We start from the raw sequence: 140161 nt of genomic DNA on the forward strand, positions 1-140161 counted from the left end.
GACTTGGGATTTCTTTTTGTGCAGTCTGGAGATTATTTCCCATTTTATGGTGGCAAGAGCACAGCCTAGAAATATATGTGTTTAACTCACTTTTCTCTAATGTCAGTGTAAGGCCTGGTGTCCTCATCCAATGACATGCCATGCAATAAACAGCTGCTATTGCCAAGTCAACTGTTCTCTACCTCCTTAACACTATGTAAAATCCTGAAAGAGAGGATGAAAAGCATGTGTACATGTGTATATAAACCCTGACAAGAATACCTGCCCCTGAGAAATGGTTCCTCTCTAACTCACATGCTATATTTTGAAAACAAACCCAAAAAGGTTAGAAGTATGTTAAAGAACAGTTTGCTCTCTGAGCAGAATAAAAGAAACCCTCTGTTGTACAAAATAAAAATGCTGTATGTTTATTATAATTTAGGAATATGAGCAAGAGGAAAGTATTTTATAATAGCTTAAAATCCATGGCAATCTCTCCTGTCTTTGTGTCAAAATTTATAGCATATGTGACAGCAGTAGGGTCTGACTGAATTTCTGATTCAATAACAGAGCTGAAGAAATAAACAGCTTGCTTGCAGTGGGGATTCCATTCACAGTTTCCCTACAGGAGAGAGTTAAAAGTGAAAGCAGTCAAAATCTACAATATTATTATTATACAGTAACAAGGCAGTAAGGGTTCTTGTTCCCAGCTGAGCACACAATGATCAACAGTTATCATTTACAGTGCCATCCACTCCACTATGGAACATGTAACTTGAAATACCATCTGCTACACAACACACTTAAGTCACTGAGCTAAAAATGGATTTAGTCAAACAATATTGAGATGGAATATTAAAAATACTCCTTCCCCTCCAAATTTTTCCTTTCGTTAAAGTGAGATGAGGTTATTCGTATGAAAAAACTCTGCTTTGACCTAGCATCCCATTTAAATTCTGAATTTGATTCCAAACTAGGGAGCATCTGGATGCAAATCAGACTCTCCCATTTTAAGGTACATCCCCTGCTCCCCATAAAAACATGAACAGATATTTTTAGTAATTCTGATGACACAGTATTCAAACAGTGTTAGAAGAGGTACTACACAACCCAAGCATGGCCAGCAGAGACCCACTGCAGCAATCCTACAGACTCTGACACAATAAATGAGATTGAAGATATACCTTTTCATTTGACAGTTGCCTCAGTCCTGTACTAACAGAGATATCAGCAGTAAGATGATATTCCATCCACAGAACTGCTCCGTGGCTCTTTCCTTTCCTGGGGAGAGATGCAGGATAAAACCTCTTACTTTACACAATCCTGACAGCTTGAACACTGCACTAGTGATTAAGTGAGAGCTGCAAAAGCATGAACAACTTCATTCCTTGAAAGAAAGCTGAACAGCTGACTGAGTTGGTAATTGGGGGCAGAAACTTTAAAGTATTTGCAGATATGAAATCTAAAAAAAGGCAAGGAAGAGAACATGTCATAACTACATCTGCTCAGCAGCACAGCCATCTAACCAGCACTGAATAACATGGCATGAATTACACAGCATACGCTGAGAACTTCCTCTAGAGACCCCAGTTCCTACTGACTAGGAATTTAGAGGAAATATTTACCACACACACTGTGTCACTTCAAGTGCCTGCTCCACAAGAAGCAGAGGTCATTCCACTGTGCTGCCTGCAAACAGAACTGCTGCAAAGGCACAGAGACCCCACACAGATGGCTCTGGAGTCTATGAAAGCTTGAATTTTTTTACTGAGAAACACAGCAGTGTTTGAGCTATGTAAGCTCTAGATAGTTCAAAAATAAAACTTTCTCGTTTTTTAATTCTTAACAGCTTTTCAAGTTTGAACAGAATTAAGAACAATCCACAGTTATAGTAAGAAGTATCTCAGAAGGTGCAGCAAAATTTAAACACTGCCGGGATTAAAGTCAGAAGGAAGAATAGCATATACATTAAAAGCCATTAACACAATAATTTTAAAGCTATTAAACATAATAATTTATTAATTATTAAATACAAAAATTTGACAAGCTAAGTAGAAGCTTCTTCTGCAAGAATTCAGCAGTAGGCAACAAAGAGAAACATTAAAAACACCCAGGTAATGTTTTATTTTCTCTAAACTATAAATTAATCTATTTAAATTTTAAGTCATGGTGAGAACTAGTAAAATGTTATTTTTTTAAACAGAGGCATATTATCTAACCTAATAATATCTAATACTACTGTATTATTGTTACAGCCTACTGTGAATACCCACAGGAAGCTTGTGTCAGAGCAACTTCCACAATTTTACGTCACATTATTAAAAAGTGCCAAATACATTTGCACTAGTTAAGCGTAATACATTTAGAGGAGCTCTAAAATCAACTCCTCTAAAGAGTCTGAATAGGAGGTAAAGAAATGGATGATGACAAGAATATTTATTGCAGTGAGAAAACTGACCTTAGGAGCTTTACAGAGCCCTGTGTGCTCAGACAGTGCTGTGGTACAGTCTTTGTGAAGTCAAATGTCAAAACTTGCTGTGGGTCTGAGAGTGATTTGCAGGGATATTCCCAAAGCGGGTGAGGTTCCGCCTCCTTGGATTCCCTAAAATTCAGAGAATCCTGAAGAAAGGAAGGAATAAAATTAACTGAAAACAAAAGAAATGCAAACCCAGAGTAAGCAATAAAGCTGCAAGAGGGCATGACTGCACTCCTTAGGCACAAGGGAGAAAATGTCCTACACGCACGAAACCAAATGCTGTGACTGGGGCCCACAGCCTTGAAGCAGAAATGGGCATTTTCAAAATACAATGCATTGAAATTTTCCTCTCCCTCAAAATGAATTCCACTCTATAATTGCCTGTACTCCTCCAAAATTAATCTAGAGCACAGCTCTAGAAACTTACACAAATGAATCTCAAACAATGGTGGCCTGCCTAATAAACAAGTTTTACAACAGTCACTAAATGCTTTATTAAGCCAAACAGAATTTTTGCTTTGCTAGGACTTGTGCTGAAACTATTTTTCTTACTTTAATCATATCATCCATGGTCTGGACATCAAAACCTTCACAGGTGCCACATGGACTCCGGATTCTCCATAAGTCCTATGAAAAAACAACAGGATTTTGTTTGGTTCTATTAAAGGAAACAGGAAATCTTGAAATAATTTTCACCGTAGCTTAGACATTCAATAGCAAGCCAGATACTATGTATATATTGCTAAACCATTACAACTACTGCAAGAATCAGAAGATAATTCCAGGAAAAGAGTTTTTGAAAAGTCGGTTAATTCTTTAATTACTGTTTTCAACTCCTCTAAAGAACATTTCTTACAATTTCCGTGCGTAGTTTACTTTAGAGCAGGTATGGATCTGCCAAGATCTAACCCTTACAGCCCCTCCACTTTCACTATCCAGCACAGGTAAGTGCTCCCAGTAGTATCAAACATCTCACAGCCTACAAGAGAATCACAATTCCCTTTAGCTCTACAAAGAGGGGATCATTTTAGCCACTTCATATCATGCCTCTCATTGACTTTAGCAACCCACTGGACAGACTGACTCAGTTCAAATTTCGCCTTTTCTTAGACCTCATTAACGGTCTCTTAGTAGAACACAAACATTCATTAGCTATGGATATATACATTTTATTACCTGTTCATTTTCACACTTAATCTCAAACGTTCCTGCTTTACAAGCTGGCAGCAGGACTGCTGTACATTTAAACAAATGCTGTTATAATTTCTGCCTGACTACAGCATGAACTGTAGTGAATTTCAAGAGTCTCTGAATGGTACACCCAGAACTACCAAAACAGACAGGCAGCACCCTGCTCCCTAAATGCAATTATGGAGTAAACAAGTTTATAACTGAAGTAATTCCATCTTTTTTTTTCTCCTGGATCCAGGTTTTGTTAATTGCTTAACCATGATGACATATCCACTCCGAGAGGACAGACCAGCCTACAGAACAGGTTCTGCAGAAGACCTTGCAACACTGTGTCTGTTCCCTCTAACCAAGAACTGGTCAATTTTTAAAATCCCACAGATTCCAGTCTTTTAGTCTAGATTCACCAATGAAAGAAGATAATGTAAAATTAAAGCAATAGCTTGGGGGCAGCCTACTGGAACAAAACACAAATTAAATGTTCTACCAAAAATTTTATGTGGAATCATCTCTGAACAAACCCTGTATATGAAAGTGTAAAACTGAGGTTTAGGTGACATGAATGTTACTCTACATTCTGCTGACTGCTGAATAATCTTCAGCCATCACTCTGCATGCTTTGGTTTCCTCATTCAGAACATGAAGAGAATAATGCTTACCTCCTTAGAAAATGCTATGAGTTCTAGGGAATTAAAACCTCTAGATAAGACAGCATTGAATTAAAATTTACTGCTTATTTCAATCTGATTACTTTAAATATCTGCTCCCTATTAGAGGATTCAGATATACATTATTTACTCAGTATATACTTACACTCTACATTTTGGAAGAAAACTGAAAAAATGTGCACCACAGTTGATTAGCCCCAGAGGGGAAAAAGAACAAACCCATTTTCACACACACAAATCAAAGGCAGAAATAAGAGAACAAGGTTAAAGAGCATTCAAATGAAGAAAACTGTTAAGGGAGAGAAGGCACAGACACAAAAACTACACAGCTGGTGAGCCAGAGGGGAGAAAAACTCCAAAAAAGACCTGACATTTTTAACAGATAAACTGAAGACTGTGTTTATGTGAAAATTCGTTAGATTATAGGTGCTTTTATTTAAAGTATATACATTTATTTACACAATGCCAGACTACAGAGTTCCCTCACTTAAGCTACTGGACTTTGCATATTAATGATGAAAGTACTTAATTTCCATTTTCATGGTAGGTAAACACAATCTTTTGTTACAAAGCCCTCAATAAATGAAACAACTACGTTTATAACTTTGTACATTATCTGACTTTTCAAAGTATTTTTAAGACGTGCTCATATTCAGAAGTGTGCACAGCCTCAGGCAGTTAAAAAAAAATCCACATGAAATTAGGAATCTTGCCTACAGTCTTACAAAGCCTCATTTCAAAACCTGATATGTTGTGAAGTATCTACTTTATACATATATTTTTATATTATGTATATGATAAAATACCTAATTTTATAAATAACTACAACTGTCATGTGCTTCACCAATCTCTAATCTAAACAAATATCTTAAAACATGGAACCCTTTCATTTTAAATGGCAAAATTACTTGAGCTGATTTGCTGACAAGAGATGGTTGAAACAGCAAAATTCAGCCTTCAAGATATGGAATATTCTTCCTTCAGGTGGCAAGTACAGAACATACTGGACAGTATTAAGATGCAATAAAATAGTAGACTACTCAATTTCAAGTGGATTTGTGTAAATATCTGACCAATCTCACCTGGAACTCCACAATCATCATATGCAAAGAAGCAGACTGAGGTAGGACTGTGACACTGCTGGCAAGGTGAGTGCTCACAGCTGTCCTGGCATACCAGAAATACAGGTTATGCCACGGCAACAAACTTGTCGTGAAAAACGGCTCTCCCACAAGGACAGAAATCTTGGCAAAGAAGGGAAGAGATAAAAAGCATTATAATAAAGAACAACAACTTACAACACAGGCTGTTTAGGTTTTCCAATAACTGCCAGTGCAATATATTAAGTGAAATCATCTAGATAAAAACTTCTACTGCTCCCTAGGGATTTAATTACTGTACACTGCATGTACAACATACTGGACATTGTTCTGTGGGTTTAGTTACCACATTTTATATTGAATTTTCCCACAGTAAAGTTTGTGAGAAAATACTGCAGTTTGAGTTTGGAAGGCTTTGTAATGAGTTATAGAATTCTGAAGTTTTGAAGTATGTTATTACTTCCAAATAGATTGCAATTTTCTTGAGTGGCCTGTGAAAGAGCTACAGCCTTGTGGAACCAGTTAAACTGCCTTAACGACTGGGGCAATTATGCAGCAGGGAAAGTCAGACCCTTCAAAAACAAAGCAACAACCCTCCCACAGTCTTTAGTCTCCTTTAATTTTAGTGGCACATGGTGTGAACCATCTACTCATTTTATTTTATATGAATTGGGATATAACAGAATTCATTGCGGTTACAATTCATTTTTACCTTCTGCTCCTTACCAACCCTGAAATTCAGTATAATGGACAACTGTAACATACCTTTTTATCTTCCAAATGAGAAGGCTTCAGCAATTCAGGACGTGCTTCTATTATTTTAATTTTATCTTCAAGATGATTTGCTTTAAGAAACTAAAATCAAAAGTAACATGCTCTCTTTATCAAAAGCCACAGTTGAGACCAAATTAATAATTTTATTGAAAATAAATTAGAAAAAAAACCCCAACAGACAAAAGAAATTTCAACAGAACTGCCTGCCATAACTCACAACAATGGCAGAAATCTATTCTTGAAGGCTGCATGCACCTAGAGCCAAGGTGTCACACCTAGGGAACTAAAATATGTGCCCTGAGTATTCTTTATTTATATAAAAAAGCAGACAACACAAAAGTTGCCTCACCTTCATTCATCTGTACTTTGAAGTATATCAGAAGGATGATCAAGAAAGGTAAGAATCTCTTCACCTGTGAATACACTGCATTTTTGGCTTTTCTTTGAGACCAGGTTTGAGCTCTCATTTGCCCACCATTCCTGGTTTTGCACTTCTGAGCCACAGGCTGAGCCAGACCTCGTTCAAACACACAGTGACAACTAAAGGAGTCACAGCCCAATGATGTCTCCAGGAAGCTGCTTCCACTCACTTAGGCACCAGCTGCCTCTCCTGAATAGCCTCCACTCCACTGGCAGTTTTCTGTGCCTTCCCCAAGGCAGAGCAAACAGTAGAGCAGGCATTCCCAACCTGACTCAGCTGGAAGACAGAACTGCTGGATGCTGCTTGCCAGGCAAGACTGGTGCAGACTTTGGGATGCTCTCACTAATCCTCAGAAAAAAACAGCCTGGCTTTTATCACCAAGGCAATGGTAGCAGCAGAGCAGCAGCTCAAGCAGACAAGCCAAGAGACATCTGCAAGGAGAGATTCAGCTTGAACAGAAAATGGAATACTCACTTTTTCCATGACAGAACAGGACACACCAGAGTTTTCTAACGTAAACACCTAATGAAAACACACAGTTAGACAAACTAGCTTTATAGTTTTTAATTAAAAGAATATGTAACTGAAGAATGAAAGAACATTTTGATGCCCTAGTGAGCACAGTTCACAAGAACCATGCATCTATTCCAGAGCCAACTATAATGAACTTTTTTAACAACAAAACACCCCCCAAAACTATAGGCTAAATAATTCTGTTTTCATAGCTATACAAGAAAAAAAAAAACAACTCAACAAAATACAAATATTTATTTTCCATTTTTAAGTTTCACACAGCATATTAACATTTGTTCTAAGCCTATATTTACTCATGAACAAATGCAAGCATATTACCAGTGTGCCAAACTGTAAATACTGCTTTAACATGACCTGACTGTACCAGCTGGAAAGTGCTCAGAAGCCTTTTGCAATAAGAAAAAAATTAGTTTTTATCCAAAATTGTAAGGCAATACACTACATTCCTCAAGATTTTATTACATTACGCATTCCCAGATATTCAGTTCAACTCTAACAGATTTCAGTTCAAAGAGCCCCCATCAAGTAGGGCATTTATGTATGTGAGACAGCCAGGCAGCTTTCAGTTACACAGATACAGCACTCTTACTGCTTCCTACTTGGCCCTTACAGATCTTCCACTCAAGACTAGGTAACAAATGTAATTAGGGAATTGCAAACATAAAAGAAAAATATCCTGCCAGATATTTAGGTCCACAGATAGAGTGTTTTCAAAAAAACAACATACAAGACAGCAAACAGGAAGCAGTGGGGAAAGAGGAACAGCACTTTCCCTCAAAACTACACACTGGTAAATGTCAAATCTGGTAATTATTACCTTCCTAGACTTCAGCTTGACCAGAGATGAATTTAACCTCCCCTTCAACACAATGTGAGCCTATTCCTCACTAGTCCCTGAAGAGGCACTGCAAAGTTCAATAATGAGCTGGAAATGAACTACATGAAAGAAAAAATACCAAGCTAAAAAGCAAAGATCTGAAAAACAGGACTAAGTGCTCTACCTGCTTTGCTCCAAGATAGTGAGCCAGCACAGGCAGCAGACTGCCATCACTGATACAAAGGCAAACACTATCTGTGTTCAGAACCTAGAGAAAACAAATAGTCATTGTGATTCTTATTCCAGAGAGAAAAGGTTTCCACACTTTATACACTTTCATATCAAATAACATTGAAAAAATTCTCGTGTAATGCCCTTGGCTTAGGTCTGAAAAAGTTTGCTCAAAAATGTATTGGATGTCTTTATTCAACTTGCAATACCATGTCTAACAAACACACAGAGCTGCTACAAATTCTATGCAAAAATGGCTGCTTACCATTCAAAAATTTAATACTAAAGTTTTCAAGACAAAAGCATAACTTCCATCTGCTGACAGAAGAAAAATATACTTTGTGAGCAAAGTCCTTTGCAAGGGACAAATTCCATAAACAATTACTGCACATAAACCAGTATGTGCATCCATCAGAGGAGCCAATAAAACCTGCAGGCAATGAGCACTCACTTTCCTCAAGGACCTGATGTATTGGCGTGTTCGGTTCTGATCGTTCAGCTCCCCAAAGCGGGGCCTGTTCCAAAGCAGATGAGCACGACACCTACAGACAGGACTCTCCACACAAACATCTGCTCCATGCTTCTCTTCATCTGCTTTATTCTCCCCTTCTCTGTGAAAAATTTCAGTGTAGTATCAACTACAGCATCAGCAACACATTCTTGCAAACAGGCACACTTATGCATTTTGGCTGATATGCACAGTAATGAACACAAACTGCTGTCATTTTTTCAAAGTTCTTGGCTTTCCAGAGACATTTCTGTAATCTGCATTTCCAAATGAAGAGAGGTCAAAAAGAATTTTCATCTTCTTTAAAAGACAAAACCAAGAACCATCCCCTACTTTCCCACTAACTGTGATGGTCAGGTATTTTAGGCTTTGGCCTTTTAGCAAACAGTCATTTGTTAGGATTTTGGATTCCTAAGTAAAAATGGCACAGCAAAATCACACATTTTAAAGTTAGCACTGGTCTTAAAAATGTTTGCTGCTATTGTCATTACAAATGCTCTTTTTAATCTGAGCAAAAGGCAATAATCTCCAAAAGACAGTGCTGACAAGGAAACTAGGAAATGGAAATGGAATGGCCATTATTTCACTTCTTTACCTGTATGCCACTTCAGCTGTGCCGTATTTTAGGATTTCCAGGAATCAACCATGAGTGTCTTATGCTTCTTTGTCAGAGAATGCAACCAGGCAGGAGACAGGAGCTTGCAGTCCAACTGAGTTTTTATGCATAATGTGTATTTTCCACCTGTGCACTGCCCATGAAGCAGCCTTTATTATTTTTCTACTCTTTAGGTTTTTATCTTGCACTTCTAACAAAAAAGAGATGCTCTAAGAGCAGCAAATACTCCGGTTTGGAGTAAGACAGCAGCTGTTTCACACACAGATTGTTACCTGGCTCTCTGCAGGTTGTACCACACAGAGTACTCGTCACGACAGGCAGTCAGGTACAGCTTCTCACCCTGCAGAACTGGCTCCTCACGTGGAAGAAAATAAACACATTGCATCCAGTGATCTCTCCACTGAAAAGGGTTGATACACAAAACCTTAGGAACTCACTCATAAATAGCGAATGGAAAGTGAACAAATAGCAGGAAATCAATTAGGAAGAACGGGCACAGCTTTGAAAATGCATGATTAATTTAAAGATTCTTGTTCAAGTTTGCAAGGCTGAATAAAGACCAATATCACATATTGAATGATACTGATTTCTTGCAACAGAATACGCCTGAGACCACTGGATTGCTCACTGGCCAGGCTTCCATTTCAACCAAATTAAAAACAATCCAAAATTGTTTTGCATTTATTAATGCTGTTTCACCTCCACATTCCACTTATGTTGGAAACCTGTATTGAACTGCTGACAGCCTCATGTACCTAGAATTACGTCACTTAGTGTCACTCTGATCACAGCACAACTATTTTGTGTTTCAAAAACCTGGTTTTTGCACTGCAAATATCCCATGCCGATCAGTCATTCTAAGCTGACTGAACACCTCCAATTTGATAATTTCAAATTTTATTCTCAAACCTACTAAGTGTAGACAATTTTGTAACTTCCTTTTGACTAAGTTCATCCTGCTGGTAAATACATCCACACAAAAACACAGGAATCTGATTTAACAGTGATAGTATTTCTGTAATTATTCATATCAATCCAGAACTTTCCTACCCCAGCCTCTTTTTTTTTAATGAGAGTATAAATATTCTACCATAAATATAACACTTACTTGGAAAATTAATAGAAGAACTACATGGAAGCAAACCACAGACTAATATTTTAACCAGGGATAGTGACTAGTTAAGGAAAAAGATATGGAAATATTTATTTATTGAACATTAAAGAAATAACAGTATCTGGAAGACAGCTTCAGTCTTTAAACTTTACACAAAAGGTAACTCTTAACATTTAATATTAAAGAAAGCCTAAAATGGGCACATACCACAGCTAAAATTTCTACAATTTGCTTATTTAGCATCTTCCAGTGCATTAAATATTAGCAAAGTTCCTAAGCAATTTAAGGCAGAGCTGCTTAAACCCCCCAGTACTCCAAAGAGTTGCTCAGTCATCTGACAATGGGATCTGAAGGCTCAGTATTTTACCTGCAAAGGAGAAGTGGGTTTTACCCAGTAGGGAGCCATTGTGCAATTTATCATCCCAGAGGGGTCCATGTCAATATCCCACCAGGAAAGCACAATTTGTGCCTTGCCAGATTTCACAGGCTCCAGCTGCACTCTATAGTAGGTAGAAGCACTCTGTACTGGCTTACTGAAATCCACACTGCAGGGAAGAATGAAAATTGGAGAAAGAAATAACAGAAAGAAAATTGTAAAAAGGATTCTTCAGAAATTCTGAACAGTTTCTTAAGCTGAATGCACAGCTTATATGAAAGGCGTAACAGGATAACTTTGTTTTGAACAGAACAATGTCTCCCTTACCTGAACATTGTCACCACATCACTGAGGGTACTGAAGTCACTTGAAGGCATCTGGTTCAGTTGGATATCACAAACAGAAGGAACACCTGGACAGTTCTCCATTTCTGAAGGTGGAACAAGAATTTTTTCACCATCCTCTGCTTCAACATGAACAGGAAACAGTTTTTTCCAGGACCACATTCTCCTGGATTCCACTAACTGGACATACACTGTTGCCCTGTGAGGCACTGCCTCACATCCTTCCTGAGTGTTTAAAATAAAGGATAAACACAGTCAACAAGCTTGACTTATTAACATGAGTGAGAACTAAATCAATTGGAATGCAAACCCATTTAAAGAAAAGTTGGACCGGGAGCTTTGAAATCTGAAATATAAGTTAATTACGAGACTTTTGTAACACCAGAGCCATTTGTCTCTCTGTGAAATAGAATACAGGTATCTATCCTGCTCAGTGTGGTTCAGCAAAGCCAGATTACTTCATTAACCATGCAACATTATCAGTTTACTAGCCTCAGTGAAACTTGCATTTCCATCCTTGATCTGAAATAAGAGATCTAGCCTGAGCTTCTTGAGGCAGAAAATGACTAAGCTATCAACAGTAGAAGAGAGTTGCTGACTGAAATGAGAAAACAAGAAAAATAATGGTTCAAATATTTATCCAAGGACAACTTTGTACCCACGTTTAAAGAGTGGAAAACATACAAGTTGTCCTAAAAATCCCACCATGAACTAAGAGCCAACCATGAAGTCCAAAAACAGTGCTTTCGCTGAAAAAAACCTAATTTCAATTTAGAGTTCTATATGGAGAGCAGTACAAAATTATGGAGTGCTATATGGTGTCTTTTAAACTTGTGAATAGAAACCTGGAAACCTAAGTAAGGTTCTGCCATCCACATTTTAATGAAAACATTAGAAAATGTAAAAGAGAAAGCCCTAAAATTATACCCATAGATTGTAAGTCAAAAAAACCCCCAGATATTATTTAAATACAGCATTTAAAATATTTTCACATGCAAAATGCATATAGAGTAGTAAGAGCACAACAGGAAAAAAAAAAAACAACCAAAAATGAAGCAATGCCTGGGAGGTGAAGCTCATGAAATTTAGGAGAATTTTTTAAATCATCTTGGGACAAAGTTATTATTAAGTAGAGCTTCAAATCAGAACTGGATGCCTTTCTGAAAGACATTTGTTAACCAGCAAGTTCTTGGTTTCAACACAAAGCAACTAGGTATAACTTCAGAGCCTGTGATTTACAATATGAACTCAAATAGCTTTATTCTAGGAATGAATCTAGTAAACTACTGACTGAATAAGAAACTAGAAAAGCTGATGGTGTGTTTACCAAGGGACACAGAAGCCTAAGTTCTGCATAATCTCTATCCTACTTCAAAAAAAGGCAGAAGAATTTCTCTGCTGATAGATGTGACACACCTCCTATTTTCTTACCTGTACAAGAAATTTGTGTGCATGCTCATAGGTTGGTAAAGCTCCTTCTCCAATCAGCTCTGTATCAAATAATTCTGTTACCAGGATGTTTGCCCGACACTGCATATCTCCATCTAAAAGACACAAATATTGTAATGTTAAATCTTTATGTAAGTCTTTCAAGAAGATGCTATCCTGAATACACAAGTAATTAAAAAACTTGTTCCTGTTAGAGAGTCTGCTGAAGACTAGAAATTATTTTCCATTTGAAGTACAAATGGCTACTGAGATGTTACCAGAACATTTCCTTTCAAAGTAGATTTCTAGTGCTCCTTTCTAGAGTGTAAAGTATCACAGAGTCCTTAAGGATGGAGAAGACCTTTAAGATAAGTCCAACCACTAACCCATCACCATGTTCACCACTAAACCATGTCCTCAAGTGCCACATCCAAACCTTATTGAACACATCCAGGGATAGTGACTCCATCCTCTCCCCAGGCAGTATTTTCAATGCTTTACAATCCTTTCTGTAAAAAAAAAATTCCTAATCTCCAGTCTAAACCCTCCCTGGCACAACTTGAGGCCATTTCCTGTTATCCTGTCACTTGTCACCTGGAAGAAGAGGCCAACCCTCACCTGCCTACAACCTCCTTTCAGGCAGTTATAGAGATAAGGTCTCCCCTGAGCCTCCTCTTCTCCAAGCTGAACCCCCCTCCAGCCCCCTCAATGTTCTCAAAGCACTTCCTTTAATTAAAAAATATATAAGAAATTAGATTAAGATATATTCTTCTGTGGTTTTCAGGTACTTGCCATTTTTTTTAAGCCTAGCCTATTTTTCTCACCTGGGCCAACTGTGACTTCAGTGGAATGCTTGTTGATGACTTTGATCTTGTCTGAAAAACCATTTTTCTCCACTATCTTCACAGCAGCATTAGCCATGGGCTTGAAAACCTGTGAATAGCAAGAGAATAACAAAACGCCCCTCAAGTCAGCTTTCAAACATGGAAGGGCACCAACACAAAATGCAATACACTTAGTTCTGAAAAAGATTAACATCTTCTGTACGTTTTCCTATGTTTGAAGTTCACTACCATGAAACAAAGCAATGAGCCTCACTTGAAAAATTGAGCTCCACTGGTGATCAGCTGCCTCCAAAAGCTACTCCAATTTAACTTTTGAAACACAAGAATACACATTAATATTGTAGCCTTTACGTTAAACTCATTTCTTTGTAAAAATAAATATATATATATATATATACAGGCATGAACAGAAGCCCCTAAAGACTTACATGTGATCAAGACACTATGCCAATGAAACCAAAACAACCAGCAATGAAATAGTCACTGGGGCATGCCAAAAACCTGCTTGTATTAACAGTGTAACTGTGAAGAGAATTTCTGTTCCGTTCAGAACAAAAGTAACAGAGATAGTACACAGCCTGAAAATAAGAGCATCACAAGGAACATGTTGAATACGTACAACGCCTAAGAAATGCTCACCTCAATGGCATAGCAGAAATCTGCCCCAGCTGAAGCTGCCATCATGGACAGGAGTCCTGTGCCAGTCCCTATGTCCAGCACAATGGCTTTCTCACCTCTCTCTTTTACTCTGCTCACTGCAGCACGAATACCTTGGTAGTATTTCACATTCTGTGGACAAGAAAAAAAAATCAGCAACCTTTCATCCATTTACGGTATTAATTTTTGTGCTGAAATCTTGCATTCTTCGATTGTGAGCTTATAATCAGAAAAAGGCCTACAGACACTCTTTATGCCAAACAGTCATAGATGGCTTTGGCTTTGGTGTCAAAGCCATCTTCAGCAGTAACAACTGTATCTGGCAGGATCAGTCCATTTAAAGTACATCAATATTTATCACAATGTTCATATTACCACTGGTCAATCAGCTATTCATAACACATGTATGATTTCCAAATGTGATATATTTTCCCAAGTAAGTAATAATCAGATCCATGGGAGGTACTACAGGTTTTCTGATTAATTTTACCCCACAGGACCACTCAAGTAGTCATAGTCTCCCTATGGCAGTACAAAAGCTGAAGTATCTTGATTTAGATTCCTCTCTTCATCTACTGAAAAAGGTTCATACATAAGAATTAACATTCCCCAAATGATTCATCAAGCCTTTCCAAGGAATATACAACCTTTGAACATAATACATTTGGAAGGTCTGCTGGATCCCTTTCTGAACAATTCTAGTCAACAACTTTGATACACAATTCCAGTAGTTGTTTTAATCACTCAGACACAACCTGCTGCCTCTACACAGCTTCTTAAACGCCTGATCCCACTGACATGGTTTAATTCAATATGAATTCAAGACTCATCATGGAAGCACCACAAAAATCTGTCAAAATGTTATTGATGGAAGGCTGACTTAATGGCTAGAGGAAAATGAACATTTGAACTATTCACTCCAGACTTCATCGTGTCTGTACATATGGTAGAAACATCACAGAAGAATAGACTTTACTTACATTCCTATGAAAACTAAGAAGCCCAGCTTCACTTTTACAGGCTTTGAAATTTTCACCTAATGAGCTCTCTGTCGAAAATGTCAAACATAGAACAGCAATAATGGCTACTGAATATAAAAATGCTCTGCAGTAAACAATAAAACACTAAAGTCAGATGTAAGAAGGCATCTAAGAGCAGGTCTGGTACCATGGGGAGTACAAAAACGTGATCATTTAATCTTTCAGAGAAACCCATACGATCACACAGTGACAGCTATTCAAGAGGAATGCAATGGCTCTTTTCCCACCTTTCAAAAGGGTTTTGCTTCTATACTTACCCTGTCCTTATCGTGAAGCATATCTGCATAGCGTGACCTGCAATAAAAGATATTCCAGTCAAAACACTCCACTCTGCAAAGCAACTGGTGCCTGTGGCCCATAAATGCACAAACAACTGACACACTCTTTGAGGACCTAAAGTGTTTCTCAAATCTAAGGAATACTGTAATTTCAGTGATCTGGCCACCAGCAAATAAATCAACTCAAGAACCACTGGCACAAATCCTCTCCGGAGCACTGGACCCAAGGTACAGACCTATGGACAAAGAGTTGTGACAGAGTACCTAAGGGAGACATAAAGTCATACAGAGCAATGAAAGACAGATTACTAATGACCTATTTTTTACCAAGACTTAAACTTCTTTGGTTCCCACTTCTTCATGGGTTGCACTACTCAAAAATACCCCAAAATAAATCTTCCCACCTTCTCTGGCTATTACACTAAGCTCTTAAAAAGCTAGAACAGGAACAGACAACTGGCAGTTATACGCTGCACTGGCATTTAAAAGAAATTTAGTCAATGCATTTCATCCCTACTCAGCCACTGTCAGGATCAGCCCTCAGAAAACATTCTAAAAAATTTAGAAGGAAACTACCTGGAGAATGGTTTACAAAATTCTACATTGACAGTCTGCCCGGTACATCAGTGGGCACCCTTACTGACATGTAGACCATTCTACAGTCTGCTCACCTCATGCCCTTAGAACTTCTATAAAGACAGATGCCCAAACTGCCATTAAAAAAAAAAAAAAGCTGGATTTGCTCATTTTTCTGTGTCATTTAACAGAACAAGTTACTTTTCCAAGCTTACCTTGCAATCTCCTGGTGGTAGTCATAGTCCTCACCCTCTTCTAACCACTCCATCGAACCAGTGGTTGGATTGGCTCTTCCACAAAAGGTCTTCATGGTCAATCTCAATTCGTATTCTATTATTAATGTATTACGTGCAGCTTTGCTTTCACTTCAATATCGTGCACCAAGCATCGGCTGTGAAAAAAAACCCAAACCAACCATAAAACTTTTAGTAAACACAACAAGTATCACCTTAGCTCTTGTACCTTTCCCCCACTACACCTGCCTTGGCCAGAAGTACTGCTGATTGCTAAATGCAGACGTTTTAAGCTAAAATCTGTCACCTAGTCCTAGACAGAAAGGGGACCCTGAAGATCATCTATGTGTAACCCCTGAGAACTCAGCGCAGAAAAGAAACCAAGACAGCACTAAATCCTCATGTGAAACATCCCGTGAGCGAGCACGTCGGGCCGGCGGCGCCGCTCTCCCGCAGTCCCCACAGCCTGCCCGAGGCGGGCCCTGCAAACCCCGCGCCGGCACCGCCACAGGCCCGGACCTTCCCCGCCTCAGGAACGAGCCGCGATGGGGCACGGACAGAACGTTTTCCGCCGTCCCCTGCCCGCAAACAGCGCAGCGGGCCCGAGAGGCCGCGGACTCGTCCCTCCTCAGAATCCCAGGCCGGCAGCACCGCAAGCCGGGTGTACCTTTCCCGGACACGGCGTGTGCCCACCCCGGACACCGCGTGTGCCTTTCCCGAGCACGGCGTGTGCCCGCCCCGGACACGGCGTGTGCCGGCCCCGAGCAGGGCGGGCACTGGCGGGCCCGGCCGGCGCCCGGCGCTCCCCGCGCGGGGGCGGGGCGATGCAGTGCCCCCGCCCCGCCCCGCCCCGCCCCGCCCCTCCCGCGGCGCCATGGCGGGCGCGGCCGTGCTGCGCGTGCGGCGGAAGCGCGGCGGCCCCGAGCCGGCCGAGGCGCTGCTCCTCGCCTGCAAGCGGCGCCGCGCCGAGCCCGTGGAGACCGACCTCTTCAAGCTGGTGGCCACCGTGTCCTCCAAGGTAGCGGGGCAGGCCGGGCGGGCCGGCCGGTGCTCCTGGAAGGGTTTGGAAAGCAGCGGCTCTCTCTGGCTGCTCCTCGCGGGTTTTTCAGGCTTCCCTGTGGATGCGGTGGTCTGGATGGAGAGTGGCCCGGCCCCGGGCAGCGCCGTCTCGTCCCGGGAACCGAGGGCACGGCGGCTCCTCCTGCGCTGTGACAGCCCGGGCCGGGCAGGAGCAGAGCTACGGGCCACAGCGCACAGTGGCCTCCGGGGCAAGCTGTGCTCAGCACTCGCTTTTCTACACTTAGAGACTGTTCTTCACTTGGAAACCACACAACAGTCTATAAGTGAAGCTTGAATTTCTGCTGTGTGAGATGCTCAGCCCTACAAGGGTAACAACTACCAAATGCCATCTAGCCTTTTATATTGAGTAAGACTGGTCTGTCTTGGGAAATGGTCTTCTTAGGACACTGTAAAGGATATTATGCCCTAAATTTAGGTCCGTTGCAGTCTTCCAAAGGCATGTGTTTTTGTTTGGAGAGCTACTCTGTACCACAGTTATTGAAAAATCAAATTGAAACAGTCTTAAGACTTCTCTTCTATATCTTGTGCTTTCCTCCCCTCATAAGAAGAGAGTATTATGGTTGTCATGTTGCTTAAATAGTAAAAGTTACCTGAATGTTGTTAGAAGCATTGGTACTGCTGTTCTTCATCCCTTCTAGAAGGAGTACGACTTGCTATGTTCATGTTATCATTGTATTCCTCCTCCTTTTTGTTCCTTTTCCCCAGAATGAACCAGTTCAGAAGTATGTCAAAGATGCCATCACACGAGACAAGGCAGCTCAGAGCCTGCGCCCCTCTGTGGGAAGCAGCCAGCGAATCCTTCAGGAGCTCCGTTCTGCCAGGCAGGCGAAAAGGAAGGAGAGCCGGTACCGAGTGATTTCCAGCCACCGGCCCCTCTGCGCTGACACGGCTGCACCGACACTGCACGGCGAGGCTGCGCCCCAAGGGGACACATCAGGGTCTGGAGCACAGCAAGATGCTTCACCAGAGGAGAGCAGTGCTGTCGATAAGAGTTCAGGCTGCTGTGGGAAATTCCAGCTGTTTGATATTGTACAAGAAGAGGAGACGGCAGGAGATTCCAGTGGAACCACTGCAAACCCACAGGTCAGCTATGAACTTAGTGTGCTTGAAGTGCTTTGGTATTGCTGTTAAGTGTGGGCACACTGCTATGGGAGTTTGCTTGCACTCTAAGTATTCCACTGTTTAATAGGAGCTTTAACTAGATTGCAAGTTGGAATGTTCCATGAGGGTCCTAAGTGCACTAATGTTGAAACAGTGTGGGGAGCTGCTGCTTAAGGAAGGCTTTGTACAACCCTAATTTTTCTTTTCCCTGGTCTGATGTATAAGTTCTCTTTTCATCTGAAAACTGTTGGCTGTAAATAAAACTTTGCATGATTTTAGTGGAAATACGTATTTTTTAATTTTTTTCTCAGCAGAAGACCGATCCAGATACAATTCTCTGCAATGCAGTAGAGATGATCCGTGAGCGTTTAAATGTTTCTGAAGACGGTAAAAAAGAACACGGTGACAAAGAAGATGAGTATGTTTATGACATCTACTATAAGGAAACATCAGCCCCTGACTGGATTGAAAATATCCTTTCTGTACAGCCTTATAGAGAAGAATATGAATGGGTAAGGGTCTGGAAAAAATTATCTTTCTCAACTAGAAAGATCACAAATAAAGGATGTTTAAAGTCCAGCTATTAAAAGCTGCCATGCCAAGAGAGGTCCTTTAAGATAGACACTACATGTATGCTCAGTGACTTCTGTTAAGCCTTTTGTAACTGCCAGTCCCATACTCCTGCAGGAATTCCCTGTTGATCCAAGGGCATATGACAAAATGGAAGGGATGGTGCTCATGTAATGAGAAGAATCTGTCTGGTTTCAAATGGCCAATTAAATTTTGGCACACAAATATAAACTTGAGTAATTTATGTCTTGCTTGTAATTAGGAGGCAGCCATTAAAATGTCATTGTAAATATGACATTTTAATGTCATATTTACATGTAAAAATTCACTCATATGAGTGAATGAAAAGAGCAAGGGGGACACACCCACAACTTTCTCAGTATTTGAAGACTTGATTTTATTCTTTATATGAGGTTTTGATATACTAAATTATTCTTCAGTTACTGTGGAGTTTGAAAGTTTAATGTATGGTTTAGTTTTGTGTTGTATAGTTCCCGTGATCAACAGACTTGTATATTGGGAGCCTGAAACTTTCTCTCTTCTTTGATGTACCACACTGCTGCTGAAGTGACTAGGATTAAGTTAGACAATAACATTGAAATGCTGGAGAGTGGAACATGTACATGTGTGACTTCACTGATTTTTCACCTAAAGCAGATTTGAACTGTGATGGTGAATGCAGTGACAACTCAAATTCTTCTGCAATGTGCCCTGTGTCACTGCAGAATTCCTTCTGCTTGCCATCAATAAGTATTTCCTGGCTCTTTCTGATCTGTACAGTATTACACAGGTGGATGAAAACCCACTTAATATTCACTATAAATACAGACACTCAGCATTATTATTATTTTGTGTTGACATGCAGGTAAATGATGATCCTGGTCCAGAGGAAGCATATGAAGATGAAGATGATGAAAATGATGAAAATAACTGGCGTAATGATTATCCTGAAGAAGATGAATTCTTACCTGAGGAAGATGGAGAAAAAGGTACACCTCTCATAAATGCTGTTTGGTTTTTTGCTGTGCATGTATGCATCCCCTCTTTTTACATGCTATCCCTGAAAAAGCAATTTCACTGAGCAGTGCTGGGGTAGCATTCTGCTCTTACACTGGTGAAATCTGCATAGAGGAGGATTATCTTTCTTGGAACTAGAAAAGAAATTAGTGGTTTTGAAAAGACAAAACTGAGAAGTCAAATTGAGGCTGCTGTAATTGCAGAGGTTTGCTTGCTCAGAGAAGGAATCCATGACTTAGGTCTACATGCCTGTGACACACTGCCTCTGCCTTCTGAAGTCCCTACTCCAGAGTACTTCAAGCACAATTCAAACCTCAGGTCATACAGAAATTGTTCAGACATCGTTAGTTTCTCACAAAGCTTAAACTAGTCTGATTAACTTAATTTTTTAAGTACAAAGAAGGGATAATCCAGAAGTGTTGATCCTTTCTCTACAGACTCTGAAGAGAGCTTCAGCGATGAGGACCAATGTTACAGGAGAAGAACATGGGACAAATACCGACAGGAGGTTTTGCAGGAATTCGGATATGATGAGACTGAAGATTTGGGTTCTGACTAACAGCCTGGTTTTGGAGATGAAATGCATGCTGAAGGTGAACACCTGCTGCAGTAGGATGATGTACTATCCAAGCAGCCAACTTCAGCTGGTGGATTTTAAACAGATGGGTGTGACTATGGCCACTTGACAACACACATTTTTTTCCAAGCACAAGATCCTCTATGTTTTAAAATAGAATTTTCTGCCCATTGCATATGTTGAGGTTTTGAAGGGACCTTTTATTTATTTTTGTTTTCCCAAAGCTGCATGCCCAAGAGGTTGTACCTGTAGCAGATATACAGATATGGAGGGACTGTTGGCAGCAGCCCTTCTGGTCCAGACTAACGTGTCAGGTTTCACAAGAAGATCGATGTGTCTGCCCTGATGGCAAGTGCAAGTCCTGTAAAAAAGCACCCTCTACTACTGCTTTATACTTCATTTGTTCTTAAGTGTCAAGTGACATTCTTCACAAGTGTTTGAGCACATGAAATGCCTTGACCTGTCCATTACTCTCCCCAGTAGTTTTACTGTTGAAGTAGAACAATGTGCATTGCAATTTTAAATAAAAATTTTTTGACCAGTTTTTTTTTTACTCATTTGTAAGATCACAGAAGTTGGTACAGCCGAACCCAGCTCACCATTTTAACTTGCATTTGTACATCTTTAAAACAATTCCATTGTACTTGTTTGGACACACAAAGTATTTTAGCACTGTCCTACTTGAGTCTGTAAAAAATAGCTAATAGGATTAGCTCTTAGCTGGTCAATGTCATTCATAAACTGGAGGCTACAGCAGTAATTAGGCCAATCACATTTTAGTGGTAATGGCAAGGTAGTGGAAGCAAGGTATTTTTGTTTCCTTCAGAGAAAGGTTAACATGGCAGTGCAAAAATCCAAATATCCCCCCATTATTCAAGTCCCTGATGCAACTGTGGTGCCCCCTTTGAAGTGTGTATTGCTTCAGCCATAATCTTATAATTACAAGATTTAGTTCAACTTAAATGCACAAAACCATTAATGTGGCCAAACTCAGGTCAACTGAGATAGACATTCTGAACTCAGATATAAATCTCAGGTATGTTTTTGAAGTACATCTCACTTTGCTAGACAAACAGGCGGGCTTCTTGTTGCCTTTTGCTGCACCAAAATTCAGTATTTAAACTGTCCTGATTTTAGGCTTACAACTTTGGAATTACATAGGCTACAAATTAGCATGTTTGTGCTGCACTTGTACCTTTTATTTCTGTTTTTATTTCTAGTTTTTCCCGGCTACTTAGCTGTCAAGATCTAGTATCTGCCACAGAAATTCTGCTATAGAAGGAAAAAAAAAAATAAAGTAGTTTCTGGAGGGTTTTAGATGGTCACTTTCTAGTGAACAGCACTGACATTTATAAATGAATTTTCTGACTGCTGAGGTAACTCAGCTACCGTGTCTTCACTGAAACAGGTTGCAGACAAATTCTAACAGGCTTCAAACTGAACATTTTAATTTTGGAAGTTTCATAAAACCTAACAGAAATTGACAAAGTACTAACAAGTTAACAGGAGAAAATCAACAACGTTAATCAAACGTTTAGTGCCAAGGTGCTTTGCTGATTAAATCCCTGGCACAGTCAGATACATTTCCATGTCGCATACAGAATAAAATCTTCAAGGGAGAAAGGTTGGTTCAGTCTATAAATAATGGAGCAGAACTTAAGTCATCATTAGGAGCAGTAAAACAAATGAAGTAGTTGTGACCAGTTTTCTTCTGGGATAAGAACTGAGATACTACAGAAAATCATTTCATGCAAACATCCAGAATTAAGCTGGAAATGACTTGGTCTTTGGAGTCAAAGTGGCTTTTAGTCTAACTTAAGAATGCATTACTCCACCACCTGGTTCTGCAGAAATCTAATTTGATCCATTCGCTCTTACCATTTTCGTACCAATTCTGAAGAAGAAACAGTATTGACACCCAGCTCATGTGAGTGGGTAATGAGTGGGTAATCATTATCCAATGAAAACGTGCCCTGCAAACATGCCACAGTTTTGGCGGATGACACCTGGGCATGATCCATGTTGGAATCCATCTGCAAGTAAGAACATTTCCAGCATTTCTGAAAGACCACCGAAAACAGTTTTTCTGTGTCTTCCAGTTCCAGCTCTTCCCTTTCATTTGTGTAATTGCTTTATCCTCCTCCCTCCTGGTTCTTGTAATGGCTTTAAACTTTAGTTGGATTTGATTTATAACTTCTTTTCTTCATTTGGGTCCATCTCTGTTAAAACACAGCAACAGAGCAGCTGCATGTTTCGTGTGACTGCACCTGCACAGGAATTTGAGACAGATTAGAACAATTGCCACCTATCTCAACTCTAGTAACAAAACATGTCTGACTAATGAAAGCTGTCAGGAATGCTGCCTCACTGCCCTTTAGGGAAACAAACAATAAAACTTAGTAAAATAACTGTGTCCCACTCATTTTTTTAACAGATAGTATCTTAAACTGTTCTCTTGATATCCTAGGGTGTTTTGCTTCTTAGGCACCCTGCCAAGTAACTGAAGTAAAATCTTTTTTTCTCCATTATGAAGACCATAGAATTGGTGGAATAAAAAAAGTAAAAACAATAGCACACAGGAAAGCTACAAGATTACTGAGTATTTACATCTATTCTACTACTGCAGCACCACATCCTGCTTTCAGGGTAAGGTTATGCTATAAACCTTCCTTACCACATCCCTCATCATGGCTGTCTCACATAGTAACAAAAGAGCGCCGATGGACAAAAGTTTAAATGTGTGTAATTTAACTGCAGTAATTCAACAGAAGGCAAAATTCCATTCTTTACTGACATAAAATCTTTATCTATCTATCTATCTATCTATCTATCTATCTATCTATCTATCTTCAAATAACTGATTTGGTAAAGCTGGACAGTTTGTGCTACCGAGAATGGTCACACTTTTTACAGTCATCAGTCTTGGTTAAAATAAAGACCTTTTTCTGGTGTTTTGGCTGTTGGTGAACAGTGTTTGCACAGCATCAAGGCTTCTTTTCTTTCCTCTTCCTGCAGCCAGAAGGATTGGAGAGGGCAGAAAGTCTGGCAGGAAGATGGCCAGAACAGCTGATCCAAACCATGCAGAGAGCTATTTCATGCTATCTCATGTGATGCTCAGCAATAGAAATGGGTTGAGCAAGAAATGTTTGTCTGTGGGAGTGTCTTCCCATACAGCTGCTGCTTGGGGATTGGCTGCACACTGGACTGCCTGGGAGATTGCCTGGGAGTGTAACTATTCTTGCAGCAGGCAGGACTTTTTCCCCTCTTCACTCCCTAAACTTTCTTTGACTTGACTGCCCGGTCTTCCCACCTTTGTTCTTCCTATTCTGTCCCTCGTGCTGCTGGGGGTGCTGGTGAGCTCCCTGAGTACTCAGCTGGGCTCAGCCCACCACAATCTTTTCCATCAACAGACCAAGAGTCACCTATTTACTTTGCCTCTTTCCTAACATCATCTCCAGCTAACAAAGAAACTTACCTATAATCTTGTTAATAAATTGAGGTCTCCTTGATGCAGGTAAATAGACTCCCAAGAGAAAGAATGGAATTCCAGATAAAGCAATGCCAATTCCAATCACTGAATTTACAAAGTCACTATAGAGTGGCACTACCACCAGAAATACTGTGCACACACAGAATATTATTGGGAAAGCCAGACTCAGCTGCAGACAGAAAAAACAGAACACAATGTTAATGAAATATTCATTGTCTATAGTTACAAATATTATGATACAGACTTTTCTCTCTGAAACCCACTTTGTGAAATTCTCTGCTCTTCCTCTCATATATCCGGCTATTTAGGACCATAAGCAAATGGCAGAATTATTCTTAATAGAACTGTTGCTAAAAATTGCAAAAGTAATCAAGTATGGTAACTCTGCTGTGCTGACAGAAAGTGCATCGTGGCATGAAGTATTTTTAGACAAAACCAGTAAAACTTGGGAAACAAGAATTACTGACTTTTTGGAGTAGAGTATCAACTTAAAGTATGAGAAGGTTATTAGAGGATCAGATATCATCAGAGCTAAATGTGGTCCATAAACAGAGTTACTTAACTTGAGCATTTCCAATCTGAGATTTCTGCTGCTAGATAAAAGGTAAACTACTATGTTAGGCTTTTGAGACATTCTCCAGTGGGCAGACAGAAGGGGTACTTATTGAACTAGCATGTAATAATAGAGTATACTGACACAACAATCTTTTCTTCTTGCCTAGAAGACAAGCTAACTTTCATAGTACAACATCAAATGGAAACCATGCTTTATGTCCTGAGCAGTCTGTAACCTTTAGACTTAATATTTATGGTCCAGATTTTAGACAGTATTTTATATTATATGGAAGGCAGGGATTTTAAACAATTGTGTAATAAGCATTACCTTCAGAGGTCTTGGCCGATCTGGTTCTTTCCAACGTAGATATAACTGCCCAGCAATAGACAGGCCAACAAAAAACCAGTAACTGAAGCTGAAGTAATTAATTAGCAGGAAGACATCTTCCACAGCCAGGTAAATAAGGGTCATAAAACACTATCAGAAAAGAACAAGAGTAAGAATCTTAACCCAAAAGTTTGAAACTTCCTGTTTATGCTGGTTTTTGTCTTTAAGTAACACCTTATACTCCATGGTGTTCAGCATAATTTTATGCCTCAAAAAATCACCCTCTCAGCAATCACCTTGACAACAGTACATTTTGTCTCTCGTGAGTTTTTTTAAGTTTTCCTTTAAATAATTCATATTCTCATTCTGAAAAAGTTGTCTCAATTCATTGGGACTGGATCATAATAAATTACATTCTGCTTCAGGGGACTAGGTTTCTCAGAGCTGCACTTAGATGCAATAGGGATCTGAGAGAAGCACTTCGGGTTCTAGGAATTATTTAGTCTTGAGCAGCAGAAGTGTTTTACATACAATATGTCAATTATTAGTTGCAGTTTCAGTTGGCTGAAAATGCAGTCTGTTGTAATCCATGGTATGCAGAACACAGCTCCTATGGCATGGCCTCCTGCTAAACTGATGTTCTGATTTCAGCATGAAGTAGAATACATACTTGGACTAGTTCTTTTATACTTTTGCCATGTTATTTTTTATACATATATATTTTTGTAGATTTTTCTAGCCCTATGTTGAAGCTCCATTTTGAGGGAAGCTGTGCTGTGTGTCCCATCTAATCAGTTGAAAAGAAAAGCAATAACAACTTGCATTGAAGAGCAGCGCTGGCACAGGTGTGAATCTCTTTATGTGGATCATAGACAACAGATCAGGAAGGTGACCTTCCCGAGATCCTACAAAAAATAGCCTGAAAAAAAGCAGTAAAACACATGTTGAGACCACAAGCAAGAGAAGAATATATTACAGAGAATCAAAGAATAACACCAGTCAAAGTAAATATTTAGAATACTGAATTTCTGCCCTTTAAACTGGAACCCGGATTCAACCCTTCTTATGAAGATGTATTTACATCTTTATAGTACAACAACCATTGAAAGATAGATAAGCTTTTAGAAACATGCTCTAAACAAGCATTTTTTTAAATCATCATCCTACAGGTAAAATAGACAACATCTACAGTAACTGAAACAAATTCCTATTGTTTCACAAAATCCTAAAAGGTAGCACTGAAAACATCTGTTGTTTTATTTTGGCTATTCATTATAGCTTCAGTTTAAAAAGTATTTCTGCTTCTCTCATAACAGATCAGCATAACAATAACATGTAAAAAGACTTACGGACATTTGTCAAACTGAAAGAGTTTTGCACTACCTTGATGATGCTAGAATTGAAGCATTAAGTCCACCAAAACAAGAGAAGGCTACGGCAATGGGAATTGTCCAGCTGAACATACCAAATACCTGGTCAGCAAATGCCTGATGAAAGGGAGAAGAAAAGGAAACATGAGTAGCTGAAAAAAAAGGCCATGTAAAACAATGACATCAGAGCTTTTGTAATATGCTTGTATGGAAAAACAGTAACGTAGTAAGGACAATCCATAATACAGCACAAAGAACCACACAGCTTTCTTATTTATTTATGGATTCTAAATTAGCACAAACTTCTTTAGCCAAGCATCTGAAGTCATATTTTCTCCTCACAAAAATAATGATTACAAAGGAAAACAAAATGTTTTGAGAATTTTTTTCCCAATCCTAATATATTTTAGTATCTAACTGACCTACAGAATACAAGTGAACATTCTTTGGATTACTAAACAGGGAAGTGCCATATTGCAGTGAATAACCATAGCCAATACCATACCTACTGTTTATAGATACTATTCTAGGAATCTACTTTATTTTCCTTTTTTTACAGTTTCCTGAGCAACATCTTTTCCTTTAGCTCCACTGGCAAGGCCTCTGGGCTCTATGCTCACAACCTGGCAAATGACAGAGCAAGTGATCTTACCACTTACTCAATAGTTGATGTTGCTAGATAATACTGCAAGAAACTGTGGTGACTGTCCATGGCAGAGCTCTGAAACCAGTAAGTCAGGAGCATCAATCTTGGATCTAATAATTTGCAATATACTCTCCTGGTCTATTCTGTTCTACCTCCTGGATGGAGAAAAAAGGGAGAGAGACTTGGAGAATCAGACAACACATTTGAAACATGAAGAAATTGATTTCATGCAGACTGACAGGTATTCCACCTCCTGTCTTGGTCTAAGCATTGTGCGTATCTGGACATTAGTGTGAAGTCAGGCAGAAATCCCCTCACACTGTTCAGAGGATATGGCTGGAAGCCTCCCTACCCATCCCAATTCTACCTACTCATCACTAAATCACTGCCATGATTTCTTTTCCAGAAGAAAATTAACAGTCATGGTAGCAAAAGAATCACGTCTATATTAGACACCATAAAATCACTATTTAAGGGAATAGAAAGGTACATACTTATGTATAAGTAGTATTCAAACAAAGATTTGAATATTTTATACCTTAGCAAGTAGCAGTAATCTAAACTTTTTATGAACCTTTCTCTAAATCACTTTCTTATCTCTCTCTTGCTTTATAAATTTCAAGGTCCTCAGACACGAAAAGCATCAACAGCAATTCAGCTTTCTGCAAGTTTGTCTAATATAAACATTTTCTTCAGTTTTTAGTATTTGAGTATTTTTAAACACATTGTCCTTGACCTCCCCTTCAATGCACTGGTCTTCATCATAACATTTATGACCTAAGGAGCTCAATCAAAGGGAATAAACACACAGAACTGGCCTTTATCTGTACCATATAAAGTTATCTCTATTTAACAGTGGTCAAATTTTGATTTAATTACTCCAGGAACCAGGTCATCAATAGGAATGCACTATGATCTGTTCTCTTAATGTTTTCATAGGCAAAAACGCCTGAATGTTTGATTTTCATGAGACAAAACCCTGTATATAATGTCAATCTTTAAGCCACAGGATGCTGAAAAAATTCACTGACATAAACCAAAGCTTGGCCAGCTATACTTTCCTGTTCTTTGTCTGCACCAAAAAAGTGCTTTGTCCAGCACATTATCCAGGTTATGGGTCAGAATCCAACTCTGCTGTGTACCATCATTAACACTAAAAGCAAAATGTACTCCAACATTTTGTGTAATTTAGTTGGGCCTCAAAGGCAGACAAGATTTCCTGCTGCTCAAGGACAACGCAAAACCACATAATCACTTCAATAGAACCTTGCCTGAAGGCTCAAAGTCAATGCATCAACTGCGTCATCCTGTTCTCAGAAAGGCACCCCTCTTCCTGAGCTCTTTTTATTTATCCATCTTAGCACAGCTTCCCTCGAAAAGGAGCTTCAACACAGGGGTGGAAAAATGCACACAGATTCCTATGGATATTATAAAAAATAACATGAGAAAAGTATAAAAGAACTAGTCCAAGTATGTATTCTATTTCATGCTGAAATCAGAACATCAGTTTAGCAGGAGGCCATTCCATAAGAACTGTGTTCTGCATACCATGGATTACATTTTCAGCCAACTGAAACTGCAACTAATAACTGACATATTGTATATAAAACATTTCTGTTGCTCAAGACTAAATAATTCCTAGAACCTGAAGTGCTTCTCTCAGATCCCTATCGCATCTAAGTGCAGCTCTGAGAAACCCAGTCCCCTGAAGCAGAATGTAATTTATTATGATCCAGTCATTGAATTAAGACACCTCCTCCAGAACAAGAATGAGGACAAGATGAAAATTCTAATATTTCTAAAGGAATATTTAAATCTGAACTGCTGATTTCTGAAACCAAACAATAAGCGAAATTACCAGACACAAAACCCCTGGAGGATTTTTTTGTTTTAATATAAAGTAAAGATACAGAACAAGATGTTAGAGAATTAAGATATTTAGTAAAATATCCTAAAGGATAAGCATTTAGATAAGTAATATTAACAGCTGAAGCTAAAGAAGACAGAAAAAACCTCTGAATGTAATCTAATGCTGAAGGATGCAAATTAGCTAATATATCATTTGGAGACTTTTTTTTCCCCCAAAGATGTTCTTTGCAAGCATTTTCCATTTCCTTTTGAAACATCTGGTAATGGGCCAGTGTGAATGACAGGTGCAGGACTAACCCAAAGGCTATTTCCTTCCTGTAATGTGTATCCAATTGTTCTAGGATACAGTAATACTGTTTCACACATCTTGGAAAACAACAATCATTCATATGAACAGGAAAACCCATAAATTATATACAGATCCAAGTGCTACAGATTCAATGCACTCTGGATGCAGGTTACAATCTACATCAAAACTCTTGATCCAGCTCAAAGCCTAAATAAGTGATTTGCCAAGAGCTGCACAAGTCAGACTCTTCAAGAGAGAGACTAATGTAGTGACAACCTCTACCAAACACGGTCATTTCCCATGTACTTTCTAATGCTGTAGTTGAGATTCCTGACAGAGCAAAGCATGGAGAAACTTCAAGAGCTAAACTGAAGGTGCGGCAATACAAAAGACTATTTCAATTGAGAATAATCAAAAAAAAGTTCAGCTTGGTTTGCCCAAGTAGATCTGCCGGCAAAATGATCTTTCAGCAAAACAAAGCTGAAAGGTAAATAAAGTTTGGCTCATCTATGTATTGATAATAACCAGCTTAACATGAACATAAAGACCCACCAGCCTTTAGGCAGGTGTTTTCTGACAGGGCTTCACCTTCATTTATTACAAAAATCAGCTAAGTTCATTACTACTACTCAGACACTTGAGTACAAATCTATAAATCCTTCAATAACCTCCTTTCAACAGATGCCAAGAAATGTCTTCTCCAAAGCTCAGCTACAGTCTCTTGTGAACGAAGCCAATCCCAAAGATTTCCAGTGTTTCTTGCTAAAAGAGCTACTGAAGTCTAAGCAAAAGCAGCCACAATAAACATTCACTGCATGCATATCAGAGGATTACTTTGTATAAGAAAGCAGGGCAGAGAAAAGTACAATATGAAATCAAGTTATCAAGCACATACACTGAGTGCACTGCACCAAGAAGGGAAGGGGGGAGGGAAAAGTTGAAGAGTTAGTGGCTGCTTTCTGCTAAAACCACAATTGTATAATCATGGATCCTCCACAAATAAGCCAGACCGGGGCTATGAGCTGAGCTCCTCACCAATTCTACTTTAACTACTACTACTGCTGGGAGTTGTGAAGTGCAGTTATAAAACAAATGAGCCAGCAATGAAGGAAAGAAGGGAACACTGACAAAGGTATGTGGAGGGTAACTGAGGAGCCTACCTGGAGACAGCTATAAGCAGAAATTTTTAGTCCCATCATAACAGGAGAAAGCCACCACTATGGAGATGGATATCTTCCTCTGAGAAACTCTAAAGAGCAAGAAGGATTAAGAGATTAAATTGTCATCTCTGCTATAGTCTGACAAGTCCTGTAGTACAGAGTTGAATTATAACTGCTTCTAATAGCTTGGAAACAGAGAATTCAGAGAATTGCTGATGTAACACTTGCAATTACAGATAAAGTTCTTTTATGCCCTCCCATCCATTGAATATGTAAGGTATACATAGATACATGCACACTGTAAGACATGCATCTGGAATTGTTCCCTTTAGTTTTGATTTTTTTTTCAAACCATCATCAAGGAATAGTAATGAAGGAAGAGGCTTTCCAGCCATGCACTTCTCAGCTGAACTGCCCTTATTTCATTCTGACTAAATGTTACTCCCAGAAGAATGGTCAAAAACTGAATTACAGCTTTGTTTCATGGCATGAATGACTGATTAAACTACATTTTATTTTTGTCTTGGGTTAGTTTGATCTCATGATCATCAGCTGGTAAGTTGTGAATGGTTTGCAAGAACACTTTTTTGTCCTTTAAAGGTCCAAACAACAGTTCTGTACAAACAGGCTGAACTAAAAGCAGCAGAAATTCTAGCATCAAGAGCTGCCACAACAAAATACACAGGATACTGCCTCACACTCAGTAATTCAGGCACACAGATGAGTAGCAAACCCCACATTCAGATTAAAAATCACAATATGAGAACTGTTTCATCACACTTAGCTGCACACTAGAAATGCACTTAGAGGCACACAAGGAATGTCAGACTACACTGAGAGCATCTGGAGCCACAGGCACATGTGAGGCTGGCAAAGCACCAAACAGTATTGACTGGAGGGACAAATGGAGAAATGCAAAGAGAATGTATCCTAACATGAATAAGAAACTTCTACCAAAAAAATACTCAAAGATCATAAGGTGTTTCTATTAGGGAAGTTTAAAAGGCATCTACGGAGCCTCTTCATGTAACTTTTTTCAAGATCCTATTGCCCAGGAGTTTTTCCAGACCAAGTTCTATTGACATTCTACTGTGAAAATCATACAGAGCTGTAAGGGGAGATATATATATAGATATATATAGATATAGATATATAGATATAGATATAGATATAGATATAGATATAGATATACATATATATGAGCAATGTGACTGGTATTTTGAATACAGAATTAATTCTGCTTTGACATTTCTCTTGAGGTGAAGTATAAATACATTCACACATTACAGAAAGATCTGGCAGTCAGAACTACAGTATGTTTTCTTAATTCTGAGCTTCTGAGGACTCTAAGCTGCTATTGCCTAACAGAAACAAACTCTTGATTTATGGCAATCAGGGAGCTGGACATGCCAAAAAAAAAAGCACTTGAGCAGAAGTTTTCTCCCACTGCCTACATTGTCAGGATACTGTATGACATCTCTCCCCACTGACCAAACTAGATTTAACATCATACATTTTAAAATAAAGGAAAGAATGCACATCAACCAAACCCAGAAAATTGTAAAGGTGCAAAAGAAAGCAATTTAAATGTGTCTCTTGTAATTCTTGTTTCAATTACCACGCTGTTGATCAATTCTATTCAAACAGATATAATTCTCTCCTTGTATTATTGGCAACACCTTTCCTGGGAGAAAAAGGTACCAGTGCAGTAAAAGGTCCAGCATAAAATTCCCAGTTCTTTTTTAGGTCACTGAATACAATCTTTCGGCAAGAGAACCAGCATTACTCTGCTGCATTAATATATTGCATTCCTATTCGCATGTAAGATGTCCCTTCTGTGAACCCACATTAAGATTTCCAAAGTCAGCTCCAACAGTAAAACAGTTCCATTTATATTTTCATGGAGGTGCTGAAGATATTTGATCTAAACCTTCTCAGGTGTTTATCCTCTTCATAGCATCTCTCATAGCTAGCTGTAGAACAAGGGTTCAGTGTTTTCCATGTCTCTTACCTATCTCATACTGAAAATATAATTAAGCATTCTCAAGTTCAGCTCAGTTTTTCAGCTTGGACTCCAAAGTCAGAGAACTTCCATGCAGTTGGCATCAGGAGTGCTGCATTTGCAGTGAATTACCTGGAGCTAGCTCCAAGAAAGAAGGCAAATAACTTAGTGAACAACTCTCCCTGTAAAAGCAGCTGCCTGCCCCTAATGAAGAGTTCTTCAGTTGTAAAGGTATGGAGTGTGCTCTTCATCCAAAGAAACCTTACTGGGAAGTGCCCATGCAAGCAGAGAAGAGGAACATGACACTGATGGCTAAGGACAAGCAGATTTTCCTCTTCAGAAAAGAAGCCAGTGAAGCCAATGAAGGAAAAGAAGTAATATCCAAAACGTCTAAGAAGAACTTAAAATTTTCTGTCTGAATTCAGTTAGGAAAAAGATACACAACATTTATTAAACTATTCACCAAAGAATAAAAAAGCTAAAACACACAGCATGCTACGTTTCAGTTCATTGAGGGAGCATGGCAAAGCAAAGCAAGCCTGCTCTAGAATATGAGAGCACCAGGGTGAATTGATTGATCTACCCTGGACTCATGAGATGATATTCAAAGATGTAACTGAAGTCATCCTCTTTATCCCCAGTTTACTGACAAAGTTGTACAGCTCCAAGAAGATGACAGCTGGCTATGCAGGACAACCAACCGTTTGTTTTAGCCCTTCCAAGTAAAAGAAGTAAGCTGCCAAATACCACTTACTGCAGGAACTCAGTCAAGTCTCACAGACACGACCAAACACAGGAAGCAATACTGTGCACTGCTCGGCCATTTGCAGAACTTTTAAGCTAGCTGTTGCTGTATCACCTAAATTTCTTCAACAAAATGTTTTAAAATATCAGCTGCTTATCCCCAACACTGGGACTGTACCACATGAAACCAACTGTGATGTAAAAGGAGGACATTTTATCTTTTTTCCCATATAATCCCTTGGTATGACTTCTTTTGCCTCACAGCCACCAAGAAAAACAGCACACAAGGTAATGTAGAAAGATACACTCATACTTCTTTTACTCAGAACTTTTAGTCCATTCTGAAACTGGAAATAGCTTCACCCCATCCCTTTACAGCTCAAAGCCTCTTCACTGAAAAGGAGAAAGTTACTTCATTTCTTTCCAAAATAGCAACAAAGGAGGATGAAATGTAACTGCAGCTCGACTATACCAGAGACTCTAAAATGAAACAATACTACTACCATGTTTCTTTAAAAATTCATTAATATAATTTTCACCCTACACCAACTTTCACCAGCTACATAAAGGGCAATAAGTAATCTGTATCTGTATCACATGTAGAATATCCGAGCAGATGAAAGTGGCTCATTTTCATCAGATTTTTTTGAATAGCTTAATTCTCACCACCTTTCTTTGTTCATCCACTGAATACAATGCCCTAAGTCTTAAAGATTCCACTGAGGATAAAACTCTCTTCCACTACCCAGGGAAATTTCACCATAAAGATTTTTACATTTTTGTATCATAGGAGGGTTTTCAAATACAGCCATTAGCTTTTCCCCTCCCCTCCCCCAATTATGTATTTGAATTTGAACTGCAAGTGCACTTTTGAAGCAATTCTCCAAATTACTGCTACTTACTGCTTTTCAGTTCACACTGTTTAGCTTCAGCACTAAAAGGAGCTGCCCTTTCAGAAGAGAAGATGAAGTACCAGAGCACATCCTGCACACCCCTAGTGCAACCCAACCTCACTTTGCACATAAAGCACACGTCAGGCCATGCACATCAGGTCCTCAGTGTCAACCCCTCCATTCTACAGACATCCTTCCAGAGCCCCACACACTTTGCTAATTTCTTAGTAGAGAGTTTAAAGTCGGTTTCATCAAACTGGGCAATTGCTCATCTCAGTGAGAAGGAATCTTCAATAGCTCATGTGTTAAGTATTAAACTTCAGCTGCACTTTCACCTAATCATTCTAAAAGGGATGGCAGTAATAGCAATCAGAAGAGAATTGTTTGCCAGCTGACGAGACATCTCAGTAAAAATCCCTTTAGACAGAACATTAGGTCAGCTTTTAAATTCAGGTATTTGACAAACCTGAGATATAGTGAAAAATTAAATTTTAGGTTTCCAGAAATCTGTAACATTCTTTAAGTTCCACTAAAATTAGCCCAACAAGAGAAACATCTAAAATAACTCTGGAACTCACAAACATACTTTTTCATTCCTTTCCTGGTCATTCAGTACCTCTGTATGCAATTAGACTGACTAAAGACTTTATACCATTTTTAAGTCTTCCTTTTTTCTCCTCCATGTTCACATACATCCCATAGCACAGAGGAAAACCTGATCTGTCCAGTTCTGAGTATTAAAATTTCATGCATAGCTCTGCAGTGTGTATATATACATAAATGAATACCTGGACTCAAAGAAAAATAAATACTCACTCTTGTTAAAAAAAAAAGAAAATCTCAAAGAACAACTTAATGAAGTGTATATAAAATAACAAAAATTTAGGCCTGGGTTTCACATGTGCAGTAAGGTTCAGGCATTCATCTCTCTTTCTTTATCTGGCCACAACGCTGCTGTATTGCTGTCATTTGCTGTGTTCAGGAAAATGGATTGGGCAGGCCCCCAGGGAATCACTCCCCCAGTCTCCCAGGGTGGCACACTTTTCCTGATGCCATTCACCATGCAGCTGTACAAACCTTTGTGAGGACAAAGGACAGGAGCAGTAGAGCAGGCACAGAATGCTCTTACGGGAGAGACTGGATTGGAGAATTTCACTGCTGTCAAAGGAGTGTATTTTCAAAATTTTGTTAGGGAAAAACCAGGGTAGCTTTACAGAAATCAGGACAGACAGTCGACGGTGTATTGGCTTTTAGATTTGTCTGAATTAAGTAATTCCTCAAGGCCTGACCCTTTGCCTGCTGGGAGATGCAAAGGCATCTGAAGTGAGATTTTCACTGGCCTCTGAGGGGAATGTTTCACAGGTACCACGCTTGCACTGACTCATTCTGTCTGGGTGCATAAACATGCACATATGCTATAATAAATCTGAGATAAATAATGTTTTCTTAGATGTTCAAGTACATTAGATATCTCAGTAAGTTAGGCCTGTGATAAGGTTAAGTTATAAGCTAAGTTAAATGCTGCTAAGTGTTGTTCTTTTGTTAAGATCCTGAGTTTGACTCAGGAGTTGTAAATTAGGATAAGTGCTACTAAGTACTATTTGGTTGTTAAATTGTTAACGTTAAGCTGTAACTGAAGCTTAAGGCATAAGTTAAGTTAAAGTATTGTTATGTCTGAGTGTTGTTAAGCTTTGAGGCTGCATTCCTTTTTGTCCTTGCTCTTACTATCCTTTCATCACACTCATGCTGACACACACAAACACCCCCCCTCCTCCTAGACAGTTCTTAGATCATTTATGTTTTGATTGCCTGGATTGCATTTGGTTTTGCTGTTGCTTGGTGTGCCTTAATTATCCTGTAAGTAGTAGAGTGAATCTTGTCAATGAACTTAGTGTGCTGTTTGTTGCTCATACCGTTACCAATGATTTTTTAAGCGATCTCAAACACTGGTTTGTCACACTTGTCAACTTACCACTGCCACAGCATCACTAGCGAGAACAGCATGAGCATCCAGCACTGTATAGTAAGCTATATTGGTCATAATATAGATAACAGTCACAATGGGCATAGACACTGCAATAGCCAGGGGCAAGTTCCTGTAAGACAAAAAAAACCAGAACTCCAAAACCCACAACTGCAGAAAAAGAAAAATTCCATTAGTAACAGATTAAAGTTATTTATTTGTATCATTTACAATAGATAGAAAAGTTATGAAGCCAGCACAAGGATTTCAAAAAAGGTATCTCTGGAATCAGAGTTTGGTTTCTTTTATAACTAGAAATTCTAATATAAAAGACTGGAAAAAAAGTATGTGTAAAAAGGGATTCTCTGCAACTGCTCTTCAAATACTCCAACTTCAAAGTTTTCAGATCTGCAGTAACTGCCTTCAAACTTACATGCTTTAAATTATTTCCAAATCTCCATGTTAATTACCACAATTAGAACCCAAAAAGGCAGAGCTCTGAGGTACTGCACTCCTCCCTGGGGAATGGGGCTGTCCTTGCAGCACTTACTTCTGGAACTGATGCAGGGAGATTTATTAAACCAAACTCCTGTTCTTCTCATCTGCACTCACTACTGCAGAAAACAAATTAACTGGGCCCCACAACAGAGATGCAAATCTAAAAATGCTGAAGAGCTATGAGCCCCAGCATGTGGTGTATCTTACTAGCAAACACATGTCTAGAAAGTTATACCAAAAAAAGTCAAGAGTAACAGGAAAACACTGCTAACCTTTAGATGTGAGCAGATAAGAGTTAACTGTGAGATAAACTCAGAGCCCTGAGTGTGCAGCCCCACAGAAAGAAACTACAGAGCAGAAACTAAATTTTAATGTTAGGCTTTGGCTCTTCTCAGCCTTATTCTCTCCTCAAACCTCACAGGAATATCCAAAATTTTCAAAAGGGGAAGCAGAACTGACAGTGTTAGTCCCACATTTGCCCAGTTTGAAATCAAACACAGCAGGGTGACATTGATGTGCATTTGCATGAACGTTGTTTTCAATAACAACAACAAAAAAAACCTCCAAGAAACAAAACCCCAAAGCATAAAAACTATCAGTCTGACTAAAACTTTGAAAGTTTCCTTAAAAACTTCCTGAGGCCCAGAAGTCCAGCTGCTTCTGTCTGCTGCCATGGAAGCAGAAAAACAAACATACCCCACAATCCTCCATATAAATCAGTAAATTAGTAACTGGGAGTTGTGACTCTTCTTTCAGGTGCACACTCACAGTAAGAGACCCGTGAATCCCAGCACAGAGAAGAAACAGGAGCAGAAAACTGTGAATTTAATTCAGAAATATTACACCATGTAACAAAAATCTCAAAGAGCATTTTAAGGACTTTGCATCATGCAAGGTTAACGCCAAGGGATGACATCAAATGTAATTTGTGGATTGCAGCTTTTGGGTGGAGAAGCAAGAAGGCACTACCAATCAAGTGAACATGAAAAATATGTAATTCCTGTAGTAATTTTATAGAAGTCTGGAATACCTCATTATTCCCAAGAACTATCAATGCAGAAAGCTGAAAACTGAAGTTCACTTTACCAGCTACCATTCTACCAAGAATGAAGCTTATATTAGGCACTGACGCCTACCTAGAGCAAACGATTATGAAGAAATTTTCATCTGCTAAATATCCTGTGAGAAAAATTCTTTTTCAAAACAATACATCTAATAGAAGAGCTATCAAACTGATAACAGAGAACACTGTATTAACTTTAAAAAGAAGAAAAGACATTGCAACAATACTCAAAAAAGAAGAAGCAGAAAAAATCACTATTTGAAGGACCAAATGACTGATGAAAATACAAAATGTATGTCTTCTGAATATGTGTATCAAATCTTTTGCAAGAGGATTTAAAGAAACAAACTGTCAATCTGGAATTCATTCTAATTAAAAATAGCTAGGTTTTTTTAGAGTTAAAGTACTGATCCACTATTTTAATAGATAACTTTCCTGGTTAGATAAATGCTCAGCATAAAACTCAAAATCCAACATAGAAGGGAATAAACTACAAACATCAAAATCAGTTGGGAGAACTAAAAAAACCCCTCATTCATTCTTTATCATTCAGCTATAACAATCTGAGCTGTTGCTTATAATAGGATGTAAAAATTAATTATCAAAGGGGATTCTATCCTAACATAAAGCTGTCTGCTTACAGACTCACAACTGGGTGAGATTAGCCAGTCACACTTTTAGAGCATAAATATTGAAGAGATTAATACTCTTAAATATGAAATCAGAATGATTGCACAGGTAAACACAGACAATACCTAGGCACCTATTTACTGCAACACTGACACCTATTATAATAAAGAGTAACAACATCTTGAACTGAAAGCTTATCTAGCACTGAACACAGCATCCTGCAATCATCTACACTTACTTGTTCTTATGTTTTAATTTCTTTTTCACTTTTACTAGAGTTTAGTAAATCTTTGCTAGTGGCCATCCACAGCCTCACCAGTAGAACAGTTCTCATTTCTGTGTAAGCTCAGAATTTATTAGTGAATAACAGCCACAAACCCAGCAACTTGGGAACCATCCACATTTTGAAAGCACAAATCATTTACCTTTCTGGGTTTTTGATTTCTTCTGTTACATAATTGAGCGTATCCCAGCCAGAGTAAGAAAATAAGGCAGAATATAATGCAAGGGAGATGTCTCCAATATTAGAAGAGGATCCCTCAAAGGAGTTGTTAAAGTGTGATGTATGTCCTGTGTGAAAAAAGATGCAATGAAGGACAAGACAATAAAATACAGCAAGTAACACTTTTCCACGTGTTACAATTACACACAACTACAAAAACACCTCAGAAACACTAATTCCTTCAAATCTGCTTATTAAGACCTTTTTTCCAATTCTACTCCATCTTTTAGTCATGAGAATAAGCATGGCACTTAAAACTATTAAAAATTATTGGGTGTGTATGATATTGTTCCACAAATAAACACCTGGTTTGTCCACAGTGGCACAAGAAGTTCAGGAACATTAAGTTCAGACTAAGCCATAAACAATTGGCAATGATAGTACTCAGGTTAAGTGTGGGGGTTTATAACACATATGTTTAGAAAATAACCCACTCTATTCTTCTATATCCTTTTAAATTTCCAAACATTTAGCCTATGCAGAAAACAAATATTCCAAATTACTTTAGATAACTATAACAAGAAAACCCCATACAAACAACTACACAGATGTTTAAGGTTTTGCTCCTAAAAATAGAAAACTGAGAAAAATTAACAGAGAATAAAGTATTACTGTTAAGGTAAAATTTTCCAAAGCTAAAAGTGTATGTATATTTTTTTGACCAATATTTGTGAAAACTTGTGCCATCTTTTGACTTTATGCAAGTCAAGGCAAGTTCACCAATCACAATTTATATATTCAGACTATATATATAAAAACACACACAAAACCACCAAAAACAGAAAGGCAAGTTACAGTGCCTCCAAAACATGTCCTGTACTATGCATCCTGAAGTATTTAGACTCCATTAGAACTGTAATATTTGAGGCTTCTAAAATATCTTTACTTATTTCTCTTCTCTACCTCTTATCCCAATCAGATGTTGCTACTCCCTTGGCACAGACATACGTGGAGTAACTGCTGAGTTAGGAAGAGAAAAAGGAGACAATGCCAAGGAAATGAGATGTGACCAAGGTCGGTATCTATGAAACAAGGGATGGGCAGATGTGCTATGGATTAAACCTGGTGCTCACATATGCATATTCTTGATTGGTTCACAGTCGTTATCTTGATCATGAACTTTTAACAATAACCAGTTAGAGCAAAGGACATAAACTGTCAGATTGCCAGGGGAAGACAGACCTTTATGGCAGCTTTGAAAGCAGAATAATTTTCTTAAGCTAACACACCAACAAATTCTTCCCAAAGGAAGGGCAAGGAACAAAACTAAGTTCAGAATTTCTCTTAACTTGGAGTCACAATGCCCAACACACACCCTTTCTAATTCTCAACAGCTATAACAGAACTCAGGCTTTGAGCAAAGGCAGAGCTGTAGCTTCACAAATCTACCTACATAATTTTACTGCATTTGTGCTTTAAGTTCAGATACTTTCAGACCACAGATCTATTTTGTAAAAAAAAATTCAATTGATCTCACTGTAAAGTAGCGTGTTCCTATAGAGGAATTTGTAACTTTCACCACTCCCACTGTATTTTGCTGTCTCTGTGTATTGCTGTCTTCACTTCCTTTTTAATTCTGTACTGCAGGCTGTAAATAACACAACATTGCTGAGCAATCAATTATCTTCTTTTACGAAGTTCAAAGTCAAATGAGATAGGATGGCTATCTCATTATCTCATTATCTCAGTTTTATGATAATGCCTAACATTGGCATTACTGGTATTTTCAAGGTGGTTGTATTATACTTTTTTTACTGAGGCATTTCATAAAAGATACAGAGGCAGTTTACAATCTTTAGATCAGTCACTCAATTTAACTGATAAACACAAACCTTTGCTTTAATTTTACAAGCTTACCCTGGCATATTTCAACAAGTCCGGTGATGATGATGGCAATAAGAGCAGCGACTTTAGCATAAGTAAATACATCCTGCACACGTGTGCCCCACTTAACATAGGCACAATTTATAAATGTTAAAATACCTACGGAAGGAAGAAAAAAGAAAAATTAAAAGACTGTTTGAACAATGCTCAGTTTAACTCACTTTTCAAAGTTTTTAATTGTAATCTAAATATGCACTTAGATGTTATACTAATACTTAGGTTAAACTAAGCCAAATATACAGGTACTGAAAACACACTGGTTCCAACGAAACAACAGGAAACAGATGTTTTAAACACTGTTTCAACAGACACAAGGAAAGACCTTCCTGTTCTCTGATTGCATGTCTATTTTCCTACTGTTACCCCTCGGGAGCTGTACTCTGCAACTACCCTGAAACTAAAGAAACTGCCACATGAAATAATTCATTTCAATGTACCAACACAGTTCTAATAAATGAAAGATTATCTAGAAATTCCTTTGGGCAAACATATTAGAATAGTGTTTGAAAAGGTTTTTTTATGCTCTGCTGTTAGTTTGAGGATGAGTTCAACACCCATGGAGTAGCTGCAATGCTAAGTATGGTTACAGGTGACTCAATACTCTTTTCCAGTTCTACTGAACTGTATTATGAAGAGATAACATATCGATTTTACAAGGGCATGTACTGAAAGAACAAGGGGTAATGGCTTTAACCGGAAAGAAGGCAGATTAGATTAGGTGTCATGAAGAAGTTCTTCCATGTGAGGGTCATGAAGCACTGGCACAGGCTGCCCAGAGAAGCTAGGGGTGCCTCATTCCTGGGAGTGTCCAAGGCCAGGTTAGATGGGGCTTGGTGCAACCTGAGATAGTGGGAAGTATCCCTGGCCATGGCAGGGGGTTGGCATGAGATGATCTTAAAGGTCCCTTTCAACCTAAAGTGTTCTGTGGTTCCAAAGAGCATATGCCTTACGGCTAATACAAGAGTAGTCTGAATTTTTACAAACTAGCAGGAAGTAATGAGTATTCTGAGTGTATTTAGTCCTCTATCCCAAGAAATTCAGTCTCGAGATTGCAATGAAACTTGAAATGAGACTTTCAGATCTCACAAATATTTTGTAGTTGCTGACTAAACTTACTCACATGATCAACTTCCCCAAGACAGTTCTAATGACTCTCAACATTTTGCTTTTGCATTCATTACCTTTCTCTGAAGTGGAGAGCCAGACAACCTCAGCCTGAACTCAAGGGCTGTATACTAACTATGATTCAGCATCTTCAGTATTCTTTATTTAACAAAATCCTAATTCAGTACATATTTTTCTTAGCCAAAATATCACTGTATTATTGAAACTTCTGTATTGGAAACAGTATTTCTCCCAAATCTCAGTTTTCTCTCTAGCTAGTGAAAAAGTGTTTATATACTACTGTACTTTTTATCTCCATAGAATTTTCTTGTACTGCATATTTTAAATATGCATAAAAAATAAACTCGATTGTGTCAAGAGTAAGGTAGCAGCAAATAAAAATTAAATTTAAAAGTGTGATATATTAATTCCTTTCACATAATCCAAGAATACCGTGATACTGTGGAGATAAAAATGACCTCAGTACAGCTACCAAATTGAAAACAGTAACTTTTAAAAGATAACAAAAGAAAGGTAATGATCAGACAAGTATGGCACTAGTATGTTAGACAGTCCGGATAAGCTGGATGAGTTTCAAGTGAGCAAGATGAGGAGGAAAAAAAACTCAGTTGTATCAAATTTCAAAAGCCAGGACTGCTACAGCTCCCTAAGAGCCCGCAGGAAAAAAAACAACTCTGCTAAGTCTCCACTCTTCAGTATTAGTGACTGGAGTATTTGCTCACTGGGTTTATTTCAGCCGTATGTTTTTAAGTGACTTTCACTGGGATAAATTATTACTAGTGGGTTAGGGCTTTGCCTCTGCTTCAGATGAAATGATACTCTGATACTTTATAAGGGAAAAAAAAACACAAGAAAGATAATCAATATTCTGAATAAGCCACATCTCTCTCTCTTTTGCTAAAAATCCTGCTTTCTTCGACTTAATTATTGTTTAGCCACCTAAAGTTTTTGAGAACTGTTTAGTTCTGTAGCACCAGATGACACCCCACTGCCAAAATGATTGTCAAAGTAATGCTGTGTAACACAAAGACTGTTCTCCCACTAGCTCTACTATTGCTATTACCAAAATTAAAGAAACCAAACAAGCTAAAAGTAAACCCCACAAACCCACCCAGTCTCACATACAACCTGTACCTAACCAATGTGCAGACTTCCACTCCCAGCAGCTTCATTATTAAGGGATTAATCATATCCAGAGCTAGGGATGTGAAAAACAACATAAGCTGTGCCAGCTTTAACAGCTAAATGAAGTTGTAGACCAGGGATGAGTCTTAGCACTGGCACTAACAGCAGGGCAGAACAAGCATTTAAACCATAAAACACACTGTTAAAGTAAATTGTTCCACCTGCCAGAGAGTGATCCTGCTGTCATGTGTCTCCACTAAAAAAAGAGGTGCTAAATCCTCTTTATTAGCAGCAAATGTAGAGGACATCAAAGTGTTTTTCTATACCTACTATATAATAATTTTAGTTGAATCACTTTGTCTTAATTTCTTGCTTTTTAATAAACTCCTTTCTATAAGGGTCAAGGCTCAACTGCCCCCAGAGTGAGAGGATACCTTAAATGGAAGAGCAGATTCTCCCACACTCTTGAATTTGTGCCAAAATACCTTGGGACAATATCTGTTTAAGGAATGTGAACATGACATTACAGGCCCTTCACTCATTTGGAAGGGAGGGAACAGAACTGATTAAACTGACAGATTTCCTGGAAGAAGTTTGTGATTATTTTTTCCCCCTACCTGGGCCTCAACCAGCATGTTAATACCTTCACAACAGTAACAAATAACAAAAATGGAAGAGGAAGCTGCAATCATCATAGCCAGTTATAGAGGTCAAATATCTGAAGTACATGCTACTGCTTCGTTGTTTCCCTTTCCTTATTCTTTATAGACAGCTCTAATAAGGAACATTAGAGCTCTTCCAACAGATGCCTCAAAAAGGAAACAGCCAGAAGCAGCACATATCCTTGCAGCATATTGTTGGCAGTAAAAGAGACCAAGCTCTGTGTTAGTTTTTTGACACAAAATCATGTCAATACAGGTGTCAGGCTCCAGAGCACACGGCTACGGATCAGAACATCACAAAGCGTTGTCCTACAGACTTGCTGAAATACGGTTTTCACTGTTTACTGGAAATGTAGAGTAAGTATATAAACACTCGTAATAAGAAACACCTAAAATTAAATAAGACACGCACAATTCAATTGTACTGTTTCATTTTTTAGATACAGCAGAACAGTCCTAGTTTGTGTGTGCGCAGCTGTTCCCCTAAATTGACTAACAGAGCTGGCTATATGAACACAAATATTTCAGCATTTTATGTGCACTCAAAATTTCCACTTTTCAAAACAGCTTTGCCACACACACTGCTGTACTGATGTTATAGTGAATCCCAAGTATAAAGAATAATCTTGAATGAGTGATTTTTTGAAACCAGAGTAGTAACTGAATCATATAACCATTAAGAAATTATTGCAAACCAAATTACACCAGAATTTATAGCATAAGAGCCATTCTGCAATAGCTCTTAAGATGACACCAAGAATATCCTGAGGTTTGATTTAAAATACTTCTCTCAAGGGAAAACAATTTTTACCCCCATTTTTGCCAGGTAAGTAAGCTTGGAAGTGTTCAATACCTTGTTCTGCTTCCAAGTGAGAAAACTGTCATTCACTGACCGAACACCTGCAAGTTGCTGATGGGCTGGAATTGTCCTTTTCCCCACTGTAACTCAAAGCATTGCAGATCCAGTACATGACAACTCTGAGTCTGGGTAAGATTTGTTAATAAAATGTACCCTGGATAAAAACTTAATACAGTAAATTTCAAGAAATACTTACACTCACAAGCAGCTGCTATGAGACGACAAGCCAGATATGGAGGGTCACAAGAAGGGAAGAAAGGCTGAACTATGTAGTTAGCAAAGGTGATGGCAATGATTGCCTGACTAGTTGGTTCCACAATTAGGAGTGAGGTCCACAAACGAATAAAAGCAATGAAGCTGCCAAAAGACTCCAAGATATATGCATAGCTGGCTCCTGATTTTGTAATAGTGGTTCCAAGTTCAGCATAGCAGAGAGCTCCAAAGACTGAAAATAACCCTCCAATTGCCCAAATTATTAAAGACAATCCATAAGAATTGCTGTAGATGAGAACTCCTTTGGGAGAGACAAAGATACCTGAACCAATCATGTTGCCTACTATAAGGCTGATCCCATTTATTAAAGATATTTCTTTCTTCAGTTGCAATGCATTTTGGTCTCCATCCTGTTCTCCACTTGGATCTGTCCTTTCTGATTTATTGACGGGGCTGTATTCAGCCAGTGAATTTTGTGATTGTGTAAAATCTGTCCTTTCTGCCATTGTGGAAAGACTGTGAATTCTCCACGACTCCAAATCACAATCTAAAACAAAATACAGACAGCTGAAATCATTATAAATTTTTTTAACCCAGGACTTTTTTGCAAAATCTTCTTTCCACCTTTTTACCCTATGATTTACAAATTAAGATATTTCCTTTTGTTGCTTCATGTTTGTTTTTTTTTTTTTTTTTACACAAAGTCAAATTCATGCACAGTTAAACAGTAGAACCAACACAGACAAACCAAGAGAAAAATTCCTGTGTAACTTAGGATGAGAGATGAACTTCTACCATTAGGAAAACAAACAAACTCTAGGAAGAACATAATTAAAGAACTCCAATCTCAAGAAGACCAGAAGAAAGAACAGAAAGAACAGGGAGATGTTACAGATAAGGAAGCACCACAAGACCAAGATGGAAGTATGAACATAGATAGATGTATTGCAATACTAAAAATAACAATCCAATTACTGTGCTTACACAGATAATTTATGAGTGATCTAGTAACATGTTATCAATGCACCGCAGGCTCTTGCTAAGGGCCACAGGCAGAGGTAATCACTTCACAATGCCCTCAGATCCGACCCTTGACTTCTAATTGACACCACAGTTCACTCACTGCCTCACTACCCAGTTATCTAAAAGTACAGACTGTACATAAAAACTCACAGTAGTTTCAATCCTCTATTAGCAGTTGTATTTAACAGTATCTAAGGACACAGAAATTAACCTTCTTCCTCTGCTTCAGAACTGATTGACTGGAAAAGCGCCACCTTCTTCTGAAGGCTCCAGAAAATACTCCCATGCCTTCCAAAAGCAAGTTACTGCTAATAAAATCTCTTAGCTCAGGAAGGCATTGATAATTCTGAATAGGACCCAACAGACCCATTTTACACAAGCTTAAGATTACTCGTTTATCAGCTGCATAAGGCATAGGCCCTACATATCTACCAGAATTAATTCTGTGATTATTCATTTGCCCTGCCTCTGATTAAACCTTTAGTGAATACTTCAGCCATTCAATATAGAACAGAAAAATACTGAAAATCTGGGTCAATTTGAATAAAGCAGCTAATCTAGTGCGCGGTGGATTTTGTGCTTTTTTGGGGGTGACACTAATTTTACAAAAGGTTTTCTAACTGCAACAATAAACTTGTCAACTGAGAGAACAAAAAAACTGAATATGGAAATTTTGAAAAGTCAGCTTGCAGTCACCCAAACTACATGTGCATCTGGTAACACATGAACGTACAAGCTCTTGCAGCCATGCCTTTCTGGAGAGAATACTCCTCCTTTATCATAAATACAACACCTGTATACTAAGACACAGAAAATCTCATCTGACATCCCTGAACTAGAATGAAGATATGAAAAATATAAAGATTATTTTCGATCAATTAAAAAAGTAACTTTGAAATGGAAATGGAGAACAAGTTTTTTACTGAAAAATATTACATCATTCATCTCCAACTCATGAATCTTTAGAGACTGTTTTCCTTTAAATAATGCAAAGTGAGATCCTCAATCTGTTTAGTTGGATGCCTTCCGGTTTATTTTCTCCTCAATACTCCAAATAAACACTTTAGAGATGCTTAATTACTAAATACACTTTTTATCATTTATACGAGTCAACATCTAGTATAACAGATACATCAGAAGACATCAAATTTCACACTTATAATTAGACCAAAATTTTTCAAACTTCCAGAAACTAATCACTGCCATTTCAGATCTTAAAAGCTTGAGTACTATAATGACCCACCTCCAACAAATTTAAATTAACTAGGAGAGAGGCAACCCCACAGTTTCTACAGATGAGTGCTAGCAAAACTGCAAAGGAAAAGCCAAGTAAATTTATCGCACCAGTTGTTACCTGTTTCTCTTGTTATTTATTCTTCCATCTATCTTGTGCCAAATTCATTCACAACCACTTACAGCCTGACTTTCTGTTAGTGGTGCAGTAGAGCTACGTCTTCATAAATACACGTGCTCTATAAATTCACAAGATTATTTGTTTGCTTTACATGAGGAAGTTATTATCTGTAAATGCATATAATCATTAATCAATTATAAATATCATCCAATCATCAGAAAGCTCTGCAAAACAGCAGAACAAATAATCAAAGCAGTTTCTTCATGACTAATTTGGCTGTAAGAAGTGGACTTAAAAGAACACTTGTGACCCATAAAAATATCATTCAACTCCAAGCTGAGTCTTTTCATTTTCATAAAAAGAACTCAGGACAGGACACTAGCTGCAAAAGTTTTTCAGAAGGCAATTCACCCTGAACAAATGTCAGCAGAAGAACCTAGAATACTACAGCTATTATTACGACATCCAACTGCCACTTGAAAACATGCCACGTTCATTTTCAGCCCTTACAGCAAAAGGACAAAACTGCATAAACATGTTAAGAACTGATCACAAATCTAAACCACCATTTTCTTGGTAACTACGCAGCTTTATGACTTCTTACTCACATATCCTAATCATCATTCCCAACTTCCCATTCTCCTGAACACCTTCCAAAGCACAAATAGATCAGAAGCACATACACGACTTGGAATACTCAGGCATTTTGATGATTTAAGTCAATTGAACAATTCAAATCACATCAAACCTGGTGTGTTAACACAGAGCCAGTACTCTTCTTTGCACGAAGGATAACCTTGATTTACCTCATGGTCTGGAGTCCAGAGGTGCATCTAATTACCTGCAACTACAGACTCGGCCACCCTTCAAATGCCTCCACCTTAGCAGCACGTGACTGCAGTTCTGTACAGTTTTCTAATTGATGACCTTGACTGGTTTTTGCCCTGCTATCTTCACCCAGGAAAGAACAATCACAGTATCTCTCAACCTAGCCTGTTGTGACCCCCAGCTCTCCTTCTGCCCCTCCGAGCCTGCTTTTGTTATTCCCAATTTTGGGAATCTGCCAACAATTGGGATTTGCTTGAAGGTGTGTACAGTGGCTCACTGAAGATTTGATACTTCATTCTCTTCTTCTCTAGTCTTTGTTTTATATGCCTTTCAAAGCCTTCAGGGCAGGAATTGCTTATTAGCCTGAGTCACGTGATGGGTTACACCACCTCTGACAAAATCAAAACTGTTGGCAGGTTTTTTCTTTCAATTACTTCACGTAATCTTAAGTGGAACCAGAATCTGCAGCTTTGACCAATTGGAAAAAAAACTTACTAAGGAAGAGGGAAAGCGGAGACTAGAGAAAACTGAAGTTATGTCAGAGAAAAAACACATATATTAAAATCCATGATTCTGTCACAAGATCATTATTTCAGTGGAAACAGAAGAGAGGCTTGGAGGAAGAGAACCGGAGACAAATAGTATACATTTTCTAACATACAATAATTCTAATATACTGCAGCTAAAAATACTATCAGAACAGTCTCTAATGCTGCCAAAGCCCAGCCACAGGAGCGCTATGGCTAATGCAGGGTTCTGCCTTCACACACGCTAACCAACATGTGCGTTTCCTCATTGCTCACCCTTGTGCAACACAGTGTCTTCAACCTTTTTTTTTTTTGCTGATCTCTGCAGCTGTGAGGAACCTTTTTTGCTGATATATGTAGATTTTTCTTTTCTGAAATGACTGCTGTTGGTATAGAAAGCTATGATATGAAACCAGGACAGTGACCTGAAACTAGGATCACTTCACTGTTTCACCAAAAATGGATCTTCTGGTAAGGCCTATAACACCACGGCCAGGTATCAGAGGAGCTGATGAAGTTTAACATGCAATTAGCAATGTACTAACACTGCATTACAGGGTGGCCCTCCTTTAAGAGGAAACCATCTGCCAAGATCCCCTTTCTCCCACTGTGCAGAACAGTTGTCGGTTGTTCGACCTGGGATGAACCTGCAAGTGATTTAATGACCAAGGTGAAGTACCAAACTGCTAAAAGCTTACTGTGTTTGCTGTGCTTATATACAATACCCGCTCATTAGCAAAGATTTCTGGTGTTCTTGCTTCTGTCTTCCTTAGTTCTTGATTGCATAAAACAACTGTCATTGTAAAACAGCTTTACATACACACTTTGGCTATTCACATACACCAGATGTAAGACTCCTGTTTCTGAACACGGTTGGCCCTACGAGCAAGATTCAAGATTGCTCTATACAGGCAAACAGCATCAAAGTCTCCAGGGAGTTAAGCACCAGCAGAGCAAAGGCTGTGAGTCCCAGAAATGCTTATTCCTTGCAATGTATATATTTAGGCACCTCTTAGTCTGAACAGTTACATGGAAAGTCTTCGAGTTTGTCTAGGATATATTTCCCCTTTTCTGGTGAGAGAAGAATCATTGCCCTACCATACATATGCTTAACAGACAGGAAGCCCGTGCAACAAAAACAATTCCCAATGTAAAGATCTAATCTGTTCAATCAAGTCTTTTGCGCTTGCATATGCAAACTCACCATCTTTAGCACAATTTTAAAAAATCCTACCAACAAACTTTTGATCAAATACAATTGGTTGCAACATCCGGTTTTTTTAAAAAATGACAAGGCATGTTTGTCACGTAAAAAGGCACGACAATTTTTTTCACTTGATCGTTTATCAGTACGGTAGTAAGTCATGTTTTCATTTTTTTTCGTATTTTTCATTATTTTCGTATTTCCAAGGAAAAAAACATAAGTAGGCTCACAACAAGGACTTTGATCAGTCTTGATTTAGGCTGGGAGTGCAAGAAGCTGCTGCAGCGAGAGGAACATCTGGTGAAATTTGTACAACAAGCCCCAGTTAAAGACAGAAGGAACAATAGTAGAGTTTGTTAAAGTAGTTCACCTTATTTTTCATGCTGGAGCAGAAAAGGGGAAACCTCTTAAAAGAGGGGAAAATAATGCCAAAAGGCACACGTTACACCCATGTTTACAATTTAGGTGGCACTTATAGCCGCACCTGATCGGACTGTAGTTCATACGCTGCATTTAAAAACACATAAAACAATCAAAATCACTACTAGAAGCAAAGGCGCGCTGGCCCGAGGGTCTCGCTGAGGCCACTTCAGTGGCCTGCCCCACCACCAAAAGGCACTGAAGGAACACGTGGCTTCCTCCACAAAGCCACCCCCGATCGCCATGAGCATGACCCCAGCTGGGGGCTGCCGCCGCCGGCCGAGCCCCCGACGGGTCCGGCCGCACGAGGGACGGGGTCACCCGAGAGGCGACACTGCTGCTCCCGGAGCCCGCTCCGCTCCCCACAAGCCTCTTTCTCCTTATAAAAGAAGCGAGGTTCGCACAGATTTAAAGCCGTCTGGACAGCCCCGGGAAAGAAGTAGCTCCAGGCACCCGCCTCAGACGCGGGCTGTCACAGTCGGGGCGCCCTTCGAATACCGTACACCCTACAATACAGAAAGACACACGGCATTTATCTTGCCACCACCGCACACTTGCAGCAGAGCCCGGGCCGCCAAAGCCGCCGCCCCAGATGCTCTGCAGGGCAGGCGCTGCTGCCGGCAGCCCCCTGCACCGAGGCCGCTCCCTACCCGCCTTCCCTCACGGTGAAGGGAGCTGAAGGAAAGCGGGGAAGGAAACCGGAACCGGGTTACCTCCGCTCCCGCGGAGCCGTCTCGGGATGCTCCCCGCCCGTTGCCACCGACACGACACGCGATGGCGGCGCCTCCGCCCCGCCCCGCCCGCCGTCACCGCCTCCCCGCGGCTCGGCGCCGGTCCCACCTCCCCCGCCGCCTCCTCGGCCCTCCCCGGCTGAGATCCGCTATCTTCAGCGTGGTGTCCCCCATGGCGAAGCCGGGGTGAGCCCCCCAGCTCCTCCGGGGTCGCCCGGGACCGTCCGGCACCCCCCGGTGCGCAGGGAGGTGTTTGCCGGGCCCCAGCTCCCGCCTGCCCCGCGGACTTCGCGTCGGCCCCTCCGGTGGGTGAGGAGAGCCGCGATGGCCTCGCCCGCCACGGCCGGAGCGGGGGACCAGCCTTCCCCGCGGGGCAGGATGGAGAACCAGCCTTCCCCGCGGGGCAGGATGGAGAAGAGCATTAGCGCTGAGGGTCCGGGAACGGCGCCTTTCCCGGCCGGGCCGGGGGCCCTGCCCTCACCCCGCGCTCCCTGAGGGCCTCGGGGGCACGGAGCTCTCGTGAAGCCCCGGGGGACGCTGCACGAAGTTACATCCACATAAGTTAAACCCGCATGAGTTACATCTTAAAGACCTTCCGGCTCGATGCTGAGGGGCCTGAGAGGGTGGAAACCTTAAAATCTGAAGATATTTTGGGTTTCTATTGCATAGGTCCTATGCGGCACTCATAGTGGATATGGATATGAAAATACAACAGTCTCGTTGGTGTGTTCCAGCCTCCAAGAGGGGCATAGCTACTCCCAGAATTTGGGTCATTTGAAAGACGTGTCATGAACTTGAACATGTCATGTGAGAATCTTGATTAAAAGTGCCCCATGGTGCCTGAGGATAATAGTGAGGAATTGGCCATTCAGCAGATGTATCTGGGGTGTAGTGGAAGCTTTCTTGTCTTCCTCTAGCAGATTAATAGTTTTACCCTGTCTAAGCCCATGAACCCCAGGCCACAGGCCCCTCTTAATGTTCTTTTATTGCCTTTTTGCTGCTACCTGCGAGGCAAAGGGATGGTCAGTGCCTGGAAAGACAACAGGGCTCAGGAGACAGGATGGTCTCACTCTAAGCAATTTAGTTGCTCCTCCCTTCCCTGGTCCACAGTTATTATCTACTATCTGAGATAGATAAGTCAGAGGTGAAGTTTTTCAAGAGGGTAAAAATCTTAGGGGCAGATAAAAATTGTAGGGCTGTAAAAGAAGAGGGAAAGGCAAACTATGCACTGTAGTACCCATAAATGTGCTAGTAAATACAATAGTGGAGTCCAATTCTATTGCCACACAGCTTACATTTTTGATTTCCATTCTGCTTTGTCAAAGGTTGTGTGTTTTATCAAGGAGTTGTTTTCCTTCGTTGTCACAGAGACAATCAGGCTACCAAGCAACTGCTGCACTCATCTATATCTCCAGATATTCATTACACTGTGTGTGGATAAAAATGAATTAAAGGGTTTTTTGTTGTTAAAAGTTGGCTTTTTAAGTGCACATAAAGAAGATAATTACATTAGACTTTATTTCTAAACTATAAAGCAGCATAGCAAAACAAACTCTGATTTTCAGAAGCCTGATCATTTCAGCTCTTTAATTATGTTTATCTCCACTCTTTGTTTGGCTTTTGTCAAACACAAGCTATGCTAAATCTATTACCTGCTAAAGCTACTGACAGTGTTGCAAAGCACCAAACAAAACCAGTCTGCTGCCCTCTGGGAGCTTAACAGCCCTGATAGGTGACTTCATTGTTTTTAAGCCTGACATACAGCATGACAGAAGATAAAAACATAGACGGCATCCCCAGAATATAATCAAATTCTTACAATATGAAACCGATTGTTGTTACAAAGATAATATGAACCAGAAAGCAGTCATTAGATGGTAATAGTGTTTAGCCATTCTGCAAATGTGCTATAGTGCTCTGTGTTCTGCAGTACAGGATTTTCAGGTAGATGGGTGTTTGCAGCAGTTGTCTTGCACATTAATCAAAGAGTGGATTGAGTGTGAATGTAAAAGATGCAGCTGATTTCAGTTGTTGCTTGACTGCCTTTTAAACTCTCCTGTGATTGAATCTACTGAAGACAGAATTCACTCCTCAAAAAATGGACTCAAAATCTGAGCTAATCATAAAATTTCCTTTAGGAACAAGAGGTAGATGAGAACTGACAAGACAAAGGAAACAAATTATTAGGTATACACTGGAAGTATGGAGAATAACATTTTACCTTAGAACTTTGAAAAGTGTTTATTAGAGAAAATGCCCATTTGAGGGTTTCAAAATAGAAATTCACCTTCTGAATTATGAAAACTTACAACACTGTGGAGGTTGGCATGAGAGATCTAAGTTAAAACACCATCTCAAGGCTAAACAGTGCTTCAGAAATGTTTGCAAGCGAGCAGAAGCAAACCTCAGCATAATCATCCGGATAGATATTTTTGTCCATTTTGGTAAGGTTCATATTTTATAAATAACTTTTTCCATTTTACTGTGGAAACAAAATTTAAGTCTGAACCCTTATTTCTTCTCTTGTTACAGATTACATAAATTGTATGGCTCTTCCCTGATGCTCCCTAAATGGCCACTGGTAAGTTGTGTTTATACAGGAGTGTGTATTCTCTAGGTGCCAGCCGACAAAAAACAGCTAAAAAAGACTTCATTTCCACTAGGGCCTTATCTAATACTAATTTAAGTTCAAGTTAAGATCTTATCTCCTTTAGCTAATGAGAACAAAGTCAGACTGAGTTTTGGTTTAGTCTGTGAGTTTTGCTCTATCTGCTTTTTTGTGTCTGACTAATACTGCCACTCAGATACATCTTAGAAAATGTAATTCAACTAAAAAAGCTTGAAGAACAAACCAATTAAATACCTGCAAACAAACCAATTTGAAATAGCATTCAGATTGCAGGAAACCAAATCCATATGATATTCATTAAATGGTTTTAGAACATGACAAAACCAAGGTAAAAATTGCTATTAAATCTAAGTGAATTTGGAACCTTATACATCAGCTTTGTACTTGTTCACAAGTTCATTCTGGTGAGTTTAAGCATATCCTTACAGCATAAGTCCCCCAAGAATGTGTTGCTCATGTACTTAATTAATGGAAGAATGAGCGTGCACTGAGCTCCTTAAGGGTCAGCACTGAAGGGGTGCTGTGTAAATACAAGTAGTACTCATTGCAGCTTGGAACTTATGATGGAAATATTTCTTCCAGCCATGTGTTTGATGGTTTATGCCGGTTCCTTTTGAAATTGTAGCATACAGAGTGAGTCCTAAACACTTTGATACTCATTTTGAAATGTACGTTCTGTGGACACAGGAGTTATTCACAGGGGTAATGAAATTATTCAGGATACTAACTCTGGGAGTTTATTCAGATCCCAGCAAATGACAATTTTGTAAGTACTTAAAAACTAAGATTATTTTTTGGCAGTTTTTCCACCTTAATAATTTCAAACAATAAACACAGTATCAACCATGTGTTTCAGGAAAGACAATCTGTTCAAAAAACAAGTGAAAGTGCACCTGTTTCTTTTCTTTGGTTAAAGCTGAGTGACTTTATTTACAAAAACTAATTCACTGATCCTTTGCCCTTTCCTTTTACCTTCACCTTTCCATCATACAAATTTCTGCCGTAGGTGTTTTAAGCAGGGTGAGTGTGACCTACAGATGAGAGTGACTATAAGCACCAAAGTGCTATGCAATTGAAGCAAATGGTCTAAATTTAGGCTTCTATATTTACCTCCTTCTGCTCCTAGCTGCATGTCTCCTCCTACTCCAGTGGCCTTCAGCATTTGACTAGCTCTGGCACTTGCCCAGCCCCCTCTGTGAGGTAATTCTGCTCACTAAGCTGGCAGAAAACAATACTTTTATGAGTATTAAGGTTGGTTTTTTTACTATCATAATCACAAAAATACAAATGTGGAGTAAGCTAGGAGGAGAGGAGGAGGTAGTAGAAAATGTCCCTTTAAGGAACAAAAACTGTGGGATGTCTCTGTGTTGTCCAACTGCAGTTATTTAAATACTCTGAAATTAATGTTAGTTGTTCTTTTATGGAAAACTTAGCTTCTCTATACTGAATTTTGTTGAAACAGACTGTAAAATAAGCTTTGACTCCCATCTTTTAATTTTATTTGCCCTGTCTGGTGTGTTGCCTTTCAGGTACTTTTTTCTTTTCATTGCCTCATGTACTCTCACCAAAATTTATTACTTGCTTACACATATCTTTGTTGCATATTATTGCAAGCTGTTTTTGTTCAGTGCTGTCCATGCTGCAAAGCAGAAGTGGCAATAGATATCTTCTAAAACATGGACAAGTTTTCAAATGTTAACTTTGCTAGGAGGGCAAAGAAACACCAGCAAAAATATCCCCATCTTCAGGTAAACTTCAAAGGCCTCTCGGACTTCTTTATCATTATTTTGATTAATGTCACAAACTTTATATTTTAATTTTACATTTCTCTTTCACATGTAATCTTCTCTATAACAGGGAGAATGTGCAATACATCAAGTTGTTCCCAGTCAATTTTGGGGGTTTATTTGGAAAAATTTGTCCCTTGTACATATACTTGTTTTAGAACAGATGGTTTGACTTAATGTTTTAGACAACTAAATCATTCAGCTTTGAGACCCTACCCTTTGATTATACAGTTTGTCTTATCTATGTTGAATTAACTTCATGAGCATCTGGCTATTTATTAATGAGAGTGAATGAATCACAGTCTTCGTTTTCCTGGAAAACAACATGGGAGTTAGAATCATTGTTTCACAAGTCTTAAAACACAGCAGGGATTTTAAAAGATAATGCTCTTTGTCCGTATCTATTTTGAAGGCTATTAAAAGTGATTATGTATAAAAACAAACTAAGAAGGATTTGTAGCTGTAAAATATAGCATCTTAAGCATAAGTATTTTTTTGTTGTTTCAGGTCCCAAATTAGTATGTAGGTACTGTGCTTGAAGAATACGAAGTCCTTGCTTATAATGTTTGCAACCCAGTTCTGCAGCATTTAAATAAATTTCTTCTGAATGAGACAGTTGGGTTGGGTTGTTCTTTTATCTTAAGTAACTCTGGCCTTCTAATGCAACTGCTCAAACTTTCTTCAAAAGTAAAGTTCCTTTCTGTTACAGATTCCCCTGTATTATTGTCAGTCCTTTGTTCAAATACTTGTGGTACCTGCCTCTCTCTCTCTGATTAAAAGCAAGAGTATGGAAGCCTAGAAGATTCTGATCATACTCAGCAGTAGTTGCATTGACACTCTGTTTGCAAGCAGCTGCTTACTAGAGGCTGAAGCCAATGTCATCATTTTGTTTGTATTATCATGCTGAGTCCAAACTTTGCCATTTAAATACAACCAGATGTTTCTTAGCAGAGCCACTTCGAATGCAGCATGTTACAGTACAACCCCAGTAGTGCTCATCCCACTCTTCCATCTTTGCTTTTAGTGCACTCCTGTTACTTTTCTCTTAATTACTGAGTTACCCTGAAACGTTTCTACAATACAAATTAACTTGGACCTTTAATAACAGTTCTCTGCTATTTTATTTAGAGAACTTATAATAACACAATACTTTACAGTATAGGAACAGTTGTTGGATGAACAGAAGTAAGGACAGCCTTTATTCTCTAAACTTGCAGACTTCTGGGGGATTCTGTAGTTGTATTTGATCCAAATTTAGGTTGTCTTTAAAAGTAAAGTTTTCCAAAACATAATCTGAAAGACCTTTCTTACAGATTCTACACAGTGTGTGCTAATCAAATATGCCATGCATGTTGATCTCATATATTTTGCCTCTAAGGGGAACAGACTCGTGTACATGTAGTAAGAGTGACAAATAATAAGCAAGCCTTGTAAAATAATTCTAATTAGCAAGCCTTGTAAAAGACAGGAAACCATGTTGTTTCACAAATATAAGATTAGAACACCTTTGAAGTTTTCACTCAAGTTCTTGCCCAAGACTACGTGCTCCATGAGGAAGATTTTCAGAATGTCTCGCTTTTTAAAAGTACACCTCAAGAATTGAAATGTAAAATATCTTAATGCTGAAAGAGTCTTTAAGAGTAGGGATTTATTGCTAGTCCATTTGCCTTTGCAGTAAATAAAATAGCCCTATTAATGGGTTTAGTCTTTTGTCTGCCAGCATAGTTGTTCCAATTTCAAATCCATTCTTTGCTATTACTAGAAGGCATCCAGCCCTAAAATTAAAATGATGGTTGACTTCGCTAACTTTTCAGAAATGGTTTCTCAGCAGGCTATTTGTGAGGGTTTTGCACTTTGCTCCTTTGTTCCCCACTTGGCTCTTGATTACTTGGTGTGTACAGTGTCCCACAGAGCAAATCGTAGTGGACTAATTAAAAACTACCAAGAGTTTCCCAAGTTATGCAAGATCCCCAGAACTATGAAAAGCTTTTTCAGCTTCCCAGTCACATACTGTGAAGTGCCATAAATCAAACTTTAGAAAACACTGAAGGCTGTGCTTCAGTCACTTATGGGTATACTTTAGTTCTAGAAGAAACTGTTTACTTTTATTGAAGTTTCCTGCTAGGTTTTTAGTACTATTTATTCTCGGTTGAAATCCCATAGGCTCTGAACATTCTGAATACCAGTAACATTGATTTAATGACACATGATCACTTATTTGTGACATTGGTGACATTGTTGTCTTTTCTTTTACATGTGCTTGGAAGACTAAGTGAAGTGAGAGCAAACACTTGAGCTTTAGTGTTAGAGCTTAGGCAGGAGGATAAAGGAAACTAAACCTCATGTGTAATATTACACTCTGGAAGTCAGGGAGTTATTTTTACCTCAGTGTCACTAGTATGGGAAAATGTGGAAGACCTCAGCTTATGTTGAAACTATAGGAGATGGCCCAGTTATTTGTTAAGATGGGTCATCAGTGTCATCTTGTGCAACAAACGTTATGGTTGGAGTTCTGCAAGTGTCCTCACCCTGCACATCAGTCACTTGGTCACGTAGGTTGCTCAGTGTCACACTACATGAGCAACTCTGAATTTGTCCTCACTACAAAGGACAAATTTTATTACTGAAGTGTTGTATCGTTGGGAAAATTGTTGTTTTGGATTATTCTCTGCTAGAATGACATACATTGTAGATAACCATGAGGTTGTGTCATTAAAATAAAACCCAAAGATTTAGATTAGGTGGTTGTACTGCCACAATCGGGAGGCAGCTACATTGCAGGCTGTTGGAATTAAATCCAGTGTGCAGTAAAATTACATCTGTGAAATCCTGATAATTGCCTTTTATCTTGTTCCTTAAAAAGGCTTCCTTTGTCCAAGAAAAACATCTGTGATTAAATATCCAGCTGTAAAAACAAACAAGAAAAATCCTGTCTACATGTCCAAGCATGTCTGGGAGGTCTCAAATCTGGAGTGCACCTTTCCCTCTGCAGCTGTGTCTGTGTACAGTAACTGGTACAGTTAATTGTCACTGTTACAAGCAAGAGAGGCCTGGCCACATGCCAGGTACTCCTTCTCTTGCTACTGAAGATGGACATAAAGAACACTGAACAAGAAATGACAGCTTTCACTGCTGGGGTCTAATTTGGGTGAAGAAGCTGACAGCTACCATAAGATTTAAACCAAAATAAATAGTCTCTGACCAACTAAGAATGCAGTGGACTTGGCAGTGTTAGGTTTACAGTTAGACTCAGTGACTTTAAAGGTCCTTTAGTCTAAATGCTTCTCTGATTTTAAGAAATAATTAAATTACTAAATTGATATGCTAGTAAATGGAATACAGGAAAACATTCTTGCTAAACAAATATCAAAATGCAACAGCTGAGGAGTTAAAATGTTATTATATATCTTACAGGAAATTAAATACAATTTCAGTTTTGAAAGATATAATATAAAAACAGCATCCATGTCTCTCCTCTCTTGTACATCTCATGAATTCTCTACGTAAGTGAGAGTTTTCTGTAAACAAATAAATCTGCAGGTTTGAATACCAGCATATGATTTATTGCAGTGGACAGAAAAGGCTTTAGCCAGAGTTGCCCAACTGCATTTGAACCTGCTCTGCAGGAGTCAGAGCAGAAGGGAGGAGAGCAGAGCAATGTCTTGTTTTGCAGAAAGCCTCCCTGAGCTGAAATATTTATTTGGCTGTAAAACTTTTAGTCTTGTACAGTGTTTGATGAAACCTGTCTGAGACATGCAGTCTATCAGAAAAACAATCAGATTTTTGGGTGAGGTCATACCGTTCAGCACAAGTAACAACCTAATTTTTTCTGTTATTTTGTTTGCATTTTAACATTGTATGTCATAAGGGGTCCTTTTTTAATGTTCCTGTGGTTTCATGTGAAAACAGGGAAGAAAATACATGAATGTGAAGTAGCTCTCTCAGCAAACATTTAACGGACTGACAGAAATCTTGCTTGATAAAGATTGCATTTTAATAACAATGGAAACAGTTTTCATTGTATTTGAGAGAAGATGATCAACCATGATCTGCTGAGAAGCAAAAATGTTGAAGAGCCTTCTTTTCTTTTAAGAATTCATAGCAGCACTGTAAAGGGTGGAAATAACCTCCAGGGCTCTTTAATTCAAGTTATCTCGATTCCATTGTCCCGACAGTTGACTTGCTAACAGGCCCATGACTTCACAGGTAAGTGTTAGTGGAATAAATAGTGACTGAGTTACAGGGCAGTTATAAATATTCATGTTATTTAGCTCCAAGCAAAAACACCTTAGTTTTCCCCTTAAATCACTTCAAATGTTTATAGCTTGCATAAATAAACTGAACAGGCTGAGGGAAAAGGTTTAGTAAATCACTGTTGTTTGCATGAATTTTGTCAACTCAAGAATTCTTGATCAGGTAAAAGAAGGTTCCATGAATATTGCTAGTTTCTCTGGGTATGGGGAAGGAACTTGTCTTCATGATGGCCTTTAAATGTTTTTTAAGCTCTTGCTTGAAAGCCAGTCCAGAATGACAAAGCACAAGACCAGACCAGGTACTCTGTTTCCTCACTGCGTGTTCAGTTCCTGTGTTCCAGACTCTTTGTGTGCTCTTCATCTCCTCTTTGCTAGACCAAACACACACAATTTTATCAGCTTGTCCTTAACATCAGGTTTCCTCACTGCTTATCAGCTTTCTTCTCTTCTGGGTTCTTCTCAGTCCATGCTTAGAGCTGAGCAGTGCTCTGCTGGAACACTGCCTGCAGGGAATGGCAAACAAAGATTCCTTTGGCCCCTTGCACAAAGGTTCACACAGGTGAACACGCAGGCACTCGCCTCACCCTGCTCTCCTTCCAGTTCCCTGGTCTTCTGTGGCAGGAGGCTGTCACAGCACATGGAGGTGGCATAAAGACAACTTTCTTGGGAACATATTTTGCAGCTGTTTTAGAGTTAAAAATTCTCATACTATCGGGTTTTTTATATTTTCCAGGTGTATTCCTCAGTCACTTTTCTCATTTTTTCCCTCACCAGGTAACATCCTAAGGAACTGAAAAAAACTTTGAGTCCTTTTTGGCCAGAGGACAACAAATTTAATGTACTCATTCTTTTAACTAATATGGCACTTTTTTTTCTTGTTATCTAAAGGAAGAACTAAATGTACAGAACTTTCTGGAGTACAGCCAGAAAGGATGAAATTCAGGCGTCCTTTCTGCTTTTATGAATATTGCTTTTGCTTTGTGGAAAGTTCAAGTACAGCAGTTGGAAATAGGTGTTGAGATACTTTGGCATGTTAGCACATTTTAAGGGGTAAGTTCTTATACTAAATTACTGCCATTTAATTCATCCTTGTTGAAGGAGTCCAGAAATTCTTTAATTGATTCATGTCTTCTCTGAAAGAAGAAAGGTCATTCTTAATGCGCAGGGAGAATGGCAGTTTGAAGCTACAGATTTCTGTAATATTACTTGGCATGTATTCTTGGCAAAGAGAAATAGAGGCAGGAAATAAAATACTGATCACAAATCGTATCAGCACAAGAGCTGGAAATAGCACGTCTAAGCTTCTGATCTACAATTTTTGCTGGGGTTAAGCAAAATGCTTATAATTAATATGTTCTTGCAGGTGTGCTGAATTTAATGCAACCCAAATAAATCATTAAATATGTTCTTTTCAGACCTTGTCAGGTAGTTTAATTTATGGTGGACTTACCTTCAAAATCCAGGAGTTTTGTTTAACTCAGCTGACAAAGCATCTGTCAAATCAACCATGGGCTCAGTTAAGGAAGTGTAGTTCCAGGGAGGCAATGAAGGAATTGCTTCTCTAGAAAAGGAACAAAATCAAACTGTGCTAGGGCCTTTTGAGCACCAGTAAAGTATTTTACAGAGGGAGGGGGGACCGGGCAGGGCTGTGTGCAGGGAAAGAATGAAAGAGAATGTAGTGCAAGGCAAGATTTCCTCAGGCATAAAAGACCCCAGCAATCCTGGAGACAATATGTATTACTGGAGGAGAGCATAGTTAATAGCTGCATAGCTCTGAAATCAATAAGCAGCAATAAAGAAATCTAAATTTTCTGTGCCTGCCTTGATGATGTTTGGGTCCTTCTCTAACATACCAGGCCCACAAGTATTTATTTATGCACTTAACCTTCCTTACAAATCTTCACATGATGCTCAAGTGACTAAACTGGGCAAACATGAAAATTTTACAAGGTTATGTAGGATTCAGACTTGATATAATAAAATAAAAACCCTTGAGGTTTTGTGTGTTTTCACCAGTGCTTTAGGTTTTGTGCATTTTAGATTACTTACATGATGTAAAATTCTTCTGTATATGCTTGCAGTCCATTAATGCATTTTTTGAAATGTTGTAGATTAGTATTTTATGAATATGTACTTGTTATCTTCCTCTGATATTCTCTGGTACTGTTTTTAACAGGCATTGGTAATGACTATTGAGTGGTATTTATAGCTTTGTTTGCCTTGCTCTCTACTGGAAGGACTAATCTCTTAAACATTTCATTCCAGTACCTCAGATTAATTTTCCACAAATCAACTTCAAACAAATTCTAGTGCAGGCATTCTTACACTGCAGAAACTGTCCCATCTCAGATAAAAGCATGGTGTAGTTAGGACAAAGGGCAAGGGATAGTCATCTTTTTGCAAATCAGCAAAAGATAGCTGCAACCAGTGTCAAGAAGTAAATTACATTTCAAAACATCAGAAAAACAAACATCCGCCTACTCTACTTACCATTCCTTTAATAAATTTAAATAGCTTGATAAAATTTGTGCAGCTTATAATTTTTAATGTCTATTAATTCTAGTTTTGTCTTTTCTGAGTAACTGCAACAGTTTTACAGTTTATAATCAGTTTATATGATCAGTCCTGAAGTGACTTGGTTTTATTATTCTCCTTGCTGTTTTCTAGAGATACCCATGTTTTGCATTTCCTTCCTGCAACTCCAGTTGTCCTTCATGTTCAAGTCTTGTTTCTTCCCATAGATACTAAAGAACAGTTTGATTCTTTTATCTTTACTCCTGCTCAGTGCCATTTATTCTACATTGTTTCATAACATCGAGGTAACTGCAGAAAACAGAGGTGAGGACGATAGAAATCTTAGCTAGTGAACAAGCTTGGGCAGGAGCAAAATACCATAAACTTTTAGCAGTTTGATATTTCATGCTAGTGATCAACATGAAACTTTTTTAACAGCTCACACTACAGGCCTTATAAGAGTATGTGATTCTGGTGAGAAAAAATTATGCTAGTTCCAGGTCACTGTATTTTAGTTTGGTAGCAAAACTTTTTATATCAACAACAATTTCATTTCAACAAATGTGTAACACCCCTTCAAAAATACCACACTGGAAGAGCAGACAGCTTGTGCTCCCACTGTTTTGATGCCAGTTCTTCCATTAACAGTTAAAACTGGGCTTAGGTTTGGCATCAGATCATATTCTCATGTAGGCAGCTGCTTCTAGAAAAGAGCCAAAACTGTTTCTGTGTCAAAACCACAATGACAAAAATTCAGCCTAGCCTGCCAGTCAGCACATCTTTCACAGGAGTATAAAGTGTCCAGCAGAACAACTAAAGAGAATGATTTTGAAAGCTCCTATTAAGTTTCAACAGTATTGCTCATTTCTCTTTTAAAGGTCTATAACTATTTCCCACAGGTGAATGTTTATTTGTTTTACTTATCTTTTACTTACTTTACTTTATTAGTCTTACTTACGCCATTAGAAGGCATAAGTATCTTACGCCTTCTAAAGAGGCAAAACACCATGACAGTAATTCCTTTCCTCACAAGCAAGACATCCATTTTTAGCAGAGACTGTTGAAATTTCCCATTTAAAGTGTAGATTTTAAAGTGAAAAAAAATCAACTGTGAAATAAATACTTAGCTCCTTTAATAAGCAAAACTACTGTCAACATATTCTGATAGACATTACTTTTAATTGTAACAATATTTTAATTCAAGGCAGTCTCAAAGTTCAATGCAGTTACATTAAAAAAAAAAAGTTTATGGTTCCAGCAGCATCGTAGCTGGAAATTTGGATGTAACACATTTCTTATTTCTTAAGTGCGCCTAGACAACACATTATTGCTGCATTTGCAATCAGCCAAACCACTGAATTCAATGAGAACTTTAAAACTTCAGAGAGAACGAAAGTAACATAGGAAACAAATAACATGGTTTTGCATTTGAAATACCTGTAGATGGTATAACAAGTTCTCATGTTAATCTGGTGCCATGAAACTGGAAGAAACCCCACTGAGCCTTTAAAAATCCAGCACCTCATATTATTATTTTCATTATAAAGAAAGTAATCTTATTATTTCCCTTTCAAATTATGCTGGTTTTGGCTGGGGTAGAGTTAATTTTCTCCATAGGAGCTAGTATGGGGCTGTTGAAAACAGCATTGACAAATCAGGGATGTTTTGTTATTACTTGGCAGAGCTCACACAGAGCCAAGGCCTTTCTGCCCCTCACCCCACCAGGGAGGAGGCTGGGGGTGCACAAGGAGCTGGGGAGGACAAGATGGGACATCTGACCACAGCTGGCCAAAGGGATACTGCAGACCATGTGGCATCAAGCTTAGCTAGGGAAGAAGGAGGAAGGGGAGGACGTTTGGAGTGATGGCATTTGTCTTCTTAAGTAACCATTACGTAGGATGGAGCCCTGCTTTCCTGGAGATGGCTGAACACTTGCCTGCCCATGGCAAGTGGTGAATGAATTGCATGTTTTCCTTTGGCTGTGTGCAGCTTTTGCTTTACCTGTTAAATGGTCTGGATCTCAACCAACAAGTTTTCTCACTTTACTGTTGTGGAGCATAGTTGTCCACTGGGGTTAAACCACAAATGTCCTTTTCAGCATCCAGTGTGAGGCTTGAAGGGTTCAAGGTAACAACAGATTTGGCTGGAATGTGCTGGATCACATTTATAGCTGCTGTTGCTGTTTATCTGTTGACAAACTCCTGTGCTTGCCATGACACTTGTTTGCTTTCTGTACACAAGTGTCTGGTGCTTGTTAGTGGCTGGTTTGTTGCTTCCACTGCTTGCTGTATCACTTATTATCTTACTCGACTGGGAACATTCTGATAACAGCAATGGGTCTGTGCTGCTGTACGGGACAGACTGGAACTCCATATGAACTCAAATCAAAGGGTCCATGACCTGAGGATGAGTTCAAGCAGCAGCAGGATGCTCCAAAGCATCTGTGACCATGGGTGAGTCCAGGCCAGAGCAAGGAAACCTCCCAGTGTTCCCAGGCTGTCTCCCATTAGAGTATAACCATGACAAAGTTCAGCAGAAGCATTTCAAAATGATCAGCTTGGCACCTCTCCTGCCTGGTTTTATTTTGCGTTTGAACTGCAGACATGTTTAGAGAGATACATGGATGTAAAGTATTAACAGTTTTCCATTTTCTGTGAGTACTCCAATTCCCACATCTCCGAAACACTGATGTAGGTACTGCTACATTTTCATATGACCATTTGTGAGGAAAATGAAATAATTTATATGCATAATATCAAACTTCCAAGTATTACTTAAGGCCCTACTGAAGAAATATTTCTTGATTTTCTGCAGCCTTTCACTCAAACAGCTGGCTCAGATATGAGCGCAGTGAAAGGCAGTAATTTTTTTTCTCATCCAGTATTCTGTTGTTCATTGTCCTTATTTGGAACTATTTATAAACAGCCATTCTTCCATACTGTGACCTCCAAAAAGTCATGATTCATTTTCCTCCCTTCTAAAAAAAAAATCAAGGAAGTAAGGCATCACTTAAACCCTGTTTGCTCTGGCATATATTGCACTTCTCCCACCTCTGAGGTCGAAATCAGGATTTGTTATACCAGTCTTGGCAATTTCTGTTGGCAGAGGTTGATTTGACCTTTTAATCCAGTTAGCTTTTTCCACTACAGTACTCAAATGATGGGCTGTAGGAAGAGTTGCCTTTAGTCAATGGATTGTGAGACACTAATGTGAATCTTTGCCATCACAAACCACTCGAGCTCAGATGCATACAACAGGCTTCAAAAAAAGTCAGTCACAGCAACAGCCTGTTTACCTTAGAAGGACAGTCTGGGCAATGAATGACGTGTCCCAGAGGACTACATTTGCTCACTGAAAGTGCAGTCACTACAGCCTGTGCTGCCCTCTCCCCAAGGCAGAGGCAAGTGTCCAGCAGTGCCCGAGCACGGCCGGTCACTGTGGGGTACGAGGTGATGCTTTCGTAATCCATTCGGGACAGGGTTTGCTGCGAGCGAAGCACGTCGAGGATGTGGTTGAGGCGTCCTTCTGTCATGCAGTTCAGTATGGTCTGTCTCTGGCAGGCAAGGATTTGACAGCAGTTTCCTTTGCTATGAGGACCTTGAGTGAAAGGAAAGCAAAATGAGATAAACCAAGTGCTTTTTTCATCTGTTGTTAGCAAGTGATGGCATCAACACCGGATATATAAACTCAGTAGAGGAAGGAAGGAAGAGGAGTTTGTTTGCATTCTGTGTTTGAAACTAGTCCAAAAGTATTTTCATCTCGTGTTTGAAACTCACAAAGATCAGATTACAGCAAATAGGTGTTTCTAAGCCACTAAGTGCTCCAACTGTGTGAGGGGAGAATATTTTCAAGTCTGGCCTTATTTATCTAGCATGTGTATTTAACTTTATACAAAGCACCTTGGCTGGACACAGATGAGAAAACTGTCTCCTATAAAGGTGGAAGGACAGATAACAGGTACTTCAGGGTAGCAAGAGTGTTTGAAACATGTAGCGTGAAACTGGGAAAATGAATATATGTCAAAGCAAAACTAATAACAAAAGTAATACTCTTGATAAAATGGTTGAGAGCTTTGGGTTCTGCCTCTTTTCATGAGATGATTAGAATACCAAGTGCTGACATTAGGGTTTTTAGTGTACAGTAAATACCATACACCAAGAGAAAATTAATACCAAAAGCCATGTTGCTTTGGAGAACATCCTTCTGTCTTTCTGATTTCTGAGTGTTGCCAGGAGAATTCTGTGATGAACTTTTCCTACATGGTCTAGTCTGTTGATTTATCCAAAAATTATGTCATCACTCAATTTATTCACTAAGATCTGGCCAAGGTGAATATTGCCAGCTCAAAGTGGCAACGATGCCTTACCTGTCACTGCTTTTCCAAGGTGCATTGGTTGTGGTCTGTGCTTAAGAGCCAGTGGTGGGGAGTTATGCTGCCTGCTCTCTTTGCCTGCAGTTGAACCAGAGGAAGGAGTTGTACAAAAGGAGCTTGATATTCTTTTCTCGGAGCCTGGGTGATCTAGAAAAAGTTTAAGATGAGCAAGATTGGACCTTTGAATTGAACAACAAGAAAAAATTACACATATGTCATCCACTACACGAGACAGGAACTGAAGATTGACTTGAGATTACTTTGGCTCTTGTTACTACATCTTTATTCTTAGGAAAACTTTGGCATATATTACTACACACATCTGACTTTTCCAAGCTGTCTGCAGTAATTTGTTATTGAAGTTATGGAACATTTTATTCTGTCCATAAGTCTGATGGCTATTGATCAGAAGTGCTTGGAAACACAGATGTTTCTACAGGTGAATTGGCTTCTGATGTCTCAATTTTTGTACCTGAAGGCATGAGAAATACAGGCAATCTCTTCTTGACACAAATTTAAACACTTAGGACAAATCTGCATTGGAAAGGTAAAGAAAGTTATCTACACAGAACAGTGATTATCAGGAATTATTCATAGGTTCCTGGCAACATTGCCTTTTTAAAACATATCTCCCTTTCTTAGTAGATTACAAAAAAAGCAATTATTCCTGGTGGCACAAAGCAGTGTGATTCCCAGAAGGGACTTGTTCTCTCAAAAGCAACAGGCAATATTTGATGTGTGAGAGAAAGGCAGCTCTACTTTTACAGCTTAGTATTCCAAAAAAAATTAGTAAACTCTACATCTAAGTGGAAAGCTTTGTGGCGTCTCTGGTTTCCTGCAGTGAACTTCAGATGATACCAGCGGAGAGCACAGCTTTACTCTGAGAAGTGACGATTTTACATGAAAAATTACATTTCTATATAGAACAACAAATAATACTTGTTCTTTTCTTATAACAGCTGGAGCTGAATATAATTCAAGACAGTGACCTTTTGTTGCTGTTGTATTCTGTGGGGTTGTATTTGACACACTCATCTCAACATTATCTCTTCCTGCTGTATTTGCACTGCTATCAAGTAGAACAGTTGACAAACTTGGCACTACAGGAGGAATTTTCTTGCTGATTAAGCGGTTGTCTTTTTGTGGACAGATGATCTGAAAGAGACCAAAATAGAGAAGAGTTATCTTCTTGGAAACTTTTGTTCTGAAACCTTTTCTAAACAGGAGAGGTTCAAAACAAACCTTGAGAGGAGGAGGTTGTTTTTGCAAGAGCAAGGTCAGAGTGAGCTGCTTGGAACAAGGTAAAACAGTGGGGTTTGTTGGATGGAGTTATCCTGGTTAGGAACATTTTGCCCAAGTGTTTGCATTATACAGTGTCAGGGCTGTCACGAGAAATAAGCAAGTACTCTGAAGACTCCTGTGCCACGAACTCACCTCTGAATTGCACGTGCCTCTCTGCAATGTGTACCTCTCTGAGCCTTTGCATGCATTAAGCGCTCTCTCCTGGAAGAAGAAAACCACAGTAACTGCAGTAAATGTAGACTTGGTTTGTTCCATTCACAGCTGCCCAGAGCTACAGTTTATAGTAACATAACTTATACTGGCAACATATATTCTACTGTAAGTTACACTCATATATAGTAACAGTTAACTGCACAGAGCAAACAGGCATAGAATCTGACAAAATTCTACCCTGTTACTCTTTCCAGTTTCAAATTTATTTTAAAACCCAGGGTTGAATCATGCAGAGTAAGGTGAAAATAAGCTTGCATTGAGACTGGGCTAGCTAGAACATGTTTGCCTTTAAGTAGCCAAACAGCACGGCCATCCTGTGTTCAGTGTGCCAAAATGTCTGCAATAAGGATGTGTCAATACCTGTAACTTTTATCCCTGTTTATACATCCACAGCAGATTTGTTAAACTATTTTTTAGATTTTATACTTCAACAGTTGTGAATCAATTTACCAGAAACTTCAGTATCATTTTCAGAGTAATTTTTGACTTATCAGTTCAGTTGTTTGAACAATAAATAATGCTCACTAATAAATCCTCACAATCTAACAAAAAATAAAACCTTGCTCAAGGGAGATTGAAGCATTAAATTATGGAATATCTGGCAGTACAATCTTAAATAAACTTCAACAGCAGTAAAAATTACTTTGACTCTAACTATGCCACCGATTAAAACATTGATAAGGGCTATTCTATAAGCCCAGAATGTTATTGCAAGATATAGAAATAATGCAGCATGCACCAACACACAAAACACACAGTAATGAAACCAACAACACACCATGGGTTGCGTAACTCCAGCTAGAGTCAGAGTCCTTATCCAAGGGCCAAAACACGTGTGTCACTGTTTTCCCTCAGCGTCTATGTTAACTAACTAGGGTGTTGCTATGTTTGTGACAGTCACGTTTGTGCCAGATTTCCCACTGCAGTGTGAGCAGATACAGAGTTAGCTCTATCCCCTCGGTTGTTGGCTGTTCTCCATCCCCTTCTGTGGTGTTGAGAGCCTCTGAGAGCTTGGGATGAGCAGTGTCTTTGCCTGAAAGCCTGGCAGTTTAGAAGCAGTGAAGGGTACAGAGCAGTGCTGTTACTGGTATTGCTACTACAGGTACAAATGCTGTTCAAGTTTTGAGCTAAATGGCTTCTAACCAGTACATTCAAAAAAACCTGTCCTTGGTCCTAGCCCTAATCTGCAAAACTTGGGCTGACGTTTGTTCTCACTCCTGTGGGGTTGCCAGTCTGACTCCAGGTGGTGACTGGAAAGAAGTTGTCGTACTTTTAAAATAGCAGGTAGCAATTGACTAATTTTCGACAGAACCTCACAATATATATTCTATAATTACTGAATGAACCTGAAGTGCTGAAGGGTACTCTCCAGCTCTCTGGCATGACCAGCAAAACAATCAAGACAAAACCTTCACTTGGGTCAGAAAGATTGCAACTGAACAAATCAAGTAATGTTTTTGTAGGAGAACAAGAAATTTTGCACTGACCTTTGCATCCATCAAATTGTAGATTGCTGCAGAAATTACTTCCTTATTTATACTAGTCAAAACTCCATTTAGAAGGTGTACACATTCTGCAGGGGTAATAAAGCAATTTAAATACCACATTGTGTATGAAAGCATGTATACATTTAGGCATTATCATCATATTGCTACTAACTTTACTATTATATTGAGAAATTGGATAAAATAGAGGAAATTAGTTTAATACAACTTCCACCTCATATTTTGCTTTATAGTAAACAAGATTTTGGAGACAAATAAGTCAGTTTCTGGTAGGAAGCTTCAGTTAGAGGAAACATCGAAGGCAGTCCAATGATCTAAAGACCACTTCCACTTTAGTTCTTCAATGTGCTGGAGTAGTGTTCCCATAAAGACTGCCTCCATTACAAATCTTGCACAGAAAGAAATCCTGAATGTTACCTGCAGTATGTGGTCTATAATCTGCTTCTTGATGCCAGCACAGAGAAATGAGGTACAATAGTCTATTCCTCTCAGGCAAATTGCTTGGTATAAACTTTTCTGAAATGCCTGGCCGCAAACTGCTGCAGATTCCTCTCAAAACATCAAGCAGGGTTGTTTGACCTACAATTTAAAAGGAAATGTCACTGCCAAAAAAGATTAAAGACCTCCTAAAATTACATCCAGTGAAAGTTGTATTGTGTATTTTAAAACAAAGACAGCTTTTTTAAAAGAAAAAGAAAAAAACAATGCTCTTGTAAGTAGATGTGGTAGCCTTAACAATAGCTATAACTGCTTATTGCAACAGGACCTTTCAGGACTAAGAACTCTGTCCAATACTGAGTCACAAATGGTTATGTAAACTTGTACTGTAAACTACATGCACAGATACCTCAGGAATACATGCTGGTATTTGATGCAGGGTTTTATATAAAGCCTTACACTTGCATTACAAGAACAGAACAAAAGAATTGTTAAAAAAAAAGAAATATACTTTGAGCAGCCTCAAGATGGCAGCCATAAACTGTAGGGGCATTTAGATACTATTCCATGCAGTATTTTTTGAAAGTCCTCAGTCTGTAAAATACAAGAGTCCTTCCTGCAATCAGTTTTGCCATGCAGAAGGAAGCCCATAGCAAAGAAGCCCTTACTGATCTCCACTTCCATAAAACAGGGATCGTTCCTAGACAGTGACAATTATTATACAATGCTTTGCAAACTAAGTTCTCTAAAACTGTTCACACTTTCGTCTGAGCAAGTAAGATTCCCCACTTCCTTAAGCTAATTCATCATGAACTGACATTTCTGGATTGGTGCTTGAAACTCATAGCAACTGTAAAAATGAGCATTCTGCTCATTCAATCAGCTACTTGTCACTGATTTTAAAATTTCAGCTGACAAATATGAAGTGATATTTCTTCTCACTGAAGGTACATGGAAAACCCAACTGACAGTGCTTCAGCAAGCTCAGATTGATGGTACTAGTGGGGGAAGAAGCTCTGCCTTTTCCCTTCAGAAAAAGCAGCTTCTTTGGAAACATTTAGGATTTGGTGAGGAATTGTAATATTTACATCCTCTAATGTGGAGCTTTGTGCTGTTACAGTAAGAGAAGGCAAAGGGACATCTGAGAAGATGGCGTTTCTATAATAATTTCACTACAATAAGGGAATTTGTGGACAAGATGGGGACAGCACAAAGTCTGACATGAACAATAAATACCTTCAAAAGGTTTCCGTCTGCTGAGGGTCTCCCAACACAGGATTCCAAAACTGAAAAAACCCCAAAAAACAACAAAACAGTGAAAGAACATTCATTAGTTTGCAAGGAATGTTTCTACATTCTCAGTTTCAAAAGCAAGTTTATTGCTTTAAGAGAAAGGAATTTTTCAAGACAAACACATCAGTTAATCTACCAAAACTTGATTTTAATGCACTAGGTTTCTGTTTTCTTCAGAAAAATTTGATGGGCCTCCAAATACCTCTTTCTTTTTTCCAACATCACAGGAATAATTGCAGTGGGATCATAGACCTATACATATAACCCACAACTCAGATGCTATAAAATACAGTGGTTTAATAAAAAGATCAAGCTTCAAAATCAGAGGCAGAAAAGAGGAGGCTGCTGGGTGAGAAAAGACAGTTTGCAGATAAGTCAGAAGCAAAGCAGTCCAAAGGGGAAGAGGCAGTTCTAGGATAAATATATCTGCTTATTTATATATCTTGCTGTAGTGCTTACAGTGGTTAGAAGAACCTCCTCTTCTGCCTTACTTTCACATAAAGATCTGGAAAGTATTAATGTAATGTGGACATACATGTAACTTAAATGTACTTTGTATTTCATGTATGACACAAATTTTTGCTTTCTCTGTTGCGCCATTGTTTAGATGTACACATATCGCATGCACCTGAGTCACATCTCAGCATATTATTATATAATGCATTATATAATAATTGTATACATTTACTCATATACATGAATGCAGTTTTGGAAAATTAATTATGCTACCTGAAAACGAGGCTCCACTTTTACTGTGCAAAACTTGTGTTTGTGAACAACATGAGATTAGTCCCATCATTTATAGGTCTCCTCAAGTGTATGCATTATTTGACTCATCTTAGAGCCTGCCTTTATGACAGTAAAGCAGGAGTTCAAATTTCAAATTTCAAAATCTCAGAAATCAGAAGGGTGGTCTCCTTAAAAGTTATTTAAAATATTAGTCCACAGCTCTGTGTGCTGCATGATGACATGTGTCCATCCACACCATCCAGATCAGTGGCGCTTTGAGGTCCTCCCGTTTATTGAGGCAGCCACAATGTACGTAACATACCCAAAAGGGACATGTGGCAGTGAGTAATCTCCCTCCTTTGTACAAATCACTTTGTTAAAAAGTACAGGTGCTTCAGTGGGTCAGTAACTTATCCCAGCAGAGATTCCATAGGATCTTAATGGGACACTATTGAGGGAAAGGTCTTATTTTTACCTGGGCCTCATCTAGGCATAAACAATTCTTTCTGAAACTAAAGCCAACAACAGTTCACACTTATAAACTATGTGAAGCAGTTATGAGGCTTCTAAATATATCTGATATATTGTATATATATAATATATTTTGGCAGCTGTTACACTTTTAAAATATTTAGGTCCATTAAATAAATATTTATATGACTGACTTTGAGAACAGTTCTTAATCTTGGTATCTTATCCACCAAATATGGGAATTGAGAATTTAATTCACTGCTGTAATTAGCCTCATGTGCCATATTTCCCTACTGCATTATGTATGTCTGGCATTTTTATTGTAATGTCTTTGAAGATAAGTGTTTTGGCAGCCCTGTAGAATACTCTTAGAAATTCCATTCACCTGTAAATATCACCTTCCTGGGAAGGGAGGCCTCCTTCAAGTATTTCAGGAGGAAGATACACTAAATCCTGGCAGTTTCTCTGATGGCAGTTCTGCAGGTCTGACCTCAGTTGCTGTTTCCTCCAGTTGGTAAAGCCATAATCTGATATCTGGGGAAATGCAAGCGAAAGTAGTTTTAGTAACAGTAAAACAAGTCTTGGCATCAGATGCTGACTATTAAGATCGATATATGTAACAATAGGACAATCACTGGATTTTACATTAATGGACTAAAAGTAGAAGCTCCTACCTTGGCTCTGTACTGCACATCCAAAAGCACATTGGAAGGTTTCAGGCTGCAGTGGCAGAGAGCAGGTTCGAGGCTGTGAAGATGATGCAGCCCTTCAGCCACATCTGACAGGATCCTTATGAGTAGGGGAAAGGGAAGTTCTGGATACAGTTGATGCTAAGTAATGCAAAATACAGGTTTTGGTACAGTGAAGTTGTTACTGTTCCCATTTTCATTTGACAACAAACAGAACTACAATACGGAAACACAATGCAGAAACTGAAGAACAGATTGTGACTACTGTCCGTAATTTACATGCTGATTGTTCTTTGATCTTGTAATTAATTTTATCAACTCAAAGATGACGTCTTTTATCTACCTCATGGATGAGGGAGTGGAGGGATCCATTGTTCATCCATTCAGTCACTATCCCCACAAGTCCATGGTACTGGTAAATCCCAAGGAAAGGCAGGAGACGTTCAGACTCATAGAGTCTGACACTTGCTATGTCCTGAAGTAGCAACTTCCACTCCCTGTAAAAAAAACAAGTCAGAGGCAGGTTAGAACTGAAGGGAACTTCAGCAGGAGATGAGAGTGTAGGATGTGGAAATGAAAGAGAGCCATGTGTTCGAGTACAAGCTAGTATTATTTTACCAATAAACCCAATATCACATAATCTTCCAAACAATTGTAAGAACTTGAAGCTGTCATAGTGTATTTTTCTAATATAAAGTAAATTTAGTTTTTCTAATACAAAATGAAAGACCTCTGGATGTTTTAATATGAACATAAGAGCACAGTTTGAAGCAGGATTGAGGTGTGAAGGCAGGAAAAAGCTGGAGTATATGAAATGCTAAATTAAGAGTAAAGCAAAGATTTACCTTTACTGTTCCAAATAACTCATATTCTGTTATTTGTGACATCCCCATTTGCAAGGCAAGGATGCGTTTCCATGTTTTCCACGCACATCACACTGCTGTGTAACCCTGGCCATTACCTTCCCTCCTCCCATTTCCCCTGCTCTCATCTGTGCATGCTGGTTTAGATTAAATTCAACTGAGGTCTCTTCAGAAGCCTCTAGAAAAGTAACACGTTAGCATACTGGTATTACTGATCCAGGTTTGTAGACATTATTATAGTAGGTTAATTATTGACTTCAGGATTAAGCTCTACTTTATAAAAAAAAATGTAAAAAACCACAGAGCTTGTTTCTCAGTAAAATTGCCTCCAAGTTGCCTCTTGACTGGTCAGGATTTCCAGGAATGGAAATCCAGGATCAGGTGATCCTGGATATGCACCATTTGTTCTGGTGCCACCACCGCAGGTCTGTGCTGCCCCACCTGTGTGGTTGTTGGGCAGATAAGACCCATACCTGTCTGTAGCGTCCTGGTTTGTCAGCAGCTTCACAGAGATGGGAGTGTTCCAGGAAATATGAAAGGCTTTGAGTGCAAAGCCTGAGCCTGTCCTGGTCAAAGTAAAGCTTTCCAAATCTTCCTGGGCTACCACAGGGAATGGATTGGCCATTTCTTGATGGCTGGCTTGGGGAAAAAATGTGACAGAAAAGAAAAAAGTTGTTAGAGGTCTTTTTTGTCACAGTTATCAAGGCACAGTGAAGTTGCAAACCCCCCTTACTTCCCAAATATCAAATCCAACAGCCTTCCTTTCACCACTCTGTGTCAGACTTCTCTTACAAAGAGAGGAAAATGCACTAATTGCAAAGGAGTGTCTGGACCATAATTTGCCATCTGAAGCTACAAGGTGCTAATTAATTGCTCATCATTATTTCTATCTGATGCCTTTGAAATAGTAGACCAGTACTTATAACATAAAATGTGAATTTAATGTGATACTGAATTATGTAGACGACAAACTAGCATCTTACAGTTGCATGTCAGGCAAATAATTTCTCCACTTCTCAGAAAAAAAGGCAATTATTCAATAACTCATGTCAGCATGTTCTGCATCATTCTTGCATATCATCTTTAATACATCATATGTGAATGCAAAAGCAAAGAAAAAGGCAAATTTCCTACTATTTTGAACTGTCAAAATTCTGCTAAATGGAGTTGTACTGCCAGTAATTTGGGCAGTACAGTGTCTATACAGGACCTCTCCAGGGCCATCTGCACTTCTCAGACACTTTCCATGGCAACACACATGGATTAGAGACAACTTCTGCTAAGCATCACCGTGGTACTACATGAGTAACACTTCCAGTTACATCTGTGAAGCCCCATTAGACTAGATAGAGCCAAAAAGTGAGTGGTAAAAGAGGAAAAGAAGCAGTCTGAGATAACAGATGGCATAAAACAGGTGGCATTGGTAAGGATTAGTGCAAGATCAGTGGTCAGTGAGTCAGAACTCCTCAAGCTAGAATACTCCCTTTGGGGTCCAGTAGAGCAGGGCTAGAAAAGGAAACAATGAGGGAACTGAAGTAACTGTGAAGGACTGTTGAATGAGAATTGCCTCCTTTTAGATGTGCTCTACAAAAAGAGCTCCTGGGATGCAGAAAGCCTCAAAGCCCAGATGAGCTTTTCTCCACAAGGAAAATAGAAACAAAAGCCTGAAGATAAATTTGCCTGTGTTCTTGCTTGTAGTTCATGAACATTTTATTGTTGGTTAATCTCAGTCTCATCCTGCAGGCACATTCACAATATAAGATCAGTTTTGCCTCTAAACACAATCAAAATGCAAAAAGCAGCAGCTGATTTACCAGTTAAGCTTTATTGATTCTACCATATTTGATTCTGGTAGGAAAGCACAGTTGGACTTTCTGCTTTTTGTTAGATTTTTGTCATTTGAAAGCAATAACTGCCTTGGATGGTTCTCTGAAGTTTCCTTAAAGAAGAGATGAGGCTGACAGGTTAACAATTTCATAAAATTTGAAGAGGTTCCTTTCATTCCTACAATGAAGGTAATTTTCTAAACGAGCAATTTATTCCTTAAAGTTGCAAAGACAGGCCACAGAAATCTACTGATCCTGAATGTAAAGGAGATAATCAAAATGCTGGCAGAAGCAAAATTTATTCTATACAGCAGGAAATAATAATTTAAATAGCCAAAAAATTACTCAACTCCAACCATAGTGCAAGGAAGACCAAATAACCATTTTACCATCTAAATCACCCCTGAAAGTATTTATTTTTATTTAAAGTTAAATCAAGTAATAATACAAGCATTTTTTAAACTCTTGCTAACTGGCTACTTAGACAGAAATAAAGCTATTCATCAGCTCCTATTTTGGATTTGCAAAATCTAATAAAACTGGAGATTTTTAAAAATCGAAACAGAAACCACTTCAATCTTTTTTGTAACAAACCATGTCATGACATGCTAAGCACCATTCTCTTTATGTCTGAGTTTCAACATCTTTGCATTGCAAGGTACCAAGACATTCTTTTGATAATTCTGCTCTTTTTAATGCTTTTTCTCCCATTTCCTTTAAAAATCTCATTTTCAACCCCCAAAATCAATATTCCAGAGGTGACCTATGCAAGAAAACGGTTTGTATTATGTTTTAGTAAGACACTAAAAGTCTTGGTTAACTTTGCCATCCTTTCCCAGCTGTGCAAGCAGGGGCACGAAGACAGCTATAAAGCCCGTTATTCCAAGTTTCTAATTATAAGATTAAAATTTATAAGATAATTTTTAAAAATTAATTCATAGCAAAGGTGTTTCCTTACTATGAGAGAAACTATGTTAATATACAGATGTCTCAGGGGAAGAAACTGGAAATAAAAATCAACTTACCTCTGGAGATACAAGAATAAAACTATGGAATGATGGAGTGAAACTTTGTGATACCAAGTGTGAGTCGGCTTTGAACCGCATTCAAACACAGCTCGAGATTTCCTGCCGGTGAGTCAGCTTGGTTGTTGATCTCTCCTTTTATTGGCTGCCTGCAAACATTTAACATTTCCTGGTCAGACAAACAAACTGTAACTCTTTAGTGACTGCAGATGAGAGCGATTACAGAGGGAGAGGTTGGACATCTGCTCCTTCCGCATCAAGGAATCCCAAAAGGGGAAGGTATATAACAGCGTAAAATACCATATTGGATACAGCCCAGGTACGGAATTATGTGGAGCTGTGCTCAGACTGTGCAGCTGATACTGATCTCTTTGCTCTGGGTCAAGCTGATAGCACAAGTTAAAAACCCTGTAAACTTTTTAAGCCAAGTTGATCTTGAAACAGGAAATAAATGCTGGGTGTCTGGTGGGACGGTGGGCAGGCATAGAGTAATGTTGTATTACAGAGAAGTCAGTTTCAATCACCTGTCAAACGGGCCTCCTGGAAGAGGATGTAGGGGTTAGGGTGAAAGTCAAGCTGGTCATGAGCCAGGAGTGTGTTCTCATCACAAGAGGAGAAAATTACACTCTGGGCTGCATTAGAAATGCAGTTAGGAAAGTGAGATAAGTCATGGTGCCTCAGCACTCACAAATGGTCAGGCTGCTGCTGGAATACTGGAATCAGCTTTAGGGCCCTCAGTTCAAAGAAAATGTTGACAAACTGGAGAGGACACAATGCACAGCTACCAAGATGGAGCCCTGGGGTGTATACCCTAGAACGAGAGGCTGAGAGGGCCAGTCTTGCTTCAGCAGATGCAGCAGGCTGAAGAGATTTCAATTAGAATCCTATAGCCATTTGAAAGTCAGTTATGAAGACAGAGACAAATTCTTCTCCTTAGTGGCAGATAACCACCACTGGCATAGGCATGTGTCTCAACTTCAGAGGTTCAAGCCAGATGCTGGAAAAAAAATTCACCAGATGAGTATTGCAGTTCTTCTTGGGCCACTCAGGTTTCAGAGCCTCCGTCCTTTAGAAGTCCTCTAGACTTAGCTAAACAAAACCATGGCTGACCTGATCCAGCACTGCCAGCAGTCCTGCCTTTAGCAGGAGACTGGGCTAGAAAATGACAAAAGTTCTGTAGACCTTTAATTTTGTGAAAACCTTACAGGCTTAATTGTGTTCCTGCTAGGCCCCCAGCATGCACATTCCCACTGAAGGTGGATGGGACTGGATGCAAGGCGGAAATTTAAAGAGAAAGCAATTGTTTCGGTTGATCACATTTTATGCAAATTTCTCTATTTCTAGAGTCTGACTTAAAAGCAGTGTCAGCCAATGAGATTCTGTCCACAGACTTCTGTTGGTTTTGGATCAAATCCTAACCTCCCCTCTCCCAGGGAGGGAAGGGGCAGTGAGGCACTTAGCTAATCCTCCTGTGATCACAGGAAAGTCCCTTATATCATAAAATCATGTGGCCAGGGCTGTGGCCTGAGAGGAAGCACACTACCAGTGGGAAGTTCACAGTGTGCTTTTGCTGACAGCTGTAATCTGACCAGCACCAGCTTTCTCTGCCCAGGACACCCCTCCTAAAGGGAATTTACTATGAGGGAGCAAAAGCAGCAAAGGTGAGAAAAGTAAGCTGTAACAATCTTAGAGAAGGCTGGAAGCATGTCAGGTTGTGTTGCTGGCACCACAGGATCCTCCTGTGCATAGTTTTGATTTATCAACACCACCTTAATTTTTGTCCATGTTCTATACTTCTGTGGAAAATACATTAAAAAAATGTTTTCCTCTTTGTAAGGTGTTGGCCTCTCTGGCTCAGACTGTGCTGCAGGAGAATCACAAACTCTTCAAAATCCATACAGCTAATTAAAGGAAGTTCTTCAGAGGAGCTTTGTAGATAAATTTGAAGGACTTAATTTTACAGAAATTCTTTGACACTTAAAGTAGTTTTAGGTATTTCTGTATTTTTAGAATATCATGTGATGGAGAAACAGAGTACTAGAACAATCCCCCATTTGTTTACTCCTTTTGACTATTGTTTTCAGCTTAAAAAAAGCCCTTAGTATAAAACCAGAAAGCTTAATTTTAATCCATATGTGAAGAAAGCAGAAATTTACAGGCCAGTTTGCAGTGCAGGTCTCAGCTAATTAAACATCATTATAAACTGAACATGTTAATTAAAAAAAATCAGTATTTTACCTAAATATAATTTATCCAGAGAAATTTAAAGCTTCTCACATGATATGAACACCTATAAATATTGGGCAAGGAAATCCTCTATGGACTCCCACAAGGCTTGTGCAGAAATCAGACAGTTAAGAAAACAGAAGTTTAGTTTGACAGTAAATTGTTGAGTTTGTTTGGGTTTTGGTTTTCCTTGTAATAATGTAAAATACTTGGAATAAGACCTTGCAGCAAAGAATAATGGGTGAACAGACATTGATTTGTTCTCTTCTCCCATGCACAGCATTCATTCATTGCCATACAGGCAGCTAAATACATGGAGGCTAGAGAAGGATGGACACTCCTGCCAAAACCAGCAGCTGCTTGATGCCCAGAGGCTGTGTGCTGTTCTCAAGGACAGGGAGAGACTGAGTTCCATTGGAAATACCACTGAGTGCACTTCCAGCCATACGGAAGGGGAAACAACAATGAACAGAAAGGTAATCTGAAGAGCAGCACTTAAAATGATCATTATGTGAGTGCCTGGAGGATTCCTTTCAGTCAGTGAATCGAGCCATCACAGAAGGTTTGGAAGAGAGCGTCTGACTAGAATTGCAGGTAGAATTCTGAAACAGTCGGTTATTTCTCACGTACATTCATGCTAAATGACAGCACAAGTCTTTCAGGACAGTCATGGATCTAAAAAAACCTCAGAGACCAGGGTTTTTTTCCATTCAGAAGACAAACAAAACTGACCCTCAGACTGTTAAAGAATGAGCAGTTAAAAACCATCACATTTGTTTATTTACTTTTCAAGGTATCCCAATAAGGTCTTTGAAAGCCTAACTCTAACAATGCAAGAAGAACTAGAATTTTTGCTTTTTTAATCCAAACTTATTTTTGTGACTCACAAGCTAAGACAGTTCATAGGAAACATAAATGTGTTCTTAACAACACCTTAGCATCCTGAACGCAGGCATAATAATGATACGTAAAGAATAACAGTTTAAGACACAAGTGGTTTATAAGTCTTCCCCTCATAACAGTCACAAAGAGTGGACCCAGTTACAATCAAATTTAGAACAAAATGGGGTTTTACAAGGAGCAGCATTAAAGGGCCACGGCATAAGACAAAGCATGAATAGAGTGAGTGCGTGCAATGAAAGAATGACACAGGACCAGAAGACTGAAGCATTGAGATGACCCAAATACCAAAGCCTCTGATGCATATTCCGTAAACACTACACTTGAATATTTCAGAGGAGTTCCCAGCATCATTTCTCAATCTGGCTATTCCAGTTGAGCATCTGGGCAGGATAACTTTTGGCAAAGAGGTGGGTTCTAAGGTGCCATTTTCTTTGGCATCTTGTCTATTTCAGGAGGATTTTCAAGAAGATAATGTTAAAATGCTGTAAGTTTGACATTTGCAGGATTCAAGTGCTATGTAGTTCAGCTTTACAAAAGCTGGGCTCTAGGGCATGAGAGCAGCTAATGATTTAATCATCTTCCTCTGGAAGACAGGACTCCAAACAGGCACAAAACTCACTCACTATCGTAAACTAATGGGATACTTTAGGATACAAAAAATTATGGTGTCCCTTTTCCATTTCATGGATTTGCAGTTGAACTAAGACTTCCTTTCCTATGTTTTGTTTGTTTTGCTTTGTTAAAAAAAAAATGTTTTTTCAAATGCCCATATCATGGTATTTTGGGAAATATTTACACCATTTGTTTTGCCATTACTAAGATGACTAAACAAAGGTTATCACAGCTTCTGGCCTTAGGCAATTTCCATAAATCAGGGTCAAGTACTGTCAAGCACCTCTGCCAATTAAATTCTACCAAATAAATTTATTGATCTTTTACCCAATTATTTATGCAGTGAAATCTTAAACAGGTATGACACAATAGTTCATGTAAATTGGAGCAAGATGAAGTAGGGGATCATACTTGCTACAAGTGCCCTAGTCCTCATCCCAAGCAGTTGTGGTATGTTTTGGAACATGATGTCCTAAACAGTATTAAGACAGGGTGGAGGAATGCTAAACCTCCAGGTCTGTCAATTATGTACCTGCAGATAAGTAGTTCTAGTAAGCTGATGGTGAAATGTCAGAGGCCTGCATTGTGTGACCTTGCTGTGAATGTGTGGCAGAGGTGAGGCTTTATAAGCAGCTTTCAAAGCCTTCACACATACCAAGCTCTTCTAGGCAAAGACATAGTGAACACTCCCTGCTTGCTCCCCTGAGGATACCTGTCCCAGGGTGAGGAATAGTGCAGCCATATTCACCAATCCCCAATGTTCTTTCCTCTAGAACAGCATAATACATATTTTCCAATGCCATGCCTGTCTCCTGGATTTTTCTACCAGAAAGTCGCAACGTTTTAATTGGCTAGATTCTAAATGTTGCCTTTTCTCTACCTCGCAAATCTGGAGTGTGAAAATATGCACCTGGGCACAAATCATCAAAAACAATTTTTTTTAAAAGTCTGATCTTAACCAAATGCTGTTTTTTCAGTTGCTGGACTGATTTGGGTTCATTTGGATTTTTTTTGTTTGGTTGGGGTTTTTTTAAAGTTGCAACAACATGTAGATTAAAAGCATCTGAAACATACAGATTGCTACTGGTTTCTTCTAAGTGGTGGTATAATCAAGCCTGCTTGGAGGCCACTTGAATGTAGTGCCAGGGAAGAAAGACTTTTGAATTGCTGCAGTAAACGTGAGTGGGCTTTCAGTCATCCAGGAAAACCCTCTGCATATGGTGAAATATATTCTTTGAATTTGGATATTAGCATACTGAACTGGAATTAAGTCTAACACTGCCAAAGATGAGAACTTCTTCTCTTCTGTGGAAAGCAGCCAAGTAACACAGAGGACGTAAAAAGTGGAGAATTTACCTTGGTTTCCAAACAGTTTTCCCACCACCTGTCACATAACCCTTTGCAGACCAAAAGAGCCTTTGTCAATCTTCAAAATTTTGGCTCGGCTAGAATCCAGCATGAGTAATATGAAGAGACAGCACCTAAAAAAGTGAAAGGGGGTATTTTTATGGGGAAAAAAAAAAAAAAGAAAGAAAAAAGCCTGCTTATCTGCTTAACTGGAACTTCAGTCTGGTTCCATGATTCAAAATTATTTATAAAGTAGTTTTAACAGATCTTCCAGTAATCAAGGGGCTAAGTTTCAACTTTCATTTGGAGGTTGCCGAATCAAAACCATCTGAAACTCTATTCATTACAGACCCAAAACTTTGGAAGACAATAAAAAGAACAGAAGACATTGTTTATTACACATAGTCTCTTCAAATACATATTCAATTGAATGGCTAAGTTTTTGAATGTTTGAGTTGGTAACGCTGCAAACAAACTCCTCAGAGGAGGGCGGACATTGCAGTTCTTTGACTTCTGCTTGGCACTCACTTCCAGTAAATTTTTTCATGGCTTACTCACTATCATTTCTCCTGTGAAAGTGATGAGAAAACAGGAACACACAGCAAGAGAGACACACAGGCAGTGTCCAAACAGGCTAGAGAACCCAAATGCTGTCTGCCTTGTGATGACTGTCTGCTAGCTTTCTTTGGAAGTCAGCATTTCATCTGTAGCAAAAACACCAGAGCCAAAATATAGTAATAGTCCCAAAGTTAAAGAAAATTTTGTGGTAATGCATCATAATCTTTTTGGATAAATATTTTGACTCTTTTAACTTGTCAGTGATCAATCCGTTTTAATACAGGCAAATAAATGTCACTGAAAAGTAAACAGTTCTAATAATATCACTGGATGTACTTTTTTGGCTTCTGCATTTCAAAGCTGAAAATAGCAGTGTGGCATGAGTGAGAATAGCCTCTACTGGGTGGACTTTGTTCTATTGTGTTCTTTCCAGGAAGTGGCAACAGAAAGAAATGACCTGTTGGAAATTCCCCGATTGTGCTGTGAGAGACAAAAAATACCTCCGAGGCTTATCCATGTCCTCAAGTGACATATATTCCCATTTCCTCTCAGCTTCAGTGTACAGGAAAGCAGGTATCAAAACAGACAATTCTATGGCAGACACTGAAAAGGAAACATTTAGAATTCATGCAAAAGCTGATAACCCCTAACACTGGCAAGCCTGGGGGAAAGCCATGGTTTTCCCAGCTTACACAAATGCCAGCTGTAGGCTCAGGTACATGATTGTGAGAAGCAACTGGCATTAAGTGTATTTGCACATCTCTAGGACATATTTTCCTATTAAAGCAAAATACAGCAGCAGACAGTGGACAGTATATACCCCAAACTCAGGGACGCGGGATTAAGTCAGTGGTTGTGCTGCCCCTCAGACACAGCTCAAGAGGATGACAGAAGACACAAACAGGAGTCACATGAGGATCAGAGGGGAATGTCCAGTGCCACGGCCCAGAGGGTGGGGGAATAACCCCAGGCACCAGTACGTGCTGGCAACAACCAGGTGGAAGGCAGCTCTGCAGGACAGAACCTTGGGGTCCTTAGCAGGTTAGCAGCTGAATGCGAGCAGCAAGGAGCCTTTGTGGCAGATGATGGACAAGCATCCAGGGCTGTGTTCAGAAGAACACCGCCAGTAAGTCAAGAGAGATCTTGCTTAGCACTGGTGAGACCACATCTGGAGATGTCAGTAATACAGCACTGGTGAGACCACATCTGGAGATGCATCCCCTCCTCTGGGCTTCCCTGTGCATGATGGGCATGGAGTAAGTCTAGCAAAGGGCCAGGAAATTGGTCAGATAATTGGATTATCTAACATGAGAGGAGAGGCTAAGAGAATAAAGGTTGCTTAGCTTCATGATAAAGCTCAGAGGGATCTCTCTGATGTACGTAAACACCTGATGGGAGGAAGCAAAGATGGAGCAAGTCTCGATGTTCCAGTGAATGCACAAAAAAGAGTAAGAAGAAATTGAAGTACAAGAAACTGTTTAAACATAGGAAAACACCATAAAGGTGACTGAACAGTTAAATGGGTTGTCCAGAGAGGTGGAAGTCTCCTTCTTTAGAGGTGTTTAAAACCCAGCTGGACATGATCCTATAAGCACAGATTGATTGAATTCTTTGGGTTTGTTTAAAAACAACTTTCTGCAAAATAACTGTGAAATTTTACTCTAAGAAAGGATGTGACATCAATGATGTTCAATCGTTCAACATTGTTTTTAACATTGAACAACTAAGAAAAACCTCCACTGGACCTGTTAACCCCATTTGACTTGAGTTCTTACATATGGCTCCGTCAGATAACCAAAATAAGCTTATCTAACAGCTTTAGAAATATTTTTTCCTGACCCATGACACAATGAGGAAATTGGGGTCAGAGCCTCATGGTTTCATCACAACCTTTTCTTGCTTGCCTGCAGAAAACAATTGCTTAATTTTCCTGTCCTATATCTCTAATAAGGTCAGAAATTATTTGACTTGGGCTATACCTGGTCTTACTTAGCAATGGAACTGGTGACTTTGCTATGCTACTGTAACTGTAAAAACTCAGTTCCTGACACTTTCAAAGTGTGCAGTAGATTCTCTCCACAGTGAAATAAAAGGGAGTAAAGCTATCCAAAGTAGCGACCATAAGAATAGACAGAAATATTAAGTCCTGACACACCAACAAGTAGCCTAGAGAAGAAACACAGCTGAGGGTTTGATCTTAAATGCAGTTTCTGAGCCAATGGGCCGAGCACATGGGTGGAGGTCTCAGATGAGGCTGATGAGGACAGTGGGCGCTTCTTGGTGCTCTCAGGGCCCTGACAGAAGATAAATCCCAGTAGTCACAGCTTATCTTCCCTTAAAGGTAGGCTCTTTGAAAAGACTGTGTTTGTATTAAAAGGCTTAATGTAGATTTACTAGGCTGTAATGAATTTTTAATCTGTAATTGTTCAGTAGGCTTTGGTAGGATCTGTTTCTGAATGTCTAACACTAATCTTGAAAAGAATAATTTCAATAGCATTGTAAACTATAATGCTGCTCCCTTGCAGTTCTCATTAGATTTTGGCCAAATCTACAGAATTGAATAGTGTTATCTCTTCTGAAAAAGTCTCTAATTTCAGTCTCTGTCTTCTCCCTTCTCTTTTTGGTGATAAGCCTAAAAATGCGTATTTTGACACACTAGTGAGTAAGTCTTGTTCCTTTTAGCACAGGGAGTGTTTCACAGACATTGGAAGTCTCATGTCTGTAATTTCCTTCTAGAGAAACACTTGTGATTAATTTAGAGGAACTTCATCGGCTGGTAGAAAACCATGGGGAAAGCATCAGAGAAAACAAGTTTCTCCAAACAGTTTCTAATAGGTTTTGTATGAGCTAGCTTCTTCCCAAAGTGGGAAGTCTCCTGGAGACCAGGAGATGAAGTTTTGTTCTTGTGCATGACAGTAGGTCTGGTCAGTGTGTGAAATCACAAAACCCACACCGAGGATCAGGTTCAGCATGAGAAAGGGATCTAGAAAACTCTTCATGTGACTGTTTACCAAAGCTATCTTCAGACTTCAGTGCTGCTTGGCAGATGGAGAAGGACTGAAGGATTCCCCTGTTCAGGAACCTTTCTGTGCAGGCACACAGTGGCCACTGACTAGAGCCTCCTGGCCACCACCTGTGTTAAAGTTAAATACTTCCTGTACAGGATGAGTATAATGAAATGAAAATAAATACTTAAAGGTAAATAAAGATGCTAAAAAATAAATTAACCTTGTCATGTGAATATACTATATTGAGGTTTAGACACATTATATCCCATTTGCTGCTCTGTTTTGTCTTCAAGAAAATACTGTGCATACTTTGAAAAATCAGTGTAGATTCAGGATCTCAAAGACAGCAGTGCTTTCATTTCACGAGGTCACATATGTCAGTTTGAGAATTTTAAAACTTTGCTTATTTTTCAAGCCATTGAGTTCACAATGCTGTATTCCACAAGAATAAAAGGCGTTAAATGAAATTACCTCCTTGCAACTTCATGTAATTTATTTTTGTCCTGCTGCCACATTACTACTACTTCTCTCTCATCCTTTGAGTACTGGGGAAAATGTGGTTGTGTTTCTTCTCTGCTACTTCACAAGTCGTGTTTTTGGGTGAATTTTTGTAGCCTGACTTGCAAAACATCCACTTTCATTCTGAGCATGTGGGTCCTCATTTTAGTTTCACTTTGTCGGGAAAGCTCTCTCTTTCAGCACAGGGGAACGTAATTGCTTTTCCTTTTTACCAGTTCCACTTACGAGTTGAATCTCAAGATACTTAGCAATGTTGCACATGTAAGGAAGAAAATAAGGACTCCTGCAATTTAAAACAACAGGTTGTAAAACTTTTAGTTTGTTTTAGGCTCTGGAGCAGTTCACATGTTGAGAACAGTGTCTCCCATTCTGGGCTCTATTGTGTAGCTGCTGTTTTTTCTTGCTTTCCACAAATTTGCTTTCTCTTCCCTGGTTTTACCTCACTGCTTGGGAAGATTATAAACTGTAGCTGAAGCAAGGCTGATCTGCATTTACAGGTTCTGCTTAGCACAGAAAGGTTCTGATCAAAGATCAGAGTCACAGTAGCAGTGCTGAACAAGTGGGTTAAAAATGCAATGACAGAGATCCACAAAGTGGAAGGCACTACTAATAATGGTAACAAAAGTGAGATTTGTAGGGGAGTGGGAGTGACATGGTAAACAAGAATATGATATTTTCTATCATTGTCTAAGGAGATCTTCCAGGAGAGAGGCACATGTGAACTGGATTTTGAGCTCACAGCAGAGCTGGTTGGTAAGGAAGGGAGCAGAAATCATCACTTCCAAGGTCAGAAGAGATCATTTTCTGAAGGGTTTGGAAGGCAGAATGGTAAGAGGGTTCCAGCAGGTGTCTGGGAGGGTGCTGGGTGTGGGCAAAGAGCTGCACAACAGCAGAAGCCTTAAGGGACTGCAAATTGCAAGATCAGCATAGGCATGAAGGACTATGAAGAGATTGTGTCCCTCTCTTGGCTTCCAGTGCTCTCTCCAGGTTTCTGTCAGACACAGCCTCTGCCTGGGTGTTACACACATCTCACAAAGTGCACTTCCCAGTGTAAGGATAGAAATGATCCCCTTGTGCCCACCACAAGAGGTGCTGATTGTCCTGAGGACTCTGCTGTGCCTCGAACTGAAAGAACTGTATTCAGGCTGCTTAAAATATTCCCTGTGTGCTGGAGGTTTGGATAGGACTGCTGGAGTGAGCAGCTTCAACCTCAGTGGCTATGATGGACACTGAGGATGAGAATGGTGCATTACTTTGTGTGACCCAGAGTGTAAAACTAAAAAAAAGTTAGGTGGAAAAGAGCAGGCCTGTCTCGTTTTACTCATGGCAATGGCTTATTCTTAGGTGGTGGTGGTAAACTTATTTGTAATTCAGAAATCAGTACTAAAACCTCTGTACAAAACAATTACTGTGCCTTGATGGCAAAAGGAGGAATCTGGTTGCCTGTATAAGCTGAGAATGAAAAAACACATTAATCTTGAGGTAACCATAGAGATTAATAAGCAATGTCAGCTGTAAGTAACATTTTTATTTGACTATGAATCCTTTGCAACCAAAAGTTCTCAAAAAAGCTGCTGAAGAGACCTTGAACATCCAGATACTTCATTTTGCCAAATCTTAGAGTACTGGTGATAATTCATTTGTTGTCTAAGAAAGATTTCGTATATATTTTTTTGTTGTTTCAAAAAGTCAAGCAACTATTTGCTGAGTTCCTAGATGAAAGATACAAGCTGAAAAGCCACCAATTTACCTATTACATCTGGAAGAGGGATGGTATCAAAATTGCTGCTATGAACACCACACTGACACCAGGCATGAAGGAGACCACGGATCTAGCAAGATTAGCAGGCATATTTGAAACTCAAGTAGAGGACAACATTCAGGAATGTTAAGTAAATATACTTACTGGTACAGAGTATATGCTTGATATTCTTAAAATAATGTATTTATCCCAGATTTCTGGGTTATTTTTACACTTAGCCCCCAAGGAATGTTACAAACGCTGTGCCAGTATGGCAGAAGTACAAAGCATTCTGAATGTATAAATCCAGATTATTACTTGGCTCGACCATGAAATATGTTGCAAGCACTAAATGTTTTGTAATACTTCCAGAATTTTGTGAAACCAGAAGAGTGTTGGTGCCAAGATTTACAAAAGGTGAATCCTGACTGCCAGGATTCAAAGAGAAAATCTGACTCCAAAGGAGTTTGGTTGATGTAAGTTTTGAAAAAAAATCATAGGAAAGTAAGGAAAGAATTCAGCTGAGAAGTAATCAGTATATGTATTCACAGAGTACTGCACAGATAAACATTGTTAAAACTTTTACTATGCCATGACATTTCAAATAAAAGATTTTACAAAAGTAAAGAGGCCCTTTACAAACATCAAGGAGACATGAAGTGGAGAACGAGCTAGTTTGAAGGAAAAGCTAAGAAAGCAGGTGTTGGGTAGAACTGCCATTTATTGGATTTGTTACTAGTAGGGCTTCACACTGGTTTGTAGAAGACTTAGTATCCCTGCCCTGTCTAATCTGAGAGTGAATGTGGAAGCTGATAAAATTTTGTGACTGATGCAAAAAAGTGGTGAAATATTAAAAGGCAATACAGAAGAGAACTAGGTTGTTTGCTTGCTAGGCTCATTCTGGCAAAAGGTAATTGTGGTAAATGAAGTTACTCCATCATGTAGGAAATAAAAATATGGGCTTGCCTGGACAATAGGACTTATCCTGGGAGTCAGTACCTCCAAAACTGAAATGAAATGAAGGCAAGGGAGATAGAAACAGGATGGTGATGTTTGTGTACAGAGCACCAGCAAGGTGGAAGTCCATACACAGCTCCAGCACGTCTCTGAAAAGAATGTCAAAAAACTGAATAAAGCAGAGAATGGTTTGCCAGAATCGTTCAGGTTCAGCAAAAACACTTCAAAAGACACTGGAGAATATGTTTCATTTATCAAAAAGAGAACAAGAAATAGCTTGTTTAGGGGGGTTAAACACTTCCATGAGAAAGGAAAATGGGACTTTTACAGAAAAAGTAAGAAGACAGTAATGAACAAATGCCTGAGACAGAAACACATTGTGAAATAGACATGCACCATTTTAACACTGTGTGATTGATTATAGGTACCTGCTTCGTTTAGTTGCTTGTGGCTGGAGGGTTTGAGTGGAAGTTGGCTGCTTGCTGCAGCCTGGTTTCACCACACAGGGTCAGTGTGAGAACACACAGCTTTGCTCTGTGCCAGCTCTGAGTTTTTGAACAGAGGGCAGTAATGCTGGGCCAGTGCATGGGCCAGACTCCAATTCCTCATCATTAAATATATGGTCCCTTGGAAGACTGAGTGGAAAGAGAAGATTGAGTCATGGGAGGGAAGGAGAAGGAACATTTTCCATGTTGCCTCTGCTGACTTAGCAGAATTTGTGGTTGCTCAGGACTTCATGAAGATGCTTTAGGACATTTGTATTATTACATGATCAAGCAGAGTGACAAGCTGAAAACAAGCATCCTGCTTTTCCAGTTTGTATTCCTTTTCCTTGCCTCATGGATGGTGTGGAGCATAATGCACAGGCATTCTGCTTTATACACTTGGTTGATATTCTTCTGACCAGGCATAGGAAAGGGAAAGTGTCATCCTGTGGTTAAAGAGTGGGGCTTGAAATCATTATGTCCCCTAAACTGATGCCTCTGCCATAGACTTTGTGTGTGACTGTGGGCACAGCACCCAGTGGTTTGTGCCTCAGGTTCCTTCCCAATAAAATTAACAGAAATGTTTTTATGAGGGTAGTTCAGGGTTCATTTAATGCTAATACTATCTTTGATAATCAGTGAAAACATTCAAAATTATTTGTGGTATCTTCATGCCAGTAATTTCGAAAATAATCTTCTGGGATTGAAGCCCTCCTCTTTAGGAGGAGGAGAAAGAAGAATGTTCTTAACTTGAGGCAAGTATGTTTATTTTTGAAAAAAATAATTATAGTTTTATCTTCTCTGAAAGAGTACTAAGAGAAGGTTTAATTCAGCTATGAAATACCATCAGCTGTGCAGCAGAGGTCACTGCTGCATTACTTGAATAAATTCTACCATGTGCCTGTTAGGCCTGATCAAAATTTCTAGTTCGCAAGAAATATTTGGATTTCAATGAAATTAATATTTCCCTGAAATTTTTATTTCTTTGAAACAGGGAACAAGCACCAGGTGAGCTACATATACAGAATTTGTACTCTCAGTATTCTGCAGCTGTTTGAAAAACCCTGTACAGTACACAGACGTGTAAGGAATTCTCACCGACAGATATAACACAGGCAGATATTTTCACATCATGTCTTTTACTGTTAACAGACAGAGAATTGACGTGAATCAGCTTTAGAGAAGTCAGACGAGGTTTGTGCCTGTGCCTGTGCCTGTGCCTGTGTCTCTGTGTCTCTGTGTCTCTGTGTCTGTGTCTGTGTCTGTGTCTGTGTCTGTGTCTGTGTCTGTGTCTGTGTCTGTGTCTGTGTCTGTTCTGGAGACAATAAGTTGGAGCACATTTAGGAATCTACCACAGAAGTGAGCAGCAGGGAAAGAAAATAATGGAAAGGAGACAGATGAATAATATTGTTTTGAGCAATTAAAAAAAAAAAACAAAAAACAAACAACCAGAAAACTATTCTCACAATATTTTTCCTTTCAAATTTAAAAATTCTGAATGTGAAAAATGTTATAAATATTATTATGGGTAATGTGAAAGGACCCCACCCCTGGAACTGTTCAAGGCTAGGTTGGATGGGGCTCTGAGCAACCTCGTCTAGTGGAAGGGGGGATTGGAACCAGATGGTCTTTTAGGTCCCTTCCAACCCAAACCCTTCTGTAATCTTTTTCTCAATGTATACACTGTCAAATAGCATATTAATACAAAACAGCTCATGTGCCATAAATTTGCAGTTCATTTACTCCTTATGCTTTGTACCTTAACAGTTATTTAAGTATACTTGTTGACTGATCATCTTATAGATCTCTGCTACACTTCAGCACCATTCTGAATTAAAGTAGGATAGAAGAGTCTTAAGCTGTGGTGTCAGATCTGATGTTAACTCAATAGCATCAGGCACCTGAACATTTTTTTCAGGATCCTTGTCTTGATGAGAATTAATTCCTCCCAATATTTTACCCTGCACAGACTAAAGAACCTGGAAGAAAGATAAAGAATGTGGTATTATACCAGTATTTTCATTTTCCTCATCTAAGCAAGAAAGAATTTTTTGTAACTTTATATTCAAGTATGTAAATAAACATTTTTTGGCAATCCTAAAAAACGTGAGCCTGTTGCATATTAATAATTTTTTTTTACTGTTATCTGGGCTTATTTATCAATTTAACCATGGATTTAGAGGGTGTTTGGAAATGTGATGAACTTCCTCAAGAGAGAAAGTGAATGAATGGCCTTTTTTCATTGAAAGGAACAATAATTAAGCAGAGCATCAGTTCTGTCTGTTCCCAAGCAAATCCTATAAGAACAAAGGACAGATAGGAGGAAAAAGAATTATGTTAACCTCTTTTGTTCCCAGAGAGCAATTCAAAAAAGATTTACTTCCACAATTTGGGTTGTGGCAAACCTAAGTGACAAAGCCTCACTGAAATGAAAGGGGTTGTGTAGATTTAAGGGTTTCACCTCTGACCAAGAGCTGGCAGTGCCCAAACCATTTCCGAACAGTAATTGTACAGAGATTATTTCCAATCACTGCTGAGCCAGGTTAGTATTAAAGTAAATTTCTGGGCTTCATTACACAGGTCTGGCTCCAATCTGGGTGGTTATTTAAGTGTGTCCCCAATCTCCCTGAGGATGGTTGTAGAATTCAGGAAGTGCATTGTGAGATCAAGAGTTGATCTCTCAAGAGAGGCATGACCAAACCTTCTGCCTTTCTGCATCCCGTGCTCAGTTCTCCAAGCAAGACTTTCCTCATGTGACTGATTCTACTTAGCTTCTGGTTAATAAAATTATATCTTTGGGCTGTATTTTCCAACAGGAAGTTCTGGATTATTGGATCCTTAGCCCTTCAATACAAGTCACAAGCTTTCTCTTCTCTTTAACAGTTTACAGCTCTGTTTGGAACTGTGAGTCCTCAGGTTCTCTGAAAAGCCACTCCAAGTTATTTATCAAATGAGCCACCAGCACAAACAGAGGAAAGTATAACCATAAAACCCTAACAAATGTGGATCTGCTCATACCACTGGTAGTTCTGCAACGGATACAGAGGATGGACCTCCAGTCATTATGGATTTTGCTGGTTTCAGTTCTAGCTGAACATTGTTAAAGCAGGATTGAATATGGATCCATCATCAGTTTAAACATGGAGCTTGTATAACTCTTTCCTGGAAGTTCACCAGATTCTAGAAAGTAGATTTTTGCATAGTAGGATCACACATAAGTGTTGGCATGAGATAAAAATTCCTACAGTTAATAAATAAAAGCAAAATGTCCCAGGAAATCATAACATAAGCACTGTTCCAGAGTGATTTTGGCACTTGCCCCTGGCCTTAAAAGTCTTTTATACTGCTCCATTATCGTCTGTTCTGTTCCTAGTTATTTAAGAAATGAAGTACCTTGGATAAATTCCCACCTGATGCTATCGGGCAAGGGCTGTGGAGACCTTTACATAACTGTCCTTCAGCTGTGAAAGACAGCAAACCATTAGCAGCAGAGCCTGGAGAGCCGAGTAAGAGTTTTAATCAAGAATGGGAATAAGTACAAAAATGTGTTGGTGATTCAAGTGAGTTACACTAGAGATGTGCTGCAATCACACTCCAGTTAGCCAGGAATGTCTGGAGCAGATGAAGTGTTCAGCTGTCTGCAACACTGACCCTGCAAACAACAGAGATTAACTTTTCTAGAAGCATCCGAGGGACTCTTGTGCTTTCCCAAACCTTACCTGGAAACTTCTGTGTGTAGGAAACACTTGAGCTATAAAAGATGATTAGTGATATGAAAACAAACAAACAACCCAAAACATTGCTTTAATATTTCAGTTAGCTCTTAAGTAAAGCAAAAAATGTGAGATATTTCCCGAGTCAATAGTTGTTCTTGCCAAAGGCTACAATCAGCACTCAGTCAAGACTGGTCTTCATCCTCATGATCCATGACCAAGCTGAAGTAGTTTTAAAATCTCCTGCTCCCCTGCCTGTGGTGTTTTCCTGCTTGTTCACCCTCCTTCTGATCTTTTCCCTTGGTGAAATCTTTAGTAGTTCTTCCAAATCCTTTCTCCACTTTTCTGTATGTGGGAGGCCCGAATGCTTTTCTGCTCTATTTTTTGTTACGATTCATATACAAAATTATCCACCATCACCTGTTGAGGACTAATAAAGCTACCTTTTAATTTCTGCCTTCTATCCAGAGGAGAGCCATAACTCAAAAGTTATACTTGTGAATAATTTAACCAGGTGTGAAATTCAGCATGGCTGAACAAAATATTTGAGTTTGAAAGGACCTTCTGGAGACCATCTAGTCCAACCCCCTTCTTAAAGCAGGGTCAGCTATGGCAGGTTACACATGGCCATGAGCAGTTAGGCTTTAAATATATGCAAGAATAGTCCACAAAACCTATTGCAGTGTTCAGCCACCTTTACCATAAAAGCAGGGCTCAACTTTCTCCCACCTTCTGGAAGTAATTTTATTCAGGTCCCTGTGGAGGTCATTGTCCTGCATGTCAAAGAGCTCACTTCAGGTTCAGACTTGTTCTCTAGGTTCTCACTCATTCTTGCTGCAGGACAAATGGAAGAGCTAAGTCTTCACCAAGACTCATTCTCCAACCGAATTCTTAGCCTGAGATATTTTCTTCCTTTTCCCTGATAAAAGTAGGCTGGGCAATCCAGAAGGGTTTATGGAAAGTCTTCCCAGCCTGCTATGTTGGCTTAGTCTTACTCTTTTCTGTCACTTCCCAACCCATGTCTGCTTCAGTAAAAGTGCAAAGTGCAGAATAAACAGCCAAATCAAGAAGCTGTGATTTTACAGCATTGTCCTATCTGGTCTGCACAGAGCTCTGCAACAGCCTTTAATGTTTTAAAACTCATTTTCATGCCTCAGCCCCTTCCTCTCTGGAATGAGCAATCCTAATTCTTTCAGTCATTGCCAGTGTCACACTATTCTGTTTCCCTTCTTCATGGACTATACTTTATTTCCTGTGTATTTATTATGTAGGAACACCATGTGGCTTGGTTTTTGAAAGTGGGAATAAATCACTGATTTATCTCATGTTTTCTGGGTGGACTGGACAGGATCTGAAGGCAACTTCAAGAAACCACAAGAAATTATAGAATGGAAGTTCTTAGGCTGAAGTTTGGGGGACCATTTCATTATTCTTAGTTCTGCACCAAGCACACCAACTATTCTAGATTATCACTGATGATATCTAGAGCAGAACTGACCTTTTCATTCCTACTGGAAGTCTGTGATATTTTTTTAAACTTTGAAACCAGCATATACTTAAGTCTTTGTGGTATCCTGTGCATATCATACTGGATGGAAAAAGCTTGCTCTGGCATGTGAATGAGATAATACGTGTATTTAAATGCCAAATTCATGTAATGAGCTATAAGCACTAATAACAAGGTGCATCCATGGGCAGATTTATTTTTCTCTGGACAGGTTTAATGTTGGTTTGTCTGTTGTCTACAAAGTGCTACATACTTTTAGTGACTAAAAGGCATTTTTAAATCCAAGTAGTGAATCTATAGCATCTAGGATACATATCTCTAATCTGTTTCTGGACCAAAGTCCTAAGCAGAAAGGTGGAGAGAACGGGGAGGACTAGGCTGTGCACAGCTCAGGCAAGGGTTTACAGCAAGGTCTGGAGCTTAAATGCAGTTCCTGGGCCAGTGGACAGACAGCACCTGGATGGACTCCCCAGATGATGTTGATGAGGGAAATTTGGACCTGTTGGTGCTCTCAGGAGCCTGACCCATTCCAGCAGGTAATAAAAACTTGCACAAAAAAAGGGGTTTGCTTTTGTAAATGGAAGTCGTGTTTAGCAATGGTCTAAAGGAATGTGGGTGCAGCATTAGCTGTGAGAGCAGAAGAAATCTGGTCCATGGTGCCAGAAAAGTTTTGTACAAGGGGGATTTGTAATTTGGAATGTTCCAAGGACACATGGTTTTGGAATGCTTTGGAACAAGAAAAAGAAGTTATTTTTCTCTGTGGTGATTTTGTGTTTTGCAGGGTTTCTTTCCTTCCCTCCAGTTACCTAACACTGTCTTGGGTAGGCAAACTTAAATTACCTTTTTCACCATCTAAATTTCTGCAGGAAGGTTTTTTTTTTTCATCAACATTTCCCTTTTTGCTACATATCTACATTATTATAAATATGTCTTCAGCTTAACTCCACTATACTTTTATTTGGACACTGGTCTTTAAATAAAGGACATTAATTGGTATTTAGCACAGTATACTGATCTGGGTGTATTTTATCTTCCACTACAGTATTTCATGGATAGTAAATAATATTCCTAACTAAACAAATCCTTGCAATGAGGAGGATGTAGAAGGATAAGGATCCAATATGAGCTGAAACAGGAATGTCAGTTATTTAAATGTTTTTGTGCTGTGGGAAAACCATTCCTTGATCTAACAAATTTTATTTCTCAAAATATCTGTGCATACCCTTGTGTCATTTAGAATGAAATATGAAACTTCTTCAATATAAAACAATGCACGATTGATTTCATGAGTTACTGGAGATTACAAACACATCTCATTGTAGTGCTGTGCTCAAGTTTGTAGACTAGAAGTTAAAGAGCTGGCTATTATTTTCCCCAAAACAAAAGGCAGAGATAATTTCAAAACTACTCTGTGAAGAAAAGCCACTTAATTTGAATGCAGAGTAACACAGCCATTCTCAAGCTAATTTGTCTTCAATTTCTATTGAAACATGTGCCTGGCAGCAGTATTGGTCTATGAATCATGGTTAAAAAATCCGGTGGCAAGAAGTTATCTACTTGCAGCCCCTTCTGCCTGTAACACTGGCATTGAGATATAAATGATAGAATGAAAATTCTTTTCCTTCTCTAATAAGATAAAGTGAATGTGGAAATCTTGACTAACAGATCTTTTTTTACTAGTCTTTGGACTTTCTAGGAATATGGACTTTCTTATTGTCTTCCATTTCCTTTCTGAAGGTAAGCAGAGATCTAAGCTCTGTGAGGATGTTCTGGCGGACCTGGAGGAGTGTTCTCCTTGTGAGTACATTGTGCAGCTGAGAGCAGACTTGCAAACCCCTGTTACACTCCACAAAGTGTCCAAATTTTTACTCTGGCAGCTGATAGACCCAGGATACAAACCCACTGACGAAGATAAAGGTAAGAAAGGTTGGGTAAAGTTCCTATATGCTGATCGATCTGTTGGTCAGAAAGGTTTTGCTTTTTTTCTCCCATGTCAGTAAAATTAAGTGAAAATAATACAGTAAGATATTGCATATACCTTGCTGTTATGAATGGAAGCAAATTATGAGGTTCTAAGGAGAAACCTTCACAGCAAATCAAAGTATTTCTTAACAGTGGATATACAGCCTATTTAAGGCTTCAGAAGAGCAAAAGATGGTTTAAATGGGCAGAAAATTCTCAGAACGAACAGAAATTCATCTGGGGCACCTTGAAACCTTTGAGTTTGACAGTCAGTGCCTGTGAGACTTGCCTGGAACTCCAGGCTATGGAAGTTGCTGTCCACAGAGAACTTCCCTTGGCACCTGGGCATTGCTGCTGGTCCTGCTACCCCTAATTTTTGCCCTCTGTGTACAGCAGCTAGAAGAAAGGAAATTATTGGAGGTGCCAGTGAAGGAGTCTTAGGAATTCATAGTGCCAGAAGAGGTTTAGAAGGTCAGACAAGGTGATAGGGAACAGCTCATCATCACATGAGGCTTGAGGCATTTTCTGTCTCTTGAGAATAACTGAGATCGTCTTAGTGTTTGGTAGCTTTGTCATGTGCTCTCTGCTTTGCCCAGAGGACGTGTCAGTGGAAAACCCGTGAGAACTGAATTCTATATGTTTTATTACAGGAAGCTATACAGCCAAATTCAATCTCCTCTTGCCCAGAGAATAATACCATGTTCTGCTGTGCCAAGCAGGCCAGTTTTCTGCTTTTCTGTTGTCTGCTTTAGGAGAGTGGTATGATGAGGTAATGAATGCTAACCTGCTCCTGCAATTCAGGAACTTGTCTTACCTGTCCCAGAATCCAGACTTCAGAACTTCCCTGTCAAGTTTATGTTTCAAGCTTTTTAAACCCAAAATTACAGCTATTACATTGTTCAGAGCGCTGGCAGGACAGCAGGAAGGACTGACTGGAGATCTTATTTCACGCAGAAGAAAATTGACTTTATGTTTGACTTACACGGGATAAGCTGATCTTTATGCATATTGTTATGACCAGATTTTTCCTTTAGACCTCGAACTGTTCTGGAGACAGTTAACTCTATTTGAACTAAAAGAAATTTTTTAAAATCCTAAGTTGCTCCTGAATGAATCCACCTCCAGCATGCTCTAGTCTCTGCCACTATTCCTTCAACAAAACCATACCGTCTGTGCTGCTTTCAAGGGACAGCCATCAATACTCAAATTCCACACTGTTAAACCCCAAATTTCTTATTTGTCTCATGCTATGAATTTTTTAGAGACTGTTACTCAAGAAAATCTTATACAGCATATCTTCTCTTTCTTTCATTCTTCCTTTTAGCTTCATATAGAGTTCTGAGGCATGATTCAGACTGAAGTGAATAAATGAATTTTTGCTGATTTTATTGGCCTTTCAGTTAGGGCCTGAGAGCCAGATGCTAGTCTTTCCAAATGGATATATGTATAGATGTGTGTGCATTTATAAAACCAAAAGCTTAGACAGTACATTAATAACCATGGAGATGGAAATCATCTGTTTATCCATACAGCTCAAAGCAAAATGAGGAAAAGTTAGCCACATTCTCCTGAATGTGCTTGTTTTAGGTATGGAAAAATGATTTTTAGAGTATTAGGGTGTTCTTACCAAAGTGATTTATTTCTTTGCCTTCCTGAACAGACTGATAGGAGTCTTGATGGGGTTTACTTTTATGACTGTGAGAATCTGGGGGCAGGATTTAATGGCCCTGGGCAGCCCCACCTGCGATCCCTATGGGACCAGGAACCCATTTAAGCTCAGTCCGGGGCCTCTGGTCCCTGACTGAGCTGTGGATGTGCTATTTTCTGTGCCTGTCACTGCTGCTTGCTGCTCCTGACCTGGGGACTGATATTTTCTCACCCTGACCTTGTCACTGTGGTTCTGTTCATCAGTCACTGGCCTGCACCTGACCTTGGTTATCCTCACTAGAGCTGACCTGCATATTGAATTCTGAGCTTGACCTCTGAGTGGCCTCGTTACCATGAGCCTTTCTCATGATCTGGGCTCTCAGATGGCCCTGCCTGTCCTCCCTTGACCTGCTCAGAGGGGCCTTGGGGCAAAGTTTCAAGACCGTTTTTACAACTAACTAGTGATTTTCATGAACACCCTTGATATTTTACTGTTCTCATTCAGGTTGGAGTCAATGAAGTATTAATCATGAGATATGAAGCAAAGTAAAACCCCAGTTTGTGCTAGGATGACTAATACTGTCATTGGAGCCACAGAACAAAGTTAATTGCTGTTCACTGCCTTAGAGAAGATGCAAATGAAGTTTTCTTTATGAAAAGGTGTTTTCTCCTGGTTCTGATTGACTATCACAAGAAACAGTGTGTTGATACAACTGAAGGCAGAGAGCAGCTAGGATGCAAAAACACTGTCAGGAAAGGTGAACAAACAGAATGTCTTAGCTTTTTCTGTTGCTGATGGTTTGCATTATTAAATCTTGTTCTGAAAATCCTTTTCTTAATTTCAGCATGGCTTTGGGGGTTACAGTGGAACACAGTTTATAGAAATCATTTCTGGGTTAGGGTTTTAAGGTTGTTCACAGTGGGTATGGACATGTACAATGAGATTAAATTCACTACAGGAGCACAAGGAGGTTATTGTTTCCTCTCAGTGCCAAGGCTCCTTCATTTTAACTGCAGTGCTCACTTGATTTTTAAATATAAACATTAATTAAAAGCAAATTACTTCAATGGGATTTTTTCATAGCATTATAGTACAAGATCAAATATAGGTCAAATAAATATATGTCAAATAACTCTTGAAACTCATTTGGAATTGTACAGTAGTGACATAATCTGTGACAGCGTAATTGGATCTGAATCTTCTGCTGAGTGATCTTCTCTATAAATAAGTTTTTATTCCAGATAACAGGAGCTGAAATCAAGACTTAGATAGCAGTGTTGAAGTTGCAATAACATCTAGCTGTCAGTTGCACTAAGTGTACTATTATTAACATAGGTGAGACAAACCCTTATTTCTTTGTGAACACTCCAGTTAATCTTTGAAGCAATGTTAGGCTGCTGTTGTGAACAAAGTTTTGATTTTCTAATTGTATCATTCTGCCAAAAACCTGGAAGTGTGAAGTGTTAGGAACTTGAAACTCTTGCCTGTCTCTTTGTCTCACTCTCTTTGACTCTGAATGCCTTTTGACAGCACTCCAGTTTGCTTTTGGGCTATTTTTGAAAACAATTTGTTCAGTGATTCTCAAAGTACTGATTATACTGGAATCCATAACATCTGCCAATGTGTAATCTCTGAAACCAGCTGGGGATTTTCCCAACTAGGTGACTTGAAATCACATCTTTAGTAATGTCTCTTTGCACTTAGTAATGACAAAAAGCAAAGGATTTCTGGTAGTTGAGAAGTGCAATGTGAGAAAATGCAAAGATGCTGTAGTGTAAAACATGCTGATCTTTCAAGTATTGCCTTAGTGTCTGAGGTAAACTGGTTAGTTGTCTTTGAACTGGTGTGTGTATGTTAATATTTGGGAATCATAACAGCATTACTACTGTGCGTGAACAACAGTGATATCTCCTAGAAATGAACACTCCTGATATTGGACTGGAATGTTACAAAGTGTTTGTCCTGTAGTACAGAAAAGCAGACATGGTAAAAAAAACAATAAATTCTGGAACATTACTGTTGTCTCTGTGTATTTTTTAAATTGTAAATTTAATTGCTTTTCTTGCTTGCACTTCTGCTCTGTGGACTGAAGTTGAGTGTATTATTCATGCTGTAGTTATGGAGTCAGGTCTGCACTGGTGCTTTCTTGGGAACATTGTGATGTAGTGTGGGCACAGGATTTGTTCTGTCTGCTGTAGCTGATGCTATATTATTCATATTATTGTTTCAAATGCAAATTCTCCTACATAGTGCCTGTCATCCAGAAAGTAACCCATAGCAGTCTAGGACTCTCTTGTCACACCATCTATTGTTTTGGGGTGGGGGTTTAGCTCTTTTTGTTGCAGTGGAATTGTTTCTGATTAAGCTGAGCTCAGTAAACTCTCTTCACAATATTTATGTGTCTATAATGCAAACAACACTGGAGTGAGAGCCAGCATCTTGTTGGATGTTGCCGTATTTTGCTAATTCCTCAGGCTGTAATGATAAAATCTGAATTGGACCATAATACTGTATCATGGTCCAATTCAGATTTTAAGTTCCTCTTGTAACTAGACTTAAAATGCCTTCACTGGTTCTTTTGGTTGCCAGTGTCTTCCAGGAGCTCAAACTGACCTTTCACAAGAGGACTTTCCTCTTCAAGAATCCTCATAGAATCTCTTCACTACTTAAAACCAGATGCATTCTACAGCTCCATTGGTAATGTGCTGCCTTTGATATTTCAGTGTTTTAAAGTCTGGAATCAGGATGGGCATCTGCATCCCCAGGTACTGACCCTCTGAATGCAGTCGCCCTGTGTGATCTCATCCTGCTCAGCTTTTATGCTTGTGACGTTGTTTTTCTTGGAAATTGCATCTAGATAAGGTTTGGTTAGTCCTGTTGTGAAGCTGTATGAGATGAAAGCTTCAGGAGGTATGGCTGCAGGCCACTCAACACACATATCAGTCTTCTGAGTGTGCCAGCTGGAGTTCACAAGGACCATGCTGGGTTTAGAGGAATGGCAATTAAATACCACTGGAAGAGAGGCCGCATTTTTATGGAGGGTTATGTATCTTATTGATGCAATACTAATGTAACTCTATATAACTTTAAAAGCCCTCAAGAAACCATGAATATATAATTCTGGAATATGCTCCATTTCTTTTGTGGTGTTAATATACCAAGTGCTGAGATTTTGAGATAACTCATCCAGAGGAATGAGTAATTTTTGAAAAAGGCCTCTAATTATATGGTAAAAAAAAAATCAGATGTTCTTTGTTTTATGTCTGTAGAAATTATTTTCTTAAACTGTTTGTGTTAGCTCTTGAAGCTGTAAAAGGGGTTGTGATCATTTTTCTCAGTGCTGTACAAACATGCTTTGAAAAATATTCCCTGCCCGTGCAATAGAACTGCAGTCAGAGGACAGGAAATTCAGAGAATTCAAGTGACTTATAAAATGCCATTCAAGTCTGGAAATAACTGTTTTTATCTGTCAGGTAATGCTTTTGTTAACTAACAATGTAAACTCTTCCTTTCATATAGATTCAATAACCTCCTGTTACTTCTCTGCATCTTTCCACTGGTTGTAGAAAGAGATCAGGAAGCAACTCTTCATGCTGGAGTGATTTTGTCAGGATATAGGACTTCTAAATCTTTCTTCCTATTGCTTTTAAAATTACATTAAGAGTTTAACATTTTTAATGTCTAGGTATAGCTGAAAAGTGCTCAGGAGGACACGACAGACAGAAGCAAAGCTCCTTCTGCTACTGTAAGGTGACTGTGGTAGTGTTTGAGTGCTGGACAGTGAGTAGAAAATATTCAGAGAGTTATAATGAGCTAACCCCTGACAAGGACAAAAGCCTTTTTATCCCTCCCTTTACTTAGTGCTGATCTCACTGAGGGTGCACAGGTCAGTAAGAGACCACAGCCCTGGGCAGACCAGGTGCCCATGTTTCTGCTCTAATACTGTTCAATGTGTTGGAAATTTGCAAAGTATCAGACCTGTTCCATTTTTGAAATCTTGGATAGGAGTTTTTCATCTTTGATTATATAGTGAAACTGAACTTGGAAATGAAGGAAATGTGATTGCAAAACTGGGAATACTGTTGTCTTTATTGAGTTCAGCACTACTTGCAGCTGAGCTTCTTATCTGACTTGCCTTATACAAGTTTTTTCCAGGTGTTTTTGGACACTTTTTTTTTTTTTTTTTTTTTTTTTGGCTAATAAAACACCCTGAGTGGGGCAATTAGAATAAGGGTAAAGGCAAAATGTCTTACTGGCAGACATTTAATGAGTTAGGGAGGAGGATACCAGACAGAACACAACTGATCAGTATGGTCTTATCAGCATGGGTGAGGGCAACATCCCAGTTTTGTCAGCATGAATAGAACCCTGGAGGTGAAAGGTTAAAAATGTACCTGCCAGTCTCAAACTGGCATCTCAGAAGTTGCCTGCCCTTCTTTTGTAAGGGGCTAAAAATGTGCAGATGCTAAAGTGGAGAAATTAGAGTCCATCTGTGCTGCTCTCAGCAGCAGTTAGGGAATTTAAAGAGCAGCTGAAGATGTTTTGAAAGCAAGAAAGGGATCTCTGAATGTCTGTTTGCACATAAATGGACACAGCATGTGGTGGACTGAAGCAGACTGTTCAGATCAACCCTGAATTATTTGTGCAGGCTGCTGCTGTGAGCCAGAGGAAGAAAAGACTTGCAGCTATAACTGAAAGAAGCTGCTACCATAAATACAGCTGCAGGCACATTGAGGTTTCTATAATCTGTTTGGTTTTATTTATTAACTCGATGTTTTGCACAAACATTTAATACTCTTGCATCATGTCGGGTGTGTGTTTACTGTGTGAGCAGTTGTGCACCTTGGTTTAGTTCTCTTGTTTTCTGAGAAGAGTCTGAAGAGGTTATTTCAGGACAGGCTAGGGGTGCATCCATAAGAAATGCAGAGGGACTGGCAGTCCACGGAGGTGTAGGTTGTACATTTTTTTACTGGTTAGTGTTACTGTGTTTTACCTCTGTACACTGGCTTATAAAGTTTTTGGGCATTCCTTTGATAGATGTAGGATGGAGAGAAGCTAGTCTAGCTTAAAGCTCTAGAAAAGACTTATGCCCGTTTTTAATATTAATTTGTTTTTTTCCATGCTTAGAAACTCAATACATTATTTAGGAAAATGTAAAGTCCTACAATAAAAGCAGCAATCGGATTCTAATTTGATTAATCTTTGCTTTACCAGGTTTCTTCCTAAAACTGTGAAATTACTGCCTTGGTGCATAGAAAAACATCGTACCTTTTCCTATATTACAAAAGCATCATGACATATCAATTATCCAGGAAGGCTAATCCACATGCCCTTGAAGCTAGTTGGAATGTTTACCTTTGCTTCGACAGGCCTTTCTGTTTAGTGTGGCGTGATTTGGCTCAGACCCCTTTTAAAAGAAAAAGCCACAAGATGTTCCAAAAGTAAAGTTTTGGTGATGTTGACAGACACCTTACCCACCAACAACCTCCCTCTTGTCAGTGTTTCAGATGAGGAGATTGAGGTGAGTAATTAACATGTATGAGCTGTATTTACAAGCAGAAAAAAATTATTGTTTTATTCCTTAAAGACTGACTGCCTTGCTCAACAGTGAATGAAACCTGTAAGAAAATGATCCTAGTTTTTGTGACAAATGTAAGGAACTAACTGGGTAAGGTTGTATGCAATTCTGGCAAGTGTCTTATGGTATCTCACCTAACAAATTCCCTTTCATCCATCACTGATACTCAGCCAGAATGACCTCCTTTGGCATACCTGATACTAGAGTGTTAAAATGAAACTCTATAAAGTTGAAATTCAGGCTTGTTTTCATGTATTCCTCAGACTTCTTGTATGTTTTGGAGTTCTTTCAAAACAGCCTCATGTTTGTAAGGTTACATAAAGCAGCAAGATTTTGTATGAGTTAGAGGGAGGTGGGACTTGCTGGTCTCCCAGCAGGTGGTTACCTCAGCAGACAGGAAGGCACCTCTGGAGATGTGAGGTGGTGCCATTCAAATGCAAGGCAGCGTGATCTGTATTTCCCAGATTTAGAGTGACTCTGTGGTGAGCAGTGTCCTGTGGAACAGGATGTTGTGTGGCACCTCTGTCTGCTGGGGGAAGCTGGTTGCTGCTGAAACCAGCAAGTTTCCTCTGAGGAGTTATTGCACCTAATCATCTGGAGAGATGGGTTTGTTTCCCCTCAGGGTCTTTTTCTCCCTCTGCCAGCTGTACCTCATGAAACTGCCTTCCTGTGCAGGCACATTCTTGTGATGCACCAAACACTCCTTCAGCAAGTTGCTGAAATATCCGTTCAATACCAGTGGATATGCCGGTATTATTCCCAAAGAGGTGTTGGGCAACTGATTTCCAAAGACTTTGGCAGAATCTATAGAAAACTGGAGTTGATGTCAGGCAGGAAAGGTTTAACATGGAGTTTTGCCTGACTCAGATGTTTCATTTCCCAGCAGAGTCCCAAATGCAAGCTCTCTGCTTTGTGCCGTGTTACTTTTGACGAGCTTATACCTGTACCATGGCATGAAACCGCCTTTTGCAAGTTTTTGAAAAGAATGTTGCCTCTTGGATGAAGAAATAAGGAACAAGAAAAAAAAATTAATTTGGCAAGTCTCAGTGAGGAATTTTTTAAGGGAAAAGCCCTTGGAGGCAGCATAGTTGCCCTACATGAGTCATCTGGAACACATAACACAAATTAGGTAGTAAAGTAGTCGTCCCCATCTCAGAAAATTAAGTTAATTATTATTTCTAGACGACTAGAAAGAGTAGGGGAGAGTGGATAGATGTTTAACAAGCTGACCTTCCAAAGTTCATGGAAGTAATTTCTCAGTGCAGGCTGAAGATAAGATCAGAAGCTGTGAGACAAGCATGCCTCCAGAATAAATGAAGCATACAAAGAGTTTTAACACAAAGTCCAACAAATAGGAAACAGACTACTTGTTTTAGCTATTCGCATATATACTAGGAAATAAACGCTTGTCTATTGGAAAATATGCAAATTTTCCGTAGAAACCGCAATTCTGTAGGAAATTGCAACATCTTGGAGAGATGTGAAACTGAGAAGCAACGTAGATATAAAGATGGAGGAATATCTGTATCCCAGACTGTGCCCATGGAGGCACAGGGGTTACTGGGGGTTTTGGCAGGAACGACTGAGTGCTCTGAGGTGCACTCTAGCCTGGTGATGCTGGAGGCTTTAGCCACTGCAGCAGAAGAGATGCCCATTTACAGAACATGCCTGAACAGAGCTTGGGTGTGTTCCAGGGTGCCACATGGCTGAGGGGACTGACAGATGTCTCGGCCCAGGACGAACCCACTGAGAGCTTGCAAATGTGAATTAATTCCTGGGGGATCATGTGCTATAACTAAAAATGAATCTGTATTGTAAATAACTACTATAAATCCCTTAGTCTATTGAATTACAAAGATTGGCACTTTTTTAATGAGTGGCTCAGTGCTTGTGGTCAGGCACAGAAAGGTGTGACACAGGTTGGTCGCCTGTAGCACAACAAGAAATATGGATAATTTTTTGTCCTAGAGCAGCCCTGTGGCTGAAGCGCAGACCGGGAGATATGGGTTCATTTCTTGCCTCTGTTATGGTAATTAATAAGCAGACATGTAATCTCTGAACTGTTTCTGTATCTTTAAATGATTAAAAGTGTCTCTTTGATAACCAGTCGAACCTAGGTGTGAGTCAGATGGGTCAGATTGACACCCTGTTAAGATTAGAGCCGATCCTTATATTATTGAATTCTCTCACTGTTTTGTAAGAGGATTTTTGCCATTACATGTTCATTTGTGTGCCACTTGGTTATTTGATTGGAGGTTTTTCTTTTTTTGCTACACTTTTGTGTATTTGAGGGAAAGGTGCAAGCTGAGTGCGCTCTCAGGATGCAGCTCAGTAATGACACTCCAGCTTTTATTGTGCTCCAAGACTAACAGCAGTATGGTGACAGCTGGGCAAGTTTGTTTACGCTTTCCCAAATGTCAGAACAAGGAGAAAGCCATCAAGGCTTTATACTGAGTGCACGTCATTTGCAAAATATGAAAGCACTGCCAAGCTGAGTGGGACTCAAAGTCCTCTAGCAAGGCTTTATGGGAAACTATTAAAAAAGAAAATAAAGGCATTTTCTAAAATTGTATCCCAGTGTAATAGTTTGTATTAATAACACATTCAAAGGTGTAAAATTTCAGAAAAAAAATTGGAGGTATGTATGGCAAGCTAGCATAATTCTATAAATAAGTGCAACTAAAATTATTTTCTAAAGTTACTTTTTTCTCATTCTCTCTTGAGACCGATGACTAGCATAATAATTGACCTCCTGGTTGATATTTTTATTCACAGGCTGAACTGATGAGTTGAATGAAGTGTCGAGTATACTCAGGTACTCAATGTTAGGGCATCAAGAGAAGTTAGAGCTGCAGTGTGGGTAGCAACAGAGAAGCTTTGCTCTCCCAGGCCCAAGTCTTGTCTATGTTTCCTAGGTACAATAAACATAGGGAATCTTCTGGAAGTCCTGGACATTATCTCTTTGCTGCTTTATATCCATTCCAGGTGAGGGAAGGGTTCAGTACACTCACTGGTGGTGTCTGTACTTTGTCTCTTTCAGATGTGTGTGAATAACTCCTGAGACAAACCTAGAAGAGACTTTGCATAAGCACCTCATTAATGCTTTATTCAGGTGAAAGGATAAGAGCAGATCAAGATCAGGCCAGGGGATGGAGTGCAATAAGAGCTCTTTGAGCTTCTCTACTGTATTTATGTAATGCCACCTCCCTCCTGAAGTACCAGGTGAGAACATGCTTTTCCCTACATGCATGCCCTTCAGTTATTTGGTTGAGGCTTCTTTGTGAACAACGAGTACCCAGAAAGTCTCCAAGGCTTGCCACTTTGCTTTTTATCAGGCAGTGGTTGACTGCATTGGTTTGAGGAAAAGTCTGTGCAATGCTTCTCTACTGTCCTATTACTTCACACTTTTGCACAATTCCTATGTATTTTCTCATGCTCTGGCACAGGTCCTGGCAAGGAAGCTCTGTCAGAGTAGGGACAAGCCTGAACTTGAATCTAAGGTCAAGATACATAGTCCTGGGGACTGTTAGCCCAGTGCTAACTGATGGTGAAGCAAATTAAGTACTAGGAAAGGCTGAAGGCCAAACCAGACAGTTTTGATGCATAAACCAATGGTGCATCTGTGCTTAGACTGATGGATTACATGCTGTTTTTCTCATCTCAGCATATGAGATGAGCATCTGAAGAAGGTAAAACAGCTTGATATAGGGTGTGGAACAATTTTTGTATTGGGAATAAGTCAGAAGATGAGAGAAATCTAATAGAAATGTATAAATGTGATGCTGTGGAGGGCGATCAGTGGTGTGATCTCCCTTTCGTACGAGTGCTAGAGGCCACATGTGAAACTACTGGGAATGAGATGAAAATATGTGGAAGGAACTAGCAAGAGAACAAACCTCATCAGACTTCAGCCAGCTGGCTCAGCTGCAAATACCTGGAGGCAGAGGAAGACAAAAGACAAGCATCACATACTTGTCCTGCTCTCTCCTGGGGGTGACTGCGAATGGCCACCGCTGAGGGTGGGATACGAGGCTGGATGGACCTTTCGGGTCCTTCTGGCCTGACCTGGGCATGTCCCAAGAGGCAGAGCAGGTACAGTGAGCTCTGGTTACCCAGTGCGGCAGCTCAGGCACTCGTTCAGGCACAGTGAACTGCAGCAGCAGAGACAAGGCCATAAGTTTCCTGTGACAGGGCAGAATAGCTCTGATCTGCAGTTATTGCTGACAGCCCTGAATGTTACCCTGCAGGGTGGCAGGAGTTAAAAAAAAAGGGCTTTAGATCATGCCCCGGTCAGGGCTCCCAGGGACAGATACCAAAGATAGTCCACGCGTTGGTCAGCTTGGTGCCACATCATTGTGCCCTGCCGAGCACATCCCAGTCTGGGCTGATAAGCAGAGCCAGTCAGGTACTTCTGTGGCACAGCCCTGCTGCCGCTTCAGCCTTGAGCTGAAGGGTCACTTAACATTACAATCCCCGGGCTCTTTGGCAGAGGTTTTGCTTGATGATTCAAACTTAGCATTTTCACAATCAAGACAAATATTGACCAGGCAACCGAGAAACACCTCTTCCTTTTCATCTGGGCTTGGGAGGACTCCTTTGTGGAAAAAAGAAAAACCGCAGCTGGCCTGACAGCTGCCAAAAATGTGAGTGGATTAAAAATAAGTTATTTCTCTTGATAAAATAATTATTGGCAAGGGCGTAACATTAATCTGGAGTCTCTCATCTCCACTCTAGAAATAGCTGCTTGATGGACATAAAATAAAGCACACTTAAAAAAAAAAAAAAAAAAAAAAAAGAAAGAAAGAAAGAAAGAAAGAAAGAAAGAAAGAAAGAAAGAAAGAAAGAAAAAAAAAAAAAAGAAAAAAAATCCAGCACAAAAAATCCCCAACCAACGAACCAACCAAAAACCCAGCAGAACAGTAAGAATAGAACGTGAACTAAAGTAATTCAAGCAAAAATACACCTGAAACAGAAATTGTAAGTTTTTTTTATAGAGTATCCGGGGATGAGAAACAAGGAAGATATCTCTAGTGAAATTTCTCCAAAAACAGAAGTACAACTTGAAAAAGATCTTAGGGAAATTGGATTTTAATCTGGTTCAAGCTGAGTATGTATATTGACAGCACTGCATGCTTGTTTCACTACCTATGTTCAGCATTAAGTTTCGACATGTGCAAAAATCAGTGTCAGTTAAATGTGGAGTTACATAAATTGCAATGTATTTCTAAACCAAATGTTTTGGGGAATTAGTTACTGAATGACTTTAATCTTCTGCAGAAATCCTGCCTCTTTTTTTACCTGTAAATCCACTGTGCAAAATCTTTTCAGACCTCATAGTGAATATTTTTTATGTTCTTAAGGCACAGAAATGACCCCAGAATATATGCATGTGTTTCTAAGTAGGACATTTTGTTTTACAGGAGGTAACAGCACATTTTGTGTTCCAGCCACCTTAAGCTAGTCTAGAAACAGCTGTCAATTACAGGTGAGAAACCCTGGCCTCTGAAATAATTTAGTTACACTTCAATGCATTACTGTTATATTGTGACTAAGCGATAAGATTGTCTTAGTAAAAGATACTTGTTCACCCAGTTTTATCTAGAATAATCCCAGGGGACTTTAGATTTCACTCCTGGCAGTCAGTGTTGGAGCTACTGTAAAGGGAAATTGGGGTCTATGAAAACATCACTTCAATTGACCTTTTAGTGTGCATGAAAGGACTCTTAGAAAGAAAGGACTTGTGTGCAAAAGATCACTTTGACTCTTAAAGTTATGGCAGAAAGGAAATGTTGCAAGTCAGGAACAAAAGACAGGCTAACCTGGATCCAAGCAGCTGTTACCTCTCATAGAATCAGGTGCTTAAGAGGAAGATGAAAATAAACCCTGAGGTTAGGAACCTGCAGGATAAGTCTGGTTCAGTCCTTTTCTAAACCTTCACAGCTAAAAACTATTGTGCTCTGCTGCAAAAAATCTTATTTTTCTTTGACAAAATTGAACATGCTGGCTGGGTAGCTCTGGGTGCCCTTAGCTGTACATGTTTCAAAGCCTTTCAGGAATGCTACAAAATCCTTTATTTTGATTAAGTGATTCTTGGTAAAGCAGAGGAAACTAAAGCTGGGTTAAAGAGCTGCAAAATGGCTTAAGCTGTGGCAAAGAAATGAATCCAAGAAACTCCAAAAGCTTGCTGCAGCCCTGTTTATGAAAGTTTGTGTTACTGAGTTAAACGAGTTCATAGCATCACATGCTCCTTTTCCATCTTTGAATTACTCACTTGTATTTGGAAACTACAGTTTTGCCCTGAGGGAAAATATGTTCAGAGAAGATGCTCAGTGCTCACAGTTCAGCTGTACCTACCTCCAGTTTACTTCTCTGTTAGTTATTCCACTCAAGAAACGATGAACATTAACTTTTATAGGATATTTTGTGCTTTGGGACATGTGCACACACCATAGTATTCTACAGCAGTTTATTAAATTAGTCAATTGCTAAATGCCCATGAGGACTAAAAGAATATAACTAAATAATGACTTTAAGACTGTAGAAACTAAAGGCTGTGTCTTCAAATGATGCAGCTCTCCAGAACTCATGTAAATATTTTGAATATATTGACATTTCGATAAGAGGAAAATTCCCGACCAGTTTTATGTGAAGTTTAATCTTTGACTAGGTCATGGCTCCTGTTTTTTTGACATTAAAGTGCCTGTGTTTACTTTTTCCCCAAAACATCGATGTTGAGCTCACGATGGAGGTCTGAGGGCGGAGCTCATGAGCTGAGCTTTCCTCTGCATGTGGCATTTGGGGAACGAAGAATCTGCAAAGATCCCGTCCTGGGAAACATGCATGCCTGTAGTCCCTGGAGCCTAAGAGCTGCTCCTCTTTGCATCCTACTAGTTTTTGAAAGGAAGCCTGTGTGCTGGAAAGTAGAAGGCACCCTAGATTTGGCTATCATCCAGCCATCTGAGGAGGGAAATGGTGATCCTGGCCCATCTTCTAAGGAAATGCCTGCACAGCCACTTGGCACTCTACTGCTTCTCTACACGGATACTTCACTTGTAAACTATTCTTGCAAAATATCCACTGTTGCCTCCCAGTATTGTACTGGGACTCTCTCTTTCAGGGTGTGCTGATAGGGCCTCTCTTGGTCACTGGCAATGCTCTCTGTTATTGCTCTGTAAGCCTGGAGAGACAGGAGGTGTGGAATGTCCCAGCAAGGCGCTGGCACTGGGCATTAGAGTATACACACTGTGTGCTGTGCACAGGCCCTGGCTGCAGAGTAGCCAAGGGCAGGACTGAATGCAGACATTAGAGCTTCACAGCCCCCCTGGGTAGTGTGATTGATGGTCACCTGCCCAAGTTTATTTCTTAACAGTTGTTTTTAAGACAAAGTGCTGGAAGTGGCTGATGTCCCTGGCCAGTGAAGGGTGGTGAAAATCTTTGGTTTCATCTCATTGCTTTAGGAAGGCATCCCTCTTCAAACAGATGGGAAATGATTTCAAGGTAATGAATGGAAAGCAGGGAAAAGCAAAAATCGCCATCTTAAAATAGTTCCAGCAAAATGTAAGGTTTTTCTTTTTACTTTCCTGAAGCAATTTTGCAAGTTACTGAGACAAAACTGTTTCAATCATTTATGTGACTGGGAGGTCAATGTTCCTGTGAACGACAAAAGGGTGCAGTGAACCTTTACTTCTCTTCCCTTGGACCCAGCTGCCTAAACAGTGCAAAAAGAGGTATGAACACAGAACAGATATGGCCTTGGCAAGGACATGGGAAAATTGGGACATGTGGTTTGGGCCAAATCTTTCTTTAGAGGAAACCATGTGAAAGCACAAACACATGTAGGAAGTCACAAGTTTAGCTGAGAGCAGAACTGGGTTTCATACTTGCAGAGTTGCCTAAGCTGCTTTTTCTGTCAGACCTAGCAATTGTCTGGGATTTCCCAGGCTTTTTTACCTCTGTCATGTAGCAGAGCAAGTCACATATCTCAGACATCCAACTGCTTTCAGAGGTGATATGGCCACAACTTGCTCCTTCTGACTGGGGGGTGCCACAACATTTACAAGGAACATCTTGCTGATGTGGTCTGCATTGTGGTGTCGGTGACAAATGTAGGTTTTCTAGGTTGAAGGAAAAAGAAACCAGGTAAACTGTCACAGTATTGATGTCAAACCGTTTATTATCATTACATATATGGGTCCTAGTTTTGGTGCACAAGCTGACATATAGCTCTAAGTGTAAGCTTTTCTGGGTGATAAAGGTGGAGATGTTATAGGCAGCAACAAAGTGAAACTGGGTATTAGGTTCTGCACAGAGACCATATGGAACCAAAATACTTGATCAGATTTTCCCATACTTGATTTTTGTATTCTGTCTTAGATTAAATTACATGTATTCTGTGTGTGAGTGAATGGAACACTTAATATTCTCTTAGGCAGAAAACATGCAGAATTTTAGGTTTCTGTTTTACCATAATTAAGAGAAACACCAAAGCACTACTGTGGCTCATGGAGGATCACACTGGGAGCGTTCCTCTCATTATGAAAAACCAACAGAACATGAAGTTCTAATGAGTGAAACAATGTAGTTTGTCAGGATCATTTAGCACAGAGTCTGGTACACCTTAAGGCTGGCTAGAGGGAAGGGTGGATGCTGGAGAGGTGATGTAGGAAAGGTTCTGCCATGAGCTGTCAGCAGCAATGAATTCTGACACCAGAGCTTAAGCTCCCCCAAATCAGAAGTCAGCAGAATCTGACAGGTTTCTTGAGTAGGAGATGGAGGTAGAACTTATATAACCTGAGGTGAAAAGCCAGTAAGTCACAAGGAAATTTCTTTCTAAGGAAATAGGGGTTGGTTCAGGTGTAAAGTATTCCCCAGTGTTATGGCTTTGTCCTTAAATCTGTTCACCAACAAAATGGCTTTGTCAGGTCAGGAAAAAAATAGAAGTGAATTGCATGAGTTTGTAGGTCAAGGGCCTGCTGCAAGGCCAACTACAGATTGCTCAATTACTTCTTCTTCTGGAAAGTTTATCCAAAGTGTTGGGCTGAATCATTTGTTTGCGGTCAAGGTACACAAGGAGAAACAGTTACTTGATATGTGTTTATTCCGTGTGATATCCTTCTTGGGATAGCAATAAAAAAGAAGCCTCCAAATTGCTATGTTCAGAGGTCTTATTGTACAAGCAAATAAAGGACAGTGGTTTATTGTACATTAACATTTGCCTGTAAATTGTACTGTGCACAAAACTATGAGAGAGCTTGTGGTTTTGGAAAGACATCCTGGCTTTATTTGCAAAGGTGATAGAGATTCTAGTTTTATAAATTCTAGCAGCAAATGGACGGGATCTGCTATTTTTTACAGTGAGGGCAACTTTATTTCCGCAGATTTGCACACATAGGAAATATTCCTTATTTTCCTTATTACAAAGCCAGCCAAAGCATCATAAATGGTTTTGTCTTGTGTCTATGGTATCAACAAGTATGGGCTTGAACATCTTTGTTCTACAGTGTTTGACATGCAACGCTGCAACATATTGAAGACAGCTTTGAAAAACCAAGTAACAGGGCAGTCTTAAATCACCTAAGCAAACAAATGCCTTATTTTCTCTGAAAGCCTAATTTTCCCATGATTGACGTAGACACATCGGTTACAAGCCAATAAATATCTGAATAATGCATATAAAGCCTTCGCTGTCAAAAAATCAGTATGAGTTATTTAAGAGCTCTGTGCAAATGCTACCTTGGATAAAGGCCCAGGAAACTTGAAAGGGTCCTTACCCCTCTTCCCCCTCACCCCCCTTCAGTCTGATAGCATTTACTGAGTCAGATTTTTCAAAGGATTGAGTAGTAACTAAACTTTGAGTGAAACAACGGCTGCATGTGTATTAAAACATCTTATTCTGAGGGAATTAAAATAGAGTATTATATTAAGTATTCTGCTCTGATGGAGGTCGTGAGAGTAGAGAAATCCTTCTCATGAGCTGCTTTTATCTTTTAGATCACATGAATGAAAGTATGCATCTTAACTGCATATCAGCAGTCCTGATTTCCTGGAAATTGTGGTTTCCAAACAGATGGCCTCAGAGATAAACATGTGCTGCATTTACTACTTGAACTGAACACTTTGGCAAAAAAGGTATTTCATTTGTGAAGGGCACTTTAAATTTAGCAAGCCAGATCGATTATTCCCTGAATTGAGTAAGACACCTTGGATGAAACCCCTGGTGGGCTCTAAGTTTTATGGAAGCAGTTTAACTCATTTTACTGCTACTGTGCAAAAGGCTCGTAACACTTTATCTCACTGAAGAAAAAGAAATCCAAACCGAAATCAATATTTTCAGACCCACCATATATCTGTGACATCCTGAGAGTTAAAAATGGAAATATTTGTTAAGTGCAGGACTTCTGACAGGCATGGGTCCTGTAAGCCTGCTTTTGCTGTAGTCACATAGTCAGCTGAACATTACTAAGGAAGTTTCTCCACATCATTCATTGAGGAGCTGGGAAGGGAAATATTCCTGCTGACTCATGCTTATTACTATTTTCCTCGCTCCACCTCTCGTCTTTTTGGCTCCTCCTCTCCTCTCTTGCTGCTGGTTGCTACTATATTTAAACAGCTGTCTTAGAGCAGAGAGAGGATTCCAGGCTTGTAGTTTGGTTGGCTCTCCTGTCTGTACAATCACTTTCATAAAGATCCCACCTCTCATCAGACCTGCTGCTAAAGGTAAGAAGGCTCGAAATAAGTACAGAGAGCTCTGTCTGGTGTACCCTAACATCAGTTTCTGAGTATCACAGGGGTGATTTTAGAAAGGTGTTATTACATACCACAAAGTAGAATTTTTCTCCACAAAGTTTAACTGTGTTTGGGGGGTAACTGTCCTGACATGTAAGAGTGATGATGCAAGGAGAGAGCAACTTCTGAAACTTGTAGGGAAGTATAAAATGTAAAAGCTGTCAAGATCTCTGCTTTTTTTAAAAAAGTGATATATAATTAAATATTAAACTGGTGAAACAAGTGAGTTGATAATGAAATTAAGCTGAAGAAAACTATTGTTGCATCTGTGTTAGAATTGTTCTTTAAAACTGAGTGTTGTGGCACCTCTTTTAATCTGCTCCAGTGTTTATACCTCAACTGCATTGCTCTCTTGAACTCTCCCCATGAGCTGTTCAGGCCACACTTGGTGATCCTTACTTTAGCAAAACCTCATGGCTGTTACAGGGAGAGCTATCTGCACATGGTTGATGTAACCCGGCTTTTTATTTCTCCAACGATCACAAAGTGTCCTTGTCTTGCTAAATTTATCTTTGCTTTTTCATTTGCTCACTTAAAACCTGTTTCAGCCTTGCAGCCTGGAACTAGTAAGAGCCCCACTGACTGAGTTTGTGAGTTATAGTCCCTTTAGACGTGAGGCTATGTCAGGAAGGTATGCAGAGCTTGGCCCAGAATGAGCTGGGTGCTTTTCAGCCAGAAACAATTATGTAACATCACACAGACACTGGAATGCTTTAGAAGCAGCAAGAAGCCAAGTTGTGAAACTCGCTGCATTCTCCCAAATGAAGGGAAGGAAAGGGACATCCATTTAAAATAGGAAGCTCAAAGCAGGAGCCAAACTCAGTGTCACTAAGCTGACTAAGTGTGAGTGCCCAGCAGCCTACACTACGTAAAAGGAGGGTGAGAAGAGCAGTTTTAAGTCTCATGCTATCTCGGGCTTTCTTCCTGGTGCTAAGTAGTGCAGTATAGATTTGCAATTAACTTCAGTGTCCTGTTGCTTTCCAATAGCCTCTGCAAGAATGGTCTTTCCCCTGCTACACTGTATTATCTGCCCAGGTTTTGAGGTCTAGGAGTCTAAGACTGGGAAAAAAAAAAAAGTAATTAAAATAATCCACCTTAGTGTCTAATGGCAGGAAAGGTGAATATTTGGCCTGAAACTAAAATACCTGAGATGCTCTGAGCTCAGTTTTACCCAAGAAGTCAGTCAAACCTTTACCCTACAGGATGGGGATAGTTATAAACAGGTTCAGCACCTGATTCACTTTCTACTTCAAAAGAAGAATTAGTAACTATGAATTATAGAGATGGCAGCTGTAGGATGTGAAAGGGACTTCTTCCATTTGTAGAGAGATGCTAGGATGGTTAATCTTGTGTTGATAGAATTGTTAGTGTCAAATCATCAGGAAACAAAGCGTGTAGCACTAAAAGGTCATTAGGGGTTTTGTGAACCCAGGCTCTGAATAAATCCATGGTTAAAAATGGTCACATATATGCACAGATCCAGTAATTTCATCGGACTAACAATTGTGCTCCTCTAGCTATTAAGGATTCGTTTCATTCCAGAAAATGCTTCTCTTTCTTGTGTCAAAAGGTACAGAATGGAGGGGGAGGGTGAAAGGAGGAGGGAGTTATCAGTGTGCTGGCGGCCGCTGGCTCTGTGCTTTATCAGGGTGGAGAAGGGTGGCACAGTACAATGGCCAGGAGCCAAGGCAACCTTCCTCTAAAGTAAACAGAACTGCCAGCCTGCCTTCTCCTGGCTTGTGCCTTTTTTTGTCCCCATCAGGCTCCCCCAGAAAAATGCTGGCATACCACGTCATGACTCTGTGCTCACGCCTTACAAACGGGCTTGCAGGCTCCTTATTTATGTGCTGGCCCTGCTGCTGCCCTGGAACTGCTGCCATGTGCTCTGTAGGGCTGGTTCAGCAGTCAGAAAATCCCACGGGTGTTGCTGGGTTACCACTGTCTACAGAGTGCGTGCAGTTTTTCCATGCATGCTGCTGCAGGGAGCTATGGAGCAGAAACCTGGAAGATTGCTTCCAGAGATCTTGCTTTCCTCTTCCAGGTTCCCAGTAGTTTCACAGAAGTAAGATGTGTACTCTGTGTTAGGAAAAATTATTTAGAACTTCTCTTCTTGTGTAATACAATCGTGGAGAGGGGGTTATTTGTTATCGTGGAGAAGAAACTTCTGCTAACCTCAGCTAGATACTGTAGTTAACTGGTTTGAGGGGAACAGTGTCCTGTTCCTTTGGTGTCTCTGGCAGTCCCAGGTGCTAGTGCTGAATTCTACCAATTGCAGCTCTGGAGCTTTGTGGGAAGGAGTTATTTGGGGGAAAACTTCCAGCACAGTCTGCTGAAGGTGATGCAGGTTTTGGTTAATGTGGCAGAACCTACCCAAAAGTCTAGGGAGATCTTTGGTGCCTCCACAGCTTCCAGGGCTGTGGGGATGACATAAGGGGAGTTCATCTTCTGTAGTGAATGCAACTACCTTTGAGTTTCAGTTAAATTGGGAACATAAGTTTCGTTGAGATCCAGCTCTCTTCAAAGCTAGATGCTTCAAAATACTTAAATTAGCACAACTATAATGTCTTTTAAGTGGTTCATGCCCTGTCAGGCAAAATGCATGAGAGTCTTAGACTAATGTCTAGTTAAGTGGTAACAGGCAACCAAGAAGTGTTATTAAACTGTGATCCAAAGATCTGGACAAGGCTGCTAGTTTTGAATTCATCTGGTGAGCCTTATGTGATGAATCCAGTCCTCTTGGAATTGAGCTGTTGGGCCCAGTCATGGCAGTACATGGGTGAGTATGAGAACTGCCACATCCTTGCAGGCAAATGCACTCACAACACTCCTGCTGGAGCCTGGAATTTGCAAACTGTAAACTCACTGGTGGTTTCCTGGCTGCCCATTCAGTCATCAGGGTCCTACGCTTTGCTGGAGCTGCTGTGACGTAAATGTCAGGCTTAAAGAGGGACATTACACTAGTAGGAAGACATTTGCTGCAATACCTGTGTCAAAGGCAGTGATGTGCCAGGCCTTATGGAAGTGTGTACTGCCCTTGCCAAAGATCTCTCTGCACTTGGAAAGGGTGTGGAGAGCATGCCCTACAGGACAAAGTTGTGCCATTCAGTGGATTTTTGCTTAGCTTTCCAAAATGAGAATAAGGTTTTCATAGAAGAGAGTATTTTCTGTAAAATAACTTAAAAGCTTAAGCTGAATTTCAGAAATCTCATGTTTATTGTGGTAAAAATAACTTCTCCAGGTTAGTGACAGTAGAGTTGAATTCCATGGAAAACTAAAGAAGGCATGGTTTGATGTGGTAGGATTCCTGCAGGAATGACAAAAACATTCACTGTTCATTGGATGTCTGCATAATGATTAGATTAGTTTTGTAGATTCCACTCTAATGAAACCTTAGTCTCCAAGATAATTATGATGCATATTTTGTTCAAAGACTTGTTATTTACTTGTTCAGACCTAGAACTCTCCATTTTCTGGAAAATTAAGAAAGAAGGTTCCAAACTAAACTAGCACTTCTCAAAAAACCCTAAGTGGTAGAATGGTGCCTATTTGAAAATGCAGCCAGGAGATTTCCAGCCTTTGGGCAGAAGTCTTGAGTCAGGTTTACTTTACTTATCAGTAAATGCACAAGTTACTTTAAAACGTGTTTGTGATAACGACACAATTTTCTACAGAGTATGGTCAGAAGTGAAGTTTTTATTAACAAGCTGCAACATTTCATTTAATGTAGTCAGAGGGTTACTAAAATTGCTGGAATTCATGTCTGAAAAAGAAAGGTAACTCTTCTCTCCCTCTTCTGTGGTGCATAATCGAGAATCATCCTTTGATTTTGAGGTCAGGATAAGAAAAAGATAAGGAGGTCTGTCCTGAGTGTGGAAGTGTAATGTGACAGTCTGCAGTGCAAGGGTAATACTTCAGCCTGAGTTTGTGATCTGGAGAAAATCTTGGAGGGTTTTTCTTGTTTGTTTGCTTGTGGTTTTTTGTCAAAAAAATGCAAATAATTCCAAACATTTTTGTCTCAGCAGGTAGATTCCAGAGTATAAATGCTTCCAGACGGGAAGATGTGTCCATTAGTGACCAGACCCTCAAATAAAAGTGGGCCCAAGACACTGCCTGTTGTGATCATAGGTAAGACTTCTCCTGCCAGCACTGCTGTGTTCTCTCCTGTTGTTTTTGCTTTGGGCTTGCTGTCTTTAACTTCTGTTCCAGTTCCACATGTTCTCACTCAAACCAGAAATCCTGACTACTGTTTCTGCACCCTTTTCTAGACAGCCAAACTTCCTATAATACTAAGACAGTATTATAACCTCTAAGAGTTGTGAGAAGTAAGGAACAAGATATTTTACAACACATACCTATTTTTAATGGTAAAATTGGTAACCTTTTGAGCATCAGTTCATCTGAGCCTGCTTTTTTGTTTGTTATTCAGATATTTGGAAAGATTTGAAACCTTTTCAGTACAGATAGTTAATCAGTTTTCTGTGATTATCTGTTGTGCTTGAATTGAAGGTAGGTTTCTGTGAGTTTTTTCACTATTATGTCTGTTTAGAAAGTTCTCCAGATACTGTTAAGGTTTCTTGAAATTTTTCACAGATTTCTTTTAAAACATGAGTGAGCTACACTGATTTTGTACAGATTTAATAGACTTATAAAATGCAGTTTTCTACCAGTTAAAAAACTCAAGTTATATAGTAACTGTCCTGCCTCCCTTGCAAGAGAGAGCTTTGCAGTGTGAGGTGATCCTTGAAGCAGAGTAATGACGTCAGTGCCTTCCCCTCTGACCAACCATGAGCTGTGCAGGTGTTGGACGTTGTTCATCTGAGCAGAGCTGGCATCCCTCCTTATCTGGCACCGAATTCAAAGCACCCGAGGGAACTGCTCCAAAGTCAGAGCACTGCATAAATCACCCCTAATCCTTGCTAACAGCAAGTTTGACAAGGATACTACTACCAGCAAGTTCTTGTCTGAGAATGACTTTGTGCTGCTCGGTTGTACAAGTCTCTAGGTGGGAAGGAGGATATTTTGGTACCTCCCAGTGCACCTGTACAGGGGCCCAGGGTGGAGATGCCACTAAAGCCTCAGAAGAAGCAGTGGGAAGATATGCACTCTGAGAAGGCTGTAGGACTGAAGCAGCCCAGCTGTTCCACTGCAGCTGGACAATACTGCATGAAGGTTCCAGCTACTTCCCCAGGCCCTGCTCCAGGGAGGCTGTGCTCCCTCAGCTGTGCTGGCAGCCTCATGGAAGCAGTTGCATTGTAAAATAGCTTGAGCCCCAGATTTCTTGTGACCATCCATGTCAAACTTAGACATGGTTCAGAATAAATCCTCTGTGTGGAGTCACTGAATGTTGTGCACTCAGGTGGTGAAGTTTAGCTTAGGTACCTCCTTGTACTTCCCAAAGCAAAGTAGTAACCTGAAATTTGTTATATTTTACTATAGCTGCAGTTTAGTTTGTTTTTAGTATCAGTTGCTGTTGGTTTTGGCCAACTTTCCTGCAAGTGGAATATTCCAAACACTGACCTGCAGCTGCTGGTCCGTGCTCAGCTCAGCAGCCTTTGTCCTCAGCTGTGACATGTACTGCCCTTCACAGAGCTCACTGTTGGCTTTACAGCCATGACCTCCCTCTTTCTGGAATCCTCAAGGATCAGCCTTTGCTCCAGTCACCCTTGCAGCTTTGGCACTGTGTCAACAGGCTGATGTCACTTGGGTTCTCCTCCCCTCTTTACCACTGCACTGTCACGGTTGTTGGTCACACAGCAGCAAAGCCTGGGCAGCCAGACATGCTAACAATTATACGGACACTATAAAATATTAAACATGCTGGAGAACAGCCGTGTGTAAACTTCCCACAGGCTACTCTCACTGGGCTTTGGAGTCACATAATCTAGTTTTTCCTCTGGCTGTTGAGTGGTCAGCAAAGGAGTTCAGCCATCCAGCAACCCGTTCAAGGTGCTGTATTCTGAGGGCTTGTCTTGGCATGGCAGAGACACTTTTTCCTTAACACACTGCAGTACCACAGTAGGGCTGGTTCCCATTTGAAAGTGTCCTCAAGACCAATTAGTCAAAGATGCTATTGCCAAATATCCCTTAAAAGATGGAATTTCTGACTGAGAAGAACTGGTTCCCCTTCAGTTCAATAGTCACTCTCTTTTCTGGCTCTTGTATCCTGTGCACAGTGAGCTACTCTGCACTGGTGTGAAATGTGCTTCCAGGAGAGCTGAGGCCCCCAGTCAGTATGTGATCAGCTTCTAAATCTCTAATCTTAGAGAAATAACTCCATTCATCACCATGCTAGAGACTTCAAGCTTCGGGTGAGGACAGCCTCTGATTTATTTAACCCTGTGTCCTTCCAGCAGGTTCTAAGGACCTTGCATTGCAAATAGGAGCAGGTGAGGTGAAGAGTAAAATGACTTCCCCAACCCCATCCATTAGGTCCGTACTGGAACAGGAAATCCCCTGTATCCATAGCAGTGTCATATCTTTCAAATTGGTCTGTATATTAGAAACACTTCTCAAAGAACTGCTCTATCTCCAGAAGTATAATTTCTTCTCCATTTTTTTTTCAGGGAATGGACCTTCAGGAATCTGTCTCTCATATTTACTGTCAGGTTACACCCCTTACTTCAAAAGACACTCTCTTCATCCTCATCCTATTCTTCAGAGGAAACTGGAAGAGGCACCAGAAGTTTCTGTTTTGGACCAGGTTTGTGTAAAGATAAGCAGTATAACATCCCAATAAAGCATCCTAGGGGTGTATCATAAGTGATTACCTTGTTTGGATTTTCAAGGGACACAGACAGAATGAGCCTTAAGCAAATTTTGCCTTGTAATCCAGATCTCCCTTGTATGAAATGCCCGCATTGCTGCTAAGATCCTCGAGGCAGCCCTTGGGCGAGAGCAGGTCTGTGTGCCAGTAAATGAGCTGCCCAAGCACACCAAGCCCATGACCAGAGATGCTGGAGTAACGAGCAGTCTGCTGCCTGGCAGTACATGCACTTTTGAGCATCTGCTCTTTTTCTCTGTAGGATTTGGAGTATCTGTCTGAAGGCTTGGAGGGACGATCCCACAGCCCTGTGGCTCTTCTGTTTGATACTCTGCTGCGTCCAGACACAGACTTTGGTGGGACAGCAGAATCTGTGCTCACTTGGTGGCATGAGCCTGACAGAGCCATCCCCCACCTGGTCCTTGGCAGAAATGCTCCTGGAGGTGCCTGGCACGTAAGTGAATTGGAGCCAGCTGGGTCTGTGTGTTGTGTAATAGCCAAATGTGTTGACTGGAGAGAGAAAAGCTCCCCTATAAAGCCAGTCAGCCGTGTTACATTTTATATATATATAGACAAGTGAAAGTTTAAAAGGAAAACAAGCATGAGAGGCCTTTATACTCCCCATCTCTTGTTCTTTCTGGAGAACATGGATGGTTTCATGCATCATGCAGATCAGAGGAAACTACTGATTTCATCATCTGGGCCACATTGAAACATGGAAAATTTGCCTTTCAGTTTTTACATTAAAAAAATTAAAGTAATTTTTCTCTGTTTCTTGTTCCAGTCTATAGAGGGCTCTATGGTTACCCTGAGCAAAGGGGAGTGGATGGGACTCCCAGATCTCCCTTTCAAAGAATGGTTAAAGCAAAAGAGAAGGTGAGATATCCATGTGTGATCATTTGCAAACATCTGGAGAATTTTAGAGAACCTGGAATGGACTTCTTGAATGTAGCTACCCATCTGTTATGGATGATTTTAGTGAGAGAAAGGACACCCTCCTACACCCCAAAACCAGTTCGTTCTACATTGAGTGATTCAGATAAAGTTACAGTGCTGCTTGGAATGTGTCCTTCTCCACACCCACTGGGGGGATGAATCCATGACCATGAGTTCTGAGCAAAGCTTGAAAGCATGGTGTAGACACATGGTCACCTGGCTTCTACTGCTGCTGCCCCTGATGACAAGTATAATCAGTTCAGCTACTGTGCATTCTCTGAGGTGCTTCTTCTCTTGACATGTGTCACAATTAATCTTAACAAGTCCAGGAGTTAAAAATTGAGTGGAAGCAAGATATTAGAGGAAGGCTTAAATAACCAACCATGTTCTTGGGGTTGGGATTTATAACGAACTATGTTCTTGGGGTTGGGATTAATGCTAGAGAAAGCTGCCTCTGTCCAACAGCTTCTGGATCTGACTGTTAGCTCTATATGTCAGGAATAGCTTTGCTGAAGTCAGGGAAACTAGATCAGTCTTCTCTGGTAGTGCCAAAATAGATGGCTGTAGGATACATTCAGTGCAAGAGGGGACAAATTCCAGTCTCTTACTTAACTGCTGCTTGACCTTTATTTGTACTTTATTACAGAGGCCTCAAAAACAATAGAGCCACTGCAGAGGACATTGCTCAATATTACCAACACTATGTGATGAAGAAAGGACTACAGAAGAATTTCAGATGTGGCACTGTTGTGACCTCTGTAAGGAAAGTCAGTGCAGAGAGCATCCCCAACCACACCGAGAAAGATCTGCTGGGGGACAGTGACTCACTCTGGAACTCTAATGAAAAAAGTACAGAGGTCTTTCAGGTGGATGGCTTTTTCAAAACTGTGGAAGGTGATAAAGAGCCCTTCTCTATCTATGCAGAGAACGTGGTTTTGGCTACAGGAACATATGACAATCCTACCTGGCTCGGGGTCAAGGGAGAAAACCTTTCCTATGTCCATCACCAGCTGTCTGCCCTAGAGGAAGCAGTGAAGAACAGCAGTGTTGGCATCGTGTCAGATCCAGTCTTGATTGTAGGTGCTGGTCTGACAGCTGCTGATGCAATTCTCTTTGCTCACCACTGCAATATTCCAGTAATCCACGTTTTTCGGAGACGAGTCACTGATCCAGGCCTTATTTTTAACCAGCTCCCCAAAATGATGTACCCTGAATACCACAAAGTCCATCAGATGATGAAAGAACAGACAGCTGCCTGTGCTGGGCCCTATGAGTGCTACATCAGCCTCCCTGAACATCACGTGCTCTCCTTTGGCAAGGACAAGAAATGCATCTTGCAAGACAAGAATGGCTGTCAGAAAGCTTATAAAATTTCCATGGCTCTTGTTCTAACTGGCTCAAACCCCAACCTCTCCTTTCTGCCAAATAATGGCATTGACTTGGCAATAGATAGTGACCAGCCAGTCAATTCAAAGAGGAATCCCATAGATGTCGATCCATTCACCTATGAATGCACTCAGGAGAAAGGGCTCTATGCTCTGGGGCCCCTAGCAGGAGATAACTTCGTACGCTTTGTGCAGGGAGGGGCTCTGGCTGCTGCCAGCTCTCTGGTAAGGAAAGCCAACAAAAATCCCCCCTAACAAAAAACCCCATCCCTGTACTCCCTGTACGTGGATGGGTTAGTGATCTTTCCATGGAGCAGCAAATCATCTGATTTGTATATCCCCAAATCTAAAGGCCGTTCCTGGTATTCTCCGAGGTTATATGGAGAGTTAGTAAGTTCTTGCTGAGTTCTTTGAGAAGATTAAGTGACCAGATACAGGGTGGGTTCCACACACGGCAGTATCTTCAATTCCTGAGAATTCAGCTCCTTTTCTGCATAGCTGTGCATGGTTACTGGGACTGAAGCTTGTGCCTGGAAAAGCAAGGGGCAAGATAGGAATTACTCTTCTATCTAAAACCCTCTGGGTGACTGAAAATTGGATTGAGGAATCAATGTTAATTATTTTCAGATAGCAGGCCCACAATACTGTGTCTGTTGGTGTCTTACAGTGTTTTGTCATCAAACAAAGCAAACTGACCTGGTTTTATTCACTCCTGTGGTTTGGCTGTATGTTCTTGTTAGGCCAGAAATCACTGCCAGGTGCTGCAGGTACCTCTTTGGCACATGGAGGGGTACTCTGCAAGTAAAAACTGACATACAAACATTCAAAACTGTATTGTCTCACTGACACCAGCAACAAGTAATATATGATTAAAAAAAAAAAAAAATCAAGAAATTCCTGGGATGGGTTCTTCTTTCTGAGAAGAAATGGTACTGATTTGCAAATACTTGGTTTGCCATCTTGCAGCTTCCTGCTTTCTAAATCCTAAACCTGTGATAGCCAAACTCATGGCAGCTGATTTAGAGACAAGCAGGAGCAACAGGTCTGTCTTGGAACTGCCCACCTACTTGTATGGGGCTTCTGCTGCATGGAGTATTCTGGAAAGGTGCAATATGTTATATACTGGGTGAATTGCTAATGTATTATGGTTTAAAAAAATAATATTATTTGTATAAGAGGGAAAGTGGCACAGTCACTTTTGGTAGCTTTATGTTATAGATATAGATATATATCTCAACTTTTTATACTGTTTTTCTAAAAGATTTTTATTGGCAGAATATCTTGTTACAGCCTTTCAGTCTGTTCTGAATGAGCTGGGGTGGATGGCAATGATACCTTATGTTGTAAGCAGCATTCTCAACAGACCTACAGGGGTTTTCATAGATTTCACAGGAAAAATTGCAGTCATAGCTGATTCAATTTTATGCAAAGACAGACTCTGCTCCTGTGCTGCACTGAAGCTCACTGACATCACAAGTCACTGAAAAAATGAGTGGGATGAGACATCCATAAATGAATTGGCCTGAAGTTGAGATGTGGGAGGGGCTTGTCTGTGATGTTACTGTATCACACTTGAATCATTTTTCTGACTGACTATTCCTGTATGAAACTTTCCAATAAAGTGATTTCAGACTTACCTTGTGTTTGTTTTAACTCTGAATCTCTGGCCCAGAGAAGACCTAATGAATGATCTGTTCATCACCATCATCTTCCTGGTGAGTACCAGGGCATGGTTTGTGCCTGCTAAATCCTTCATCCCTCTGTTCCCTAGGAGGACCCCACTGTCAATTTTCTCTCTATATATTTTGTCTCTCCAGTAGGATGAAGAACCCTTGTAAAGTGCCATGCCTGTCTCTAGTGAGGCTAAGACAGTGTCAAACCAGGCTGTTTGCCAAGAGATCTTGCATCTCTCTCCTGTTCACATGCCCTCTCCTTCTACCTGCAAAATAACCCCAGATTACAGCCTAGACCAGTCAGCCAGTTAAGACAGTTTAGATCAGAAGGGACATTTGAGGGTCTGTGGTCCAACCCCACTAAAGTTAGAAGTCGCTCAGTTAGGCCTGATTTCTCAGTGCTTTGTTGGGGAAAGCTGTGAATATTTCCAGGATAGAGATTGCACTATCAACATTTGATTGCCCCATTCAACATTTTACCACCTTTGCGGCTGAGACTTGTAGGGTATTTTCTTACCTAGTTGAACTGTCCATATTGCAGCATATCTACTGCCTCTAGGTTTGGTGACTTTGGCTTTTTTTCACTTCGCGGCTCTGACAGGAGTCTGGTTCAATGCGTTGAAATATCAATAGTCACTCTTCTCTGCAGGCTGAGACTGAAGTGCCCTCAGTATTTTGTGAACACAGAAGAATGGAGGGAATGTGTCCTTGCTCACTGGCCAGAGGGGTGGCAATGCCACCAGGGCTCTCTTTGGCAGCATTACTCTACATGAGCTGGTACTTTCCCCTGATTCTGTTATCCTAGCAATATGGGCATTCCAAAGAAAGGATAATGTGGTTCTGTGATCTTCTGCAGCTAACCTTTGCTAGAAAAAATCAGTGATCCGTGTTCACCTCTCTGAAAATGCTGGCTTTTCCTGTATCTTCCCATCTTAAAAGCAAATGAGGAGGAGAACAAAAGCCAAAGAGCATTTAAAAAAAAACAAGGAGCATTGGAGTGTGCTGGGAATAAGGTCATAAGACTGGTGTCAAGTGAAATGTTGCCCTTCCCATCACCAGGATCAAAGTCACGGTGTTCATGCTGATCATTCCTGCATCCCTCATTGCACTATGCTGAACCAATTTGCCCTGCACAGGAGATCTCCTAACTAGGTTAGCAGCCTGAGCCTCCGTCCGGGGAGCTCGCGTGTCTTTTTTAAATAACCTCCTTTCCTGCCCAGGAGGGACGAGCTAATTGCCTACCCTGTGCAGGACAGGAAAGGGAAGTGTGTTTCCACAACTGATGCTTAGAAAATATCCTACATTCTGCCCACGAGGGATGTCAAAGTAGAGGCTCTCAATAGCAGAATTGGTGGTTTAGTCATCAACTGCAGGTCCTCAGGGCAAGGCTGCGTGCTTCTAATCCAAGTTGTCATTCAGTTCTCTGTATCCAGGGAGGCAACTGTGAATTATTGTTCCAAAACAATCAGCTCTGAGAGCCAACAGATACCGGCTTTGTTACGAGTGGAATCCACCCAAGCATTATAACCTTGACCTGCAGCATGTGACAGGAGCAGGAATAAAACCAGTCTCTCCCTGGGCCCTCTGCACAGCCACGCTCTGCCTGCGATGGTGACGCGGCTCCGTGCGGTGACGCCTGAACACCTCAGCCCCGTTTCCTCCGCTGCTGCTCAGGCCAGCCCAGAGCATGCCCTGGTGAGCCAGCAGGCTATTTAACATCAGAGACCACTCTGCCTCTCTTCTGTGCCTGCAAGTCATTCAGTGTCCTCTCCCTGCTGCCCTTGGCAAACTTCCACAGCCACAGTGACCAGAGCAGGTCCATCAGGGAAGCCTCAGGCAGCTCCCTGCTCAGCTCAGTTTGGATAGAGTGGATTGGTTTTTTCATACAGAGCTCTGGCTGCAACTAAGAAGGGATGTTCATCCTGCTACAACAAGGGCTTCATGTCAGGGACTCATTTTCCCTTCTTCAGGGCTCCTCAGCCTCCTTTGGTCCCCAGTTGTATCCTTGCAGAACAAGCTCCTGAGGCCTGCTGATACTTGCCAGGAACAATGGAAAATTATGCCTTCAGAACCAAAATGAAGATTTGAAGTTTTCCAGCAAGACAAAAAACCAGAATTGTGGTTTTCTGATTTTATTGTATTTGTGAGTCCTTGCAGTCAGGGCTGATGTATTTCAAACTCACCTGTGGGTGTGGCAGAACTGACTGTACAAGTCTGAACTCAGGTACATTTATTATGCAATTAAAATACAAACTTACTGCTTCTGCATTTTGCTTTGGTGAAGGTCTTCTAAGATGTCAGAGCATGTTCATTGAGAACTTTTGCTTCTTAAATGAAGGGAAGGGGGGACTCTTTTTAAAAGGAGCCATCTCTTATGTATCACCTGACTTGAAATAACTTCAGTAAAATGGTCTTGGGTCCTCTTTTGGTTGTTCAGTCTTCACGTTTTTGGCAGCACTTCTGTCTTTGAGCACAGGACTAAATCCAGACACATCTTGGCCAGACCACTCTGTTTAAAAGGTCTGCAGAGCATTAGGATACATTGCAAGTCTAATGATTGCCTAAGTCTTAGCTTTATAAGGGCCCTTAGGGAGCTGTCAGGCTGTTGCAGATGTAGTGGTTTAAATTAACCTGTTTTATTTGTGAAATGCAGATATTTGTGGGCAGGCCAGCAGCCAACACATCACTGCTGACTGACAGTTCCTGGGGTCAGGCTAAGCTGCCTGTCACTGGGGGCACCTGGGGAGTGGATGGTGTGGGAGAGCCTTCTAGCAGAGGAGGTTTTAAGGTGGAACCAACCCTGAGGCTCCAGGGCAAAATATCTGACTTCCAGGGCTCTTATGCAAGCCATGAATGTGGAAGAAAGGTCCTGGCTAGAGAGAAGTGGGGAGGAAAAAAAAGGAGCACAAATTTTGTTGCTATTGTTGGCTGGCTCCTGCCTTCTGCCAGAGCCTGGAAAGCTGCACAGATCCTCTGTCCAGGAAGAGCTTCCTTTGACATTCCTGGGGGCAAGCCCTTAGGGCCAGGAGAAAACCTGGGTTATTTGATGTGCAGCTCAGAGAGATTCTGAGAGATTCTGCTCTGGCATGAGGAGCAAAACTTCTCACAGGTGTTCTGCCTCTGTGTGAATGTGCCCTTCTGCTCCATATGGGCACCCAAGTCACACAGCTTGGCTTAGGAAGAAGGACCTACTAGTATATTGATTTACAGGAGCAGAGCAGGCAGCCCTCATGAACTTTTTGCAAAGGAAGCAGAATGGGTTTTGTTTTCCAGGCCAATTTTTTCTGGTTGCATTCATTTCTTGGAAGCACTGTCAACAGTTCTGCTTTGTTTTACGTCTACACCGCAGGCAGCTGGAAACAAGGGAAAGGAGGGGAATCCTGAGCCAGGCAGCAACCATGCACAGGCAGCATGGCCCTGCTCCACAGCCAGCATCACTGCCAGCTGGGAAAACTGCTCTGGAAGCTAACAGGGCTATTTACTTAAGATATTTACCCAGCAGGCGAATTTCCGTATCTCAGTCTCACTGGAAGTGAAGGGGCTGGGCAAATACCTGCAGGAACCATCTTTAGGGACGCAGCTGCAGGGGCTGCAGTCCCTGTGGCCAGGCTGGGCTGTTGGGGCACAGCCCAGCTCTGCTGTTGTGGTGGTGGTGGTGGTGTTGGGGCACAGCCCAGCTCGTGGTGGTGGTGGTGGTGTTGGGACACAGCTCTACCCTGGCTCTGTCTGGGGTAGAGCCGGGTTGGGTACAGTGTTAGAGCAGGGCCAGCTCAGGAGGGGGCTCTGCTCAGTGAGAGAGCCGGGAATGCAAACCGGGAATTAAGTTCAGCAGGGCTTGTGGGCATGGAAAGTCACTGCTGGTGATGAACTCTGGATTTGGGGATTTTGTATTGGATAAGTTTCCAAATTTGAGTTGTGCTTTTGTAACCCACTGAACCTTTTGCCGAAGAGTCAAACTTTAACCAGAGGACAAGCAAAGGGCAGGATGGAATCATTACTATGATGGCAAATAAATAGAAAATCAGGACAGCTGCGTTTTTTTTATGAGACCACAGGCAGTTTTAGGCCTAAAACATTCATTCTTTTCGAGAGCCAGCCCAGTGAAGCAAACCTCATTTGCAACTTGGCATTAATACCCAAGTTATCCAGCATTACCGTAACTCGAAGTCAGCAGAGGTCTCAGAGGCACAGAGGGCTTTCAAAGCTAATAAACCAACCAATAGATCTTTCTGCTTAAAAAGCCGGGGAATTTGTATGCCAGAAAAAAAAAAAAATCTTAGGTATTTTCCTGGGGTAATAAATGGACTTTTCATTTTAAACATTAAGGTCTAGCAAAACCAAACAAATGGCAAAGTGGTGGGATGCTGAGTGCAGATGCCCCAGTGGCTGCAGTGCCCTGGTCTATGCCAGGTTCATCCCATCCCTCATCCAGGCATCCTGCTTGGGGACCAACAAGGACACAGGGGCTGCCAGGCCTTGTCCAGCTGGGAGGAACATGAGTGTGTGTGATGGACATTGTGACAGTGAGAGGAACGAGATCTTTGTATTCCCAAGCTGCAAAAAAGATGGACGAGTCAAGTTGCACAAGGTTAACATAGCAGCGTTGTTTCTAAGCAAATCTGAATTGGTGCAAAGTTTATGCCATGTGAATCCCTCATGCTGTGCAGCTGAGTTTTCTTTTGCTTCTTTTTTTTTTTTTCTAATCTGGTTGCTGGGATGCCAGGGGTGGATTAACTGTTTTATCAAACCTCAGCCTGGGAAAAGGAGCAGCGCTGGCAGATGCTGATGTGTCGTGGCTCGGGGCTGGAGGGATCTCACAGCTGATGCTGCTGAACAGCTCTGAGGATGGGACATGCTGTGGGCTCACTCCCACGAGGGGGTGAGTGACAGCCCTGCCTGGAGCTGGCAGCCCTCACCAGGGCATGTGGGGGTGCTGGCCTGGGACTGGGGGCAGTGCAGATGGGAGAGGTTTGGCAGGGTCTGACTCTGCAAGTAGAAAATCCAAGGAAAGGGAAACTGGATATGCAGGGTATCCACTCCTCAGCAGTTTTCCTGTAGCTGGTTGGGAACGTCGGTGTCAGCATGGCCAGGAGGGCAGAGCCAGTCCTGGACACTGTTTTGGGAGTAGGATTCCAAGCTCAGAGATTGCAACTGAAGTTTTCCCTGAGCCATTTCCAGCACCTGTTTGCCAAACTCCCTTTGAAGTTGCTGAAGCAGCTTTCCTGTAAATGCTGCTCTTGTCACAGAATCTCTGCCCAGGAAATCAGGGTGATAATAAACAGTAAAAGACATGAGCAGTGAGAGGGAAGGGTGGCATTTCAAGTGACTGAGTTACAGGTGATGGACACTGCCTGAAGCACCCTACTTGCAAAAACATCTTTCATGTCCCATATTGCACCTTCATGAAGCTTGAGCAAGAGGTTTCTCAGGAGGGTGAATAACTGGCATTGTTTTTGCTGGCTGGAGTGTAACTAGGATGGCTTGGGGCAGCACATTAAAGCACACAGGATGCCACCTCTGCAATATATTGACCTGATCAAACGTGTAGTAGTAAGAAGGTTTTCTCCTCTGAAAAGAAAATGTTTAACCTCCTTCTTCTGCTTTACATGGAGGGGAAAGTAAGACTTTTGGAAAAGTTTCACTAAAAGCAGAGGCAGAAAGCAGCATTCCATCAGGGGCTTACAGCAGAGCCTCAGACATTGCAGTGAATGCTGGAACCTCTGGCATTTTATGGTGGATTTCTTGCCCCCTTTTGGGCTAGTGCTCCATCTCAAGGCTGGGAGAAATTTCAGGATTGGGTTACACCAGAACTGATTTATTCCTCTGCATAATTCTAAGTTTGGTGAACTGATGTTTATAAGAAACAAAAGAGGTTTCCACGCTTTGTTGTGGGGCTCTGCAGCACCCACTTGTACTGTTTTATAGTGAGGATGATTGTCATCCTGAGGTTGACATCAGTTCTCATTCATGAAAACATAAATATTTATATAAATTCTTTTTCGGGGAGTTGGAGAAGCAAGAGTCTGAGAAAAAGATCGAGTTATATAAACAAATATTATCTGTCTGATGTAACACTCCACATACCTCATCTACTGAGTAATCTGGATATGACATAACAGGGGAGCTGGATGAGAGCAGGCCAAGTGAATTGTTCTCATCCTGAAACAAAGGAAAATAAATCAAAGGGAGGTAGAATTGCCCATTCCCAGGCTTCCCTGTGACCTTCCTTGTGCTCTGTTACGTCCATTTCCACCAAAAATTTCCGCTTCCTTTAAACAATGTAGTGAATACCTCTCTGTCCTACTGGGGAAAGGCTCATTGCAGAGGAATTGCTGCAGCTCTGCTGGAGTAGATCCCCACTTGCAAGTGGAGCATGTGACACTTTCCCAGTGTTAGGTCAGGAAAACTGTGGGAATTTAAAAGCAATCCCACAGCTAAAACAATGAAGTCTGGCTCTGGTCAAATGTCATCACAGATGAACCACCTTTGCCCCTTCCCTCACATGTGTGGTTCCAACAACCTTTGAATGCTGCACTGAGAAGGGGAGCAAAAATGCACAGGATAAAAGTGTTCTTTTAGGGGCTGAATGACTTGGTAAAAGAACTAAAACTAGTTCAATACTAAGCATTTTCAATACTGAAAGATAATTTTCATATTCCTCTGATCCCCTAATACTCAGATTTGTCAGGATGATATTTATTAATTACCTCCTAGTTTGAAGTTTATATTACATAGGGAAGCCTCAGTCCATTTGTATCATGACTTGAAACTTACCTGGATGTGTTGGGGCTTTTTTCTCTTCTGACAGCTCTTACAGTAACAAATAACAATATTCCCAATAAACAGTCCATCGTAGGGAACCTGAGTCACAGCAATCCTTGCACAGGTAGGCACCCCAGCTAGGATTCCATGTGTCCTAGGGATGGCAGTGCCTGGTTTAGCAAACAGAGTTGTCCAGAACTGGGAACTGAAGGAAAACCTGTAACAGGGCAGTAAAGATGTAAGAGGCCAAAAGATGACAAGCCTGAAGAAAATGAAGTATTTGAGGAGATTCCTTGGATTTAGGCTGGAACATCTGAGCAATCCTGCAGGTTCTGAAAGCTCTTTGGAGGCTGCTTCCACGTCCAGCTCTGCTGGTGCTGAGGCAGAAACCAGCTGGACATGCACTGCATTTTTCTTACTCTCCTTTGGATGAGAAATGCAGCACACATGTGGAGGCAGAGGAGTGACATTATTACAGGGAGATGGGAAATTATGTTGATTTTAATTAAAGGTGGACATTTTCTAGGGATGTTTAACTGCCCTCCACCAATGCCATATGGCCCTTGGATGAAGGTGATCCCTGCTGTGTTGTTAGTCTGGGAAGAGCAGATATTTCGGGAAATACCTGCTGGAAGAGCAGTGCTTTGCTGACATGTAAAGATGGTGGGTTCAAAGAGACCTTTGTGGGAGACACAGGTGCCTTTATCTTCTCTCTGGTTTCAGCTACTGTGAACCTTAGTTACAGCAAGGACCCCCCAGTGCAAGGCACAGATGAACATCCTTGTGCTGGCTTAGGAAGCACAGGTTGGTATTTATGGCAGCCTGCTTGCCCAGGGTGGGACTGCTGAGCCCCAGCCCCTGGCCAGCTCACCTCCTTACCTGGCAGCAAATTTAAAGAAGCCCTGGTGCGAGCTGGTGCTTGTATTTCAGTGAATATTAAACAATCGCTATTTATTTGTGTAAGGAACAGCCCCAAATCCAGCCTCCTGGCAGCACCTAATCCACTGCCAGAGCTGGGCTCTGCCCATTCTTCTGAGCATTTTGTGGTTGATCCTGGGCAAGGCTGTCACCCAAGATATTGTGAGGGCTGTTTATGGTGTTGGCATGTGAACCACCACAAGACTGGGCATGGACAGCCTGCAGCTCAGGGGGAGGATGGATACACCATGGCATCACCTTGTCAAAAGCCCATCCCTACAAGTGTTTGAGAAAACCTCCCTTGGCAGGTGCACTCAGAAACACATGGAACTATTCTGTTAGCCAAAGCTTTGGTATTTTGCCTTAAAAATGGAGCATCTAATGCTTTTTTTGCAGCCTGCCGGGGGAGATGAGCACTGGTGTCTGCTTTGTGGGTGTAGGAGGGAGCTCTGCCGCCAGGATGTTGTGATTGCCAGCACAGATCTTGCCAGCACAACAGAATTTGTCCTAAAATAGGACTGAGGAAGGGGATGGGTCAATAACCCAGCAACACCCATATAGCCATTTAACAGAACTATAGAATCACCACAGAATCTTTGGATGGCTTGGATTGGAAGGGATCTTAAAGATCATCTAGTACCAAAGCCCATCCTTGGGCAGCAACACCTTCCATTGGACCAGTTTACTCAAAGTCCCATCAAACCTGGCCTTAAACACTTCCAGAGATGAGATATCCCCAGCTTCTCTGGGCAGCCTGTGTCAGGGCCTCACCACCCTCACAGGGGAGAGTTTCTTTCTAGTGTCCAATCTAATCCTTCCCTCTGTCCATTTGAAGCCATCCCCCCTTATCTTGTCACTCCAGGCCCTTGTCCAAAGTCCTTCTCCAACTCTCCAATCTTAGACCCTGTTTAGGAACTGGAAGGGAGTCTAAGGTCTCCCTGGACCCTTCCCTTCTCCAGGCTGTACAACCCCAACTCTCTCAGCCCATCTCCATGGCAGAGGTGCTCCAGCCTCTGATCTTTGCTGTCTCCTCTGGATGGGCTCCAGCAGCTCCACATCCTTCTCAAGGACTGAGGGCCCCAGCTGGCTGCCTGCAGGGACTTTGCAACCAAATGTCTCCAGCACCTATTGAAAAATTATCTCTCCAACCCCTGAATTTCCTAGCAACGAGATTAGTCCCAGCAATACACAGCAATTGTTGGCCAGCCCAGCTGGCCTCGCTCAGGGGCCCCACAGGTGCCTGGTGCTTTTCACCAGTCTTTGTGGCCTCTGCCAGTCCCACTCTACCTCTCCCCAGCCAACAGTCCTCCAGCCTGCTGGTTCTTTGGGACCAAACATGCCTGCTCCTCTCAGGATTGGTTGTTGGGAGACTTGGCTCGCTGCTGCAGTCAAATTCTTTATGTCCTCGATGTTTACAATGGGCCATTAAGGTGTCCCCTGGAATGCTATAAAACAAACAGCTCTGGATTTTTTTTACAAGTTTGGTACTAACAGGTGAGAATGTTCCACAGCCATAAAGGATATCTAACAGGACAGGAGCAATGAACTGGTAGTCTGTCTGCTGGAATGGTTTTCAGATATAGAACAGGCTCCTGGAATCACCCGCCATAATCCTGGAGGCAAAAGTGAAGCAGTAAATCTGCTGTGACTCAGTGTTCACCTGGCAGAGGTGGCACTTCCAAAGACAGAGGGGAAGACAACTAAAAAAAAAAAAAAAAAAGTGATGCATTAATTAAGATCTCTTTAAAGCAATGCTTTAAAGTTATGCTGCATGGGCTGGTTGGAAACAGGCTTGCAACCCTCCCTGTGGTGACCCTGTGTCTGTCCCACAGCAGCACAGCTCCCTCTCCTGACTGCAGAGTTCGGCATTCCGAAGACGAGGGGTTATTGTGCAGCGTAAATGTCTTTTAAAGCACGAGAGGATCCATCCCTGCCTGGGGGGGTGTGCTAGATTCAGACATGTTAAATCTGGAATTATTGCAGGTTCTCTGTTGAAGTGCAGGGCCCAGTGGGACCTTCCCTGTCTCTACTGTCTTCTCCAATTCTCATTTAAAGAAAATCTCTGTTTTCCAGCGTGAGGGCTGCTGCCTAAGGAGGGGATAGTGGGTAGGATCATCTGCTGGCAGCACCTCGGTGTGATGAATTTGTGACCTTGGCCACAGCCTGCGGCTGGGTTCAGCTGGGTGCCTGCCCTCCCTGCTGCCACCCCGTGTCCCAGGGCTCTGCAGGGACATCAGCAGTGCAGGCACCATGCAAACACACTGGGCCCAAACTGCTGATACACCCATGTGTCAGTCTGCAATGCTCTGACCTTTTGTCCCCGTGAGATTGCTGTGATATCTTGATTGTCCACCTTCCTCAACTGTTAACAGCTCGGATTATCCCCAGATATTTGGCGTTTCTGCTCGTACAAAGGTTTGACAAGCCCTGTCTGCATTGCCCAAGCAGCTTTAATTCACCAGCTTCTCTGTGGATAGGTTTGGACAGGAGCATGCCCTTTGAAAACAAGATTGGTTTCTCACACTGTGAACTGTATGGTCAGCTCCATCCCCAAGCGCAGCAGTCAGGTAGGATGCTGGATCTGTGCCAGACTTTGAGAAGGTCACAGAACTGACAGAGGAATAGAGAGGTGGGCGCTGTGAGTAGATGAAGACACAGCTGTCCCGTGCTCATCAGCCCTGCTGCATTCCTGCACTGCCAGGGGAGCCACGTGTGTCAAAGCCCAACTGGGAAAACACCCAAAGCTCCCAGGCTGGATGGGCCAGGGGAACTGCCCCAGGCATGGGGGCATGGGCTGCTGGGGAGCTCCAGCTCACAGACAAAGCCCAGATGCTGCAGACAGCTGAGACTCTTGTCAGAGCCTCACAGTGACCCTCTGCCGGGATCCCGTTCTCCAGAGCACCGCTGGTACCGGTCCCATGGGGGGACTTCTCCTGTGAGGGGATGAGCCACCAGAAAACAACACTCTGCTGGGGCCCAGAGCCTTCCTGCAGCCTCAGCATCAGGCACTAGATGTCCTTGCATGCCATGCTGTGGATGTGCAGCCTCCAGTGCTGCACGGGCTGCAGGTGGGACATTCCCATGAGGGTGGCAACCACTGGATGAAGGTGCCCCTTCTCCAGCTCTGGCTTTATGGGACAGAAGGGAAGTTATGGAGGAAAGGCACTTGCTTCACTGCCCATCTTCATGCTCCCCTGGGAATGCTGGATCAGGAGCTGCCTTGCTTTTGGGCATCATTTTCCATGACATCCCAGCAAGCTCACATCCACAAGCATCCCAGCACCTGCAGCTCAAAGTCACTTCTTGGTGATCCCATTAAATTATTTCAAGAGCAGCCCTTTGTTGTGGGAAATCGATATCTGCCTTGAGGGCCTGTTGATGTCTCAGTGAAACCCATTAAATTACATGAGTTTGATCCCAAAGTGGCAAACACAGCAGCATTTTAAAATAGCTCCACAGCCAGGGAACCCAATAACAATGCTCATGAAGTGATTTCATGTGTGTGTGTGTGTCCAGCAGTGAGTCTCCCAAACTCTTGGTGAATAATTACGGGAGCAGTGTAAGATAGAAATAATTTCCCCAGGTCTGTCACTTTGAGGACAGCAAATAAGGACAAATAAAATGCTGGAGGAAAAATGCACATGCCTGGTGCTTGAGCAGTAAGGAGCAGCATTGAGCGTGCTGCTAAACTGACGGTCTGCACCTAAAAGACCAGCCCTCTGCTGGGCCTGCAGTGAGTATCCTTCGGAGATCTCTCCCCGTGACTGTCACGGTGTTTGTCCCGAGTCTCATTCACCACTAGTGCTTGTGGCAGTGATCCCGTGCCCTGCCCTGGGGATGGCATCCAGGAGCACGGCCACCAGCAAACCCCGCGAAACTTCTGCTCCGGAGTGTCCCCTGAGGACAAATCAGCGGCACCCAGCCGCTGCTCCAGCAGCCCCCGAGGGCCAGCAGGGCATCCAGTGCCTTCCTCCTTTCACATCCCAGCCTTCCTCCGGTCCCACTCTCGGCTCCTGTGGGGTGCTGGGTTCTGAGAAACAAGTCTGGCTTGGGGATCAGTCCCTCTGGGCACGGGTTTTGTGCCAAAATCGTTCCTGTCCTGCGGTTTCAGCATCACTTTGAGGACAGAGAGCAATGCCGCAGGCAAAGGAATCCTCCGGCAAGCTGTGTGCTTCTGAACAGCCTCCAGGTGTTCACAGCTTTAGCCACAGGCTAAACATGTTAAGAATAAGAAATGTTTGTATTTTAGCTCTCTAAACTGTCCATCCCCTGAGGCAGCTCTTGGCCAGTGTCCTGCCCGTGCCCCGGCTGCCCCCTGTGCCTTTCCCTGTGCCTGGGCTTTGCCACCGTGCCCCTACTGGGAACCCCAGAGGGAGTCCCGCTTCCTTTGAAAGCTGTCAGATTTTACTTACTGAGAACTAATTGACTGTATTTATTGTCGGAAATAAACTGGGGAGATCTTCTTTCCTCCCACAAATGCAATCAGAGATGATATCTGCCGAGCAAAGATGGAAATTACTTTAGAAATTAATTACAAAGGGTATACGCAATGGGAAAAATGCCAGTCCCTCTCTCCCCACTCTTGTTATGAAGAGGCTTGATAGCGCTGAGCTCAACACACTCTCAGACACATTTTGATTATTAAGACAGTGTAAATTATCAGTTTTATGTTGTAACTGGGGAGGTCAGTCATGAAGAGGCAATATTTTATTTTGGTGCAATAATTTGCAATTATTTTTTTTACTTGGTGGCCATGCTCACACACAGGCTTAGAGATCTGACAGTCTGTAATTCTCCATTTCCATGTTTTTCATACTGTTATATATGGTCTGAAATAAGGTGTACTGGGCACAAGCAACAAAATGTAATTTTGAAAGGTCATCAGAAGTGGATTAGCTTGTTCCAGGGTCCTTAATAGTTCTGACTTCAGCTGCATATTGAAGGGAAAAACATTTTGGTGTTCTTTACCTGAACACCATCATAAGTAATAAACATGCAAGAAAAACATTACTGTAGATCTTTCCTACAAATCCACAATCACAAGGTCTGTGAGTCAGTGGCCTTTAACTTTAATCAAGGGTGAGTTAGTTTGGGTGTTAAATGTTCATTTCCTCCATTACCAAAACAACAGAGAAAGGTCAAGTCCTTTAATAGCCAACAGGAAAACAAAACCAACCCCTACCCTCTGAATTTATTTAGCAGCCATCAGCAGAAGGATTTGGCCCACTGTTTGCCTACAATCCTGCACCTCAGAATAACTAAAAGAAAATATTCTTTCGAGTTTTAAGTTTTCCACTGAATGGTGGCAGGTTTCTGTCTTGTTAGAGTACCTACGGGTGGAAGACACTCTGGAGTTATTAGAAGTGCAAGCCTACATCTTTTCTTAAACAAGAATTTAGCTCTTTATGATCAACCCGACATAAAATGGTGCATTTGAAGCTTTTGCTATCCCTAATTGCAGGGCCTGGATCAGAAACCTGTGATCCCAGGGCCTGAGGTGGGTTTGACACTTCACCCACTAAAGCCATTAGTGGTGTGGGCAAGTGGTGTTACCAAACCATGAGCTCTGCTCCCTCCAGCTTGCAGAGGGGAAGGGGTTTGTTGTGGTTTTAGGAGTTAACACACTGCACATGGGCACAGTCTCCCTGGATGCTCTTCAGTTCACACTGGTGAGTTACCATGGTGCTCTTGGCAGTGTGGCATTTTCAAGCTGGGATATACATTTTTTTGTAGAGTCACCTGGTGATTACATGCTGCATTATAATAAACATCAGTTAATAGAGGGACTAAAGTGTCATTTCTGCTTTCAAGCTGGACAAGCAAGGTTACTCTGCTAAATTCTCATCTCTGTGACAGGGTTGTCATTTCCTCTTCCTGCCACTGAACTGTTGCATTAACCTCAGTCCCTCAGTCATTAGTTAATATTAGTAAGTCATATGTGACCTTTTGCACCAAGCAAGGCTGCGGGTCCTGCCTGTTGGTAGTTTTCAATTAAATAAAACTTCCTGCTGTGTGCAGATGGACAGGGGGAGAAGGCAAACTCAAAGGGGAGATGAAAGCCAGTGCCTCTGCCTGCCATGTCGGGGTGTGAGCAGGACTTTGCTCCTCTCAGACCTTTCCTTAAGAGAAGCCCTTGTGTTTTTCAGATGGCCTCTCATCTGAAATTACAGCACGTGGTTTGTGTTCCTGCTCCAAGTCTTTCTGGAAAATACTGGATATAACATCTGAAAAAGCCCATATGAAAGTTGGTGGAGCAAACATTGTCAGTGGTAGAAGTAAACCTGTGCTTTGTGCTGAGCTCCAAATGCACCAGGCTAAAAACATTGTCAGGTCAAGATCAGACTTGAAACTGGACTGGCAAGACTCTTTTTTTGAGATCTCAGAGTTGCTTAGCTGGGAGTGAGGGAGAATATGTCTGATCTCTAACAGCCTTCAACAACCTTCCTGCCCAACTGATCCATCATTCATTATCCTGTAGGGGTCTGGAACAATGTGTGTGCCCGGCCAGCGCAGCAGTGGGGAGGCTCAGTGTTAAATGTCAGGGTGGAGAAGGTGGAGCAGCAGCTGCTGCCTTTCCCTGCAGCTCTCCCTTCCTCTGCCGGGCAGGGCTGGAGCTCTCTGCCTGCAGCACAGCGTGGGAAGCAAAATGCCAGCGGGTCAGGGCTGTGCTGCACGCTGGGCTCTGCTGCCCCTGGGCACTTCATGGCCTGACCACACTAAGCCAACAAGAACCTGTAATTAATGCTTGCCGCTTTCCCAGGGATGCACTTTGCCTGCATTTAACTGTGCTTTTTAATTGCATTCTCTCTCTTCTCTCCTATTTATTCCTATGCCACTCAGCATCTGCATTATGGATAAAGCTTTCAGGGCAGCCAGCAGCTGCTGGTGGTCCTGCTCTCTCCACCTTTAATGAAATGCACTATGTGTGCAGGATGCCCAGGAGCTGCAGCTGAAGAAGCAAGTAAACTCTGCTGTTTCCACTTGTCCAGTACTAGTTTGGTTTTTGGTTCCTTTTTCTGGCCCTGGAGGATTGCTGCTCCCTGGGCTCAGTGCCACGACCAGCAGCACAGGATGGTGGGAGAGGCTGGCAGAGCCCTGACACCTTGGCTGCAGTTGTCTTTATTTGCACAGGACAGGCAGTCTCCCATCTCCCTGGGCAGGAAGCAGGGGATGAATTTGGCACACAGAGCTCAACGTGAGGTCTGTGCCTCTGCCCCCACCCCTGGCTGTGGTGTGACATGGGCTGGCACCAGCATATGCCCTGAGAGTTCCTCAGTTTCCTCACCTCATAAGTTGTAAGAATATTCCCACTTTTTCCTCAATGAGAGACTTCAGCCTCATGGAAACTAGGGAATAGCCCCGAGTAACACAGCCCAGTACAAAGGGTTGGCTTCTTCCTAATGTCTGAATGCCAGATTTTTTTTCTGTCTAGATCTGTTTAGTAGGAAAAATGAGTATTTAAATGCCACAGAGCTGGTTTTGACAAAAGCACAGAAATAACCCCAAACATCAAATCCAAGTAATAAACCTTCCTGACAAATAGAAAGGAAAATTCAAAGAACCTTATTTCTAAATTTATTCAGTCAATAGTTTTAATTAGCAAGCATATGTAGTAATCCTAACCTAGGTTTGATCAATACAGTCTGAACCAGCCGTTTAGTGGAAGGATGTCTAAAGGAGAAAGAAGGATGTGAATAATCTGAGCATTGTACAAGTACAAAAGAGCAGAGTAGCTCTGACCGTGAGGGGCACAGGAGATTGGCA

General features: G+C 40.6%; 5 protein-coding genes across 14 annotated transcripts; 2 read left to right on the forward strand and 3 right to left on the reverse strand.

Moving 5' to 3' along the window:
* Positions 1-381: 381 nt before the first annotated feature.
* PRMT7 (protein arginine methyltransferase 7) lies at positions 382-16963 on the reverse strand. Of its 2 annotated transcripts, none has more exons than XM_066194553.1 (18): positions 16871-16963; positions 16186-16361; positions 15374-15410; positions 14059-14208; positions 13399-13507; positions 12578-12690; positions 11130-11371; positions 10794-10971; positions 9585-9712; positions 8640-8799; positions 8142-8225; positions 7081-7128; positions 6177-6266; positions 5394-5555; positions 3008-3082; positions 2438-2598; positions 1164-1260; positions 382-601 (listed from the first exon to the last, which is right to left on the reverse strand). In XM_066194553.1, exons 2-18 carry the CDS (start codon positions 16278-16280, stop codon positions 446-448), a joined length of 2085 nt encoding a protein of 694 aa, XP_066050650.1. In that variant the 5' UTR covers positions 16281-16361; positions 16871-16963; the 3' UTR covers positions 382-445. The 2 variants fall into 2 exon arrangements, with proteins under 2 accessions (XP_066050650.1, XP_066050651.1); XM_066194554.1 differs by lacking the exon at positions 16871-16963 and adding an exon at positions 16723-16794.
* A 103-nt stretch (positions 16964-17066) lies between these two features.
* On the forward strand, positions 17067-21092 carry SLC7A6OS (solute carrier family 7 member 6 opposite strand). Of its 3 annotated transcripts, none has more exons than XM_066194355.1 (5): positions 17067-17221; positions 17989-18366; positions 18696-18896; positions 19820-19943; positions 20409-21092. In XM_066194355.1, exons 1-5 carry the CDS (start codon positions 17078-17080, stop codon positions 20528-20530), a joined length of 969 nt encoding a protein of 322 aa, XP_066050452.1. In that variant the 5' UTR covers positions 17067-17077; the 3' UTR covers positions 20531-21092. The 3 variants fall into 3 exon arrangements, with proteins under 3 accessions (XP_066050452.1, XP_066050453.1, XP_066050454.1); XM_066194356.1 differs by having other exon boundaries at positions 18699-18896; XM_066194357.1 differs by lacking the exon at positions 17067-17221 and adding an exon at positions 17559-17591.
* An 88-nt stretch (positions 21093-21180) lies between these two features.
* On the reverse strand, positions 21181-50559 carry SLC7A6 (solute carrier family 7 member 6). Of its 2 annotated transcripts, none has more exons than XM_066194354.1 (10): positions 50488-50559; positions 44408-44965; positions 40408-40533; positions 38474-38618; positions 35867-35990; positions 26305-26408; positions 25744-25840; positions 24922-25071; positions 24024-24207; positions 21181-22815 (listed from the first exon to the last, which is right to left on the reverse strand). In XM_066194354.1, the coding sequence occupies exons 2-10, from the start codon at positions 44922-44924 to the stop codon at positions 22736-22738; spliced, it is 1527 nt and encodes a 508-aa protein (XP_066050451.1). In that variant the 5' UTR covers positions 44925-44965; positions 50488-50559; the 3' UTR covers positions 21181-22735. The 2 variants fall into 2 exon arrangements, with proteins under 2 accessions (XP_066050451.1, XP_066050449.1); XM_066194352.1 differs by having other exon boundaries at positions 44402-44965.
* An 8203-nt stretch (positions 50560-58762) lies between these two features.
* Positions 58763-76595, reverse strand: LOC136295743 (receptor-interacting serine/threonine-protein kinase 2-like). 5 transcript variants are annotated; one of them, XR_010722789.1, is made up of 14 exons: positions 76415-76595; positions 74037-74202; positions 73044-73197; positions 72686-72841; positions 72397-72545; positions 70755-70804; positions 69498-69659; positions 69063-69148; positions 67495-67563; positions 67050-67215; positions 66055-66207; positions 63690-65285; positions 60625-60735; positions 58763-59677 (listed from the first exon to the last, which is right to left on the reverse strand). XR_010722789.1 is itself a non-coding variant. In XM_066194350.1 (12 exons), the coding sequence occupies exons 2-12, from the start codon at positions 74186-74188 to the stop codon at positions 64963-64965; spliced, it is 1620 nt and encodes a 539-aa protein (XP_066050447.1). In that variant the 5' UTR covers positions 74189-74202; positions 76415-76595; the 3' UTR covers positions 62848-64962. The 5 variants fall into 5 exon arrangements, 2 of the variants coding, with proteins under 2 accessions (XP_066050447.1, XP_066050448.1); XR_010722788.1 differs by having other exon boundaries at positions 58763-59964; XR_010722787.1 differs by having other exon boundaries at positions 58763-60307.
* Positions 76596-113804: 37209 nt separating this feature from the next.
* On the forward strand, positions 113805-124681 carry OSGIN1 (oxidative stress induced growth inhibitor 1). Of its 2 annotated transcripts, none has more exons than XM_066194361.1 (6): positions 113805-113894; positions 117983-118088; positions 120527-120663; positions 120986-121177; positions 121508-121599; positions 122306-124681. In XM_066194361.1, exons 2-6 carry the CDS (start codon positions 118004-118006, stop codon positions 123297-123299), a joined length of 1500 nt encoding a protein of 499 aa, XP_066050458.1. In that variant the 5' UTR covers positions 113805-113894; positions 117983-118003; the 3' UTR covers positions 123300-124681. The 2 variants fall into 2 exon arrangements, with proteins under 2 accessions (XP_066050458.1, XP_066050459.1); XM_066194362.1 differs by having other exon boundaries at positions 113809-113894; positions 117986-118088.
* The last annotated feature ends 15480 nt before the right edge of the window (positions 124682-140161 follow it).

Source organism: Chamaea fasciata, unplaced genomic scaffold (genome assembly GCF_029207755.1).
Source record: "Chamaea fasciata isolate MVZ Bird 193981 ecotype frontalis unplaced genomic scaffold, bChaFas1.0.hap1 SCAF_12, whole genome shotgun sequence".
NCBI classification, from domain to species: Eukaryota; Metazoa; Chordata; class Aves; order Passeriformes; family Sylviidae; genus Chamaea; species Chamaea fasciata.

Coding starts and splice junctions, on each gene's coding strand:
- SLC7A6 (XM_066194352.1), bottom strand. CDS start 44,924: ATGGCAGAAAGGACAGATTTTACACAATCACAAAATTCACTGGCTGAA. Junction 25,841..26,304: donor TCAATTCTAGCATCATCAAG/GTAGTGCAAAAC, acceptor GCTTTTTTTCAG/GCTATTTTTTGTAGGATCTC. Junction 25,072..25,743: donor TGCCAGCGCTGCTCTTCAAT/GCAAGTTGTTAT, acceptor CTTTTCTGATAG/TGTTTTATGACCCTTATTTA.
- SLC7A6OS (XM_066194355.1), top strand. CDS start 17,078: ATGGCGGGCGCGGCCGTGCTGCGCGTGCGGCGGAAGCGCGGCGGCCCC. Junction 18,897..19,819: donor ATAGAGAAGAATATGAATGG/GTAAGGGTCTGG, acceptor GTTGACATGCAG/GTAAATGATGATCCTGGTCC. Junction 19,944..20,408: donor TGAGGAAGATGGAGAAAAAG/GTACACCTCTCA, acceptor CTTTCTCTACAG/ACTCTGAAGAGAGCTTCAGC.
- PRMT7 (XM_066194553.1), bottom strand. CDS start 16,280: ATGAAGACCTTTTGTGGAAGAGCCAATCCAACCACTGGTTCGATGGAG. Junction 12,691..13,398: donor TGAAGTCACAGTTGGCCCAG/GTGAGAAAAATA, acceptor TGTGTCTTTTAG/ATGGAGATATGCAGTGTCGG. Junction 10,972..11,129: donor GATGTGGTGACAATGTTCAG/GTAAGGGAGACA, acceptor TCTTCCCTGCAG/TGTGGATTTCAGTAAGCCAG.
- OSGIN1 (XM_066194361.1), top strand. CDS start 118,004: ATGCTTCCAGACGGGAAGATGTGTCCATTAGTGACCAGACCCTCAAAT. Junction 120,664..120,985: donor AAGTTTCTGTTTTGGACCAG/GTTTGTGTAAAG, acceptor TTTTCTCTGTAG/GATTTGGAGTATCTGTCTGA. Junction 121,178..121,507: donor CTCCTGGAGGTGCCTGGCAC/GTAAGTGAATTG, acceptor TTCTTGTTCCAG/TCTATAGAGGGCTCTATGGT.
- LOC136295743 (XM_066194350.1), bottom strand. CDS start 74,188: ATGGCCAATCCATTCCCTGTGGTAGCCCAGGAAGATTTGGAAAGCTTT. Junction 73,198..74,036: donor AACCAGGACGCTACAGACAG/GTATGGGTCTTA, acceptor TTTTTTTTACAG/GGAGTGGAAGTTGCTACTTC. Junction 70,805..72,396: donor CAGGAAGGTGATATTTACAG/GTGAATGGAATT, acceptor GGGTTTTTTCAG/TTTTGGAATCCTGTGTTGGG.